This window comes from Molossus molossus, unplaced genomic scaffold (assembly GCF_014108415.1).
Source record: "Molossus molossus isolate mMolMol1 unplaced genomic scaffold, mMolMol1.p scaffold_m16_p_13, whole genome shotgun sequence".
In the NCBI taxonomy this organism is placed as follows: Eukaryota; Metazoa; Chordata; class Mammalia; order Chiroptera; family Molossidae; genus Molossus; species Molossus molossus.
In genome coordinates this window covers 75,126,263-75,270,441 of record NW_023425348.1, presented here as the reverse complement: position 1 = coordinate 75,270,441, position 144,179 = coordinate 75,126,263, and positions in this window count along the sequence as shown.

The window sequence follows — 144,179 nt, the reverse complement described above, 5'->3', positions numbered from 1 at the left end:
ATCTTAAACTTCCTCTTTGCCTTCCACTGTCACCAGAGCCATATAGAGCAGAGATATCCCCCCCCCCCCAAACTTCCCTCCAAGTGCAATGAGGTGCTTTGTGATAGAACAAGAAGACCACAAGTTTAAGAAGACGGATGGAAAGTTTCGGATACATGCAGAGAGGGTGGGTAGTTTTCTCCACAAACAGAGAAGCTTGGAGACTAAGCAAGGGAATTTACCATGAGAAGGACCTAAGCAATACACCCATTGAAAAGAACCTAGGGAGAATCCGCTGTGAGCAACATTATTCCAGCATTTTTTATCTCTCTGTGCTCGGTCACTGCTTATCAAGTCCCTTCCTCTGCCTTTGCTCTGGGCAAACTTCCAACCACATGAGCCTAGAGCCTTGTCAATAGGTTTCTCTTCATCAGCTTTCAGCACATTCCAAGCAGGAGTGAGGTCTGTTGGTATCAGATTTTGTTCTGATTTCCCCTTCATACTTGTCATCTCAAGAAAATGATCTGGGTCCTGGCCAGTTTGGCTCAGCGGTTGGAGCATCGGTCTGCGGACTAAAGAGTCGCAGGTTCGATTCTGGTCAAGGGCAAGTACCTCAGTTGTAGTTCAATCCCCAGGCCTGGTTGGGGTTGTGCAGGAGGCAACCAATCTCTCTCTCTCTCTCTCTCTCTCTCTCTCTCTCTCTCTCTCTCTCTCTCTCTCTCTCTCTCTCTCTCTCTCTCTCTCTCTCTCTCTCTCCCTCTCTCTCTCTCTCCGCCCTCCCTCCGCCCTCCCTCCCTCCCTCCCTCCTCCCTCCCTCCTCCCTCCCTCCCTTTCACTCTATCAAAAAATCAATGGAAAAATATCCTCAGGTGAGGTTTAAAAAAAAAAAGAAAATGATTTGGGACCAATACACTGTGTAGAGTAATAGCAAGTCTTGGCATTTGGAGAGAGAGAATTGATCTTAAAAAGTTACCAAAAAATCCTTGAACTGTGAAAGTAATGAATGACACTCCCTTTTACATCATTATCTTATACGTTGGTGCCTTCTAAACTTTGGTTTCATGTTTTACCCTAAACATTACTTTGATAGTAAACCTTATTTAATTCTTGCAAGCACAAAAAGAATCACACAATTACATCATTGTTGTAGTGCTGCAAAAGCAGACATCTCTGATTTGCAGGAACTTTTAAGCTTGATATTTTTTTAAATGAATGTATCAAAGTGTCTCTTCCCAAAGAATCTGCTAATTAATGGATTACTGTACCTCTGACACTCCCCTAATCTATCCATGAGGCATGCAGGAAACTGATATTTGTTTCCTCACTTTTTTCTCCAATTAAGAAAGAGCAAGTGAGTTCAGATGACTTGTCTAGGGTCACAGAGCAAGTCAGTGGCTGGAAGCTCCGTCTATCAATCTAGTCAGACAGGATGCACTGAGCATTGCTGCTAAGTTCTGCTCACTCAGTGACCACAGAGGAGATGGAAGTCAGATGTTTGCTACTGAGATTTTCTCAGGGTGGGATCCATTGACTTGCAGAGAATTGATTGAGCCTTCAGCATCGGCGAGTCCGATGAGGGTTAGCTCTCTAAATTAAACCTTGGCTTATGGTTTCTCCTTCGCTTCTCAGCAACATCTTGGAATGAATCAGGAAGACATGTTCTCAAATACACTAAGTGACTAGCACAAATATTTTATTAGCCCATATTTCGTTCAATTTCCACAACCAAGAAGTGGTCTAAAAATCATGGCCATCATGTATTTTATAAATCATGAAAATGCCTGTGATCTGCATGCGTATATCTCTGATGGCTTTACAGACCTTGTTCAAAATTGATCCACTCCAGAACTCCAGCAGTGAGTGGGGTGTTTTTCCATCCATTGCAAAATAATGAATAGAGTCAAGTATGTTCTAAACAACTCTCTCAGTATGGAAGAATACAGAATAAACTAAGGAAGGTCCATCCTCACCTCTCCATAATTATACCCCCAAGAGGTAACTAGTTTAATCAAGGTGATGTATATCACTTCAGATCTCTTGCTATAAATATTCATAATAAATGTGTGTATGTTTATGTACATTAGCTAAAAATGAGACTGTGCTATACTTTACTTCTCAGTAACTTCTTCCTGCAGACATCCTCGTTCTCATATGCAGCAACTCTACCCTCGTGCTTAGATTTAAGAAAAAAAAAGAAATTCGGTCATCTTGACTTTTCTCACAACCAGCTGGTCTGTCATCACATTTTATTGATTCTACCTTCAATATACGTGCAGAAATCATCCCTGCCCTCAGCTGGTGTAAGCCACCATGGAGGCTCACCTGGATTACTACAGTAGTCTCTCAAGGGCTGTTCAGCTACCCCTTTCACGCCCTTCACTCGGTTCTCAGAATAGCTACATGAGAGATTCTGTGATAACATAAAGCAGAGCCTGCCACTCCTTTGGCTCAAAACCCACAAGCAGCTTCTGAGCTGACACTAAGTAAAAGCCAGGGAGTTCCAACCAGGAGCTACAAAGTCCTGCAGGGTTTGGCTTCTTCCCCAGCACTGCTAAGCCCTCCTCTCCTGCTCCTCCCTCCCTCAGCCCAGCCACGTCTCAACACCCAGCCACAGCCCGCTGACAGCCTCTGCCCTTCCCGTTCCCTCTTCCCAGAACCCCTCCAAGGCGACATTCACAGTGGGACAGGAAGCCTTCTCTGGATGATGCATCAACATCGTCAATGTCGGCTGTGTGTCACAGTCCACGCCACCCTTCATTTTATTTCTCCTTAGCTGCTTTACTACCTAATAGACGGAGTGGGGCAAGAGTAGGTTTACAGGCATGACCGCATGAAACACAGTTTATTCTTGTATTATTATTGATTATTATTGTATTCTTTGCTCTGTGAACACTGTCGACCTACTTATGCCCCATTCTGGATTGTTTCCATTTATTTGGTTTATTATGTTTCCTTCAGGAGGATGTAAGCTATGAGACCCGGACTTCATTTTCTTTTCTTTTTTTTTCACTATTTTAGCTTCAGTGCCTAGAGCTACATTAAATTTTTAAAATAAATTTAATAAATAAACCAGATTTTGTCACTTCATAATTTCGTATCTGTCTTTTCATGATAATCTATATAGAAATTTCTATGGTTACATTATGTGGGCTTACAACTATATTTAACCATCTTCATATTTATGAACTGTTATCTCCAAGTTTAATGTTAGCAAAGCTAATAATTCTCTTTCCACATGTATTCCTGTCATGTACAGTTGCATGATTTCTATTCATTTTGTACAGAGAAACCAGCAGAACCCAAAGATACCCCGGGGTCGCGTACAGTGGGGAAGTGAGCAAATGGCCCAGGTTGCTCTGTGGTTTCAGCCCCGGCCAGCACCTGCTTCCTTCTTTCGAATGGCATCTCGCCCTTGATGTTTGCCACGGGGGTTCCCAATTCCACACTCTCACCAATTTTATTTCTAAAAAAATAATCGCTGAAGCCTTTACTGATGACTAATGGCAAAGAATATTACAAGACGGGTCGGAAGCAAAGAGAAAGGTAAAGAAAAGTCGACGGTAGAGCCAGTGACGACAAGCAAGGAGAAGGAGGGGCTGAGCAGACACAGCACCCGTAACTTAGGAAAGACAGACAAGTGGTCAACAATTTATATAAACGTAGAAGTACAATGAGTATATTGGGGGGACACAGAGAACAAATGGCTCCCGAAAATTTTAAAGTAAGCACATGAGAAAACCATCCGGAGAAGAATGGAGCGGGACACCGTGGAAAGTCGAATCACGGAACCATGGGGCTTTGCACGCCTAACAGGGATGTCTCCGTGAAAGTGTGAGCATCCACAGCTAAATGGGTGTTGTGGCAAGAGCCGGATGAGTATGCTCTGTTTGCATCTACAAAGATACCTTATGGTTACCAGAGTAGCATTAATATTTGAAGGTCGGGAATTTCACTCTCGTTTACACTGAGTATGAAAGAAGTAAAGAATAGGGCTCGGCCCTTGTGCGGTCTGTGTTGAGAAAGCCTGTCTGTGCCCTTTTGGATGCAGCTTTAGAATTCCATATCCACATCCTCTGCTATTTGTCTTCGAAGTTCCTCCCACTAGAGCAAGCACGCCCCTCCCACTCCCCACTGTTAGGCTTTGCTATATGACTTGCTTTCATCAATGTAAAGTGTGAGGATGTGATAGTATGCTAGTTCCGGGGCAAGGCCTCAAGAGACATCATGCGTATCTGCTCATGTGCTTATATTTCTTTTCTTTTAATTTTTAAATGTTTTAATTAATTTATTTTTGTTACAGATGTTTCTCCTTTTTCCCCCATTGACCCCCTCCTCCGGATCCCCCCCACCCCGACGCCCAGTCCCCAGCATTGTTGTCTATGTTCATGGATACGCATACATGCATATAAGTTCTGTGGTTTATTTCTTCCCTCCCCCCACGACCTAAGCAAAACAAGCTAGTCAGAAAAAGACAAATATCACATGATCTCACTTACTTGTGGAATATAATAAACAAAACAAGCTGATGAACAAAACAGACCCAGAGACGTAGAAGTAGGGTACAGACTGTGCTTATATTTCTTTGATCACCACGAGAAAAGCAGGTCCCAGAGAGCTTCTGGCCTTTCAACCAGGCTCCAGAATGAGACCCATGGGGCACACCTGAAGCTGGCATGGCTGGAGTCAAGCCAAGCTCATCTGCTGCGCTGATAACCAATTAGCAAGAAAAATAACTGCTGAGTATTATAAACCAGTAACCTGGGGATGGATGTTATGAAGCATTAATGCTGCAATAGCTAACTTCTACACTGTCTAAAGGACTGCTCTGGCTCTCCCTTCCTGTACCTATAATAGTATAACCCTAAAGATATCCAACTGACTGACTTCATGTTTCAGTTTTATAATTTTCTGTCTCTGTGACTGCAAGCAAGTTATTTTAAACTTTCTGAGTTTCAGCCTCTTCATTTGTAAACTAGGAGCAGTAAAGTTATGAGAACTAAAAGAGATGATGAACAAAAATCACATAGTCAATCTTCAACAAATATTAACAGCTTTATCCCTGGCATTGCTATTACCATTATTATTCCTACCATCATTCAGACTTCCATCAGCCAAAAAAGAGTCCCTCCCCAGCCATATTTTAGTAATTTGGGACTTTCTGGGATGCATGTCTCACAGCGGTTGCTTGCCCTAATGTTCCCCCAATTCAAAAGTCCTCTCAGATTCTAGGCTTGGAAGCGACATCAGAAGGTTTCTCCTATCAGACTCATACTGCCTTCCATAAGTAGAAAAGGAAAGGAGTCAGAAGGAGAGAAGAGAAAAAAAAAATAGCCAGCCCAGCCGGTGTGGCTCAGTGGTTGAGGGTTGACCCATGCACCAAGGGGTCACTGGTTTGATTCCTGGTCAGGACACATGCCAAGGTTGTGGGCCAAATCTCCAGTGGGGGGCATGCAAGAGGCAGCCAATCAATGTTCTTTCTCACTGATGCTTCTCTCTCTCTCTCCCTCTACCGTCCTCTCTTTCTAAAATCAATAAAGAAAAAATTTTTTTCTAAGTAGCCATATCTCAGTTTTTAAATCTAAATGCTCTGTATTTTCAGATAATTAACTCTGTCTGCACTCATAGCTTAGGTTTCCATTTACCCCCGAGACCCTGGCACACAGAGATACACTTTGGGGAATTTCTAGGACTTCTTTGAAATCTGCTCTCAGTTGATCTAAGTCAATTCACATTCTTAAGTGGGTGAAGCTTTAGCAATATGAAGGGTTTTCAGGGAGTAAACTAATTTCTGAGAAAGTTTCTTTATCTATACAGCACAATTTTAAACAACGCAGGACTATAAACATGATAAAAGGCAAACCCCACAAGCACAGAGGAAAATCCAGAGCCTTGGGGGTCAGCCTTCTAGATGGAGCTGTAAATCGTCCCAACTCTGATCAGAGTGGTTTTTACTACCACACTGCCTTCCACACAGTTATTGGTAGTGTTCTTTACACTCCTTGCACTAGAGGTCAAGCCTCCTAGGAGAAAGAGAAAAATCCATGGAAAGATATTTAGGGCACCCTTGAGTCCCAAGGTCATACAACTCCACTGAATTCTTAGACACACATTTAGAGAGAAGACTTCTTAATCTGCTTGACATCTCCAACTATAAAGAAAATGCCAGGGAAAAATAATTCACATGAATAGTTTAAGTGTCACAAATTGCTTTTGTAGCGATATCTATCCCTCAGGGAATCCTTAGAGAACAGTAAGAGATGGAAGAACTTTGGCTTTTGGTTGCATTAGTTTGCATTTTAAAATGTGACACCAAATCTCAGTGCCAATCTCTAAAATAGTGTTTCTCAATCATTTTCGTTATTAACCCCTTTTCTCTATGTTTTATTCCCTGAATGCCTCCTCTCCTCCAAAACATTAACTCTACAGACATAATACATAAATACTCCATCTACACCTGTACTTTATTTAAAAATAGTACATTTTTCTGCCCCTGTCCCAAGAACAATTATTTGCCCCCCTCAGGGCTGATATCACTCCCATTGCAAATGTATGTTCTAAACAGAGCATATGTATGAATGTACATATTTAAGCCAAATCAAGTAATAGGTGTGAGTCCGTCTGGATTATATACTTTATAGTATTCTATAGTTCAGTAGGATCAATTTCTGAGTCATTTTATGCCCATTCATTTATAGGATAGTAATCTAGAACCTTTTCATTACTTACTAATGACATTTTTGGAAGATTTTAAGTATAAAAATTAAAATCTCATCTGTAAAATGAGATCAATAGTCTTGGAATTATATGTGGTGATATTTATAAATTTAGCATGATTCAGTGATTTCCCAGAATGGTGAAAGGTGGGAGAATACTGAAGACTTAGATACCTCATCAATTAGATACTTATTCATCTTGATGAAACTGTCTTATTAATCATGAAGATCTAGAGACATTTGTCAGTCTGAGGGGTGTCAAACATTTACTCATCTACCTGATAACATCAAAATTTCCGTATAAAAAGCTGTCTCTACTCATTGTGTGCAGAGAAGGTAAAATGGAGGTGCCTCATACTGGGGCCTTGTTTTCCTTGCAGAAGTGAGAAGAGCCTAAATTTTCTCTCCCCCTCAAAGGAAAGTCACATGCATTGAGCCAATGAAACATTCTTCTATATCTTTGGACCTCAAATAACTGAAACAAGAAAAGAAGAATCATGTGGCACGTACTCACCCCCATGGGTGATCCAAAGCAGACTGTTGCAGTTATGAGATGCTACTGGGAGAACTGCTCTCTGACTTTCTGGAATAAGCCTAACCTTTCACCATTTTACAGAACAAACACTGTCTCTTTTTCATTTCATTAGCCCACTTTTTCTTTCCATCACATTTCTTTGTTAAGTTATCCAGTGCTATTTTCCACTTCTCAAAACCAAGAAATTCTAAAGGCACGAGAAATTTCATAAAAGATGAGTTGAGCAGTTCTTTTGGTGAGTCTCAGCAGAAGATTCCAGAGCTGTATGTCCAGTATAGTAGCTATTAACCACATGTGGCTATTTAGATTTAAAAGTATCACTTTAGATAGATAGACATTTTTTAAATCCCTGCCTGAGGATATGTTTTAATTGTTTTTAGATAGATAGAAAGGGGGAGAGAGAGAGAGAGAGAGTCAGAGACAGAGACAGACAGACATTGATGTGAGAGAGAAACATTGGTTGGTTGTCCTTTTGTTTGCCCTGAGGATCCAACCCACAACCTAAGTATGCACCCTGACAAGGAATTAAACCTGCAACCTTTTGGTGTATGGGACAATGCTCCAACAAACTGAGCTACCCAGCCAGTGCTTGATAAACATTTTAACAATGTTAATTCTTTGAATCCATGAATATGGTATATCTTTCCTTTTGGTTTGTTTGTTTTCTTCCATTTCTTTCATCAATATTTTTATAGTTTTCAGTGTACAGGTCTTTCACCTATTTTGTTAACTTTATTTGTATTTTATTTTATTTTATTCCTATTTTATTGTTTTTGATGCTATTATAGTTTTCTTAATTTTAAATAATTTGTTGTTAGTGTATCAAAACAGAACAGATTTTTGCATGTTGATTTTGTATTCTTCAAGTTTATTAAATGTGTTTATTAGTTCTGATAGTGCCAAAGAAGATATATAGATGCTCAACATCAGAAATCATAAGGGAGAGGCACATCAAACCAAAATGAAATATCACTTTACAGCTGTAGTAAGGGCTACTATCAAAGAGACAAGAAATAGCAAGTATCAGTGAGGATATAGAGAAAAGGGAATCCCTGTGCACCATTGGTGGAAATGTAAATTGGTGCAGTCATTAAAAAGAAGGAAATCCTGCCCTGGCCAGTTTTGTTCAGTGGTTAGAACTTTGGCCTGAGGACCAAAGAGTCACAGGTTCCATTCCAGTCAAGGGCACATACCTCAGTTGTGATTCAGGCCCTATTTTATTGTTTTTGATCAGGGTCATATGGGAGGCAGCTAGTTGGTGTGTCTCTCTTACATCTCTCTCTGTTTTTCTCTCCCTCCCTCCCTTCTTCCCTCCCACTCTATCTAAAGATAAATGGGAAAATATCCTTGGGTAAGGATTTAAAAAAAAAAATAAGAAGAAAATCCTGCCATTTACAACAAAATGAATGGGCCTTGACAGCATAATGCTAAGTGAAATAAATCAGATGGAAAAAAAAAGGCAAATACTGTTTGATCTCACTTATATCTTGAATATTTTAAAAAATCTAAACTCGCCTGACTGGTGTGGCTCAGTAGTTGAGCACTGACCCATGCATCAAGAGGTCACTGGTTCAATTCCTGGTCAGGGCACATGCCCAGGTTGTGGGCCCAATCCCCAGTGGAGGGCATGCAGGAGGCAGCCAGTTGATGTTCTCTTTCATTGATGTTTCCATCTCTCTCTCCTTCTCCCTTCTTCTCTCTCTAAACAATAAAGAAAAAAAAAATGTTTTTTAACAAATTAAAAATCCAAACTCCCTGATATAAAGAATAGATTTGTGGTTGCCAGTGATTGGCAATGGGTTAAAGTGGTCTTCCAGTTATAATATAAATAAGCCCTCCAGATATAATACACAGCAGGGAAACTATGGCTAACAATTCTGTATTATATATTGGAAAGTTGCTAAGAGAGGATATCTTAATAGTTCTCATCACAAGAAAAAAATTGTAGTTATTTTTGGTGGTAAGTGTTAACTATATTTATTCTGGTAATCATTTTCCAAAATATAAATATATCAAATCATTATGTTGTACACCTAAGATTAATAGAATGTTGTGTATCAATAATATATCAATAAAGAAAAATAAACTCAAAATGGATTAAAGGCTTTAATGTAAAACTTAAACCTTTAAACTACTAGAAGAAAACCTAGGGAAAAGACTTCTGTACATTGGTCTGGGCAATAATGTTCTTCAGATATGACCACAAAAGGACGATCAACAAAAGCAAAAACAGACAAATGGGATTGCATCCAACAAAAATACTTCTGTACAGCAAAGGAAACAATTAACAGAGTACAGAAATAACCCATGAAATTAGAGAAAATATTTGAAAAACTTACATATAAAAAGGGATTAATATCCCAGTTACAGTGGTGGGCTCAAGTAGGTTTGCAGTTGGAATATAAATAAATAATACAATAATTAATAACAAATAATACAAGAATAAATTATGTGTTTCTTGTACTCACAACTGTAAACCTACTTTAAGTGTGTTCCACATTATAAATTGTCAGGGAAATGCAAATTTAAACTCCCGTGAGATACCACCTCGTATCTGTTATGATGGCTATTACAGAGCAGATAAGAGATGACAAGGGTTGGTGAGGGTGTGCAGTAAAGGAACCCTTATATACTCCTAGAGAGAATGTAAATTGGTACTGCCATTATGGAAAAGAGAATGGAGTGTCCTCAAAGAAATTCGAAGTAGTACTACCATATAATCCAGCTATCCCACCGCTGGGTGGATAACCAAAGGAATTGAAATCAGTATTTCCAGGAGCTATCTGCACTCCAAGTGGTTTGCAGTATTATTCACAATAGCTGGATATGAAAACAACCTACATGTTCATCTATGGATGAACAGATAAAGAACATGTGATAGATATAGATATGGATAGATATAGGTAGATATAGATTTATAAAACAAAATATTATTCAGCCTTAAATAAAGAAGGAACTCTTGTCACATGTGACAACATGGATTAACCTGGAGGACATAACACTAAGTGAACTAAGCCAGTCTCAGAAAGACAAATACTGCATGCTCTCACTTACATGTGGAGTCTACAAAAGTAGAAATCACAGAAGCAATGAGTGGAGTGATGGCTGCCAGGGTCTGAGGGGTGGGAGAGTGCAAAGTTTCAGTCACGCAGAATAAATACTTTCTGAAGATCTAACGTACAGCATTGTGGGAGACCATCTGCATGGCATCCATCTTGTTAGTCTGCTCTGCTGTCTCCGGCCCCAGGGCGGGGTCTCTCTGCATACAGTGTCTGCATTCCTCTAGATAATTGTTTACTCCATTCTTTGCTTATTTGTTCCACCTGGGGTATTTACTGGAATTTGCTTCAGGTGGGATACTCATTAACTGTTTCACCTGTTTTCCCCCTATATATTATGTGAACTCCCCCTGAATAAACGAGACTTGATCAGAGCCCTGTCTTGTCTCCATTTCTCGTGTCTCTTGTCCCTCCTCATCCTCACTCCCCCTCTGGAGTCCTCGTTGCTCGACCTGCGGGACGGGTCACAGCATGGTGTCCACCGTTAATAATATTGTGATGTACACTTGATATTTACTAAGTGTACCAGCACACGTGTGTGTGCACGTGCGCACACACACACACAGTAACCATGTGAGGTGATGGAAATGTCCATTAACTTGATTGTAGTAGTCGTTTTACACTGTATAAAAACAATATGTTGTACATCTTAAATATATACAACTTTATTTGTCAAATATACCTCAATAAATCTAGAAAAAATAGAAACTGCATAAAATTAAAATGAAATAAAAACAAAAATGTAGTTCAGTTGCAGTGGATATATTTTAAGGGCTCAAGGGCCACATGTCACCAGTGGTCGACAAGTTGGCTAGCACGCAGAGAACTTCCATCATCCCAGGAAGCTGTAACGGAGAACGCTGTCCGAAAATGTTCACGACCCACGGTGTAAAATGAGAAGCCGTATTAAGAAATCCTGAGATAAATAAAAATTGGCTTGTGTGAACAAGATCTCTCATGCCAAGATTTACTAACTGGGATGAAATCTCTGGAATAAATGGGTCAGCCCAGCACAATACCGGGTACATGGTAATTCTCAATCAACAGGCATTGCATTAACAGCTGTTGTGTCAGAGCTTCCTGAGCTGTGCAGATTAATCAACCTTCCATCTTTGCTGCCTCAGACCCTTTTGTTATTCACCTTCCTCGGGTCATCTGGAAGAAACTGAGGAAACGGATAACACCTCCTAGGTTTCTATAACAGGAAAAAGCCTGAAATGGTGTTATACATATGAGTGCTTTGAAAACCATAATGCTCTCAAGGAGCACTGTTTATAATGTGCTCCGAGGGTGTGCAAAGGTGTTAATTTTTTAAATACGTTAATGATCCTAGTGATAAATTGGGGAAAGTCAGTGCTAAACAAATGTAGGAGGGCAATATTTTTGAGGTGTCAACCAGCATCTTCTCCTCCAGACAGCAAGCTTGTGCCTCCCACTCCTGTGCTGCTCCAATTAAAGCCACTGTTCTGTGTGCAGCGCCTTAGGGAGGGATGTGAAAAGCAGAGAAAATAGCTGCCATCCTACAGTTGGCTTCCAAAAATCTAAGTCCTTAGAGGAAAGGCAGGACTGGAGGCAGACACAAATGATTTGGGAAAAATATGAGTAACAGAAGCACCACCGACAAATCTTTTCCTTCCACCCACTCAAGAAAGACGATTTTCTGGGCTGGGGGAAGGAGAGGGGGAAAACTGGTAAGAGCACAGACACTGGGGAGGTCTGGAAAGAGAGCCTCTGAGCCTCACCCTGGAAGGTGCAATTCCCAGAGATGAAATGTCTGTGCAGTTTGCTCAGTAAGTGTTTCTCTGCAGAAGACTGCGTAGGTAGCCTCACAAATAGCTCCCTGTTCCAGCAGAGCAAAATTGCATGAGCCAACTTGGTCTAGAAAGGAAAGAGGGAGAATGGACCCAAAAGGGCCAAGCAGACAGGAATAAACATTGTTCTGCCTTCACTGAACATGCAAGGCCAGTGAGAATGAAGAACATGTCTGAGGACACTTTGCATGGACAGATTTCTAAAGGGCAGGATAGTCTGACCCTGGGGGTAAAGCAACGCTCCAGCGCAGCAGAGCCCCGCGCTGCCTGTCACTGTCTACTAAGGGCTGAGGAAAACATCACTTGCTGTGAACTGGAACTCACAGATATTTTGCAGATGCAGGAGGCAAGTGGTTTCCCCACGTCCCAACATTGCACAGCTGGACAAATCATGGATTATGATCCACGAGAGGGACCGGTTGTTGCTGCTGAGCCTTACGTGGGACTGTCATGTGAGCAGCCTGCAGTTTGGGTGCTGGTTGCTTAGGGAAGAATCGTGAGGATGCTGGGAGCTCTGTTTCCTTGGAGCATCTTGGAACACACTCACAAAAGCACTGCTTCAATCAAATGGTTTTCTCTTATCAGCTAGCTTAAGTCAAGTTACTGTTGAAACAGTTTTAAGTGGGCTGGAGGCAAAAAAAAAACATAGGAGTCATTTTGGAACATGGGTCATTGCAATGAGTATGGGCCACATAGGCCAATATAGCAGTTCAGTACTAACCAATCAGAGCAAGGCTGATGCTTCTTAGACCCCGTGCAGGTGGGAGTAAATTAGCCCTAAATGAGTTTGGATCAGAAGAATAGGACAAAAAGGGGGAAAAGGGAGGGAAATAGGAGAAAAAGTCTAGGGAATGAGGTTCTGAGGCAATTCACAATCATAAATATTTTGACATATACCTGTGCTCTGATCAATGAGCCAAAAAATAGAGCTAAATTTTAATTTTAAAAATAATCATATACTTAAGTATATAAATAAGAAAAACAATCCATGACCATAGAAGTCATTGCATAATAGAATGTTATTAAAATTAAATACATTATTTAAAATGTTTAAGAAAAATCATACAATAAAATGGGAATTATTTGTTATATTAAATATTTAATTAGATTAATTGTATGCATAGTATGACGGCAATTACATAAAAGTACTATGTATATACATACATATAAAAAATATATGTTGGAAAATTAATAATAGCTATCTCTAGATAGGGCTACGTTTTAATTTTTCTATTTCTCTAAATGTTCCTAATTTTCTATAATAATTACACATTATTTTTTATAATGCAAAAATGAACTTTACTTGAAATACTAGCTACACTCTAATGGCTTTAGAATTAAGACATTAATTAAGCAAAACTTAACTAGGACTGATATGATTAAAATTTAATTTTGAATAATGATCCATTTACTCTTCATTATATAATACTAATTACATTCAATTCATTCACTTTTTTATTTAGCCATCAATTTCTCACTTTCTGTTTCATTCAACTATTTATTTTTAAAGACTGCTTCATGACAGTGGTCAAAAACTATATAGTCCAAGGACCAAACCCAGCATACCACCTACTTTTTTATGGCTTGGTACCCAAAAATGTTTTTAAATTTTTTATAGTTGGAAAAAAGAAAATTTTGTGATACATGAATATTATATGACACAATGAAATATTACCTCACACCTGTTAGAATGGTTCTCATCAATACATTCACAATTACAGCCCTGGCCAGTTTGGCTCAGCGGTTAGAGCATCAGCCTGTGGTCCAGAGAGACTCGGGTTCAGTTTCCGCTAAGGGCACGTCCCTCGGTTGCAATTTGTCCCCAGCCCTGGTTGGGTCGTGTGGGTGGCAACCACTCGATGTGTCCATTTCACATCAATGTTTCTCTCTCTCTCTCTCTCTCTCTCTCTCTCTCTCTCTCTCTCTCTCTCTCTCTCTCTCCTTCCCACTCTATCTGAACAAAAAAAAGAAAAAATGTCCTCGGGTGAGGATAAAAATAAAAGTATTAGCTATGGACAAGGATGTGGGGGAAAGGGAACCTAATGCCCTGTTGGTGGGAACGCAGATGGGTGCTGTCCCTGTGGAAAGCAGTATGGAGTTACCTCGCAAATTAAAAATGGATCTGCCTTATGACCCAGCAGTTCCACTTCTGGGAATATATGCAAAGAAATCCAAAGCACTGATTTGAAAGAATATGTGCACCCCTCTGTTCATTGCAGCATTATTTACAATAGCCAAGACTTGAAAACAGCCCAAGTGCCCATCAGTTGATGAGTGGATAAAAAAGCAATGGTACAGTTATACAATGGAATACTACTCGGCTATAAAAAAAGAAGAAAATCTTAGCATTTTGATAGCATGGGTAGACCTGGAGAGTATTATGCTAAGTGAAATAAGCCAGTCAGAGAAAGTACCATATGATTTCACTTATATGTGGAAGTTAATGAATAAAATTAACTAACAATCAAAATAGAGACGGACTTATAGATATAGAGAACAGACTGAGCTGTCAGAGGGGAGGGGTTTGGGGGAGTTGGGTGAAAAAGGTGAAGATATTAAGCAAAAAAACAAAAAACATATAGACACAGACAACAGTATGGTGATTACCAGAGAAAGAGGAGTGGGGGGAGGTAGGAGAGGATAAAGGGGGGTAAATGGTGATGGAAGGAGACTTGACTTGGGGTGGTGAACACACGATACAATATACAGATGATGTGTTATAGAATTGTACACCTGAAACCTACATAACATCGTTAACCAATATCAACCCAATAAATCCAATTAAAGAAAAAAATCAAGTAGATTTTTTTTAAAAGAAAGAAAATGATATGAAATTTATATTGCTTGTCTAGGTCCCAGTTTCCTCATCTCCAAAAGGAAGAGGTTGGTCAGAATTTTTGTTTGTTTGTTTCTCTCCTTTCCCACAGTTTTAGAGACCATGAACACAATGCACAGAGACAGTAGGAGTTAGCGCCAACACTTACTGCACTGCTCAGAACTGTGATGGCCCCCATGGGCATCTCAGGGAAAATAAAACACTGTCACTAGCTCTAAACTCCACCCCTAAAATCATTTGCCTAATGATCTGATACAACTGAAACATTCCGGATTTGCTGTACCCAATAAATCAAATTAACAGCATAGTAGAAAGTACATTTGTAAATTTCAGACATTTTGCCCCAAACCTTAATGAACCCACCTGGAACTGCCTTCTACCATAGCTACATGTATATTTATTTCAGAGCTCCGAGTATCTGGAAACAGACCAGGTCAATGAAATTTAAGACAAATTCTTAGACATTTAGAATAATGACTGAGAATTTTCTAATACCTCTAGCTGCCTAATATATTATGAAGTTTTTTAATGTCTTTAATGTCTCAAAGAGAAAATTTAAACACAAGAGTTTATGATAGTTGTCATAGTTTCTTTCTAATTGCATTGTCCATAATAGCAAGTTGACACAATGATAAAAGAAAACCTTAGATGACAAAATTAAATGCTAAAAGTAAGTTGATACACTGGTGGTGGGTGTGAGCTAACACAATCATTTGTTAGAGATATGTGTGGAAATAAGCATTTGGTCTAAATAGGAACCATACAGGTCCGTTTAACAGGGGTCCTTAGTGACCGAAAGACAGAGGTTTCATGGTCAGCAAGCTAAATATGCATCAACATTTAAAGGGTTAGGGCTTCGGGTTAGGGTTCAGGGTTAGGGTTAGGTTTATACCAGGAAGGGGAATATAATGTGGTCCCCTCCAGGGCCAGCTTCAAGGGTGTGCGGCCAGTGCAGTCCTGCAGGGCTTGGGTTTGCAAGCTCAGAAAGGCCCTAGCTTGATTTAATGCCCTGTTCCCACTGTCCTGAAATGCTTAATAATTGTTAATGAAGGGATCTTGCTTTCAATTTTGCACGGTTCGCACTCATTATGTATCCTTCCTCACATTCTGGAAAAGCTTCATAAAGAAAACATTAAATATCATGAACATGGCCAGGAAGCAAAGACATGTTTAAACAGAAGGTGTGGTTTGACAAGAGCGTGGTTCAGCTTCCTCTGCTCGGGAAGGGAAGGGAAGGGCCACTTGGCTGTGTGCACCCATTGCTCACAGCAACCAGACTGATCCCTCTACTACCTCCCCCTTAACCTTGCATCTGTGCCTTTCAGTCATGTTCCAACACTGTCAATAAATTCAAAATGCTTAACTCTGCTTAAAAATGAAGGTCACAGAAGCTCATTTCCTACACACTCCAAGCTGTCAATCTTCGTTAAGGGAGAGCTTTTTTAAGTGGGGAGGCTTAATCAGTGAAAGACTCACCAGGTTCCCTCCCGCCCATCATCCAGAATCTTATTTTATGTATATATTCATGAAAGATATTTGGAACTTACCAGAGAATTAAAAACCTAATGATTAGTCACATAAAACAGTTAATCTAATTAATTGCATGGCCAAATGATCTAGTATGAACAAGAGGAAGATCATCTAAGCACATGAAGAAAACACACTGAAAAAAGGAATTTTCTCTCTTTGATCACTTAAAGAGAAATGATGAATCAATGCATAACAATTGACTACAAAAATAAAATTCTGGTTGACATGGCCTCTTTAATCACAAATAAACCAAGTTTTGGAGGGTGGGGGTGTGGGGATAGTAACAGGTAATGAGGAGATGAACAAAGATACCTTTCCTAAAAATCAGCGTCATGGTTTGCCATTAGGGTCAATCAAGGGTTGATCAATCAAGCCATCTATCTAATATTTGGCAGAAAATAGTAAAGTGTAAATCACTTCAAATACATCTACATGATACCCACCTATTTTAGGGATAATTTATAGGTGTAATCAATTACCCATTAGCCTATAAAAGCAAAGAGAAAATTATTTGATTAATAAGAAATCTTCTTTTAATTCTTAGAATTAATCTATTTTTTCAAATTGTTAAAGTATAGTTGGTATACAATATTGTATTTTTTTCGGGTGTAAAGCATAGTGATTTGCCATTTATGTACTTTACAATGTAATCACGGTAAGTCTATTAAACCATCTATCACCATGTAGTTATTATATTATTGACTATATTCTCTGTGTTGTTCCTTATGTTCATTGCAGCATTATTTGTAATAGCCAAGAAGCAACCTAAGTGTCTGTCAGTAGATAAATGGATAAAGAATATGTTTGTATGTATAATAGGATATTACTCAGTCATAAAAAAGAATGAAATCTTGCCATTTGTGACACATGAATGGACCTAGAGGGTATTATACTAAGTGAAATAAGTCAGAGAGAGAAAGACAAATATTGTATGATTTCAGTTATATATGGAATTTTAAAAAGTGAACAAAATAAAACAGAAACAGATTCAGAATTTTTGAAGCTGAATACATAAACTGATATTCTACAATTAATGTGAAATTTCCTGTGTTTTCAATTTATGATGGAAAAATCTAAGAGTTCATTGGCAATAGTAACTTCACCTAATTAATATTGATGGGTAATTAATTTTCAATTATCACTTAAGGTGGAGCCATAGAACAGAGAGTTAATAACTTTCTAATATCAAGTAATTCAGACATCCCTATCGTCTGTTATAATATAGGGAAATAGATAACAGGATAATAGTATTTAGCAGCTGATGGTGACTTTAGCAATCATCTTGTGCAATTACCTCAAGGAACAAATGAGAAACAACTATGACCCAAATATCTTAAGTGACTAGGTCATGGTCATGCAGCTAATTAGCAGCAAAGATTCAAATTAAACCTTGGGTCTTTCAATAATAAAACCAATCTCCTCTCCATTGAATGTGCTGGTAATCCTTCAGAGAACAAAATAAGTTAAAATGTATATACTCAAGCTCTGTTTGGATGGAAAAAGAAATTCATTCTAATATTAAGAGAATAAACGGAACAAAAGTATAAATATACAAATAATCTCAACAAAAAAGTCAGAGAGAGAATTACATGTTAAAAAGTCAGAGAGAGGATTACATGTTAAAATGATAACATGTAATCCTCTCTAGATGAGGGGATTAGATATATTATTACTATCTTCTTTATAATTTTCTGTATTTTCTATATATAATCATAATAATAATATTAATTATACACATAAAGGGTATCTATTATTAGGAGAATTATTCTATTGATATTATAGAGATGGTACTCTACACTATATCATTCTATATTATAAAATACATATTACATATAATTTACTATAGTATACTAATATACATATATTATAGATAACCTATATCAGTGTTTTCTAAAACACTACTTGTTTAACAAAAGTTTATTTGGATAACCCTCTAAAAAGACATTGATGAAGAATCAGCTTTGAAAATACTACATGCTCCATCTATTTAATGATACATAATTTACACTTGCGTATTAACAGTTTTGAGACATGCCACTGTAAAAAAACAACTCAAGTTTCTTTAAGCCAGTATTTCCTGAACTTATTTGATCACAGTGCTGTTAGGAGGCACATGGTATACTTACTAAGTAAGGTTTCATAGAACACATTTGGAAAAACTTCATATTTCTTTAAAACACCAAATCATCCACTCACAGGAAGGTCAATAATGTAAGACTCTTAACTAAGTATTGCTTACAGATATTTTTATGGTACACTTATAAAAAGAACTGTAGATTTGAAATGTAATAGTTGGTTCCTTTTTTAACCTGTGAGTATGTAAAGAAATAGGCAACGTGATTTCTAGGAGTTAACACTGTATATTTTCATTCATTGATTTTAATGTTCAAGATGATTAATTTTGATTTTGCTCTGCCCCAAAGCTTTCTTAAAGAAGATCGATAATAGTATAATGAAGAACATCAATTTAAGTAAGGCCAGAGCCGTATCACTTTTTTATTTTTATTTTAGTCTGGACTCTAGTGTTTCAAATGGGAATGGTTCATTGACTTATTTCCATACCCAGGGCATCAAACCAGCATATTGACTTCAGAAATCCAGTTCAGAAACATCACTTGAATGTGTCTATCTCTTCATTTCTTTTCCTTCTAAAAATTCATCCCATATTTAAGCTGTTCCAACTCAAATGCTTCCATTTACCTCAACTGCAGGTGTTTCTTAGCCCCTTTATGCTTCCGTTCTTTCATCTTTTCATCTATTAAATAAGAAATAGAGTGGCAGCTACCATTCTGCTTTTATGCATAAATTGCATAAGATACCACATGATCTATGCTTAGAACAGTGCCCAAAACATGTTTTTAGTGTGTGTTAAGTACTGATCTAAAATAGGACCTAATTTTTCACTCCCTCTGTCTCTGTTATTGGGGATACTGTCTTCTCTTAGTCATGCAACATTTATCTTCTCAACTTACTACATACACACAATATACAAATCCACACTACACGCACACACGCACACACCCCCCCCCCAGAACATGCATATTGTCCAATCCATTTAAAAGTCCTCTGAATTCTTCCTTTGAAATCCCTGTTAAATCTATCCCTTTAATTCCACCTTCTCACTAGTATATCAGAACTCATTCCCTTACATCTGGACTAGTATAAGAGCAGAGTACTTGATCTCTGTACTTGAAACCGATTTCTTCCCCAATGTATCCTGTAAATAATATGCTCTAAAATTTAATTTGATCCAGGAGGTTCTCAGCTCACAAGCCATCACTAACCTCCTATTTCTTACAGGATAAAATCTAAACTCCAAAACCACCGCAAGCACCCTCTAAATGGGCCAAGAGCTCTATTTCACACTCCCCAAATGAAGTCTCCACTCCAACCCTCATTTATGTTATGCCACTGGTGTGAAATGATCAGATCCCTCTTCTCTGGTTTTCTAAATGGGACTAACTGATCTTAAAGACTCAGCTCAAATCACGTTTCTCTATCAATCTTCCCTGAATACTTTCGGATGTAAACATTTTACCATCTTCTGCATCTCTGGCGATTCCTCAAAATGACATATTTAATATATAATATACATTTTGAGGGAGAGGTCTATGTTATTTTGAATGTATATAATGAATCTCCATATGTTTTGGCAGAAGTGTGTAGGGAAGACAGATCCATACCCAGAGTAAGTGTCGGCTTCAGTAAGGACACAGTACTGCCCCTTCCTCGAGGGCGGCAGTTTAATGTAATCAACTGCCACCTGTTAGCTGGCCAGTCTACCCAGGGAGCGGGGCCACATTCAGGACGTGGAGGTGGTATCTGCTGCTGCTGGAGAACAGGATGCTCTACAGTGAATGTAGTTATTTATCTTGGGAGGTGTAAATCCATGTTGCTGAGCCCATGCACAACCTCTGTGCTGGCCACCATGGCCACTTTGTACTCAAGCCCACGAGACAATGACAGGAGTCAGGCAGAGAATGACTAGTATTTATAGAACAGACCATCCCACCCCCTTTGCGTCATAACATTATCCTTTACTGAATTAACCCATTGGTGAAAATTCACACGGAATACAAATATTTCAAACATTTTTTGCCCAATCTGCAAGGGCAAAAATTCCTCTCAGATTCCTTTCCTTGGGGGGGAAAAAGGCTTATACTATTGTGGAGCTAGATAAGCAAGTCTGAAATCCACAGGGCAGACCATTGAGAAGGTCAGGCTGAACTGCCAGGCACAGTGTGAAGCTGCTATCCATTGGGAGAAATTCTTCTTTATTAAGGAAGGCTCAACTCTACTTTTAAGGTCAGCCAACTGACTGGATCAGGCTCACCCAGTTTATTTAGTATAGCCTCCCTTACTTAACTTCAACTTTATTTTATGAGCTTTACTTCTACAAAATACCATCACACCAACATCTAGACTAGCATTCGTATTTGACTAAATAATGGGGACTGTGGCTTAACCAAGCTGATGCATCAAAAAACCCATCACAACGGCGGTGACATTTACTGAGGCAGGAAGATTGGGGGAGGAACTGAATAGGAAAATAAGCTCAGAGATTTGCTTCTAGATATGCTAAGTTTGAGAGGCCTATTAGAAACCTAAGTGAATATATCACACAGATATATCCAAACAGTTGGATATACATACCTCGATTTGAAGGAGCTGGAGAAATTGAGAATCATAAGCTATTTAAAGCCATGAGAATGGATGAGATTACTCAGGGAGTGAGCCCCCAGGGCACGTTAGTGCTGACAGGTGTGAGACATGAATGATGAAACAGCAAAGAAGACTCGGAGAAACCCATCCTGGAATCCAAGTGAAGAGAGTGTTTCAAGAAGGAAGGAATGATCAGCTGTGTCAAAAGTAGCAGACTGTTCAGATACAATGAGAAATACAATTTCAACATTGAATGAAGATGTAAACGCTATTTGGTGATCCTGCAGGAGTTATGAAAGGGTGTGATGGGATTAGATGTGACGGACTCATAATGGATGGTTTTACCAAGGCTGTGAAGGTTAGGCCACTGGCAGTGTGTTGGGGTGGGGGAGGATGAGACCCGTACCCACTTCTGCTAAGGAAGAAAATGGAATCTATCAGAACAACACTTCCACATACTCCTCCCACCACATCTACCCAACGACCAGCCTCTAGACTTCCTGAGACTACTTACAGCCCCACAGATGAACCATCTATGCTCTTATCTACGGCTGACATACAAGTGCCCTGTCACACAAGGCCATCTCCTGAGCATTTCTCATGCTCTCTCCTTTATCATCAGATTTTTCACAATCTCTTAGATAGTTCCCATCCACATACAAAAGGTGTGGTAGCCCTGGCCGGTTTGGCTCAGCGGTTAGAGCGTCGGCCTGTGGTCCAGAGAGACCCGGGTTCGGTTCCTGCTAAGGGCACATACCTCGGTTGCAGTTTGTCCCCGGCCCTGGTTGGTCTTGCGGGTGGCAGCCACTCGATGTGTCCCTTCACATCGATGTTTCTCTCTCTCTCTCCCTTCCTCTCTCTCCCTCCCACTCTATCTGAACAAAAAATGGAAAAATATCCTCGGGTGAGGATAAAAAAAAAAAAAAAAAGTGTGGTAATCTCTCCTGTCTAAAATTTTTTGTACCTAACAAGATGCTGCACAGCAGCTTAGGACTTCAGGAAGAGTTGAAAAAAAAGTCTCCTTCACATTTGAAGGAAAGCGTCTATGCTTGTTTTCAAAATGATGACTCTCTCACCCACTCGCAAGCCCATTTTATTGAGCTGTCACCCCACTACTGCATTGCAACTGCTGTCAAGGTCCACGTGGCTGCACGTTGATCAGCCACGTTTAACACTCACTCACTTCCTCTTGCTTACTCTATGTTCTCGGCTGGCTTTTAGAAAGCCAGACCGGACTCTTCTGGATTTTTGCTCTTCTTCCACCGTTTTCTCATTCTAAGTCTCCTTTTGTCTTGTTCTTCCCCGTGTTCTCAGCCTCTTGATTTGGGAATGCCTCCCGGTTTAGTTTTTGGTATTCTCTCTTCTATCTATATTCTTGATGATCTTGGTTTGGAATCCTTGGGCTCATTCTTGATGCCTCATTTTCTCTTCGATGATTCAAAATCTCTTGGCTCTACTTTTAAAATATATTCAGAATCAGACCCTGTCTTACTCCTCCACTAAGAACTATTATTGGCTGAACCATTATCATGTCTTCTCTGGTTTATTGTCACAGACTCCTATCTTGCCACCCTACATGACCTTTGTCACTAGAGTCTATTCTCAACACAGCAACTCAGGCAATCCTATTAAAATCCTAGAAAAGATTGCGTCTTTTCCCTGATTACAATCCACTAATGGCTCATGATTTCCCTCAGTGTAAAACTAAGTCCATTCAGTGGCCCCAGGGCCTATTTATGACTTTAATGCTCTCACCCATCTCCTACAACTCTTCCCTTCCAACACTCCACCCAGCCTGGATTTGCTCAGCCATACCAGGAATGTTCCTCACTGTAGATGTGCATTGGCTGTGTCCTATGCTTTATTAACACGTCCCATTCCCAATGTTTTTATCATTTAACTGTCTGCCTTCTCGTCCAGACTGTGTTCTCCACTCCTCTCTCTTCCTCAGCACAAGGCCTGGCTGGCACCCATATGTATTCAATGAACATTTGTCCAACCAAACTTTATAAGAAGAGTTTATTTTTCCTTTTAGAAACTCTATGGGTACATGATAGAAAGTTGACAAAATTCTTAAGGGTAGAGGGAAAAAATTAAAAATCCCATAGCCCATTATTAAAATGGTCAGTATTTTGGTATATATCCTTCCATGTTTTTTCATGTAAGTTTTTGGATGTTTGTTTGATTTCTTTTTATTTAGTTAAATTCATACTTTTACATACTTCTGTATCACGATCCTTAGCCGAAATATAATGAGCACGAATACAAAATTGTAATAATGTCTTAAATGAATACATTGCATTTTATCAAGGGAGTGAAACAGAATCCTCATCCATTCTACCATGGTTGGCTATTTGGATTGTTTCCAGCTTTTGAAACAGAATTTTTAAAGGGCTCCACTCAAGCTTTCCACAGAGATAGGCAAACTTCTTCGCCACAATGTGCTAGACTAGGGAGCTGCCAAATTTTCCAGTTAATTTAGTAGGTGGCACTCTCCCTGTCGCGCAGCATGAGAATATGGATTTAATTTGATGCCAAGTGAACCGAAGAAGAAGGTGCCCCCTTCTTCCAAATAAATGGAGGTTTTTGTCTAAGACTATAGAGGCTGTTTTTAATAAAAATTTCCACATTTCTTGTAGAAAATTTCCACCTGCCATCCAAAAATACGTCAGCTATTTGCAAAGGCACAGGTTCCTTTACATATTAAGAAAATATGGTCCCAAGGTCACTTTTCCCCTCTACCAGGTTGCTGGGTGCCAGTGGGAGGAAGTGACTCGTGACCTTTACTTTTTGACACAAGGGTCATATTCATAACAGATTCAGAGTCTTGAGGTAGTTGTTTACTGAAATTCCTGCCAAAATACTGCCGACATACCCCAGTGCCCAAGGCTGTTGCTTTGGGTGAGCAGAAGTGAGCTCAGTGGCTTTTTTCTTTTTCCTTCCTCTTTGTTACCCTTGGCTCCATTCTAGTAATCCTGCACCAGGAAGTTCCATCTGAAGGGCCAACTCAATACCGTGTTGTGGTACATTTGTTTAATTTAACTTTCCTTCAGAAATATGTAGTAAAACCTGCCCAAAAATCACTGCCCAAAAATAATCGATCAAATTAGCTGACACAATAAAAACGTGAAATACTGAATTGATAATATAGATTGGTTTTTTGGCTAAACTGTCAGACTGTACCCATGAGTTAAACATGGCAAATTCTCCTGTTTCTGGGAAATGAGACATTCACGATCTTTTATCCTCACTTTAGGGCAACTGTGTATGGCAGATAATCTTATCTATACCTGGAGTTGAAAGAAAGAGAACCCTAGTTTAAAGACTTTTGACACTAAACCCACGCTACCACAAAACTACAAACAATGTTAGGTAGTAGAAGTTTTTCTCTATGTCCAAGTGATTTATCTTTATTTTCCTTTTTATAATATGTCTGAATAATAAAAACAGCTCCCACTTAAATAAGACATTCTGTGTTCCTAGCATGATGATAAGCATTTTTAAAACATTAGGAAATTTAATTTCCCTAATAACACTGTGGGGTAGGTATTACTTTACCCATGTCAGAGGTCAAAATTTAAGACAAGGAATTTAACCTACTCTAAGTCATAAAAATGCTAGAATTGTTATTTAGTTACATTTTGCACTGACAATACTTTTGAATTTCATTTTTCAGTTACAGTTTTCATTCATTATCATTTTGTATTAACTTCTGGTGTACAGCATAGTGGTTAGACAATCATATACTTTACACAGTATATATTTCAAATACCATCTGTTACCATACATACTTATTACAATATTAGTAACTATATTCCCCAGGCTGTACTTTACATCCCTGTGACTATTTTGTAACTAGCAGTTTGTACTTCTGAACCCCTTCATCTGTTTCATCCAGTCCCCCAAATCTCCTTTCCTCTGGCAACCATCCGTCTGTTCCCTGTATCTATGAGTTTGGTTCTATTTTGTTTCTTCATTTATTTTGTTCTTTAGCTTTCACATATAAGTGAAATCCTGTGATATTTCCCTTTCTCTGTCTGATTTAGCATAATACCCTCAGGGTCCATCCACGCCTTCGCAAGTGGTAAGATGCCATTCTTCTCATGGCCGAGTAATGCAGAACTGTTATTCAATGCAGGAGCCCTGCAACTAGCCCCAGTACTCCTCTCTGGCTCCTCCCTCTGTCTCTTCTTCTGTCCTCCTGTGCTTTTTCCTGAGTGTACATCACTAAGAACACCTGTAACTTTTCCTTCCCTTTTATACTTCTCTCTTTCTTGTTCCTTAAACTGACCAGAAAGTAGAACAAAAATATATGTTCATTGTAATTATTATTTATGCTGTTGAACTTTATGTTTTATGTTCTAACTTTAAATGTGTAGTTGAAATGTTTAAAATACTTTTAAAACTTGAAACAACATATCTGCCCCCTAACACTCTGAGTCAAGAAGGCTAGAGGGGACTGGAGTGGGAACAATACTCTTACCCTCAATGGGATAATGCTCTGGTACGGCGTTCCCTTGGAGACTAGATTGGTTGTGGGAAATGCTCTGATGCTATTTTACAATGATGAATCTTCCCCTTCTCCTGCTACAGCCATGAGGGATCTTTCTCCTTCACCATGAGATCCTGGTGGGGTTCCTTCAGGTGAAGTCCATGTAGGTGTACCCTCATCCAAGATTGTGTCCCCTAGTGGTTTCTCATCATCACGCTAGCACACTCATCCTCCAGCAATTCGTCAAAATCGCCATTTACATGTTCCCATCCGCTCCTGGCCCCAGCAGCTCCTGCTCCAGGGCGTTCGATCCCAGCCAGGACTCTCCATTTTTGCTGGGCGTACTCTGCAAGCTCACTTCTCCGATGGGTCCATGGACGTCGTTGATTTTGTTATTTTTCAGTTTGTCCAGTTTTTTCGTGTATGAAGGGTGAGAGCAAGGACATGTAGTCTCCTTACGTGTTGTAACTCAAACCAGTAGTGCTTCACTTAAATTTTTTAAATGTTTTTAAACTGAATTTTTTTGCAACTGAGATAGTGATCAATTGAAAATATATATATATTTTTTTAAATTTTTGCTCCATTTAATTATTGCTAACACTCACAAATCTATCAGAAAGACTCTAAGGAGAGTAGCATCTAAATCATCTGGAATCTACAGAGCCATTACATAATTTTCATGTTTTCTATAAGAAAATACATGTAAACCACTCATTGCATTAAATCTCTTATATTCTCATGACCTTGGGTTTTTTTCAGATAGAGGCATTTAGATTTATTTTATTGAAAATCATAAAACTAGTCTTTCTTAAAGTGATATTGTCCTCAAAGTGATATATCCAAAATATGCCCTCCACCAACCATACATTTTAGGCACATTTATTTTTTTCTTCATTGCTGATAAAAATAAAAAAAAAGATGCTTATTACAATAAAACTGTGGCATATGCTAATTTCTTGATTCCTTATAAAACAATTTCTGTTCAAGAAAATAAGTCACTAGGAAAACTCTAGCAAAATTCTGGTCAACAGTGGAATTAACTAGGAAGTAGAGGTTATAAGAATTTTATAGAAAAGTTACTGTTAACTTACCATGTTTAAAAGTCAGGATAAAGAAGGCCCTGCAGAAATACATCTTATATGGAACTAGAGAAACATAAATGTGTACAGGTGTGGAGAAGGCATGGGCAAGAGAACACGGCATGATATTCAGAAGGAGCTGGTGGCTTCACAGAACGGGGAGGCTCTAAGACGGCAAGTGACCAGGTTAGAAGATGACCACCAAGATTGTCAAAGGACCTGACTTCATCATATGGAAACCATTTAAGGGGCCCAGATTGTTTCAGCCTAGAAAAGAGAAACTCAGGCAGTAGAAGAGTTATCTATAAGTACTAAAGGACGGAAGGTCTGGGATGTAAGAGAGAGCATCAACACATTTGACATGGCCAAAGCATTAGCAATAGCATCAATAGTTAGAAGGTATGGGACAAAGTGAAGAAAATAATCATAACAAAAGTTCAGAGATGGAATAGGGGAGCTCTGGATTTGGTTACTGCTTCATTAGAAGAGATATTAAAGCAGAGGCAAATAATTATATATCTTTTGTTTTAGACTCGTTTTAAATTCTTCCTGAAAAGGGGAAGTACTGATAAATTAAAAACAATTTTGTTTGGGTGACCCTGATGGCTACTGCATTGTCCAGAAGAGGATGGGTGATAAAATCACATTTGTTGAACCAATTCTGTTAAAAGGCAAATGAGCGCTTGGGAAAGGGTTCCAAGTTGCAGAGGAGATTCAAGCTTAGGAAGGAGGGTTGGATTGATGAACCTCCGAATCCCTCTAACAGATCCCATGATTGTGTTTATTTATGAGAATAGTCTTCAGTAATAAAGTAACAGTGGCTGCTGCTTGCATAACAGTTTTAGAGTACACCAAGCTCTTTCACATCATGTCCTATTTTGTCCTCCGAGACAGCAGATACAGGCTGCCGAGACCAGGTCATCTGAGTGTTCTGTCGACATTAAATCTAGTAAACAGCAGAAGTGGACGTAGACCCATAGCTCAAAGGATACTCAACTTTCTCCTTATCAGGTAAAATAATTCCAGTTTTATCAGCCCTTCCTCAAGAGTCCTGGTTTAAAATTCTTTCTACAAGCAATGTTAAACAGCACAATTAGTCAGCTATGGAGAGTAGAAATAATATTTCTGATTATATCAGCTGTATGGATTATTAATTTTGATGGACTATAATGTTTGATATGGCATTCTGAATATTTAAATAGTTGCCAAAACTTATTGAAAAAAAATATATTTATATTTGACTATGTGAGTGTGTCTTATGTATATGTATATGTGTGTGTGTGTGTGTGTGTGTGTGTGTTATCTGGTCAGACCTTTTATATGCATTATTTGAGCTTATTCTCACACAGTCATATGAGAAAGGTACTATTATTATCTGAGTTTTGCGACTGAAGCCAAGGAAATAGAGAGTAATTTTTACAAAATTACACAGTCAAATGTCAGAGCAGGGATTCCAACTGAGGTATTCTTACACTACAAACCATGGTCTTTTTATCGCAGCTTTATTGAGATAAAATTGACATATAACACTGTGTAAGTTTAAGGTGTACAATGTGTTGATTTGATACACTCATAAATTGCTAAATGATTATCACCTGTTAGCTAATACCTGCATCATACCACATAGTCACCATTTCTTTTCTGTGGCAAGAGCACTTAAGGTCTACTTTCTTAGCAAGTTTCAAGTACATACCACAGTACTACTAACTGTAATCACCATGCTGGACATTAGATTCCCCAGAACTTACTCATCTTACCGCCGGAAGTTTGTACTCTATGAACAACATCTAGAAACAGCGCTCGTAGACCATACATTGTTTATGCTGTGGGACACTGTGCTCCGTCTCCCGGCAAAGAAGCCACTGATTCACTGAAACATGGAGTCTCCCGCTCTCCAGTTGCAAATTTACTGGACAGGATGCGTGTGTCTTCGCTAGTTTGCTGGCAATATCGCTACCTGATTCCAGTACTTACTGCCTCAGCTTCGACCTGCCTTTCCTGGCTTTTCGAAACACGTAACAGACCACAAACACTTTCAGAAGTAACTTGTACACGCAGCCATTCAGGTATTGGGTGTTCCTCCATCAGCCCTGCGGGGTCTTGGAACCTACTCTACTTAGTGGAGACAGTGCCACTGCGTATTAGCGTATCTTAAACATAAAAGTGGCAACTACAATAATATGAAAAAAATGGGAGCTGTCCATCGTGTTGGGAAACACAGCTTTCTGTCTTTTCCTCTGCAGCTGAAATAAAGAGATCCTTCTAAAATTAAACTCCTAGAAGGAGAATATTGATATCAGCACTTATCCTTTAATAAAAGGAGTGTTGATGCCCATTGGGCCGGACTTAAGCAGCGTCCCCCTTTCCAATATGTATTTCTAGTAATGGTCATTGAAGAAAGCACCTGGGCTTATAAAAGCAATGGTAAATTGGTGTACTGAAAAATTAACAGCCACTATGTCTGCCTTGTGGGATTGTAAGGGCTTCCTAGTTTCTTCTTAGTGCTGCTCTGCATGTTTTAAACTTGTCCATGAGTATACATTAGTCTCATAGTCACATATATAAATGTTATTAAAAGCAAAACACATGCCCAGCCAGTGTGGCTCAGTGGTTGAGCATTGACCCATGCACCAAGAGGTCACAGGTTCAATTCCCAGTCAGGTCACATGCCCAGGCTGTGGGCCCGATCCCCAGTGAGGGACATGCAGGAGGCGGCCAGTCGATGTTCTCTCTCATCGACGTTTCTCTCTCTCTCTCTCTCTCTCACTTCCTCTCTCTCTAAAATCAATAAAGGGAAAAAAATAAATAAAAGCAAAACACAAGAAAGTGCTTACCTTAACCACGTGTTGAGGTTTTACAAACCTATAAAAGAATAATATTCTTTGACATCAGAAATAGTAGAATAAAATACATAGTGAGAGAACAGTGTGGATTGAGGCACTGCTAGGGACTTTACAAAAAAAGGATGAAGACACAGTCTGTCCTCTCAAAAACACGAGTCTAGTAATTCCTATACAATTTTCCTCCTATCATTTCTTCTATTGCTATTAATACTGTAGCAAATTCTCTAATTTGCCAAACTTCCAAGCTACAATCATTTCTGACGTTCCCTTCAATCCTTTCCATAAATCCAATCAGAGGCCATGTCAATTTATTTCACCTTCATAATATTTCAAATAACTCCTTTCTATTCCTACTTCACTAGTATCCCCATTAATTATTGTCAGAATTTTTCAAACATTGAAAAATATATAAGATCATTTTAAATATTCATGCTGGTGTCTTTCTAGGGAAAAAAAATCACCAGAATCACTTCCACTAATAAGTGGAAAAACCAAGTCTTGAACAGTTCCTTGTGACACTAGTTTTTGTAATCTGTTCACACCCTGATGTCCAATATATAGAATAACTATGGATTATTTACATTCTGTGCTGGGTTATACTCAAGTGATACTACTTTTGAGAGTTTAGTCTGGGTTATTCTGCTTTTATCACTTGCTCAAATTGTTCTCTCTAATGAGAATGTCTTTAGCATCACCTTGTTTCTTCGCCTGTACAGACACTCAACTTTCGAGATTTGGACCAAATACCCCTTCATCCATGAAGCTTTCCATGATTTTCCCTGCTGGAAAAAAGTTATATTCTGAACTTTCATAGCAATTTTCCTTATGTGTCTCACAACACTTTTTAAATTCTATCTGGGTAGAAGGTATTTTTATATGTCTTCTATATGCCAATATTCTTCTATTATTATTATGTTAGAGATAAAGGAAAGGAAAGGAGAGAGAGAGATGGATGGATGGATTTGTTGATTCTTGTTTGAGCTACCCAGCCAGGGCCAATACCAATATTTTTCTAAGTATTTTGATGCTAAAATGGTGTATCACTAACCTTGTATCTTCTGAGGTCCCTCAAAGAAGGGGAAGCATTATAAAGCCAGGTAGTTCTTCTTTAAAGCTTAAAACGGTGTGAACCACATTAGGCAAGGGTCCTACAGTCTAAAATTTTTGTCAGAACGATCTTGGTTCTGATTATTCTCTGCTGGGTGAAATAAATGCATACAAACACATGGAGACATAGGACAGTGATAAGAGAATCAAAAGGCAGAAAGATGTTCCTGGGGTGGCCAGTGTTATCACGGGCACTCAGGACCCCGAGTTACACATACTCGGGTAACAGAACACCCCGCCTTCTCCTCTCCTGCTCTGACGGACAGATTGTCTTCACATTCTCCAGCCTCCATCCACATGGATCCAAAAACGACCGACGCAGCTGCAATTTGTCCTATAGTTTAAGGAGCTGGGGATTAAACTCAGGGTCCCCTGGACACCACTACTCTGCTCTTCAGTGACATGTTCCAGGAGTGACAGACGTCGGCTGTTGTCTGCACCTTTCGGGGATGGAGACAGATTGTGAGACCACCACCGCAGCAGCACACACGTGAATTGTACAGGTCAGTATTCCCACGTCTTGAAATAACCAAGTCTGAGAAATAGCGAGATTTTCTATTTCAGAAAAACTACACAGAGAAAAGTTCATGGACTGTGGAGTGAACCGAGACTGCGTTGTTCTTGTCCGAACCTGGTAATGGGACTGCCTACCTCGGCAGGTCGGAGGAGCGCCTGTGGATGACCCTGAGGCCAGTCCGTGCACAACCCTTAACACAGGCTGTCATCGTGACAGGAGGCTCATCAGGAATAAAGATTCTGAGTGGACTTTTAACATTTTAAGTATCTAGATTGCAGCTTATCTTTTCTACACACACACACACACACACACACACACACACACACACAGATGACACTTGAAAAAACATGGGGGTTAGAGGCAAAAACCCACCTTGCTGTTGAAAATCCACATATAACTTAAGTCAACCCTGAGGATACAGAGATTCCCAACCACAGATTGAAAATACAACACACACATATATTTATATACATATATACAAACATATATGTACACATACATGCATGCATGATATTATATCATGTGAGAAAGAGAAAGATGGATAGCCTCAGACACCGGAGGGTAGAGACGGAAAAGGGTCAGGATAAGGTGCACATAGATGTATAAACACATCTATCACCTCGCTGACCTGGGAGCACCGAGCATGCTCAGACCTGGTTAATTCCAAGGGATTATGTTGATAACCGACCCCCATCCACATAGGATTGTTTGCATGAAGAGTTTACCCACGGTCTGCCATGGGCCCTGGACGCCCCCTATGGATCATGAAGAACGAAGTCCTACTATTTCTCATCACACATCTTCTCATTGGGATTCATACTAGAGATATGTTGAAGATATTATAAAATGGAATTGTTTTACTATAAAATTTCTTCCAGATGAAGTTCTGTAAACATGTGGGAAGAGAACAGCATCCTTCTCTGTCCTTCAGAAGCCAGTCTCCTGGTTTAAAATGAACATGAACCACCAGTCCCCCATCCAGATTGACCTTTCCTTCCCATGCTGACGTGAATGCAGTCTTTGGCAAGGGAGAACTTTCCAGTCTTCACCTTCTCGGTCTCTGCTAATCAGGTTAAGGTGACCGGAGAACGCATCAAATGCTCAGACACTGTGAACTTCCCATCCCTTAGCTTTCATCTCTTGAACAATGCCATGGTTTGAAGTTTCCAGGACTGGTTAACATGGGGACCTGGCAAAAAGGCTGGAAAGGACCTAAGGAAGCAAATTTTGATGCTTCATACATTGTAGGCTCCATAGCAGGATACAGAAATCTAGGTTAGTGGCAAGATAATACTGATGGTGAGAAAACTTTGGAAACTGTGGCCCAATTTAATTTAATATGGTAATGAGAAATGTCAGCATTAAAAAGAAAAAAAAGCCGATCGTACATTGGATGAGAGAAAACCTTTCAAACATAGAAAGTTGCTTATTAGAGATACCTGTGGTTAAATTCAAAGTACAGATTTGCCTAAAGAACACAGAAATATGACTTTGGGGCTACAATATTCTGTTTGATAGATTTTGATTAATACGTGCTACTTACAGGGAGACTCACAATAACCTACCTTTGAGATGTGCCCCGTTGCATGAACAAGAGGACTTCAAATATTTAAATTCACTGGTGGGGATTTTGTACAGACTCCCCCAAAGCACTACTTTAATCCTGAATTTTTCCTGGACTAATAAAATAAAATAAAAAGCCTTTCTGTGCTCAAAAGTACAGATCAAACCCCATAAATTATGATTTAAATAAGTGAGCAATTAAAACAGGCATTCTGGCCCTGCCCAGCTGTGGCTCAGTGGTTGAGCATCGGCCCATGCACCAAGAGGTCACCGGTTCGATTCCTGGTGAGGGCACATGGCCAGGTTGGGTTCCATTCCTCAATGAGGGGCATGCAGGAGGCAGCCAAGCGATGTTCTCTCTCATCCATGTTTCTATCTCCCTCTCCCTCTCCCTTCCTCTCTCTCTCTAAAGCTAATCAATAAATAAAAATTTTTAAAAAATCAATAAATAAAACAGGCATTCTGACAGAGGTTTAAGATGACAAAGGAGTTTGATACATTGGCACTGAGATATGCTGAATACAGACTTCAAAAATATTAATACGTGATTTTCCTCCCCCAAAGTAATAATGGTTCAGAACTTAGAGAGCTACAAAAATCACTGTGAGAATAAAGTGATCACTGGGACAGGGAGACACACATTTGCATTTCAGGGAGTAAACATAATGGCAACTTCAGTCTTGGTTTATATTCACACATTCTATGGCAAGCACAGTTTTCAGGACAGAGTAAAAGTGCTACCAGCTGGCACAGGCCAGGGCACCCGTCCTCGCTCACCAATTCCTTGGCTAAGGTGGCGCTCATCGACTAAGGTGTTGTTTTTTGTTTTAAAATAAACACGGCCAGTTTCCCCAATTAGCTTATTTTCCAGCCTTAGTACAAGAATATAGTGCCCTGGCCAGTTTGGCTCAGCAGTTAGAGCATCAGCCCACGGACCAGAGAGACCCGAGTTCGGTTCCTGCTAAGGGCACATGCCTCGGTTGCAGTTTGGCCCTGGCCCTGGCTGGGGTCGTGTGGGTGGCAGCCACTCGATGTGTCTCTCTCACGTCGATGTTTCTCTCTCTCTCTTCCTCCCTCTCTACCTCCTACTCTATCTGAAGATAAATGTAAAAATGTCCTCGGGTAAGGATAGAAAAAAAAAAAAGAATATAGTAACACTGACAATGATGATAAGTGATTCCTGGATACAGACATGTCATACCATCTCTATGTTTTGTGATCTAGAAATGTTATTTTGAACATATAAAACATAGAATGTTAGGGTTGTTTTTTTTCTTTTTTATCTAAGGTACTCCCTTTAATATATTTTGTTAACCGGATTTCTTATATCAGTTTATCTTATTATTATTATTATTTTTATTTATTTTTTTATCCTCACCCGAGGACATTTTTCCATTTTTTTGTTCAGAGTGGGGGAGAGAGAGAGGGAGAGAGAAACATCGATGTGAAAGGGACACATCGAGTGGTCGCCACCCACACGACCAACCAGGGCCGGGGACAAACTGCAACCGAGGTACGTGCCCTTAACGGGAACTGAACCCGGGTCTCTCCAGACCGCAGGCCGACGCTCTAACCGCTGAGCCAAACTGGCCAGGGCTTATCTTATTATTTTTAAGAGTAAAACTCAGTAATTAAAAGGTCTGATAAGTTGGCTTCCAATTAGTCAAAGGTCTACCATATGATCCCTGGGAATTGATAAAAAATATAATATAATCAGTGGCATAAACAAAAGATATTAGGAACTTTATCAGAAAGTGCTTTATTTTAAATGATCTAAAATCTGACCTTCAGTCGAATCCTTCTACTGTCATCAGGTATGAATTTAGATTAAGTACCAAGTAGATCCTAAGAGTTTGATTCCACTGTCGCTAGATTTTAAGAAATGAAGAAGGAGTGTGGAATAAAAATCAAATATATGATATCTTTTATGAAAAATTATGTGCATAAAAGTCAGTCAAAATCCAGTAAAAAGGGGTTTTACGCTTATAGTATTCCAGTCTTAGAACACAGAAGGTAATAGAGGTCTAAAATGTCATTTTGCATCGCCGGGGATGTCGGATGGGAGACAGGACAGGAGAAGGCACAGGGTTGATACTCCACAGGGTTTCCCTGCGGAGGCAGCCCTGACCCAGGTGTCAACAGACGGGGGAAGGGTGCCGAGAGCACGGCATCTGAAGTGGACCTCCTCCTACCTGCCGATTTATCCTTGTTCAGGAACAGCCCCCCGGGCTTTATTTGAGAAAACCATGTCTCTCCTTTGCCACCCGTGTGGCGCTGGCTTCAGCCTGGGCCTCCAGGGACGCAGGTATGACTAGGCTGTGCCAATCACAGCATCACAGTGTGTGCTGAGAGCAATGAGGGACGCCAAGAAGGGGACTGTGTGTGAGTCTGTGATCCCCGGAGCATTTCCAGGCACGGCTCCTCCGCCCGCGGTTGTGGACGGGTGCCCAGTAATACGTCTTGTAGGCCTCTCTCCGTCTGAGGTCTGGTCTTCTTCAGCATTACTGCCGGAGAACAAATCTTGAAGACAGAAGCCTGCACTGGAAACAAGCCGTTCTTTCCTGAGCTCTGAGTAGGGGTTCAGAGCAATCCAGAAAGTGTGGTGTTTAATCCTCCCCTACCTTCACCCTGAGTGGTTGGGGCCACCAGGAAGGAACAGGAAGCATGTAGTCAACAAGTGCAGCAAAGCAACCCAGCACAGGACTAATGACGTGCTTAGAACTCCATGTTGGTATCAGGGGCCATAGCAAGATGCCAATGTGAGCACTTTCTTGAGGTGCTGGCCAATATAGCACCACAAGAAACAAATGAGGAAAGTCTATGTGTGGAAAGGAAGAAACAACACTGATATTTATTCCACGTCACCAATGTTGACATAAAAAATCTAAATACACAAATTATTAAATTAGTAAGAGAGGTCAGTAAAAATATAAATTCAGTACACAGAAATCAATAGCATTTCTAGACATCAACAATTAGAAATGTGTAACTGTAAAATGTTATTCACTGTAACAATGAAACTACAATAGCATCTAACTACCTAGCATCTAACAAAAGATATAAGATCTTTGTGGGGGGGGGAAAAACATACACACACACACACACACGCACACACACACGCACACACACGCACACACACACAAATTTAAATCTGAATAACTAGAGAGATATGCCATCCATGGAACTGAAAATGCAAATCACAAAGGTATATTGATTCTTGACAAATTAATCTATAAATGTAAAGGAATTAAAATCAAAATGCCTGCAAAATTCCTCATGGAATTGACAAAGGGATCCTAAAATTCTCATAGAAAAGTAAATGATTGATTACAGCTAAAACACTTGTAAAGAAGATTAATGTGGGTAGCCTGCCTTCTTAGTTATCAAGAGTTGTTAGGGAGCACAGTAATTATGTCAGTGTGCTATTGGGCCAGGGACAGACAGGAAACAAGAGGTAACAGACACTAGATGGCGCTGGAGCAAGGGATTATTCATGCAAAAGTGGTGTTGTTTTCTAGCTTTTGCCACATACAAAAATCCCATATCAGTTAAGAACCTAAATTTGAAATGCAACTTATTTAAATTCTTAGAAGAAAATTTACATCTATAATAAAAAATTATTTCTTTAATAAAGATACAAAATTATAATCCTTAAAAAAAGATGTATTTGACTACTTTAGAACTCAAAAATATCTGTATAAAACATTATAAAAATACTAAAACTCAAACAGATAAACAGATGATATTTAAAATGCTAAAAATCATAAGCAGTCTCTAGAGTATACTAAAAGTTCTTAAAATCTATGTGAAATAAAAATAATAGCAAGATAAAGGATCTGCTTGGGTATGTTAATGAATAATAAAGCTTAAATTGTCAAAGTATAAAAATGTATTCTATATGACCCATAAACAGAAAAACTCTAAATTTTTAAAAACTAGCATGAGAGTTTTAACCTGCTCTGTTTGCAAACTGGGCCAGTTCAACCCTCTTTAGGCAGCCTGGTGGTCCCCAGGCCCGGGAGGTCACCATATTGATACAGAAGTTACTGTGGACACCTGATCAGCATAGCCCAGTACAGTCCAGAACTCCCGCCTCAGCCTCCCAAGTGGCTGGGATTACCGGAAGTGCCAAGTGGAAAAGGAAAAATTATGGAGACGAGAGAGAAAAAAGATCAGTGGTTCCCACGGACTGAGGGATGAATAGGGTAGAGGATTTTTAAGGCAGTGAAAACACGCTGTATGATACTGAATGATGAATACATGTCATTATACATTTGTGCAGACCCAAAGGATGTACAACACCAAGAGTGATCTTTAAAATTTAGGTGATAATAATGTGTCACTATGGGTCGTTAATTGTAACAAATGCACCAACTTAGTGGGGATGTTTATAAAGAGGAAGGCCATGTATGTGTGTGTGGGGGGGGGGATGTGTATGAGAACTATTTCCCTTTCTTTCAATTTTACTGTGAATTAAAAACTGCTGTAAAAAGGTCTTCAAAAAATTAAATATGTAAAATATAGTGTCAAACTAGTAAGCAAAGATATTCATTTTCATTATAAAATGCCAGAAACAGGTTCCAAATGCCTAAATATACAGCATTATTTGATATATTAATGAATCTTTGAAAATTATAAGTTGATTGTGCTTAATATTTTTTTAAATATTAAATATTGTTCTAAAACATGGCGCTACTATTTCACACCCATTACTCTGGCCCAAATTAATAAGCATGTTAACACCAGTGTTGAGGAAGATGATGAACTCAAACACTTCTGATGGGAGCCTAATTTGGAAAGTCATTTGGAAATATCTGATAAACATGAAGAAGAATGTACTGTGTGACTTATCACTGTGACTTCTAGAAATTCACCCTAAAGAAACATCCACACATTTTCACAAGGAGACACATATGAAAAACATACTCATAGAGGTGTTCGTAGTTTTGAAAAAAGTGAAGAAATGGCAATAGCACCACTGAGCAAAATCAAAATTTGAGTTCCCAAGGAGAAAATATATATTGGATAAGCAAATAACAATGCCTAATGCAAAACATATTCATAAGGTGTACATTGTATATTTGTTTTCAAATTTTATAGAAACCATATCATTCTGAATATGTCTTTTGAAACTTGCTTTTCCATTCAATACTATTTTCTTATTTTTTATTTTGCTTTATCTATTTTTGTTAATCCTCCCCTGAGGCTATTTCTCCATTGATTTTTTTTTTTTTTAGATAGAGTGGAAGGGAGGGAGAGAGAGAGAAATATCAATGTCAGAGAGACACATTGATTGGTCACCTCCTGCACAGCCCCACTCAGGGGTTGAATTTGCAACCGAGGTATATGCATGCCCTTGACCAGTAATCGAACTCGCAACTATGCAGTCCATGGGTCCACACTCTAACCACTGAGCCAAACCTGTCCGGGCTTCAGCATCATGTTTTTAAGATCTATGTTAACACGTGGAAATGTAGGTCATTTATTTTATTTGTTAATATTATTCCATAAAACTGTTACAATAAATTTTGACTTCTATCAGAGAATTCATTATTCTATACCTTAAAAATCATAGCGCTACCAAAGAATTGAAAGATAACAATCTTAACAACAACAATGGCTTTCATTTAGTCCGCCTTTACCACATGCCCAGCATAACGCTAAACACTCCAATTATGTCATTGTATTTCATTCTCATGACCCCACTGCGCAGTAGTATAAACCTCACTACACAGATGACAAGGTGAGTCTACAGCAGTGAGACACTTGACAAGGGTCACACATTTGCCATGTTAAAGCGACAGAACTTGAACAAGTTCTGCCTCCAGGACCGGCACTGCTCACTACAATCCCATTGTACGAGTGTGTTTCCCTTCTTAAAGCAGAACACTTTCCTATAAGCTGCTAGGCTATTTGTAAGGCCTCCTGGAAACTGCAAACTTAAAGATAAACAAAATCTACATTTTAAAACTATCATGATTTTATATTGTGACGATTCATTAACTTCCCTTTGCCTAGTTCTTTTTCTCAGCATATTTGAGATAATCTGTTATGCTGAGCAGGCAACTTCTGCACTTCCTCTTCTCATCTCACCCCTGGCAAGCACTATTAACATGAATTTATGTAAAGAAGTTTGATTGAAAGTGCATCTCTATGCTGACCATTGATTCTGTAGATTGCACGTTAAAAATCTCTACTGTCAAAGCAATAACGTTAAAGGAGCTTCCATGATCTGGTAACATTGCTGATGGAAGAAGAGGTCTTCACATCTTGGCTCCCTTCCTGAAGCCACTGTCATATGTAAAAGAAAATGTCCTGCTTTCCATTATAGTGGGCACCCTTGGGGCTGTATTTGATTTCCAATGATTCCCTCTATTCAAAACTGTAAGCTCCCCGAGGTCATGCTCAAGTCCACCACTCTGTGACTCTGGCTGCGGAGCAATAAACCAGGTTGGCATTCAGTTTCAAGTTGGTCTAATCATACTCTGGCTCCTCTAAATTTAGAACTTAGAAGACAGGGTCACAGAGACTGAGAGCTGTTAGTAGTTACGCCACTTTAATTGAAACAATCTAGGAAGAAGGCCCACCAACTCATACTACCAAAGTCATGGATCCAATCTGGTTTCAGTCTGATTTGGGTCAATTTCCCCCTATACTTATTTAAACTAAGTAAAGCAATCACTGATCCTTCTTTTCTATCCCCTACCTGTCTTCAAAAACACCGTACAACTATTAAAAACATTTTCTTGTACATTATCCTAATTGATCTTTACAATTCAGAGAGGTCGGAACACTGGTTGGGATTTACCCAATGATATGGATGTGTGAACTGAGCTTGGAAGTACAAAGGGGAAGGACTAATCACAGGAAAAACTCACTATGGACATTTTGCAACTAGAAGGTTGGCTGCCCTTACAGATAATGGAGCTCAGCTCTTCCTAGAATGACTGGGACCTGTCAGCAATGCTCCAGCAAAGAAGATGTGTATATGTTTCAGGCCCTTCCTTTTGGGCTCTTTGTAGATTTTTCCACCAATTGTGAAGACACTCTGCTTTAACAATAAACATTTCGTAGCAAACAGATCTTATTATTATTACATAACCTTCTCCTCTCTATTCTCTTCAAATCAAAGTCAAGCCTTGCCCTTCCTTCTAACCTCTTTCTGCCAAGGTAGATATCTATCTTCATGTCTGTCCTTGGGAAAACATGCTGGACACAGGAAAGAATGGACTGCCCTGTAATACTTGCTACTACCAAGACTCCATCAGCTCTGCACTTGAAGAGAGAGAGCTGGGTCAGTAGGAATCAGGTTTCTAGCAAGAGTTTTAGGTAGTAAAATCTAAATGTCAAAAGAGCAGAATTCTTTTATCTTCTACCCTATCTTCTATCCGATGCAATAATGAGCCCCTAGAATAGTACCTAGCACATAATAGGTGTCAATAAATATTCACTGACTGAATAAGCGAATTCTAAGAATTGCCAAATGACAGAGAGCAAAATGTGTACGGTGGTCAGGATCAGAATACCTGTAACTAAAGATTTCTGTTGCTTTAAGCAAGAAATTAAACCTCATTAAGCTCCAATATCAAAATGGAAAAAATGCCACCTGATTAACAGGAATGTTGTGGTGTTAAAATATGAGAATGTGACTAGTACATAGTATGTGTTCAAAACTACATGTTGAATGAATGTATAAATGTATGCATGCATAAATAAATGTATCATTTATTACCTCCATTTAATCAATCAGAACCAAAAATTTATTTCATAATAATAGAGTTGTAAACTTTATTGCAAACTTTATTGCAAACTTTACTGCAAACTTCTGTGGATCAGAGCTAGCTGCACTATGTCCCACTGACTTTCACAATAATAAAATTCAAAGTCCACTTTCATGATCTGATTCTTGTAGTCCCTGACTGCTACCCTACACTAAACTGTGCTGAACTACTCCCAGGTAGTGAAATGCACACTAGGCTGTCTCTTACTTCTCTGCTTAAAATACCTCTCTACATCTCTTCTTCAGGTGTCTACTTTTAAAAAACTAAAAGTGTGCATCACCTTCTCTAGGAAGCCCTCTCAGGTTGCCCCTTCTAGACTGGATTATATCTCCTCTGTCATATATATATTATCTCCATCATAACATTTGCTAACCATGATGTCGGGGGGGAGGGGGTAACTATTTACTCATATAATGCTATAGTAAAATCAAATCTTTTCTTGCCAATTTCCCCATAAGAATGTAAATTCTTTGAACCCAAAGCCCACATATTATCTAACCTTGAACTCTAAGAATTTACTGTGTGTCTGAAAAGTGTAGGTACTTCATAAAATTTATTGAAAGAAAAATAAAACAGTTCTCTTTAATTAACAAAATTGTAGACAAGTTGAAGGACTGGATGCTACATACAGAGAAATGAACAATGCAGATAGATGTCCCTTAACCTCATAGAGTTTATAATCTCATGAAGAACATAAATGATAAACATATACTAAAAGTGATGGTTATTTTTAAAGTAGAGCTCAGGGTACTAGGACAACCACTAATAAAGGAAATTAACTTCGTCAATGAAAGTGATTCTTCAACTTACTAGCTCAGAAGAATCATCAGGGGTTTTTGCTCAGAATGTAGATGCCTGGCCCCTACCTTCTCATTCAGTAGGTCGGAGGAAAACTCTGGAAGCTACATTTTAATACACACCCCCAAATGACACAGCACAGATGATCTGACGTACACACGTGAAAAAGAACACTATCGTGGGCTTCAGGATTTTCCCTCTGAGGAAGGATTTAATTTGAGATTTGAATGGTAAGAGTGATTTAGACAAGCAGGTGAAGATGAGGAATGAACTAGGAGTTTCTGGCAGAGGAAAACTATGAGAAGACCTGAAAGAGAGAGAAATAATGCCCCTGAAAATAGCTTGAATAATAAAGGAGAAACTAGAGGAGAATGAATAGGTCATATGAACGATCTGAGCAACCATGTTCAGAATATGAAACATTAGTCTGGCCGGTGTGGCTCAGTGGTCTAGCATCGACCCATGCACCAAGAGGTCGCCAGTTCGATTCCCGGTCAGGACACATGCCCAGGTTGTGGTCCCAATCCCCAGTGGGGGACAGGCAGGAGGCAGTCAATCAATGTTCTCTCTCATCAATGTTTCTATTTCTCTCTCCCTTTCACTTCCTCTCTCTAAGAAACAAACTTTAAAAAAAAAAAAAAAAAGAATATGAAACATTAACCTAATGGCAATGGAAAAACATACGAAGACTTTAGGCCTGACAACCTCTGTGATTCACCCACTTCACCTGTAAGTACATCTACATCCTAGACTCTCTGTAAGGATCCCATGGGAGCAATGCCTGGCGTATAATAAGCATCGTATATGTGTTATATATTAACATGATGATAATATTTATACTGGGATTGTTTTAAAGGCTCAGGTAGAGCTGAGGAGGGGGTCCAAATTCAATAAAATGCTGGATAAATTATAGAGCCAAGCACTTCAGTGAGTCTGGGGTGAGTAGGAACCTAAGACAGTAGTGCAAAAGCACATACAAAAGCATTATTTAAAGAAACAGAAGGTCTCATAGGATGAGCAAATGTTTCTCAGACCACAGATACATGAGCGTGAGACAGAACCAGAAATTATTTACTTGTGAATCTGGAGCTGTGGGTATTTTTTAATTAGGAGAGTGCTTAGAGCTAGCTGGCTTTGAGAGAAGAGTTTAATTTCCATCTTTGAAACTCTAATCTATACAGCAGTAAGAAGTGGCTCAGCATGAAGGTGGCTTTAAGTCTAGGCCTAATGCTCAGTCCCGTTGAGTTCAAGCATTCTAATGTTGGCTGATCCTTGAGTATGTCCTAGGAGTTCTCATCATCCCTTCTCCTCAGGTGACTCCGGGAAAATGCATTTTAGCATAGCTGGTGACTCTCATCTCATTTGTCATCCCCTTTTTCCTGCCTTCCAAGTGCTCAGTTTAGAGACCAAGTGAGCAAAATCGGTCCAAGTAAGCAGCATCCATCCTTTGACAGCTCTTACCTGAAGCATCTTAAAACACTTCCAGGTGGCAACCAGAGATGCTTAGCTTGGGAGAAAGCTAGCCTACTTGCATGAATTTTGTGCACCAGAAGTAAATGGATGATCCATTCCATGCTTTTGATCTTTAATTATATCAGTGGTTATTAGTCATGGCTATTATCTGGAGAGAATTTTGTTGTTGTCATTGCTGTTTTGTTTATTTGTATAAGAGGACAGTGTTCCAGCCATAAGAGAATCCAGTGATTTCAAATGAGAGTGAGAAACCCAGAGGTGCCCCTTTAACAATTATGGAGACTCGTCCAGGATCCATTGTTTGAACATTGGCCACATGGTTCTAACATCCAACAAGGGTTATAACCAATGAAGTATGCAAAATTTGCTTAAGGCTCTCTTGGCTGCAAGTACAGAAATGCACTCAAAGCATTTTTTCAAATATGCATGGGAGGAAAATATACATTTCAACAAACACAAGAGAAAAATTGTTTTCAGTGTGTCAGTCTTCATAGTTTATCACGTGTTAGTTTTTCCTTAACTTCTCTATAAACCCTGCAATTCTCATCACCAGAGGAGATAGCTAATCTCCCTTTTAACAGGGAATCAGTGTCTCAATGCACAGGGAAAAGGAAGAATCATCCCTGACCAGTCTGCCAGATTATAGGTCAGGATGCAAGGGAGCTCTCTCTGCAAATAAAAAGATGACCAAAAGCTCTTTGCAATGAAAAGAATGATTTCCAGAATCCATGAGGATCAAGGCAGCTGCAAAGTTTCCAAGAGAGAGAATGCAGCCTGCCAAGTATACCTAAAGCTCTGAGGATAAAATCATAATGAAATTTATAACAGCACTAATGATTGAATGCCTCCATGCATTATCTTATTTAATATTTGCCCCAAACCTTGAGAATGAGCATTATCATTCCATTTTATACATGAGTAAAATGAAGCTGAGAGAGACCTTAATGAAAGGATGGTTTGGAGGCACTGACGTGAGTTTGTGTCTTGACATTTCCTGTTAGTAGTTACATGATCTGATAAATTTTTAACCTCTCTAAAATTCATTCTTCACCAGTAAAGAGAGAATAATAATTGCATCTACAGAGAAGAAATTTTGTGGGTATTAAGTGTAATAAGATTATCTTGGCACATAGAAAATTCTCCATAAATATTAGCTGCAATTGTAGTAAATGGCAAAACTGAAAGTCTAACTGATGCTCATTAATATCCTTCACTATGGTCTCAGACTGTCAGAATAGCTTCTGTACAGGGAAATATGCCCCTTGCTTTATTGGTTTTATCTGAAAATCTTCAACTAAATCAGTGGGTCAGACGCCTTTATCTTTGGAACTGATTTAGTATTTCTACTTACCTACAGGACTTGCATTAAGTCTTGACCCCTGACCCATACATGATTTGCTCTCATGTCTGTCTTATGTGTACATCTGGCCAAATCAGTTCTCTGTCACCATCGCAATGCTGTGCAACACAACCACAAAATCTCAGTGGCATACAATCATAAACATTGTTTATGCTCTCAAGTCAATGGGTGGGCTTGGTACTGCTGTTCTGGGCCAAAATTGCCTAGATTGCTTATGAGGCTGTGGTTGGCTAGCATGTCAGCTAAGACCTGGCTAATCTAAAGTTATTTTGTCTGGGAGGATTTATCTCTCCTCCAGATGATCTGTTATCATCAGCACATTAGCCTGAGCTTGACCTCATGCAGAGCAAGGGGTCCAAAAGAGAACAAAAGTTTAGTAGGCCTCTTAAGACCTAGACTGAGAACTGAAACATTATCATTTCACTTGCGTTCTATTGACCAAACAAGCCATAAAACCAGACCAATTTTTAGGTGGACAACTAGATTCTATCTTTTGGTCAAAAGATCTGTTAAGTCACATTGCAAAGGACATTGTAGACATTTATAAAATCTATTACACTGCTTCATTAATGCTTGAGGCTACAAGTTTAGTGGCCAGATGTTTTTCCCAAATGGGAAGAGAAGACCAATAGATCCATATGACTTAGTAGAAGAAACCAAAAATATTTTCAATCATAAGTTTCAAAATTAATATGCAATGGATTTTTTATACTCTTGCCTCAAAGCTATTTGCTCTTCCCTTCCAAAAGAAATATTGAAGTACACTTTGATACCTACTTAGTACTATAGTAACTAGTTAGTACCAAAATCATGTTCAAGATCACCTTTAAAGTGAGGAGAATGGGAGGAAGTCACAATGGCTTCTGGCCTTCTGATGATATTCTACTAATATCAAGGGGTTGTTGTTTTTGTTTTGTTTTGTTTTGTTTTTTGAAGTGGGAAGATCAATCTTTCCATTAATCTGGGAGATTCATTCTCATCCCATTAGTCACCTGGTCCAGGAAGAATCAGAGTGTTATCAGCCTATAATTTCTAGGAACATTAATACAAATTTATTGGTTTAGGATGATTCTGGATCAACCATTAACTTCACACAAACATATTCAACATAAAATAACCCTGTTGTATATCATTTCAGAAAATAAAATAAATTTTAGTTATGAAAAGTTTGAGAATGAAGACATTTAACTGCTGGAATCAGGTGACCGCATAAAAACTCTCTCAATTTTCAGTTTCTCAACAAAAATTCACAAAACATAATCTCAGCTGTAGACCAAAGTTTGCCTTAATTCACTAGGAGACATTATAAAACCTGTTGAAGGCTTTTCTTACACTACTATAGAGTTCAATTCTATTTAGCAAGTATTACAAATACACCTTCCTAAGTGCTTAAGGCTATGTAGAAGAAGATACAATATCTACCTTCAAGAAGTCAAAAGTCCTATAGATATTTATTTTCTCATAATTTACCATAGCTGCCCCTCTATCTCCAACTCTGTTAGCTCGTCTTCTGGCCATTCTTCACTGAACAATTACAACATCCTCCTAACTGTTTTTTCTGCCTCCAAACATGTCTCTTCATCTCCTATCCTCCACCCTGCTATCGAAGTGATCTTAGAAGGTACAAGTTGGACTGTTTCTCCAGTATATAGAAAATATATTGGTCTCCCATTGTCTACAGGTTGAACCCAAGCCTCTCCCCATGTTGTACAAAGCCTTCCATCATTTGCTCCCCCATCCAACCCTATTCTCAGTTCACCTGACTCCCATCTCATTTCAAAATCCACAAAATTTTCTACTCAGAACTACCTGTCCTGCCATAAATATGTCTGCACCATAGTCTTTACTTATGTTGACCTTTCTTCCTGGAATTCCTTTTCCTGCTATCACGCCCCTTCCTCCTTACTTCTCTCCATTCTCTACCACCTAATAAACGCCTCCTTGGGTCTCACTGGAGGTTCACCTCTTCGGTTTCTCTTCTTCCCAGGGAGTATTGATAACTCCCTCCTTTGTGTACCCAGTGTGTCCTGTGTACATTCCTATTGTGACATTTATATCTGAGCATGCTTATTCCCATGCGACAGTGAATTGCATATAGGATTTCATTCATTCTGGCATAACAGTACCTGATATGAAATATGTAGTCTAGAAAGGTTTCTTCAATTAATGCATGGGTAGATAAATTAATCAATAAATAAATACATGTAATTAAATGAGATATATAAGGGTATTATCTAAAATTTGTGGTAATTGTCCTATGTACTAAATGCCAAAAAAGCAATGTGGCCAGTAAGATAGGTTTCAGATGATGAAAGGTGGCTCTGGGTTACTGTCACAAAGGATGTAAGATCTGAACTAGGTTTTGAAAAGTAAATAGGTGTTTATAGAGAGAGAAGACTGGAGTGAGTGCTCAGGTAGAAGAGAAAGAGGAAGAGCAAACATGGAGAAGTAGAAATGTGGAAAGTATTCTGAGAGTGGAAATATCGGCACTCTGCCTGTGGGCTTCTTATGGGACACTAGAGACATATAATGGGAAGGTAAGTTAGAGTTAGGTTTTGTATAATAAGTTTTCATAAATTAAAAATAATACATATATTTGCATAAGTCATCCTGTGCTTTATTTTGGTTTCATTTTACTTCTTTCTTCCTTTTCATATACTGTATCTCTTTTATACTGGCTAGCATAAAAACCAAGGAGGTCTCTAGATTATAGCTTTCAGAGTTCATGAGAATGGCAGAAATTGATAACATTATTCCATTCTCATTAAGATCCTTTACTTCTAGGGGATTAGTGTAGGGGAGGCCATTTGGCATTTCTCTCTGATTTTTAGCCACCAAATGAGATATCAGGCTGCTAATGACTTTTATTCTCTCCCTCTGATAGCTTGTACATCTCTGACCTTTCAAAGTTTGGTAACATAATTGGTTGGCAATGTTTTTTCTCCCCCCGCCCCCCCTTCCCAGGGTTACTGAAACTCTCAAAGACACGTAAGACAAAAGGAAAAGTTAAATATTTGCCTAAAAAAAAAAAAAAGCCAATCACAAAATATCATGGATGTACCAGAACGGGACAAATCAATCACCACTGCTAAGAAAGCGAGTATTTTCTCAACTGACTGCTAGTCCATTTTATATTTTGCGAAGTCTTGAAAACATGATCCATGTATCACTTGACAGCTACCTATTAATGAATGATGTATTTTAGTAAAACATTAATGTAAGGACTGAGAAAAATGGATGATTTTGAGTAATAACATTTCTGATTACTGTTTTACTCGGGGTAATTAATCACAGTCTCTTTTCATTCATTCTAAAAGTATTGTAAACTTCATTAGTCTATAAAACACACAATAACTCATTTGCTGAATGAGTATTATTTTTCTAATTTCTAGAGAAAATAAATTAATCTTTGTACTTTGGTTGATGAGTCAGAATTTTATTAGCATATTGGGGAATGATGTGCTGAAGAATAATTGCCATTCTCTATGATTATACACACAGAAAGTAAAAAGATGGCACCTTACAGTCTTCCTGATTGGTTGGTAGTGGGTGGGGGACAAAACTGCATGCTTGAAACTACAAACAACCATATATCATTTGGATACTACTTCATGCATTGAGGAGTTAGTGTTGGTAGTTGAAATTGAACTGCATTAAGAGGGGAAAATGATGGCTCATACAACCTACCAAGCAAACATCAGTGTCTACCCAGGTGGCTCCTACAAAAAGCACAACTAAAAATGGATGGGCGCCTGGCTGGTGTGGCTCAGTGGTTGAGAGACCTACACTCCAAGAGGTCACAGGTTCCATTCCCGGTCAGGGCCTATGCCCAGGTTGTGGGCCCAATCCTCAATGGGGGGGTATGCAGGAGGCAGGCAATTGATGTTCTCTTTCATCAATGTGTCTATCTCTTTCTCCCTCTCCCTTCCTCTCTAAAAATTAATAAAGAAAAAAAAAACAAACATTTTTTTAAGTGAATGGGAGCTCTCTTGGGCACACTTTCAGAAGGCAACACAACCTTTTCCCTTAGATGCTAAAGTTCACTAATATTTAAATAGAACTTTGATTTTTTTAAAATAAAGTATTAAACCACTTGGGAATGTATCTAAAATAACAGAGTCATACATTCCAGAATACATACATTGGAAAGTTTATTTTCTCTTTCAAAAGAGACTTTTCTAAACTATATACGGGGGTCTGAGGTTCACAGAATTCTGGAGCAGAAATAAGAACTCTAACTCAGATGTTTGCTTCTTAAACTCTTATAAGAATCTGAAACAATTGTACCATGCTACTCATGTATCTGTGAAAAATTGTATTAACAAAAATGGCACCAATAACATCTCCCATCCAGTCTCATTACAATGTGATCTTTTTTTTTAAATTTTTTATTGATTTTCTTTTTCTTCTTCTTTTTTTTAGAGAGGAATTGGAAGGGAGAGGGAGAGAGACAGAAACATCAATGAAAGAGACACATCCATTGGCCACCTCCTGCATGCCCCCCACTGGGGATCAAGCCCACAACTCCACATGTACCCTGACCAGGAATTGAACCAGCAAACTCTTGGTCCATGGGTCGACACTCAACCACTGAACCACACAGGCTAGGCTATATGTGATCTTGACATGCTTATCAAGTGGCAGGTCCCAGCCATCAGCTTACACCACCTATCAGACAGATGATTCTAGGTCCCAGCCTTTGAGTCACTCACTCCAAGTCTTTGAGTCATCCAAGCTGAATCCCCAGACTTCATGGAATAAAGACAAGCTATTGCTGCCATACCCTTGACTTGTAGAATCTTAAGCATAACAAAATAGCTGGTTTTCCCACTAAATTTGAGGTGCATTTTTATTCAGCAATAGATATATCTAGAACAATGTCAAATCTTAACCTCATTGTTTCTTTCTTTCTTTTTTAATCCTCGCCCAAGGACATTTTGCATTTATCTTCAGATAGAGCAGGAGGGAGAAAGGGAGGAAGAGAGAAACATTGATGTGAGAGAGACATATCGACTGGTTGCCACCCACATGACCCCATCCAGGGCCAGGGACAAACTGCAACTGAGGTCCGTGCCCTTAGTGGAAATCAAACCTGGGTCTCTCTGGACCGCAGGCCAATGCTGTAACCACTCAGCCAAACCGGCCAGGGCTTAACCTCATTGTATCATTTGCCCTTTCTATAAATATGTATAAATAACTACCATGGACCAGGTACTAGGCACTGAAGATGAAAGAAGAAAAAGACAGCTGTGATCGATGCTTCCATCAAAGACTGCATGTGGACTGAGGAGAGACAGATACACACAGTAATACTGGCTGGGTATGTGCAGTTAAGGAAATAAGCAGTCTGAGGTGTTAGAGAATAAATTCATGGTAGGTGGGATTCGTATACAGAGGCCTTGGAGGAGGTGATAGTTCAGCTCTCATGCTTTCTTTAAGTAGTAACTGCTCATAATTTCTAGAGAAAAACTTGTGTTAGACGAGTTAGTGATATGAACAACTTATCTCCACCCACTGCACTTATTTCTGAGGCTTTAATTGATGTTTATCATCCAACTCCTTTGCCATCCATTTGAGATTCTTTTCATCCTTGGCTGACACGTGTGCAGGTCCAGGTTGCTCGGTGAAGACATCATCCCTGAGGGTCAGAGCCCCTGATTATCATGCGTTTATCAGGATGCAGTTGTAGTAATAACCCATTCGTGGTTAAAACTGGGCAGAGGAACGAGGAGTAAAAATACACAGCTCAATATTTCCAAAATATTATTCTCATTACACTATTTAATTCCTAGCAATGAAATTAAGTTGGGGAAAAATTCAGAAATGTTCCTGCTTGCCTCTATAACTTCCAGTATTAAGCTTCCATGACTATACATCGTCATATGAAAGAGATATTAGAAGTATTCTGCTGAATGCCCAAGGAGCAAAGCTAAACCATAAAGTTGAACATACAGGGAGTAGATTTTAGTGCAATAAATATCAAGTCCTTTCTAAAAGTCAAAACTTTATAAAACTTGAGATAAACTGACACAGGAAAATATGAGTTCCTTCTCCCCTGGTGTTAACGTGTCTTGGGCAAGATTATTGGGAAGAAATCCCCTTAAAACACTTCTAACCCATGAGTCCAAGAGTTTAACAATTACCACTTCATCTAGCTTCATGCACAAGGCCTGGAAAGCCTATATAGATGGAAGCAAAATGAATGTGACATTTATATCCAAGGCCTGGTTTTTCCCAAACCAGGAAAAAAAAAGAGAGAGACAGAGAGAGAAAATGATCAGAAAATGAAATTAACAAAATATAGATTTTAAGCTTGTAAAATGTGTTTCTATAACCAACCCAGAAACTTTGCCATCCCAAGATAAATTCATATAATAAGAGACTATATAAGATAAATAAATAAACAAGATTAATAAGATATAAGGTAAATACAATTTTAGAAGCGTTAAAGAAAAACAAACATCTGCCTCAAAAAGTAGTCATCACACTGGGTTTTTGTAAGAAACCAGAAACTAAATACATCCCCTAAACATTCTGTCCAGAGTTTGATTGGCCCCATGTAAAACAAAAACATTTCTCATGGAATAGAATGAAACAAAGATTCCTAAAAGTGGAAAAGACACCAAGGTGTACGGTGGACATAGACCGGAAGTCAAGAACTGGAGTCCAAACAATGCCACTGAGTAGTTGTTTGAACCTACAGAAACATCTGATGACTTGGGATTGGGACAACATGATCTAGCTTTCCTGCAAGCTTTCATGTTCTGTGCCTCTAAGCACAGCTACACCTCAGTCCTGTGCTATAATCGAGATCCAGACATCGACGTCTAAGCTGTCAGTCCATGAAAGGAACGTGCATAATTATAAAATGAGCAGTCTTAAGTTTCTAGGCTACCTCATTCTGGAGAAGTCTGCCCTACTTTTAGCACAGAGGACAAACAATGCTCCTAGTAGTTATAACTTATTTCATGAGAATTCTTAAGCTTTAAAATTTTCACACTTCTGTCATCGTCATAAGCACTCCTTTTATTCTCGCTTATAAAATCATCAGGTATTCTAGCTTATGAAGAAACCCAATGGTTTTCATTGTTGGGAAATCATAGTGACTCCTTCTACTTATTTTGCCCTCCTCGATACTTTAAATTCTCCTTTTGCAAATATGCTAAATTAAAAAAAAACAAACACATATTTAATAGTATCCCACTTCACACGGGGCTCAGATGGACTGATCCCTCCCTGAGAGAAAAGGCTGTTCCTACCAGTACAAAAAGACCAGGTAAATGTTGGATGCGGCAAAACAGTTTAATGACTACCCGGTTCACCGGCTGTCAGGTGCAAAATAAAACCAAGATAATGCCTAGTGTTTTGATTTTTAGGTTCTTTTCCCTGGTATTCACGTACATACTCTCCCCTTTACCTACTCTCTTCAGCGTCCTGTTCACCAAGCAGGTAGGTCTCAGCATGGACATCGCTTCTTGCAGGAAGTCAAGGCCTTTCATTTAACCCAATGGTTCTCAAGTGAGTGCAGCTTTGCTCCTCCCCCAGAGGATATTTGGCTGTTTGGTGTCACAGCCAGGGGGAAGGGTACAACTGGCATCTAGTGGGTAAAAGCCAGGGATGCTGCTCAACATCTTACAGCCCATAGGGCAACTCCCACTGTCTCAGATGTCAGTGGGGTTTCTGGAGAAACCCCCGTTTAACCCACCGTAGCACTTGCCAGACTGCACTGTATCTGCTGGGTTCATCACCTGGATGGCAAGAGCTTGCTTTAATCTCCACTGCGTGTTTCTGTGTACCTGGTGCTCAACATTGATGATAAAATGAAAATGACTGGCTGGCTGAGTGAATAAATGAAATCACTAATCTCATAAAGCGAAGGGAGCTAAAATAAGACCACAGCATACTTATTTTTAATAAAGTATCTTTTTCAGGTCCTCTCGTGAACATGTTGACAGTTTACAAAGTGTTCTAGAACCATTATTACGCAGGATCCCACAACTCATCTCGGCAGATAGAGCATAATGGAACCCTACTTTCCCAAGGAGGGTGCCAGTTTCCAGAGGGGCAGAGGGACGAAGAGGCTTGCAGATGTAAATGATAACAAATGATCTAGCACTGGCGGTATCTCACAAAGCTTTACCGCTTGGTAACAAAATTTGAGGCACTTTTTAGCTATGGAGTGAATGTCATACTTTCTGTTCTACTGCCAAAGAAGAGAAGTTGTAGCTTTGGGTAATCAGAACACAATAACACTCAACTTCAGCTCACAAGAGCAAGCAAGAGCTATTAAGAGAAAAATAGTTACTGACTCTTAGAAAGGTTGCCCTATGCCCTAATACAGCACAACTATGGGGTAACGTGTCACTTGGCAATTCCCTTACAGGCGGCTCAAAGGCACCAGGGACGTATCCTTGGTAATAATGAAAATAAACTGCTCCTTGTTAAATCCCAAATGAGCCAGATTCCCTGCGCACTTAGAGTATATAGAAGGTAGATTTCTAAAGTGATGTTCCTGGATTTTAAACTGAATTCTGCAACTTATTAGCTGTATTTGTTTAGACAAATATCTTAACATCTATATATGTGCCTCAATTTTCTCAACTGTAAAGTGAGAATGATAATAACAACCATATTTTAGGATTTGGGAGGGTAAAATGTGTTCATATATCTGAGGCACTTGGAACAGTACCTGAAATGGAGAAACTGCCCACTTATTTTTATCCATATCTCTCTATCATCATCGTCATCATCATCGTCATCGTCGTCATCATCATTTCTGTATACTTTCCCGTGTAAAGAATCCTCCCTGGAGATAAATAAGCTGCATCAATATGCTATATGTTTCTCACATATATCAAATGTCTATTTTAAAACCTACTTAACTACCTTTGCTAATGAAGTGAGCATTTCATGTATTTTTTGGCTTCCTGGCATCCTATTCAACTCAACTTCCTTGGTAACAAACCAAATGCTTCGTCTCACTCCTATGGAGTGCAATGGTGGTGGGGGATGAAGAAAGGAACTGTAATACTAGGCCACAACTGTTAATAGTACAGCCCCCAGGAGGGTGAACTTGGTTACAGATATGCTATGGGAATCTTTTATAATTCAATGTATCTACTTCTATATATATTTTTTTTACAGAGCAAATGTATTACTTTGGCATAAAATATTAACTCAGTGTTGTTTATATTTGAATAATGCAAACAGGTCTTTTAAAAGAAATCCTGGTGAACTCCCCTCCATTCTTGACCTACATTACATTAATCAAAATGTTATGTAAATGCAGACAACATAACATAAAGCTAGGCATTCACTCAGGGAGGCTAAGTAAATTAAATGTAAAACTAAAAATCAGATCATATTTTGTTTTAATTATGGTGAAAAACGAGCACAGAATCGACCTCGGGTTTACTAGCGAATGGCAAACACCGAGCTGTGGAGCCCAGACTTCCCTCCAGGAGCTATACGCTGCCCAGCTTTGGGGATGCCAAGATGGAGCTGTCACCTTCTTCAGCAGTGCCTCAGCCATAGCCTGCGGGCCGAGGTCCTGCTTTCCTGGGGCAGCCTGCGTCTGGCGACTGTGCAAGGTGGGGGTATAAATGCCACCCCTCCGCTTGACGTGGGTCAGCTCTGGCTAGCTGTGCTCACCCCGGAGCCCCCTGCCAGGGTGCTGAGGTTTCATTGGTCTGCATCAGAGTTCAGCTCCTCCTTCCACCCAGTCCTCCACTCCCCTCCTTTCTTTCACAGGTAATGATCACAAACATGTTAAACCTCAAGTTCTCTACTTCCAGAGAATTCGACCTACAACACAGTAAAAAGGAGAAGAAAAACAAAAACAGAGTCTATGCTTCTATATAAATCATCCCAGGCTGTATTTTTTCTTCTATCTTCAACTGGAGCCACACAATAAAAGAAAGGATAACTTGTGTGCTTAAAAATACAATTCTTTCCCCCCATTATTCAATTAGCTATTCAGCTGCACCTAGTAATTAAAACTCAAGCAGCTCATCTTCCCATTATGCAGAACAGAAAATCTTTAAAGCAATGTTATAGGAAAGAAGATTCAGGGCAACTGAAAACTCTGCAGAATGTAAACAACTGTTGGGTGAAAATATTGCACTAAAGAGGCAGTTATTTCAATGAAGCATCGTACCAGCGACCCATTATTTCATAAAACATTGCACACAACAGGGATGATAATTCAGAAACACACCTCACAGGGTAATTATTCAAGGCTGTTCAATAAATGTTTACTTCAAACTGGCAATTATTTCTTTAACAATGATCATACATTCAGAAGGAGTTTGCAAAGCCTGACATAAATAGCCCTGGCCAGTGTGGATCATTTGGTTGATCATCCCCTCATGCACCAAAAGGTCCAAAATGTTCAAAAGGTTGCGAGTTCAATTTCCGGTCAGGGCACATGCCCGGGTTTCAGGCTTGATCCCCAGTAGGGGGTGTGCAGGAGATAGCTGATGATTACTGTTTATCTCTCCCTCTCTCTAAAAATCAATAAAAAAAATTTTTTTAAATGGCATAAATAAATATGCTGACAGAAACCTAGGCATATACCAGAATCTAAGATTGAAAGGGTGAACACAAATGAAAAAAAAAAAAATTGGGGGTCTTGCTAAACAAGCCATTTCCCCTTTAATTCATATATTTATTACACACGTTTGTGTCACCTACTTTATACCTGAACTACTGGGATAAAGAGAGAGTTCCTGTCCTCAAGGAAGAGCTTATGAGCGGTGGGAACTGTGGTCTGCACATGGAGAATTCAATAGGATGTGTGACATGCGCTGCAAGGACGACATGAAAATAAGTCTCTCTCTCTCCAGCTCATGCCCTTAGCACTCTTCCCTTCTCTCCAGCTACTCTGGCTGCTTTCTTTCCTCAGCTCTCCAAAGCATTCCCTAGTCCAGCCCATTGTCCACCTGTTTTCTCGGAACCTGCACTAACCAATAAGGTAGCCACGGACCGTGTGTGGCTATTGAGCCCTTGCGACCACATGGTTACTCTACACTTTGATGTGCTGTGATATGAAATAATCACTAGGGTTTGAAGACTCTGTGCAGAAAAATTAGTATAAAATAGACCACTAATGATTTAAATACAATTACTTGATAAATGACATTTTTAAAAATATTGGGCTCTATAAAATACATTATTAAAACTAACGGGGTAGAGGCATATGAGGAGGAGGGTGTCAATGGGAAAAAAAAGGGAGAAACATCTGTAACAAAAATGAATTAATAAAAATAAATAAATAAATAAAAATTATAAAAAAACAAAACAAAACAAAACAAAACTAATGTACCTGCTTCTTTTAAAAATGTAGCCAGCAGAAAGATTAAAATTATGTATGTGGTTCACATTATAAGTCAAAAAGAAAGTTGGTCTAGAACATTCTGACCGGTTCCCTCTTTCTTCTTGGTAATTTGGTGTCAGCTCATTGTGCTATTTTTTTTTCTTTATTGATTTTAGAGAGAGAGGAAGGGAGCGGGAGAGAGATAAAAACATTGATGAGAGAGAACATCAATTAGCCGCCTCCTGCGTACCTCCCACTGGGGATCAGGCCCACAACCTGGGCATGCGCCCTTACCAGAAATCAAACCGGCGACCTCTTGGTGCATGGTTTGACCCTCAACCACTGAGCCACACCAGCAGGCCTTATTGTCTTCTTAAAGAGTTTTTCTACTATGAATGTGACTACTTTAGATACTTCATGTAAGTGAAATCATGCAGCATTGTCTTTCTATGACGGGCTTGTTTCACTTAGCATAATATCCTCAAGGTTCATTTATGTTGTAGCATATGACAGGATTTTCTTTCTAAAATAATGACTAATATTCCACTGCGTATGTGTGGATGTAACATTTTCTTTATCCATTCATCTGTCCATGGAATGTAGGTTACTTCCACCTCTTGACTACTGTGAATTATGCTGCAATAAACAGCCACTATGAAAAACAGTGTGGAGCTTCTGCAAGAATTAAAAATAGAACTACTATATGATCCAGCAATCCCACTTCTGGGTATTTATACCAAAAAAAAAAAAAAAAAAATTGAAATCAGGATCTCTAAAAAATATTCGCACTTCTATATCCATTTAATTTTCTTTTTAGCACTCATTACTCTCTGAAATTACCTTACTGACCTGTTTATGTTTTCATTTTGTTTATCATCCCTATCAGAATATAAGTCCCATGAGAGCAGAGACCTCCTGACACCTTCTTTGAGGCTGGATCCACAGCTATAATGCAATGCCTACCACTTAGCAGGTGTTCAGTAAATAATTGTTGAATGAGTAAATAAGGGCGCAGTGCAAGCCTAGATGAAGAAACACCCAAGTCTGCCTGGGAAGACAGGAGGGAGCACTGAAGACTGAGGGTACTTGGCTAAGTTTACAAGTCAGAGGAGAGTCCTTCCATTGTTCTGTGCAGCTAACCACCTTTCCATCCATCTTTCCATCATCTATCTGTTTATTCAGAAGACATTTTTTAAGCACATCAATGTTTCAGGCACTGTGCTGGTTGCAGAGAAATCCAGCAGATTAACCTGGATCCTGCAATTATGTAGCTTATAATCAGCATGAATAGTTATTTAGTTATATAAACAATTACTAAATTATAGTTTTGATGAGTGCTAGGGAAAACAATGTGTCAAGGGAGTCAGAAAAGGTTTACATAGGTAAACAATATTTTGCTAAGCCCTGAAGGATGAGAAGGAATTAGCCTGAGCAAATCCCTAGGGAGACAGAGGAGAAAAGAAAAATTCAGAGAAACCCGAGTAACTCAGTTCTACTGCAGCATAAAATATGTATGTGAGACAAATGAGTGGCCAGGAGGGATGCAGGTAATTTTGTAGATAATATATCTATAAGTCAAATAAATATATGTTGATGCAGATGAATTATTCAACAATGACCCTAAGCTGTGAAGTGAATGGCACGTGGTACAAGATCAATCATGGAAGTTAGAGTCCCCAAGTGAAGTGAACACCTAGACTTAGATGGAATTTTAATCACCTTTTAACCCTGATCAAATAAAGCAATCAAAGTTTAGGTTTGAAAACTATCACCAAAAGGAAGTTAAAGTAATCCCTGATCCTATTTACCATTGAGGTGTTGGTTCACTTACCTCAACTGTTTTTTTTTTTATATGTATATAACATAGTTTTTAATCAAAGGGGCTAAGAATAACAATTTGTATATTTTATGGGTATCTCTAAAAGAATAGTAGGATCAAGAACCTAGAAGACTTGTAACTGACTCTTTTTTCCAGGAACATAAATAATACTTTTTTAGAATCCATCTGTAAGTACTAAACTCTCCCCTAAACTTTAGAAAGTAAGATCAGTAGTTTTCCATGGACCCACAAAACTAGTAGTGCCACAGGAAGTTTTGATTTAAAACCAAGGAAAGATGCTGCTCCTCTTTTCAAATATATGGCCAGACACTTATTGGAATATTATTAAGTCTTAGTATAAATAATTAAACATAAGCTGCCAATGCCCCTGGTAAAATACATGAACCAAATATATTTATGGGATGCAGTACCTGAGCTGATTATCATGTGCTTATTCCCTCACCTCATCAAGACTGGTTTGTAATTCAAAACAAATGTCATCATCTTTAGATCAAAGGGAAATTAATGCACATGAATAGTCTATAACTCTAACTTCAAAAATTTTTAACCAGGCTAATCAAATCATTTTCAATCAAAACATAATCCCCTAAATACTGAACATTGGGGGGATCAAAATAATAAAGCTCTTGATCATTTTCTATATTCTACTCCATCCAAGTGTGCAAAAGACACCATTTGTAAGCAAGAACTTTCTTTGTTGACTCTAACATTTCTCAGTCTGGCCACTAATAACAGGTTAATGCCCCCCATTTTTCACCCATCCCCATATTGACACACTTTTCCATATAACTTTGCAGGACTCTCCTGCTCTGGGCGGGATGTTCTGGCCACCCCTGGACTCTGGCTCTGCCATGTCAGCAAGCAAATGTGAATTAAGCAGAGGCTTATAAAAGGGCTTGTGCGCTTTTGTGTATTCTGTTGTTCTCTGTTATTGCCAGGAACACATGCTAGAGCTAGCTAGCTCCCATCATAAATTGCTCCACTGATCCCGGCCAAGACCATTCTAGATCCGCCAGTAGCCAGATGATGCCCAGGTAGTAAACCCAGCCCAGCCTCAAAGAACTGCCAAGCCAACCCCAGACTACATTGCCAGTCTCCAGATTTGTGAGCAAAATAAATGGCTAAATTGTTTTAAGCCACAGAGCTCTGGGGTGATTATGCAAAACACAACATCACTGAGTCAATGGATGACTGAGGTGGCAACGACACCCTAAAATAACACGTATCTTCACGAGTTGCATTACTGTCACTTCTCAGAAGTCAGGACATATTAGAAAGGGCATAAATAAATAAATATTTTCTTCCTTCTTTCTAATAAACATTTTCACAAAGAAACATCTTGGTCATGGATTACAATTAGTCTATGGTAAAAAACTTTTCTAATGATTATAAGTCATAGTATTTTGATAATTTACAAGCTTCCATGATGAGTGTATAGGAACAGGGGGAAAAAGAGTTTATTATGCCTGTCAGATTGATACAGTTACTCTTAACAATTGCTTCTCTTCCAAGTTGGTTTTCTTCAAAATTAAGAGCACAGTCATCAAGTTGAAGTTAGGATGATCTGAATCCATGCAACAGAGAGACGTTTAGAACATTTCTTCTAACCAGTTTAAATAAAGATATTCCCAAAAGTATGATACCACTTTTGCACCATTAAAATCTATGGAAACAGTAAAGAACCTAAGCTCCAAAAAGGCTCTAACAAGATGAAGTTTATCAGGAATAAATATCATATTTTGTGCTTGGGATAAATTAATCACCTGCACTGGTAAGTATGGTGTAGAGAGATGTAACATAGCACACAATTAGTTAAAATTTAATTTTAGTTAATAACACAAAAAGCATGAGGGAGTAAATTTTATCACGTCGAATTGAGGTCCCAGGATTGCCTGGAAAAGGGAAGAGAACTAATTTACATGCGACTAGAATAAACCAAGAAGTATGTTGGCCCTGGCCGGTTTGGCTCAGCGGTTAGAGCGTCGGCCTGCGGTCCAGAGAGACCCGGGTTCGGTTCCCGCTAAGGGCACGTACCTCGGTTGCAGTTTGTCCCCGGCCCTGGTCGGTTGTGTGGGTGGCAACTACTCGATGTGTCCCTTTCACGTCGATGTTTCTCTCTCTCTCTCTCTGTTCCTCTCTCTCCCTCCCACTCTACCTGAACAAAAAATGGAAAAATGTCCTCGCATGAGGATAAAAAAAAAAAAAAAGAAGTATGTTGTACTGTAGCCACTGAATATAAAGTAAAAGAATTTATAAAACAGATAAGTTAATAAAGAAAAAATATAAAGTTAAAACCTCTGATTAGTCTATAAGAAGGCAAGAGTGGAAAGATAAAGACCTAGGTGAGACAAATAGAAAACAAACATAAAATATTAACGCAAATACCCAAATATGTCAATGATTGCACTGCACATAAGAAAATATAATTAATTCTCCAATTCAAGGGCAAAGATTGGCAGACTGGATAAGAAAAAAAAATGATTTGGAAAATTAACCTTAAGCATAAAGATTCAAAAAGGTAGCAATTAGGAGAAGATGATATTATAGACTTCTCTACCTAAAGGATAGCTTATGCAGCAAAACTAATGTGAAGCAAAGAGGATTCTAAGGCAAAACCACTTTTAGACATAAAGCTGTTGTGGAGGAAAGGATATTCACAATGGTAAAAGAATCACTCCACCATGAGGATATAAGATAAATATTATATTCAACAACTAACAGAGTAACTGATTTAAATTATGTAAATAAAATTGAGGAAAAAAATACAGAAAAACTAGATAAATTTGCAATCGTAGTGAGAGATTTTTAAATATCTCTTTCAATAACTGCTGGAAGAAACAGACAAAAATTAGAAAGAATATAAAATCTTTATAACATGGTTGAAAACCTGACATAATTAAAATTTATAGATATCACACCATGACCGAATACTTTCTTTTCAAGTGCAAATTGCTTACAAAAAGTAGACAAGACTTTAAAATGAGATTCAACCAATTTTAAAAAATTTACTTTATTCAAAGGATGTTCTCTGACCAAACTGGAACTTAAGCTAGAAATCTATAACACAAAGCAACTTAAAAAATCACAATTATTTGGGAATTAAAAAAAAAACTTTTCAAATATTTCATGTAGTAAAGAAAAAAAATAAGCTAAAGTAGTACATAAAAGAATATTTATATCCTTAAAATAGATAAGAAAAGATAAAAGTTTAAAAATCAATGTTATGTGTATTCGGAAAAGTAATAAAATAATAGCAAATTCATCTCTAACAAAATATAAGACAAAGATATAATAAATAAAAGAGCAAAAACTAATAATAAAAGTAAATAAATAATGGAGAAAATAAACAAAGCCAATTCTGGTTCTATATTAAAACTAATAACAATGATTAACTGTTTAAAAGACTAATAAAAAAGCATAAATTACCAGTATCAAGAATGAAAGGGAAGACACTACTTCAGATATACACATACTAAAAAGAAATTAAGAAATGATAAAGCTATTAAAATACACTTATGGTTTGTATGCTTCCCTTTATGTATATATTATTTCAACAAAGAGTTTACTTTCAAAAATGTAAGAAAATATCTATTACGGTACTCAAGCAACACAATTCTTCCCCATAAAATATTTCATTCTCAATGACAGGCGCTGTGCTTCATTTTTTTTATTTTGCTAGCTACAAAAAAAAAAACACAGGAGGAAGGAATATATTGCTATTAAAATTTTCTACTGTCTCTATTTGCAGATGACATTATATGATATTATATATAGAAACCTTACAGTAAAGACTACTAAAAAATTTCTAGAACTAATAAACAAGTTCAGTAAACATGCAGGATACAAAACCAATATACAAAAATCGAGTTGTGTTTTTATAAACTAACAACACATCATCAGAAAGAGAAATTAAGAAAACAATAGCATTTTCAATCACATCAGAAAGGATAAAACACTAAGGAATACATTTAACCAAAAAGGTGAAAGATCAATACATTGAAATCTATACCCATTGATGAAGGACATTGAAGTAAACAAGAATAAATGAGAGATATTTCATGTTTATGGATTGGAAGAATTAATTAATTAAAATGTCCATACTTCCCAAACCAATCTATAGATTCAAAGCACTCCCCACCAAAATTCTAATGACATGTTTTTACAAAAATAAAGCAAACAATGCTAAAATTTGTATGGAACCACAAAAGCACCTGAAGAGCCAAAGAAATATTGAGAGGAAAAACAAAGATAAACTATCACAGTTCCTGATTGTAAAATAAATTACAAAGTTACAGTAATCAAGATTTGGTTTTGGCATTCAAACAGACACATAGATCAATGGAACAGAAGAGAGACCTCACAAATAGACCCATGCATGTTTGGTCAATTAGTTTATGACAAAAGAGTCAAGAATATAGAATGAAGAAAAGATGGTCTCTTCAACCAATGGTGTTGGGAAAACTGGACAGCCACATGCAAAAGAATGAAACTAGACCCTATCATACACCTACACAAAAAATCAGCTCAAAATGGATTAAAGACATGAATGTAAGACCTAAAATTTTTTTAAATCCTAGGAGAAAACATAGGGGATAAGCTCCTTGACATAAGTCTTGGCACTAATTTTTCAGATTTGACCACAAAGTAAAGGCAACAAAAGCAAAACTCAACAAGTGAGACTATATCTAATTAAAAGGCTTCTGCACAGCAAAGGAAACCATGAACAAAGCAAAAAGGCAACTTTCTAAAAGGGAGAAAATATGCCCTGGCCAGTTTGGCTCAGCAATTAGAGCGTCGGCCCACAGACCAGAGAGTCCCGGGTTTGGTTCCCGCTAAGGGCACGTACCTCGGTTGTGGTTTATCCCCGACCCCGGTTGGGGTTGTGTGGGTGACAACCAGTGATGTGTTTCTCTCACGTGGATGTTTCTCTCTCCCTCCCACTCTATCTGAAGATAAATGTAAAAAAGTCCTCGAGTGAGGATTAAATAAATAAATAAAATAGGAGAAAATGTTTGAAAATCTTATAAGGGCTTATTACCCAAAATATATTTTAAAAAGTCATTCAATTGAATAGCAAGTGTGTGTGTGTGTGTGTACACATATGCACTGACTGAGCAGACATTTTTTCAAAAATGATACACCACCAACAGATACATGGAAAGGTGTTCAACATCATTAATCACCAGGGAAATGCAAATGAAAGCTACAATGAGATATCACCTCACACCTGTTAGGATGGCTGTCCTCAAACAGACAAGAGATAATGTGTTGGTGAGAGTGTGGGGAAAAGGAAACCCTGGTGTTCTGTTGGTAGGAGTGTAAATAGGTACAGCCACCATGAAAATGGGAGAGAAAATCCTCAAAAAATTAAAAATAGAATTACCATATAATCTAGCAATCCCACATCTGGGTATATAGTGAAAGGAAATCAAAATAGGATATTGAAGAAATACCTGCATGATCATTGCAGCGTTTGTCACAATAACCAAGATATAAAAACAACCTACGTGTCCATCAACCAATAAATGAAGATTATATATATATATATATATATATATTTATATATATATAAAATCAAATATTATTTAGCCATGAGAAATAAGAGAATCTGCCACTTGTGACAATGTGGATGGACCTTGAGGCATTATGCTAGTGAGATAAGCCAGAGAAAGATAAATACTGCATTATATCACTTGTTTGTGGAATGTAAAAAAGAAAAAAGTCAAACACATAGAAACAGAGAGTATAAAATTGGATACCAGGGGCTGGGGACTAGGGAAAGGGGAATAGTTGGTAAAAAGACATTGACTTTCAGCTATAAGGTCAGCAAGTTCTGAGGATTTAATGTGTAACAGGGTGACTATAGTTGATAGCACTGTATTGTATAATTGAAGTTTGTTAAGAAAGTAGAACTCAGATGGTTTCACACCCCCCACCCCCCCACAAACACAAATAAGACATATATGTAAAGTGAGGGGTGTGTTAATTAACTAGATGGTGGGAATCTTTTCACAATGTATACATATATCAAATCACCAAAATGTACACTTTTAGTATCTCACTATTTTATTTGTTAATTATTTCTTAATAAAGCTGAAATTTTTAAAATTCCAAGTAGATATAGACTAAACCTCATCTTTTCCCAATGTGCATAGTATAGAATAAAAACTAATATTAGCTCGATAAATGTTTTTTAACTTAGATTTCAGTTCAGTTTACTCACCTTTAGATTTCAGTAAGCAAAGTGATATATGTTAGGAAGTAGGCACTTAATAGTTTAATAGACAAAACTGAATGGGAAAGGAAGAGGTGAAGACTTAAAACAGGTAATATGGCAAAAAGATTATTTTAAGTGATGAGCTTTCTCAATATATGTTCAATAAATGTTGACTAAGAATGAAAACTACATGGACTCTCTCATTCATCACTGGATCCTCCGTCACAACCTGTGCTACAGCAATAGAGGTCAACAAATATGTGTCTAATAATTAAATGTATTGCTTTGTGTACCTAAACTTCTATGTTAATTTCTAACATTGAATGTCCTACATTCATGATAGTTATTTAATTTTAGAATTATAGACTAAAATATTTTAATGGTCACACCTTCGCATACATCATACTTGTGCATGCAGAAATACACATCTGTTCATGTCCCAGGACTTACAAAATTTCTGAATTTGTTTAGGAAAGAGCTGAGATGATTTTCCGGGTCTACATCCATATTGAGAGTTTAGTTGATTTATCAATTAAACCGTTAAATATATAGCATTCGTGGAGGTATGAGACTTCCAAACAAAGCTAAAAATATATTCGGATAAATTTATTTTTGACAAAATTCTGAGGATTATATGGTTAATGCACACCTCTAGTAAAACGTTTTGCCATCACTGTGAGCAGTAGGAATACAGTGGCTGAATTGTATTTGAAATGCTTTCATGAGTTTAATTTTTGTTCTCAGAAAGAAAACATTGTAACACAACTCTAACTTTCTAAGGAAAAATGATAATAAAAGAAATTGAATATATGATATACATATTTTATAAAGATGTATATAATATAAACATGTACATAGCCAGATAGATGAATATATATGCCTTAAGCAAACCTAATGTATTGTTAAAAATTAATTTATAAAACAAGTTAGTGGTTGACCATTTATGTTTCTAGGATTTACTATAGGGTTCATTTAAATAGGAGGGAATCTGCCCTGGTCGGTGTGGCTCAGCTGGCTGAATGCCACTCCATGCACCAAAAGGTGGCTTGATCCCCAGTAGGGGGCGTGCAGGAGGCAGCCAATTCGATTGAACATCTATGTTTCTCTCTCTCTTCCTCTCCCTTTCTCTCTCTAAAATCAATAAAAAACATATTTAAAATTAAATAAATAAGAGGTAATCCCAGGGCATTAAATCCCAGATCATTTAAATATGACTCATTTGCTTCAGAGTCAGCTTTCAAGACACACTGTTCCACTACCAGAGGCGTGCAAGCTGAGCAGAGCTGAGAGAGGGTACCTGTTCCGAAAAAATAAGGAGCAGCTCTTTCCCTAAGACTCTTGGATTTTATTATCATCATTGGCTCCTTGAGGGCGTAGCATACATCTCATTCACTGAAGCGCCTTTCCATGCTGGACGCACAATAGGACTTCAACCTGTCAGCATCGGCAAATTGTACGTCTGTGTCCTTAGCCTTATAGTTAAGCTGTGAAATAATACTTTAAAATCTGTCAGTGTGCTGTTCTCTTTCTGTACTCTCTGCTATTCAGCAGGGGCATCCATTGCCTGGGGAAGAATGGGGATTGTTAGAGGGGAAAAGTATAGAGAAATAAGGTGTCAATCTTCAGTATTTGACTTCCAAAACAGTCACTTGAAGCCTGTTTCAAAGACAATACTCTTGAAAGCCAAAGCGTTTGAGAACTGAAATGTTAAAGAGGTAAAATAATAATAATAATAAGTTGAAAAAGCATTTGGTGTCAAAAAGGAAAGCCCTTAAGAAGCAAAGCCTAAATTGTATTCACAAGGAACAGATCAGAAGAAGCATCGATGGAGAGCTGAAGGACCCCACCAAAATGGGGAAATTAAGGTTGCTCTGTCCAGGAGGGGAGAGAGAGGGCAGTAGGAAGACTGCGGGAGAGAGGGAGGACTGGGGTTCCACCTACAGGCAAAGAGAGGAACTCCTTCCTATTCTCCGTCTGAGCCTTGAGAAAACCAAGGCCACCCCCAGGCCCCCCTTGGTCATTCCAGTGAGTGCCGATGCCACCGGGTTAGTTTCCTCTGCAATGTTAGCTTTCCTTCTCTTTACCAAAGGGCATGAGCATCTTGTTACCAGCTGCCTGAACATTGCCCATCAACTACCCAACACAAGTGTCAGTCAACTATTATTGCTTTGTGGGTAAAATTTGAAACTGATCTCTGTACATGGAAGGCAAGGAGAGACCAAAGAAAGAGGCATACTACTCCAGATTGGTAGGTGGCAGTTTTAATAAGCAAGTGAACTTATGTTCACCGCTTCTCTTGGGTGCTCACCTACCTACCAGAATCTTAAAAGTTTATACAGAGGCCTTAACTGGGTTTAGTCACCTACACAGTCCAGATGGTCTCAACAACACATTACTTTCTCAAGGCTGTGTCCTTGAACTGGCTCCTCGTGTGGGAACAGCAGGCAGAATGTACATGTCAAGGACAGGGAATGCAGTAAGGAGCTTCCAATTGCCCAGGGCCAGCTTGCAAACCAACCGGCAGTCACATCCTCTGCATGACTTCTTCTAACAATTATGACGCAAGATTTTGCTCAGCCTAAAAATACCCTATATGTATTTTCCTATTCCATGGCCCAAGCTATCCCAAGTCCCTAAAACAGACATAGGAGCTCAATCCTCAGAAGGAACTGTGTGAAACAGAGAGCACCCAGCACTTGTAGTTGGCTGAGTGATCAGAACCAGTCTGAGATGGCTCCAGGCCCCAAACCAGGCCAGGACGCAACAGATCCACACCACACTGTTCTTTGGATATGGACATCTCCAAGTCTAGAAATCTATAATTTTTGAAGATCTACAACTCTATTATGTTGTATATAAAATGATAATATAAAAATAAATATAGCTTTTTCTCTTTACCATAAGTAAAAAAAAAATCAAACAATAACATGGACAAAGTGAGGGGGATCTAAATAATTAAAAGGTCTCATAGATGAAGAGAAGTTTTGTGAGAAGTGTTCAGATTACGGAGATCACCTTGTGCATCAATCAATCAATCAATCAGTTTCCTTTACAAATGAGGAAACTGAAGCAGCGAGAGGTCAGTTGATCTCCCTAAGGTCTACTGGAGACAAACTTCAAGGGTCCAATCCTCTGGGCCACGTATTACTAAATTTTGAAAACACTTCTCTGTCTCTTTGCATCTTGCTTCGGTCTCAACTGTATAAGCAGCTCAATTGCAACCTTTTTATACCATCTTAATTCTAATTTGCTGCATGAAAATAAAACCTAGTACCAGGTTCTTCTGAGTGTACTTCGTAAGACTTTTCTTTTGCAAAACAGTCTCTCTCCTTGTTCTCCCTTCTGGAGTGATGTTTCCTTTGGCTTCCCATAAGCAACCTCTTTTGAACTTGCTTTTTATAGTGGTTCCATATGAAATGACTCCATTACTGCAGCTGTCTCTAATTAACCTCTAGGCTATGTTTCTAAATATTCAAATCATTTGACAACTTTAATTTCTAATAGTGGCCTACTAGGATGCAACTGATAAACATCTCAAGCATAATCAAATTGGAGTACAACATATAAATATGCAAATGTGATTTTGCAATTAATAAAGTGACTTTGTGTGTATTATTTTTCTTCACAAATATGTGGATATACTTATTACTGTAGCTTTAAAATATAGCTTCTAGAACTCAGAAAATTCATACCTGTTGAATACGAAGTTTGAGTGAGGTCTGAAATCCAGGGGTCTCTGATTCACAATTCCACGTTCTTCTCACTAGACCAGACCTTCTGCAGAAAAAATTGCTAGGTTGGGCCCTCCTGTCTCTGGAGAATGAGAGCTCACAACATGTGAATAAATTTATGTGCAAACTTCTGGTTTGGGGGAGAGAGCAACCCAGTCAGCCAGCCTGCTGCTTCTGATTAGGACCAGGCAGGCAGCCATAGCTGGTGGTCAACACTGAACAATCTCTGTCATGAACAGAGACTGAGAGTGGTGGCAAGGGGCTCAGAAACACATTGCAGCCACACAGACTAGGATGAACAGGCATCACATCGGGTACGTGTGCCCGGACTGCAGGGAAAACAAGGCTGGTTGATCACTGGGATGGAAATGTGTGGGGCAGAGATGAAGCAGGCCACTGTGGGCCAGGGCGACCCTTAGAAATACATGGCCCTGCCCGGCCGGTGTGGTTCAGTGGTTGAGCATCGACCCATGCACCAAGAGGTAGCTAGTTCGATTCCCAGTCAGGGTACATGCCCAGGTTGTGGGCCAAATCCCCAGGGGGGAGCATACAGGCAGCAGCCAATTGATGTTCTCTCTCATCGATGTTTCTAGCTCTCTCTCCCTCTCCCTAATTCTCTCTCTAAAGTCAATAAAGAAAAAAAAAATTTAAAAAGAAAAGAAATACATGGTCCTAGTGGCCTGGAATCTCCTAATTGCTTCCTTAATCGCTAGGAATTAATCTGAATATAAAACAGAATTTGCTCTTTAAGATAGGCAGTAACCCTGAGGACCGAAAGGAACTGTGTGTTGGAGCCTCTCAGTGACTACAGAGAGATGGGGGGACCCCCTGTGCTGGGAGAGGCACAGCGGGGGGCAGAGTGGCAGGGCTCACGCACTGTGCGCATCCTTCTGACATCTGACAGCTAGTGAATTTCCCACCGACTTCCTGTCTCACACGGGACGGGATTCAACAGACACACTCGGGAAGAATATGAGGGCACTATGTGTCTCCTACACTTCCTCAGTCTCTCTCTGCTCCTTTCTGAAATCTAACTTTCTCAAAAGAAATACAGAGAGTTAAAAAAAACTGCTTTTAAATACATGCGTTCTTATTACATAGTGTCTGGCATCATTAAGGTGGAATGGGTTTGATTTTCCCATCAGAACTGTCCTGAAAAGAAAAAAAACAAAAAGAAAAACTACATTTCTTAGGCTGTGTGATTGAATCACAATTCTCCTCCCGGACTTTACATTTTTCTCAGACCAAAAGGTCAAAGTGGATTTAATATGCACCCTAAATATATCATGCATACAAAAAATCAAAAAGAGAATATTTTCTTTTTCCTCAAGAAGTTTTAAAGAAATTTGCAGCAGTTAATTCTTAAGATAATCTCCTCCGAGTCTTTGCATTAGTGACTGATCTCCCCCAACTGGTGCTTCCTGGTACTGCAGCCCATCCTTAATGGCTATCATGGTTTAAACTAATGCATATAAAGTGTTTGATTTTTCTCTATAATCTTCATAAACAAAGGGACCTCATTAGGAGCTTTCAAGGCCCTGCCTTTTTCCATTCTTCCTCTTAAGAGCACACATAAACAATTTTGCAATTTTGAACTTGTAATTAAGAAACAAGACTTTGAGCAATTAAAGGAAGTCCCAAAGAGGGACTCTGGACTCTGCCCCATAACAGTTGAACTAATTACAGATGTAATTACATACTAATTATCACATTTAAACTAATTACAAATGTTTTGTTAGAGTAAGAAAAGAGATACCAAAGTGGCTCCATTCTTATATGTTTTCATACAGGGTAAAAGGTGCTATAAAGATCTTACACTTAGGTCATTTTTTTTTAATGTTCAGAAGCCAGTGTTTGAGTACAAGTGGAATTGTGAAGCTCAGGTTGCAACAAGCACCCCTTCCTCCAAGGAATGCGATGGAAACTTGGGAACATCAGTAGGAAGGTCAGTAAAAAGATACTACGCAACAAGTAGGTGTTGAGATGTGTCATTTCTAAGGTCTCCATCACTGTGATTCTGTATCATGATTGTATATGATTTTATAACCCAAATACAGAAATCACGGTCACACAGAATATCATTAATTATTTAGCAACAGATTTCATCAGCTGTTTCTTTAAAGTATTTGAAGACATTTGTGGTCATAATTTATAACCCTCACCTGAGGATATTTTTTCATTGATATTTTTCAGATAGAGTGGGAGAGAGTGAGGGAAACATCAATGTGAGAGAGACACACCGATTGGTTGCCTCTCATATGACCCCAACCAGGGCCAGGGATCAAACCAGCAACTAAGGTGTGTGCCCTTGACCGGGAATCAAACCCAAGACTCCTTGGTCCGAAGCCTGACACTCTAACTGCTGAGCCAAATCGGCCAAGGCTTATGGCCATCATTTAAATTGAACCACTTATTTTTTGTGGTGATCATCCAAAATGCCTAATTCTTTTTAGAATCTATGATTAAAACCCATCTGCCTCCTTTCTATGTTATCCAAAATAGTGACGACTATTTTACACTTTTTTTTTTTGCTGCCTCAGAATATATACTAGAATAACAAAACAAAACTGTGCTCACTGGCCACTGGGTAATGGCTGTTTTGGGTCATCAATGTGCACATGCTTGTTTTGAGTGTATTTTAATATCATATTGTGTTGCTAATTATAATATTATTTCAAAATACTGAGTTAGATATGTTCACACACTTTGCCTTTTGTGTAAAGAATGAACCTGTCATTTTGGAAACCATTCTAGTCCAAAAGCTATTTTCAAGAGGTGAGAAGCTTCTCAACATGTCCTAGCATTTCTCCAGCTTAAAGAAGTCGGAAAGAAACAAAAATATAGTCTTGACACTAGGCCACGTGTGACTTCGAATCATGAGCACAGTTTAAAGGGCTTTTCAGAATTGCCTAAAAATAAGCCAATTTAAACTGGTAATGAAAAGATTGTCTGCATACTAATACTTTTGAAATTAATTTTAAGCCCCAGAGGGCTTTTGAATAGTTAGGTAGGCGCATTACTGCGTTTTTGAATGCTTCGGTTATTAGATAAATTTTTAAATTAAAAAGACAACGGAGCGCTCCACTGATCCCACCTATATTAGTTCCCCCAAATTGTAAGCCTCGAAGGCTACTACTCACTTAGGTTGGCTTTTCTCAAGTCAAAAATGGCCAGCAGCCCTGGCCGGTTTGGCTCAGCGGTTAGAGCTTCGGCCTGTGGTCCGGAGAGACCCGGGTTCGGATTCCGCTAAGGGCACGTACCTCGGTTGCAGTTTGTCCCCGGCCCTGGTTGGTCGTGCGGGTGGCAGCTATTCCATGTGTCCCTTTCATGTTGATGTTTCTCTCTCTCTCTCTTCTCTCTCCCTCCCACTCTATCTGAACAAAAAATGGAAAAAATGTCCTCGGGTGAGGATAAAAAAAAAATGGCCAGCACAGACGAATGAAGTCTGTTTGACTGTTTTGAAGTCTCACTCATTCCCATCCCTAAACCACAAGGCATCGGTGGAAGCCACTGCCAAACGTGTCCACTCCAGTGGCTTATTTAATAAGGCCTCCCTCATTTCCAGGATACTTCATATACTGGGAATACTCCAATTAGACTTAATGCTTCTCAGAATGGGTTCTGGATGTACAAACACTGGCTTGAAATTAAAGTCACAGCACCGTGATTTTCATTCCCCTTTCTATCATCAGTGAGCTGTATGGTTCTGGACAGGACATGGCCCCCCTCCTAGAACAAAGCCTCTCCACCTTAATCTTATCAGAGAGTCCTTCGTTTTAAATCAAGTTAGAGGATTCCAAGTTCCATAAGCAAACAAGGACATAGAACAAATGCTGCTTTTTAAAAATAAGTGCCACAATCATATCTCCATTCTAAAAAAATGTTTCTATAGTCCACTCATTCCCTTAACTCTTGTGTTTGTCTATTGACTGAAGATATAAAAGAAACATCCGGGAAAAAAAAAAATGCGTCCAGTGTTTCAAATTAGTTCACTGTTACCTGGTTGTCGGGGTATAGTTTTAGACAAAGTAGGCTGTGCTTAAGGGGTGCTTCCCACTCTGGCTGGGGTACGCAGCTGGGCTCTCTCAGAGGATGCGGGAAAACCTCCTAAGGCCAAGCAAATGCCCTGCTCTTGAAGGCTTCCTAAGAGCGGTGGGTTGTTCCGATTAATTTATATCTGTGCCCACTGTTGCGGTAAAAATAAATTGTCTTATAAAGGAAAACCTATGAATGTAGCATAAGTTAAAATTCCAGATACAGATATAAAGAAGGGAAATTCACACACACGGCCCCTCCAACCCTCTTGTAAAAATAACTCATCCCTGATAAAAGCCGATAGAAGTTTGAATAAAATAAAGAGATAGCAAAGTTCATCAAAATAGATGTTGTAGCTGCAATAACACTGCTCCGGCTCAACAAAAATGCTCACTAGTGTTTGTGTCTTTTCCCTACATACTGTGCCTCTTCATCAGCACACGGAAAAAAACTTGATGAGCAAGATGTGATTTTTTTAAAGCGGCTTTAGTCGGAAAGAGGCGTCAAGCGTTCTGACCCCCGAGAACAGAGCTGCTTGCTCCGCAGTCACATCCGCCCACCAAGCCAAGCGCGCGGTCAGCTTCGAAGGCTGAGAGGGCATCACCTCGAAACCCAGGCCAGTGACCAGATTCGGGTTTGTTGTCTTGCAAAATCGAAGAATGAGTTCACGGACAAAGGGGAATCCTCACTAATACAACAACCTTCTTGAACACATATAGGTTCAATAATGTACCTTTGTTCAAATAGTGACACAAAAATCATGGATGCAAGTTCAGGTAGTCTTCCTCCATGTTCTCATTCTTGAACAATAATGATAATAACAAAACAACAGTAACGGTTAATATTGCTATTAACCATTACTGAGAGTCTATTATGTGACATGCACTATACCTTTCCTCATTCAATTCTTACTTTACTAAGGGTTAGTTCTCCCATTATGCAGGTTCTGAGAGCTTCACTGAACATCCTGGTATCACACAGCTTATATACAAATCAGCCTCTATCTAAGCCCCCGCCTTTAAAGCAACGGCCTGTCCTGTTCTATGGGGGCATAAGGAGTGTCACATTCTACAGCTGTAAGAAAATCGGATGCTGGACAAAGTGGCAGGTGGCTAAGAGCTAATCATTCGGCAGACTACGGACAGACTCAGTGTGAACTAATACAGAGGAAAACAAAGCTGAAGCAGAGATATAAATCAAGCAGCTTTAGAGTTGAAACACATTCAATTCTGCTGTTAGAGACAAGTTCAGCTGTGTCTCACTCCTCACGCCAAGAGGACCAGACCACCAAAAGCCCCGTTTCTCTCTTCTAGACCATGTTTTGTTTATTCAGGACTTCAGAATCCCATGCCCAAATGCCCTTCAGCCCTGGATTCAACCTAGCTAGGACCAGCCACACCAGTGACATGCATACCCAAAGGTTGGCCAGAGGCAATGGTTTAATGGGTGTAAATGGAGCTTGGATATGCAAACTGGGGAATCTGCCTTTGTGCAGAAAGGAGGTGGAGATGAACAGAAATATGCCAAGCCACCAGCTAGGGGCTGGGGCCAAGGCATGGCTCTCCCTACAAAACCAGGGTTCAGCACAAAATGATGATAAATCCAAGAGTTCTCAATCTGAAGCTGGCCTTCCAGGATAACATCAAGTTGTCAAGGGAGGAAGACAGAGCGTATTTTATATAAACGTATTTGAGTTTTTAAAGATCTATATCGTTTAACATCTCTATTTGCACTCTTGCCCTGAGTCCCACAAATGCCAAGGGCAGACCCAGCCAGCTCATTTCTTATCCTTCCCCCTCCCCCCAAGGCAAATATGCTGATAGGAGCTCAGCAGAAGTCTTCGATTGATAGTGGCTAACACACTTCCTGGGGTGCCACTGAGGAAGAAGGTCAGAGTCCCATTAAATCGCAGGTCAAGATGACACCCTGTAATCCCACTCCCCAGGCGCCGCTGAGGAGAAAAAGGAATCACCTGGTGTCGTGTCGGAATTGCCATTTACATGACACGTTAGTGTTTTCTCCATTGGAAACAGCTGTTTCGTTGATACATCGCAGTGTTTGTTAGCTTGGCACACGAGATTATGGTGTGCTGTCTGCCTGGCGCCTGAGCAGCCAGATGAGTCCATCCGATTCGGTCCAATGAGCAATTTACTTTGAAAGAGAAATGAGTACATTTTGTTTGTTTGCTTGGTTTTTTTTTTTTTAATTGATTTTTTTCAACGATCAGCTCTATTAAATCAACAGGGAAATTAGTTATCCCCACCCTCACCCTCTCCACTCCAGCCAATACAATTCATGTAACAGTTTGTGAGATCCAGGTACACAGTGAAGCTATTAGCCAGCCCATGGTGGTCCCAGCACGTAGCTTCATCAAGCATTTAAGCTGATAGTTCATACTGATGCCAAAGCCAAGGGACACACGAAGTGCACTGGACTTCCATCTACTCTAAGAAGGAGTTTTTGGTGGAGATGGCTAGTTTTGACTTACCAACTCGGGGTAACCGCAGTCACCTCTCACTGTGACGTGTACGCGCACAAAATCGAAGTGCCTCCTTGTCGCATTCCTTCAAGCTTCCTGCCTCCCTCCCCTGGTTAAGCATGGAGGGAGGTTCAACACAGGTGATCTTATGACTATCATTTGTGCCATCATTTGGTGTTCAGTGTCCAATTGCCTCAACCCATTTTCTACTTGGGGGGAGGGGTGGATGCCATGTAGCGGGACACATAAAAAGACTTTGAGACTCAGGATCCAGTAGTTTAAATACTGTGTGAGATTTCAATCACTGGCAACCACATTGTGGCGTATTAGTAAATTGAGCAGCTAACTGAAACCCATGTGAGACTAAAGCTGATTCATTTTCCGTGGGCGGCTGCCAGCAGCAACCCCGAGCAATGGGGAATCATTAAAAAGGTAGCCTCAGCCGCGCTGGAGAAAGTGTCAGCTGATTTGGGGAAGCACCTTAGAGAAGTGAGGCTTCTGCATTTAAAGACAGAAGTTCTTCTGACCATAGAGAGCAAGTGATTTTTCCATCTAGCCTACAGGTCACTTGGGTCATCGTTCAAATGTGGAGGCTGGATGCAAGGAGTAAATTTTCCTGATCATTTCCCCTTCCCAAGCCACAGTGCCTCCCAGGGTGGCTTTGTTAGAACACAGTGGATCCCAGCTTGTGGTAGATAAGGCCACAGCCTAAGCTAAACAATTTCATTAGGCACATGCTGACTTAGCCCAGATTGTTCCCTTCAGGTCCTGAATCCTACATGGAATTAAACCATCCTCCATCATAATTACCAGAAGCATCGGAAGCAGCTGCTGTCTCCTCCCCATTGCTCCAGCCAGACAGCAGACAGCCTGAGGGTCCTGTCATCCGACAACAGGCTGCAGTTTAGTGCGCATGCCTGTGCCTTGCACTGCCCCAGCCAGGAGCCATTACCTGCCCACTCACTGCTGAACCTGGTGTGGAAAGTTCTCTCCACAGCGGCAGAACATAGTGAAGACAGGAATAGTACCCCCACTAAACACAACAAACTTACAAACCCCAACCCTCACTGAGACCTTCACTTCACATACGGCCGTTAATAGCAGTCATCAGTGATTTATCCCCAGATGCACCAAGTGCCAAGGTAGGCACTCTATGGCCTTCATTTCACTCCATCCACCACACATGTCTCTGAGATGCAAAGGCTATCTGGTCATGCACCAGAGCAGAAAGGAAAGTAAAACAGACCCTCTTCTTTGCACAGAGTCTATGAAAACAAGGAGGGAACAGACAGGTGTCTGCTGGTCCCGAAGTTCTAAGAAGAGGGAGAAGGTCATACAGGCAATCTAGAAACATTTGTGATCACCTGCTGTGTGGTACGCCCTGCACAAGATGCCAGCGACACTACCGAAGACAGTGATATGGGCTTCACACCAGAGGGGTATGAAGGAAGCGGTTTCTAGATGGTGTTTAGAGCATGAGGAGTGAGGCAGTGGTACAGAGTGAGGAAGGTGAAGGGGACAGCAAGGCACTGTAGCATCCGCATGGGAAGGTTTTCTTCTAAAGAAGAAACTTGTTGGGGAAGGGGGGAGGGAGAGAGGTTGATGAGGAAAGAAAAGAAAGGCAAGAGAACTGAAGTTTATAACTGTGCTTCCATAGACCCACATCAGAAGAGAATTAAGACAGAGCTCCTCGCTCATCCAAGTCCTGCGCCGCCATGACCATTGGAGAACACTAACCACCGAGTGTTGTGAATGATTCTTAATGTTTGGGAGGGCAAACAACAACTTGAGAATCTAATAAACACTATGTACCTTCTAATATAAAAAAAAAAAAAAAAAAACATGCACATGCGGACATACATATACATAATTTTACATACATTCTTCAAAGTTTATTCATGGTTGAAGATCTCCAAGACCAGAGAATTGAGCTGGGATGAAAGTGTCCTTGAAGCAGCTCTTAAAGGGCTTGAGAGCAGCCCGAGTACAAAAAGGTGTGAGATGCATGAAAAGAGCCACCACCCCAAAGATCTCAGTATTGAGGGGCACTTGTGCATGGTAGATAATTCAGAGAGTATTGGCCGGCACCCTTTAGGAATAAAGGAGAGGTCCAGACATGGCCTGCTGATCAAAGAGGAGAGAGATGCTTTGGAACAATCTGGACAAGGGGCAGCGTGAAGAGTTGTCAGAACACACTGCTTATTAATGAAGGAAGCCCTGTACGCCCTCCACCAGACCTGAGTCACTGTGGCAGCACACAGAGTAGCAGTCCTTATTATTGAACATCTGGGGAAAGTTACATTGGAAAGCGCTTCTATTAGACTCTCCATGTATAAGACAGGGAAGGAATACATGAAGACCTACAGGAACTGGAGGTTGAGAATCTTGGGGGCTGAATCAGCCTGTAAATACCCCACCTGTAACTCATCTCTCACTTCCTGCTGGAGGGTGTTGGACAAGAGTAACCAACAATAACAAAATAATTTAGTGCTATGATAGTTGGAAGGAGATCATTACCCCAATTTTAATGATTAGGAACTAACCTGCCCAAGGATATATAGCCAGAAAGCGACAAGCTGAGGAAACCCAGATCCCCATGTCCCCGGAATCTGTCTTCAGAATCACTACACTCGACTGTCTCCCAGGCAAAGAGGATTTCAGGCAGGTGGAAAATTACATGGAAAGGTGGGACAAGAATCTGACTCAGAAAACTTCTGCTCTCCTCGGTCTCTGCTTCCTCTATAGAATAGACAGGCTGGGGGCATTGTCCCTGCCCCAGTTAACGACATTCCTGTACATTGCCATAAGTTGCCTGCTGGTAATAAAATCAGGCTACCCTACCCTGGACTGTTTTGTCCCCACTGAAAGGTCTTTCTTTTGCTTTACAAGGAGGGTTCGTCATTGATGCAGACATTCAATTACGGTTTGGATTTATTTCGTCATTAGCTGATGTATGGCACACACCACTCGGTGCTACACTCATAAGGAATAAGGAAACCACCATATCTGACCCAGGGAGACATAAACTCAGACGACTCAATCCCGACAATCTTGTATGATTGCCTCCAGCACGCTGTGCCAGCACCTGACCTGTTCTTAGGCATATGTGCTGACCGATTTGGACGACTCTTGAGGCTGCACAGGCAGAGGCTGAGCAGGAACCCCCTACCCCAGGCTGCCTTCCTTATCTGGCAAATGAAACAGAAAAGGCTCTACCCAGCTCTCGACTGGGAGAAGCCGCAGGAGAAGGTGAGCTTCTGTCCAATGAGACTTGCAAGAGGTAGACTGTTTTACACACAAATTGCAGGTGGGCACAGTTCTAATATCTTGTTTTAGGCTAAAAACAAGAGAAGAACTCTAGTTTTTGTCTAGGTCACCTTCCCATGGATGTAGGGCCTTGTCTACTTGAAGCCCTCTGTATTTCTTCTCCTTGGAGTCTGTGGTGCATTCCTGCCTGAAGTCCTGGAACAATAGACTCTGGGATGTCCTGAATCATCAACGTCAGTGTGCAATTAATTGGGTGTCAGACAGGCAGCCTGAGGCAGGCTCAGGTGGCACCGAGAGTCATTTATGGAAGTAGTGCTGTGAAGAGGGGGAAAAACACATTTTAGAGTCAGATATACCTGGGCTCGAATATCTGCTCCGCCACTTACTATGAGACTTTAAACAAGTCACTTTATTTTTTTTTTCTCTTATAAACTAGTGATAAATCAACCCTGAATGGAGCGTGCGAGGATTAGAGGTGGGCACGGTAGACCTTCAATCATTCAATGTGGTGATGATTCCACAAGGAGCCACTATGAAAAGAAGATATAAATCTGAAGTCTAAGAGATAAACTGGAAATGTGGGCTAAGGACCATAAATCAATGAGTAAAAAACTAATAAAACAACAACAATTCACAGAAAGAAAAAGGAAGGCAGTTCTTTTTAACCACCATTCATGGGGCGGCTCGTTGTAAAGGGGCCGGGGCACTGGAGTTCCGTCCCTCCTAAGATGCTATCCATGAATCCTGACTAAAACTAAATAAATCTGCTAAAACTAAGAAAGGTAAAGAGGCACAATAAGGATGTCTGTTCTCATGGAGTTTCTCTGCAATTTTCTGAGGGTGTAGCCATGGTTTTTAATGAGGCTTGCTCTAATTTGGTATTTTCCAAAAACCTTTCTTGGTCAAAATATATGATTTTATGGTCCTATAGAGTAATTCTTAGCTGTGTCTAAGTCAAAGGTTTTAAGTGTGTGTGTGGTGTGTTTCTCCTTCTTTCTATTTACATCTTGAATAAGACTTGCTTGTAGGATATCTCCTGTTACATGGTAATTTTTATTTGTACCTCTGTCCGTTCTCAAGACCATAAATTCCCTGAGGGCAGAGACAGGGTTTTATTTCCTGAAGACCGAGGCTGCTTCCTAGGATAAAATAGTTGTGCAGTAATGTGATTATTATTGCATGGATGCATACTATGAACCAACAATAGACAGCAATGGCGTGAATAGAAGTTTTTTTTACTAGTTTCCTTTCCAAGCCAGATATCTCAAATTATCTTGGGGAAAAGGATCTCTCTGGATTACAGTAAGGTGAAAATGTTACCAAATGGTCATGACTATCAACTTAGGCTCTGAGAATCAAAACTGTGCTTCTTCGAAAATGTAAAAGCTGCAGTGTTTATAAGCACAATTTTACAATAAGTTTACAATGAAACAGTCTACATAAGTTATCCAGAAATATCTGTACAACCTAGGGTTCATTTCCTCCTAAAATGAGTTTTGTTTTGTTTTGTTTGTTTGCATGTTTTGTGATGGGTTCCATTGGTAAGTAACAACTTAATCTCCAGCAAAACTTACTCAGTTATAAGGCTAAACAAAGCCAATCACCTTGCAATTATACATCATTCAACCACAAGATGAGTTAGTAGTAGCAAAAATAGCTATCATTTATTAAGTGAATTTTACCTGTATATCTATTACTTGACATAAATGATCTTTTTTTTTCTTAAAACAATCCTCTGAAAGAGCATTACTGATATCCCCGTTTTATAGGTGAGCAAACAGAAACACCAGGAGGCTGCGTCATTACCCAACAGGTATGTGGATATGTTCATCCCAAGTCACCCACCATAAGTGGGGAGGAGGAGAAAGACTGATTGACAGCTGGCTGGTGACCACCTTCACTTATCTTATAGGAACTCTCTCATCTGTGGAATATATCATTTTATTATGATTATTTATATTGGAATTTGCACATCCTATAAGAAACACCCCTTTAGCCTGAAGCAAAGAAATAATGCATTTTAATATAAAGCAGTAGCAAATCATCAGTTATCACTGCATTTGTTTATGAAAACCATAGGGAACCAAAGTTCATAATTTCCAAAATTCCCAGAAAGCCTACAAGAGAAATACACCAGAGGGAAACATGGTATAAAAAAGCATAAATCCCAAACCATGCTTTGTAGAAAGGTACCACTATTAGACAATTAGAGATGGAACACTGTATTTGACGTAGAAAGAAAACTGTATTATATACCTAGTCATCTATTTTTACATGTATGAGCATCATAATTTTCTGAGTTGGTGCATTACACCATCCATGTTAAGGTGAGTGAAGTTTGTTGTTGCTCAAGAGTGATGGTGTGTGAACCAGGTTGCAGGAAATCTAGTTTTCGTAGCAAGGTGACAGTGTTGGCCCACCATGAGTCTCTGTACAGTATGTCCTCACTTAACATTGTCGATAGGTTCTAAGACTACACGCGAAATGCTATATAATTCCATCGCCTAATTGGAATGAACAAGAGTTAAGTTCCTATGGCGTCTCATCAACATGACGACAAAGACATTGAGTGAAACAATGTTATTGGAGGAACTACTGCTGGACATTGCTTTCCTGATTGTGGAAAGGACTCTTGATCTTTCAGCAGCTCCTCAGAGACTGCCTGGCACCTACCACTAAGAGAAGAAAATCGGATTAAACCTAGAAACAAGGCTTAATTCACCCAAGCTCTGATAACCCAATTTCAAGAGATAAACTGGCAGAGTGGAAGAGATGAATGGATGGAAATCAAATCAGCTGTATAGAAAAACTGTATTTCTTTGTATTTTTACCCCCTGAGAAATCTCTTCTTGTAACTTGCCTTTATTTTTGTTTTCAAATTTTCATAATCAACCTGTAAAAAGTAGCAGAGAAAATGATCTGTGAAACCCCTAAACAGGAAGTACCCTAAATTCTGAGCCCATGTCTGAATTGACCTAGTTCTCAGTACAAAACACGGAGAGGAAATGCTTCTCACTCCTTCTGATGAACACTCCTGCCCCGTCGCCCGCCAATGCCTCACTTTCCTTCTCCCTGCCCTGGTAGACCTGCTCCTTGCCTTCCTGACAATGTCCCCAACCTTAGACGATTCCTCGGGCCTCCGTTGCTTTCTTGATCACTTGTCCACTCACAGGGATAGAACATAATGAAATTAAAACCTTGACCAAGCAAGTAAAAATGATACCAATACCCAATATCAAAGTCATCCCAGAAGGTGATCAATGAGTAGTGTGATGTCAGAGTCATTAGTTAGATATCAGAAGAGCAAATGTCAAAAGTTCTGTCCATTGCATAGAATTGAAAGGCTACACTAGAGCCTATGAGGTAATAGAAAATAGTAACTTAAGGAGGAAATTCTAGAAATATAAAAATGTTGGCAGATGGTGTTTAATTAATAACAATAATAACAGTAACACATACCATTTAAGTGCCTATTAGGTGCCAGACACTATTAAGCTTTTTTATGTAGTTATGCAATTTAAGACCTTCATTAGTTCTCTGAGAAAAAAAAAATTATTATCCTGATTTTACAAGTGAGGAAACTGAGAGACGGAGAAACTTGTCCAAGGTCACAGTTTTTAAATGAAAGAGGCAGAAATCAAACCCAGTTCTGTGAGACTCAAAGCCCATTTTGCTGAACACCATACAAAATTCCATCCTGATACTTCATACCACTAAGTGTGAAGTGTCTCCTTTAAAAAATGGACTATAGATTTTTCAGACAATATTACTGACTTAAAGATTCAAATGTTTTGTCTTAGCTGGACTCGTGGTCCAGCTCCCTCCAAACCAGCTTAGTGCCATAGCAACTGTATTTCTTGGCTTTTAGTTCTTTAGTCAGAGGCCAGACCCAAATCCATATCCACATTAGCCAGTGCCATTTGCTAAGTGCAGTGGGTTGTTCCCGTTCCCATTTGCTGGCTCCCTTCAGAATCTTTACAGCGTGCTATTTCTGGACCAGTTGTTCACTGTGACAGTGTGCAAAGACTCAGAGCATCTGCCAGCTTCCTGCCAGATGGCTGAACTCTAATGAATGGCCACTGACCCATGGACTACCGAGCAGGGGCTGAATATGTCACTGCTTAATGCATAAGTTCTTGCAGACTGTCACATGGTGCAAGCCTGGGGTTCAGCTGATCTCTAGAAGATGCTAAAATCTCAATAATAATATTGATGATGATAAAAACAACATGACATTTACCAAGTACTTCTGAGTGCTTACTTCGTGTGAGGCTCCAAGTACTTTAGTTATGCATCATTTAATTGTCATAACAACTGAACGAAGCAAGTATCATCATAGCCCCATTTTACAAGTGAAACAACTGAGGCCCAGAAAAATTAAGTTACCCAAATCCACAAAGCTGGAAAATAGCACAGCAGGGATTTGAACACTATCGATTTCAGAGTTCCTGATTGTTACCTGCACCATGTTTTGGTAAAGCAAAAGTTTGGCTTTCATTTGTTCCACATACAAAAAAAGAGCTAAGACCCAAGCACCAATCAGGAGGAACAAAAGGACTCTCACAGTGGCCTTGTTGATAATGGTTCATTCGTTGGGGGGTTGGGTGGGGGGGGGCTAGCTCATATTGAGCTCCCCCTTTGCACCATTTATATGTATCTTGTCACAAAATTTCACAATAGCCCTAGGAAATAGGTCTTAATATTAACTCCGATGAAAAGAGAAACAAACCTAGATTTTTGAGATAAGTATGTTGTGCAAGGACACACTTGGTAAAAGACAAGACTGTATCAGACAGTTACTACCATAGCAATGCCACATAACAAGCCACAACAAAACTTCCTAGCTTTAAACAACCATTATTTATTTAGCTCAGGTTCTGAAGACCAATACTTGGGCTTGGTTTGGTTGAGTATTTCCTCTGTTCTCCTAGGATTCTTCATGCCTCTGAGGTCAGCTGTGGGTCAAGGAGGGGACTTTGCTAACATTGACTGGGCTCTGTCCACTCTAGGACTCAGCTGCCACAAATGAGCTGACTCAGGTCTGTTGACCTGACAGAGTCATCTCGAGAAACAACAGATTTGTGCAAGACTTCTTGAGGCCCATGCTTAGAACTGGTACACCATGCTTTCCCTACCAGTCAAAGCAACTCATAATGCCAGCTTCACTTCAAGGGTGGAATACAGATGGGCTGGGCAGCAGCACCATATTGCAAAGGACACAAGTCTATATAAAGGCAAGGATAATTGTGGTCATCTTTGTAATCATCTCCTTCAAAGGCAGAATTTAAACCCAGTTCTGACTCATTCCAGAGACTTTGCCACTATGTAAAACAACTTCCAGTACAAAATTAAAGTTTACATACCCTGAATAGAACATTCAGGAAGTATGCTTATATAAAATGAAGATGTGACATATAAATATACATAATGGAATATTACTCAGCCATAAGAAAGAATGAAATCCTGCCATTTGTGACAACACGGAGGGACCTTGAGGGCATCACCCATGAGGAGATAAGTCACACAGTGACAGAGAAATACCACTTATATGTTAGATCTGAAAGAGCTCAACTACGAAAAAGAGAGAATAGAATGGTAGTTACTAGGGGTGGGAAAATGCAAGTTGGGTATAAACTTACAACCAAAAGATAAATAACTTCTGGAGAGCTAAGGTACAGTGTAGTATTATAGTCAACAATACTGAACTACCTCCTCAAAAATTGCTAAGAGACAAGATCTTAAATGTTTTCACCACGAAAAAGAAATGATAACGTGATGTGATAGAGATGTTAGCTAAAACTACAGTGGTAATCCATTTGCAATATAGAAATGTATCAACTCAACATATGTATACCTTAAACTTTTACTATGTTATATGTCAATTATATCTCAATAAAAAATGAATAAATAAGATTTTAAATATTCACTACACTCTTCATGCAAGCAAAAGGCAAGGTGCCCCTGACTTCTACCCCAGCTTCCTTTAAGATGTTTTCTTTAATTTTTTTTTTTTTTTATCTTCACCCAAGGACATCTTTCCATTTTTGTTCAGATAGAGTGGGAGAGAGAGAGAGAGAGAGAGAGAGAGAGAGAGAGAGAGAGAGAAACTTCTACGTGAAAGGGACACATCGAGTGGTTGCCACCCGCACGACCAACCAGAGCCAGGGACAAACCATAACCAAGGTACGTGCCCTTAGCGGGAACTGAACCCGGGTCTCTCTGGACCTCAGGCTGATGCTCTAACCACTGAGCAAAACTGGCCAAGGCAATTTTCCACAGTTTTAATATGATACGTCTAGGTGTAGGGTTTTGTGTTTTTGTTTTTACATTTATCCTGCTTGGTTTACTCAGAGTTCCTGGATCTGTGGTTTGGTGTCTGACCATAATTTGGGGAAATTCTCAGCTATTATTGCTTCAAATACTTCTCTTCCTGTCTATTTTTATTTTCTTTCTGGTATTCCCATGACATACATGTTAAACCTTTTCATAATTGTCCCGCAGTCATTTTCCTCTTGGTTTTTCAGTTTGGAAAGTTCCTATTGATGTATCTTTAAGCTCAGAGGTTCTTTCCTGCGCTGTGCCCAAGCCTACTAGTGAGCCCTTCAAAGGCATTTTCATTTCTGACGCAGTGTTCTTAATCTCTAATACTTTTTTACTGTTCTTAGAATTTCCATCTCTCTGCTTACATTATCCATCTGTTTTTACATGCTGTCTACTTTTTTCCATTAGAGCCCTTAGCATATTCATGATGGTTGTTTTAAATTCCTGATCTGCTAATCCCAACATTCCTGCCACAGCTGAGTCTGGGTCTGATGCTTGCTTTGTTTCTTCGACTCTGCCTTTTGCCTTTTAGTAATTTTTTGTCGAAAGCAGCACATGATGGAATGCGTAAAAGCACCCCAGTAAAGATGCTTTCAGTGATATTGTAGTAGGTGGGGGGGGGGGAAGCTTCTATAGCCTCTGCCTTTTATTGAGCATGTGCCCTTGGATTGAAAACTTCACAAGAATCCCTCAATTCTACCTCCCCCTAGATGGGACTGGCTAATGGGGGCTAGAGTTGAGTACTTCCCTTTCCCCAGGTCAGTTAGACTGCAATAAAACCCCAGTAGGCTGGGTTTCTGATAAAATACTTTCTTTTCAGTACAAGTCTTGTTAAGAACAGAATGCTCTGGCATACTTCAAAAGAGTTCCTTTTTCTCTCCCCTCCCAGAAGCATGAGGGAACTTTCCTCCACTATGCACTGTGAATCCTTGGTAAGAGTCCCTAGAGGTAAAACTCATGAAAGTGTGGGGATCCTCTTCTGACTGTCTCCCTCCTGACGTTCTTAGCTCTCAGATTTGTCCATAATGAGCCCCCAGCAATTTGTGAATTATAGTGCAGATTTTTCTATCCTAGAACTGGTTCCAGAGGAGGCTTTTGCTCATGGGTTTTTTATTTGGTAAAATGCAATTTTCTGTATCACTTCTCTTTATCTCCAATTACAGGCAGCAGGTGATTGCCCTGTAACCTCGTCTCTGGAAGATCGAAGAAAAGTGGCATTTTTTTCAGTTTGTTCATCTTTGTACTCATTGTTAAAACAGAGTGACAACTCCCAAGTGTTTTTACACGCCTGGTCAGAAATCAGAAGTCCCAGGGAGGAACAGAAGTTATTTTTTAGTAAGTGTTTATCAAGTTTCTAGCATGTATAAGTACTTAGTGAGCTGCATTTATCTTTCAGTTGATTTGTGAGAGAACCCAAAGGAAAATGGCAAGTGAAGGGGACAGAGACGATGGCAGCTTCAAAGAGGGAAGGATTTCATTTCGCAGGAATAAATCTGAGAGTTTTCCTGCAAGCTTTCTGGAGAACTCACCTGGCATTAGAGAAACTAACCAGGCTCATGGCAACTTGTACTGATGCAGACTTCTTTAGGTCTTGGTGGGACTCATCTAGCACAGTGTGTAGGGACTCAGAACGTGAAAATTTCTTGAGGTCTAAACAAAGACATAACAAAAATCTCCTGGAGTTTCCAATTTTCTACTCTTCTCTTAGCCTCTGTATGTCCCAACCACTGAGCTAGTTGTTTCATATTTGTACTTATCATTTTAACTTGTATTTCATGTTCTGCAAGATCACACTTAGACAAGAGACAGCCCAAGAACACAACTGATTGGTATTTTAGTTCCAATGTGGTTAAATCCTCCGATCTCCCTATGGCTTTGAATGCCTCCTCAGACCGTTCATTGCTCAAGTATCACCCAGAACTACTCCCTCATCCTTTTCACAATAAGCAAAATAGCAGCTAATTTTGTTTGGTTCACTTTTATTTTACTCTAGTAGTCCTGGTAGTAGTTATGGATTCATTGCATTTTCTTCAAAAGGGAAGTCAAACTGTTCTCTAGAAATTTAAATAATAAGAAGTAACAAATGATGAAGATGCGAAAATCAGTTAGCCAGGAAATAGCTTGTTTTACATCTAAGATTGCCTTTCTTTTAAGTTTATGCAAAGTCTCTTTTAGCTGACAAGTATCTTCAGGGAAAACAACATTTGATTCAAGGAGGGAGTGTTCTTATTCCTGGTGGAAAAGGGAAGGTAAATTCTGAAGTGAAGGACATCCTGGGGAAACAGTTTGGCAAATAATATGACATTTTCCTGTCCTCATTTTCTCATAAAGGAATAAATATGGGTGACGTGAAAACAAGTGGGGGGAAAAAGATTCTTTGAATAATAGAATGTGAAATCGGAATAGTTCCTCAGAGATTAGCTAGTCCAACTCCCTTGTTTTCCTGATGAGATCTGAGACCTACAGTAGTCAATTTCATTGCCCCAAGTAACCCAGTTACTAGAAGATTTGAAGCTAGAACCAAAAATTAAAACTACCTATTCAGAGTCCTTCCTAAGACTCAAAGACTCTTCTTCCAAAGTCTGCTTCTATCTGCTCATGAACTTATATTCTCTTTTGCCAAGCTAACATGTAAGGGCCACATTACACCCTTTGGCAAAAAAGAGGGCGTAGGAGGCTTTGATACACGGGTATCATCACCTAAGAATGTGCATGATGGAATTCAGGGTTTGTTTAAATTCATGGGAAAAATATTTTCTTCTTATCTTCAACAACCTGTAAGTGAGACTGAACGTTTTCTACAATTTCAAAGGTAAGCAACAAACCATAGTAGTTCCTGGGACTTGGTCACCATGGAAATCAGATGTTTTTTTATGTCCTTCTACAGTTTTTATACATTGTGAAACATCATTTATATTCATAATGATTTAAAAGTATGATACTTATCAGACTTGCTCCTAGATATAAATATTTAATGTCTTTGTAAAAAGGCGCATACATTGCCATTTCTTAAATGTGCTTTTAATAGTTGGTCATTGGTTTCCTTAGTAACTGCACACAATCTATTTTATGGCAGGGCTCGAACAGGCAGTCATATAAAGCTGTGCAATCCTCTGCCAAAGGTCTTCTGTATCAGGAAAAAAACTAAGAATGTGGAGGGGGAGGGGGCATCTAGCTACATCTTTGATTTAAAAGGAGCCCCAGAGCCCCGCGGAAAGGAAAAACACCCGAAAATGTTTCCACAATTAGGGAACAGACCAATGTGTAATCTCCTGAGACAAAATAAGTCTGACTACTTACAATGTCTGAACTGATCAGATTTAGCAAAAAGCTTGAATGTGAGGGTGGAAGGCAGAGCTTCTAGGTTCCAAGTAGGACTGTGCTTGTGGGCTCCTTTGCAGCCCTTCCTGCTACCCACCCCCACTCCCCTCTGGGGTACAATGAATCATTGAAATGACTGAATCCCTGGGACCGAGGAGCTCCGCTGTGGGACACCCCCACAGAAGAGCTGGATCCAACAGGATGAAAGGTTCCCTATGATAAAGAGGACGTCGGCGGCACTATGAACTGAAGCCGGGAGTAACTCAGAGATGGGCAAGTAGAAACAGTGTGGACTGTGGACCACCGTAATCAGCAAAACATCAGTCCACATTTCAGCGGAAAGAAAGCAGCAGCACTAACTATCACGGCAGGAACCATGGTTCCCACTGCAGAGCGCAGGGTTAACAACTCAGATGCAGGTCCCAGACTGTCTAGGTTCAAGTTGATTCCGCCTCTTTCAAGAGAGGTGATCTAGGCAAGTTACTTCACCTTCCCATGCCTCAATTCCCCTGTAAAAATGTGAATAACAGCTGCACTTACCTCATAGGGTTTTGTGAGCACAAAATGAGTACATTTAAGGAAAGAGTATATAATAGGGCCTGACACATTGTAAGCACTCAATAAATACTAGACATTAGTGGTAGCAAGCACTGTATGGAGACCTCTTGGAATTCTCAGGGATATTTAAGGGGTGTATATTTTGGAAATAACTTGACCCTTTGTTAGGCAACCTGATGAGGCCTCAGGACATCAGATTTGAGGGTATTCGGTGAACCATAAGACACAGCAGTTAATCTTCAGAATGATTCTGTGATGAATATAATCCTTTAAGATCAAGAATAATGGCAATTAGGTGTGCAATAAGAATATTTATCAATTTCCTGAATTACCTTCAATTTTAAAGATGAAATTTTAATATCCTAAGACATATATGATATCTCAGTCACTCATGCCCATAAGAAAGCACCTAATACCATGTCTGATACATTGTAAGAACGCAATAAATGCAGAGAAAGCTAGCCAAGTGCAGCCCCTTAGCCAGTGGTTCTCAACCTGTGGGTCGCGACCCCTTTGGGGGTCGAATGACCCTTTCACAGGGGTTGTCTAAGACATAACAGTAGCAAAATTACAGTTATGAAGTAGCAACAAAAATAAGTTTCTGGTTTGGAGGTCACCACAACATGAGAAACTGTATTAAAGGGTCGCGACATTAGGAAGGTTGAGAAGCACTGTTTAGGCAATGCAGTGACCCCACCCTTGGCTTTGATAATTATAGTACCTCTGCCAACCCACCTAAACTGCAGTGGAACTAGAAGGCCCCCAAATGCTTGGAGGCTTATCACGTATAAAATGTGGCTGGAACCTGGGCTCAGGGCTCAACCTTTGGAGGTGACTCTGCTGGGACAGCACCAGTGCACATTAAACAGTCTTTTTCTAATCCTCCGAGTGCATGCAGTCTGTCTCTTCTCACAGACCACATTTCTGCCACAACAATGCCACTGAATAAATAAAGAATGAGTTTATGAGAGTACTATCTGTTTGAATTCTTATGGAATTCACAATACCTGTGAAGTCTATCTTATATTTCATTTTTAATGCTATTGGTGATTTGGTATAATATACACGCTAATAATATGTTGAAAAATATCCATTTTTCTGAGATGTAAATAAAAGTGTTATTTGTTAATCTGCTAATCCTTCTTCTTTCCTGTAAATGTTATCTGTGCCACAGTGATCTGGGCCAAGTTATTATTTCTGGAGTTTTATTCTCACCCTTCATTGTCACATAACTTTGATCATGATGTTTTATGGGTCAGTTTCTCTAGAAATAATAGACTGCTTTATATGCGACGGGGACACACATGGACACTCCTTTTTCCCAATTCCCATGGTAACCTCTGTTCCTTGTCCATGCAAGAGTGACAGTAGTAAGTCTAAGCCAACTGTTATCTAATTCTTGATTAGCTATCCAGGGAGACCCTAATGTTTACAAAAAATGAAGGGTTATAAATGGAATGCTTGATCTCTTTAGCTGCTAGGATGACTGATTGACTAGATTCGTAGCTTTTATTTCTAAAACATTTGTGTGGTCAAGGCAAAGTTACAGCATCCCTGGGAGAACTGCTTCCATGCTGTGCAGTCTGGAATGGCCCTCTCATCTGCTCCTTAGCCTACGCTTGCCCACAGCGACCTTCTCCCTGTCCACTGGCACCAACACCCAAAAGGCACCTAAAGATCTCCATGTATAGATTCTAATCATATCGCTCACAAACTCAGTCAGAATGCTCTTAGGGTTTTGCTATCTCTTCTTTTTATTTATTTCTTTATTTTTCATCAGTATCAGAGATGTCCTCTGTGCTAGCTCTTCTTTTAAGCTCTGAAACACAAAATTTTAATCTCTAATAAGTAACTGGATCTGGACAATAATATTTGATGTCCACAACGCCAATGGGAATCAAACCATTTTTCTAGCTGAAGCAGACAGAAAAATGTGTTAGAATTTTGATATCATATTTTGCTACAAATAGGGTATTATGAAATATTCCAAAATCAGTTCAAGAAAATAATTCATTGAGAACTCCAGTTCTGTGTTGAATAAGATCAAGGCTATAATGTACCTGATGTCTTTGAGGGCCTTACTTTGAGTAACAAAACTAACACAAATGAAACTCTTTGATGTTCTTAGTTAAGGGTAAGCTTGTGGGTAGTGGTATTAAGCAAAGAAAAACACTTCATTTGGGCTGCATATAGATAAGTAAGCATCATGGAGATGAACATGGATTGGACCTTTAAATGAACCATGAAACTTGAGTCTGCACAAAATGTGGAGAAATAAAAAATTGAAATCCTAAGTACACATACACACAGTGCTTGATAAGCCTCATACAACATGTTCCCTTAATTGCATATCTATTAATCTGCCTTAATGCTTCTGATAAGTCTGGTGGTCTGGGGCTGTTAGAGTAAGCATATGATCAGGCAGCTATTTTTCTGTATGGAGATGTACATTTATACAAATCTCCCATTCCCCCATCACACCCACCATTCTGGAAGACAGCCTTGACTACATTGTGATCACATTCTTTCATATTGAAAAGTATGCTATCAGAAATGCAAATAAATAATAACCATTTGGCCATGGCTGTCTTGGCTCAGTAGTTAGAGGGTCAGCCTGTGGACCAGGGAGTCCCAGGTTCTATTCCAGCCAAGGGCACGTACCTCGGTTGCGGTTAGTCCCCAGCCCCGGTTAGGGTAGTGCGGGAGGCAACCAGTCGATGTGTCTTTCTCACATCAGTGTTTCTCTCCCCTCCCCCCCACCACTCTGTCTGAAAATAAATGTAAAAATATCCTCAGGTGAGGATTAAAAAATAAGAAATAATAACCATTTGGCTAGGCCTATGGTGTTTTTATTTTTGTTTTCTTCTTAGGATTCCACATGCCTAATATTTTAATCACAAATGTCTTTATTAGCTTCTTATAATAGCAAACAATAGAAACACTCTTCTAAGACCTTACTATGTATCAAGACCAGTAAGTTAGGTGTTAATATTATCCCCATTTTACAGGTGAGAAAACCGAGACACAGAAAGGTTAAGTCACTTGCCCAAGGATACATTTCTATTAAGTTGTTGAGTCAGGATTTGGAACAAATTCAGTCTGAACAGTTGCTCTTAATACTTATTCAGTGGGAGAGGATAATGCTTTTAACATAGTTTTTTAATTTAAATGAGAAGGACTTGGCCCTAAATTCTACTAAATTCTTGAAACACTCTTATTTCTCTGTACAAATGTAGAGTGAATTACCAATTGGTGGTGACATCATTGATCTATGTTTCTCTAATGAGTAAATCTGATCTATTAAAGGCCTTGAGCATAGCAAAATTAGTCTCTTTCTTTTCCCTTCTTCACCTGGTCCAACGGGAGGCAGTGACCTGTGTGTACTGAATTCGGCTTTACTACAGGTGGGCAAATTCAAGAATGCAGGGTAGGTCTCAGCAAACTAACATTGGCTCTCAAACTAAGAGAAATCCTCTAATGTAACCACTATTGAAAATCAGAAAGTATTTTGGTTTTCCGTTCTCCTGATTCCTTTGTCTTATTTTTCTATTGATTCAGAAATCAGTCCAGTGGTAGTTACAAAAAGTCACAGGACTGTAACGTGCAGCAGAGGGAACATTGTAAATAACATTGTAATAATTATATATGGTGCCTGGTAGGTACTAGACTTAGCAGGAGGGATCACTTCGTAAATTATATAAATGTCTAACTACTATGCTGTACACCTGAAACTAATATAAAATAACAATGAATGTCAACTGTAATTAAAACAATTTTTAAAAAGTAAAAAAAGAAACCAGTCCAGGAAATAGATGCTGTTTTGTAATCTGTTGCTGTATAAGCAAATCACTCCAGAAACTTGGTGGCTGCGAATAAAAGCAATCATGTTTTTGGCTCACGAATTTACGAGATGGGAAGCGATTGGCCGGGTGGGCTCATCAGGATCCCAGGAAGCCTCAGCAGCCAGAGCGGTCTGGAAGGTGTGTTTCCACCGTGGCTCACATCCACGGCTGTCAGATCCATAGGGTAGTCGGCTGGGAGTTTATCTGGGGCTGTTGGCCAGGAGCCACCCCCTGGGGCTGGTTGGGTTTCTGCACAACAGAATGGCTGAATTTGAAAAGCATGTGTTCCAAAAGGCCCAGATGGAAGCTGCAAGAGTTTTTATGGACCAGCCATAGAAGTTCCAGAATATTCCTCTGCAGCATTCTATGATCAAGCAAACTCTGATTCAAGAGGAGGCTTGCCATAGTTCAATAGGGAGCAAAGCAAAAAGATTCAAACCTATGTGAATCTATCACAGATGCTATTGATTGAGTTTCCTCCAGAGGCCCAATGTCCTGAAAGGTAAGACTATGTAAGAAATAAAATATGAAACATATAAGGAGACAGAATTTATAATCTAGACTGCTAGTTTTCTGGAAAGTTTAAGAACAGTACCAAAAATATAAAGGTCTACTCCCAAATCCCAGTAGTCTTTAACTTTATGGGTAATGACTAATTCATAGGGAAAAAAAATCCAGAAATAAAAAGAATGAAATGTTCCAGGGTCTCATCAGTCATTAATATAAAACAGATTTTCTATCATTAAACTACTCATTACCTGACTTCTAATTGCTAAATTGTTCCTGAGCAGAACTGTAATCAGAACGATTTTTTTTAAAGTTGTTTCTCATCTGCTTAGTATTTTTCCATCCATTTACTGTCCTTTCCAAAATTTATTAGGGAGAAGAAAATGATACTCTAAATTGAAGATGCTATTTCAATGGCCTAAATCAAAAAAACTCAACCAGGTAATCAGAAGATTCTCCAAACTGTTTTCTTGTGATTTCAAATAACTCCAGCATGATTACCAACAATTTCACCAGATGTAAACAGCATTAGAAAGATGTGCTGCCCTTCAGGTGTGGGACAGGTGGATGCTCTGAGTTACTACTAGGATCTGTGTTGTTATTGAAGACATTCACTACAGGTGGCCATAAAAGTTACAGGTGTATACGTATGGTTTATAAAGGTTATAAGTGGTTGGAGATCTAGTGGGTATTCTTTTAACAAATAGATTTGTGAGAGATTCAAAATGAGGTCAATATCTCAAAGGTTTCTTCTGATATGAAAAAGAAAGATATATGGGTGCTTGTTAACTTTAGAAAATCCAGAAACACAAAACTTTGCCATGTGGAGTTTATGAAGACACTAGAGGAAGATTCGGTTCAATGTCAGCTTTGTAATAGCAGAAGGAAAGTATTTTTTCAAGGGAAAATCACAATATTTGTCTGGGAGATCGAAAGTCAGCTGGGAGACATCTCGCAAGTGCTTTACCCCCTAAAAATGTGAGCTCTCAAAGGCTGCAGCCCCTTTTCTACATTTATTATGGATGCAAACATTTTTTATACAAAAGAACTCTAAAATTCATCAACTGCTAATTGATCCAACTAACAATCTAGAGAAAGAAAATAACATTTCACTGTTTATTTCATTAAAAAGCAGAAAAAATTAGCAATACATAGATGAATGAGAAGATTTAATAAATAGCTAATCCAAGTCTTCAAGAAATGTGATACAATGGAATCCAGCTAAGTCCAGAAACAATGATATTTCCTTGGCTATGGCTTTATCCAGCTGCCTATTTGCAGAAAATAAGAAAACAAAGAAACGTGAATGTGCAATTAGCACATTGTGCTGGGACTATCTATTAGCAAAATCGTGACCACGATAAGAGTCCTGCTCTGAAACTGATAAAAAATAACAAAAAATAAAAGAAAGAGGAAAATGTAGATTGAGACACTCAAAAGACATATCAAACAAAAATAATGGGATAGGCAAGATTAGACTCTAGAAATGCAAACTGGGTTGGTTAAACTATGAAGAAATGCAAGGAAATACAGCTTTAAAACATAGAATAGTGATTGTCCTGAAAGGACAGTGGATTTATGATTAAAACAGGGTCTATGGGGGTACTTCTGGATGAATAAAAAAGTACCTTTAATATGGATGGTGATTTCAAGATCATTTGCCTTATAATGTTTTATTAAGCTAAATATTTGTATCAGTGGGTTTTTTTTGTCTCATTTCACCAAAAAAGTCCAAAATAAATTAATTGAAAAATGATATATTTGTATTTTTTCAAGCTACTTAAAAGTAATTAAGATTTTCTTTTTTTATCATTTTTTTATTAATTAATCTTTGTTACAGATGTTTCTCCTTTTTCCCCCACTGATTCCCCCTTCCCCCTCTCTCCCTGCCCTGTCCCCAAGTTGTTGTCCACATTCACTGTTCATGCATACATGCATATACGTTCTGTGGTTTATATCTCCCCCACCACCCCCTCTTCTGGGAATTGTCAGTCTGTACCCCACTTCCACGTCTTGGGGACTACCCCATTCCTCAGACTGTTATGTTCATTATACCACATGGATAAGTGAGATCATATGATACTTGTCTTTCTCTGTTTGGCTTGTTTTACTTAGGATGATACTTTCTAGGTCCCTCCATGTAGTCTCAAAGGATAAGAGATCTTTCTTTCTTACAGCTGCATAGTACTCCATTGTGTATATGTACCACCACTTTTTTATCCATTCGTCTACTGATGGACACTTGGGCTGTTTCCAGATCTTAGCTATTGTAAATAGTGCTGCTACAAACATGGGGGTACATATATTCTTTCTGATTGGTGTTTCAGGCTTCTTAGGGTATATTCCTAGAAGTGGGATCACTGGGTCAAATGGAAGTTCAATTTTAATTTTTGAAGTAACACCATATTGTTTTCCATAGTGTCTGCACCAGTCTGCATTCCCACCAGCAGTGTACTAGAGTCCCCTTTTCCCCACACCCTCACCAACACTTGTTTGATGATTTGTTGATGGTGGCCATTCTGACAGGTCTGAGTTGATACCTCATTGTTGTTTTAATTTGCATCTCTCTGATGATTAGTGATGATGAGCATTTTTTCATATGTCTCTTAGCCATTTGTATGTCCTGTTTAGAGAGGTGTCTATTTAGTTCCTCTGCCCATTTTTTAATTGGGTTCTTTGTCTTCCTTTTGTGGAGTTGTATGAGCACTCTATATATATTGGAAATGAACCTCTTATCTGATATATCATTGGCAATTATGCTCTCCCATACAGTAGGGAGCCTTTCCATTTTGAAGATTGCATCTTTTGCTGTGCAGAAGCTGTTGAGTTTGATGTAGTCCTATGTGTTCATTTTCTCCTTTGTTTCTATTGCCTTAGGTGATGTATCAGTGAAAATTCTGCTGCGTATGATGTCTGAAATTTTGTTGCCTACAGTTTCTTCTAGGATTTTTATGGATTCATGAGTCACATGAAATCTATGTTATCAGATATGAGTATTGCTACCCCAGCTTTTTTTTCCTTTCTGTTTGCTTGGAAGATTTTTTTCCATCCCTTCACTTTCAACCTATGTGAGTCTTTTGTTGTGAGGTGGGTCTCTTGCAAATAACATATAGATGAGTCATGGTTTCTTATCCAGTCAGCTACTCTGTGTCTTTTTATGGGAGCATTCAATCCATTTACATTTAAGGTGATTATTGATATGTACTTATTTATTGGCATTTTTGTTTAGTGTGGTTACATTTTTCTTCCTATTTCTCCTGCTAATTACAGCAGTCCTTTTAACATTTCTTGCAGTGCTGGTTTGGTGCTAATGTATTCCCTTAGCCTTTTTTTTTTTTTTGTCTGAGAAGCTCTTTATTTGACCTTCTATTTTGAATGATAGCCTTGCTCGGTAGAGTAGTCTTGAATTCAGATTCTTGTTTTTCATGACCTTGATAACCTCATGCCATTCCCTTCTTGCCTATAGTGTTTTTGTTGAGAAATCAGCTGACAGCCTTATGAGGTTTCCTTTGTAGGTCACCTGTTGCTTCTCTCTTGCTGCTTTTAGGATTCTCTCTTTGTCTTGAATTTTTGGCACTTTGATTACTATGTGTCTTGGTGTGGGCTTATTTGGGTTCTTCTTACTTGGGGCTCTCTGTGTTTCTTGAACTTGCATACCTTCTTCCTTCACCAAATTAGAGAAGTTTTCTGTCACTATTTCTTCAGATATATTCTCTAACCCTTACTCATATTCTTCTTCTTTGGGGACTACTATGATGTGAATGTTATTACATTTCCAGTTGTCCCACAGTTCTCTTAAGCGGTTTTCCTGTTTTTTAATTATTTTTTCCTTTGGGTTTTCTGATTGGTTGATTTTTTCCTACCCTATCTTCGAATTCACTGATCCGGTCCTCAGCTTCCTCTACTCTGCTATTTAGACTTTCCAATGTGTTTTTTATTTCTGATATGTCATTCTTCATTTCTTCTTGGTGGTTTTTAATTTCCAACTGGTTGGTTTTCAACATTTCTATGTCTTTACTCATGGTGCTCATGTCCTTACACATGCTATTGAGCTTCCTCAAGATTATGGCTAAGAATTTTAGTTCTGTTAACTTGCTCAACTGCACCTCATTTATCTCATCTTCAGTAGAGGTCACTTGTTCTTTCATTTGGCTTTTGTTTCTGTGTTTCACCATTTTGGCTATCACAGAGGACTTTGGAGCCTGCCAAATTTTCCCTGTGGGTATTGGTGTTCTGCTGTTTGTGGCTCCCTCTCCTGGGTTTGGATGAGCCAGGGAGGACCCACTTTAAACACCTCTGTCAAGTCTTACTTTCCTGGTTAGAGTTGCTAGCCCAGGGAATGGTAGTTATCCTCTAGCTTTTTTGCCTGGAGGCTATTAATAGTGGTCACCTGAACAACCTTAGTTTCTGAGTTGACTTAAAAACTCCCTCAGGTGCTCAGTGTAATAGGATTTCCAGAGGGTGGGGCAGATGCTGGTTGTTAATGGGCCTCAATTAGCATTTCAGTGGCCACGGGTGGGGTTGACTATCCAAGGAAGGGGCCACCGCCTCTCCCCAGGGACCTGGGAAGGAGTAAGATGACCACAGTCCTGTGTGGCTGCAACTCAGCAAAAGCTCTGAGCACCCTCTAAATCCTGAGTGTCCCCACACAGTTCCAGTCCAGTCCGCTCTCCCTCTGCCGGAGCCCAAGATGAGTGGCTGCTGCCAATTTAGCCTCTGTCCGGGCTCTGCACCGTGGGGCCGCCTGGGAGTGTAACCTGAGGGCACTGCTCCCAGCTAAGGGCGGCCGAGGCTGCAGCAGCTCCCAGCTGAGGGCGCGTAACACCCAGCCGAGGTCGCAGGACCCAGCCAAGGTGGCCGCTGGTCCCAGCCGAGGGCCATAGGACCCAGCCGAGGGCGCAGCTTCCAGCGAGGCCGCTGGTCCCAGCCCAGGCCGCTGTGGACCGTGGGCTCCCGGCCCCCTCTCGCGTCCTCGCAAGCCGACCAGGATTGAGTCGGTGTCCCTGGTTATGTGGTCCTCCAGGCTGCCTTTCGGTTGCTCCTTCCTGACGATTTGTCTTTATTTTCGTTGTAAATCCAGTTTGGTCCTGGGAGATGGTCTGTGTAGCTCCATTCACTCCGCTGCCATTTTTTTCTGGCCAGATTTTCTTTTTAATCAGTACGGAAAACTATATATAAAACTAAAGATAAGAATATCCATTATCATGTCTTGTATGTATGCTTGTAATGGAGATACTAGCCAGTGAAATTAAGGAAAATGAAGAAATAAAAAATATAAAGATAAAAAAGAAGGAACAAATTTGCATTGCTCCCAGAGAATATATATATTCCATCATCCTTCCTTCATCAGAAAACACCAAAAAGAAAGTGAAAAAAGGCCACACTCAGAAAGGCAACATTTAAATATTTGCCATGCATATAACACTATATTTTTAAAGATTAGAATCAAGAAAGTATGAAGAACACCAATAAATCAATAAAGAAATTTAATAGAAAAACAAACCAAAGGCAGAAATAGACATTTTCTAGATGAGAAAACAAGCATGACCAATAAATTATATGAAAAGATGTGTAAGTTCATTAGCAATTAAGACAAAAAAATAAATAAAACACAGTGAAAGGCAATCTTATACTTTTTAGGTTGGCAAAAACTGAACAGTCCAACACCACCAATGCTGTGAAAAATGTAGGCCAGGCCAGAGCTGTCTCACATGCCTGGTGGGAATACAAACTACCACATCATGAAAATTATTCGTCACTGTCTAATATACTCAAATGCTAATCCTTGATGTCTCCATGCCGTACTTTTCTGTAAAATGGAAATAATAGCATCTATTTCACAAAGTGATTTTATAGATTTAAATGAGACAATATATATAAAGTGCTTCTACTGTCTAACACATGTAAGCACTCAGTAAGTATTGGTTGGTGATGCTATTAAAATTACTGAATAGATATCCATCCCTTCAGTTGATATCTATTACCCAGATATTATGGATGCTAGAGTAAAAGACATACTTTTTCGAAACATATCACAACACCTGGAAGAAAAGAGAAAAGTCGCTGTATTAGAGTCTAGACAAGTAGACCATATGAAGATAGGGAGGCAGGAAGACGAGGTAGTAGCTCAAAGGATGGAGGAGAGTCCAATTAATGAAAAAGGGGTATAATCAGACAAGAAATGTATATAATCAGGTGGGAAGAGTTCAACAGAAAACATCCTCTGAGGGCATTACATAAAATGATAAGCAGCAAAGGAAACCAATTTAATGAGTTTGTCCTCCAGCAGAGAGAAGAAAATAACCAAGGGAGAGAAAGAAAAGAAAGAACGGAAGGAGGGAGGAGGAAGCAAAACTTACCGGGGACCAAACACTCAGTGAGAGGTGTGGCAGACTCCAGATGGCCTCAGATCCTTTGCCTTTCTCCTCCATTAAGGCATGGAGCACACATCCTCCCACTGAGTCTCGACTGGCCTGCATGACTGGAACAACTGAGTACAGTGACAGTGACAGTGATGTTCTATCAACCCTGGGCCTGTTCTTTGCAAGATGTGGCAGCTCCTCCTTTTTTCTCCAAGGAGCTCTTAGGAACCGTGAAGGAAACCCAGGCCCGTCTGCTGGGGGCATCAGCCACGCAGAGGAGCACGGAGGTGGTGACCATGGAGTGAGGAAGCCATCTGGGATGTCCACCCCAGCCCAGCCTGCAGATGCTTCCAGGACCAGCTGTTCACTAACTGTAATCCCACGAGAGACAATAAACAACAATTGTCCATCTTAGTCCATTCAACCCAGAGAGTCATGAGAGATAATTACAAGCTATTTTTGAAACCACCACATTTTAGGGTGGTTGGTTACACAGCAGTCGAGAAGCAGAACAGGGCATATTATGGGGAGAGAGAAGACACTGTCAAGAGAAGACGAGAAATGAAGATCCAGGCTAGCCTTGCCTAAATACAGCATCAAGATCACGTGGAACCCGTCCCTCCCGGAGCTTCCTTCTGACCACAGAATTCTAGTCTTAGACGTTGTGAGTACTTTTATTTATTGCACATGCATTGAGTGGACCTAACTGACCAACCGTCCACAAGAGCTGGTGACCCGCTGAGAGTTAATCACTCTCTTCCTGGTCTTACTTGATAAAGCCAAAATGATTGGGAGATTGTCCCCCTCCCGATAGTTCCCTGTAAAAGTCGAGTGTGCTTCTACAAATACTCATTAAAGTCTCAGGATTCAATTTATATAATTGATGTCATCCAGCTAATTTTAGGAAAATTACAACTTTGTGAAAAATAACTGCTATACCGTAATTATGGCAAAGATGTTCTGCTTTGCGTTGGGCACAATGAAATTGGTAGGTTTAAAATTTAAGAACGAGGGTTTCAAAGCTCTCAATGTCATTTGAAAAGGGAAAGAGAGCTGTTAAGAAAAGAGCTTTGCATGATAATCACAGAGCTCTGGAACATTCCATGTTAAGATATATGTTTTTCAACCTTGTTAAGAGAAATATTGAAAGAGGGAAATTGATTTTTTCCCCCGGAAAATTTGGCTGTCACACTCCAAGATAAGTTACTGCTATGTGTGTCCATTAAATAAGTTTATTATATGAAAAGTCACACTCTAGGGGAAAAAAAAGTTCAGTCAGCATTGACTTCAGCTAGAATTTATATAATCTCTTAATTCAAGGCATCAAGGTTAACTGTGTTGCTTCTCATTAATGTGCAATTGAGCTAGTTATAAAATGGATAGCGTGTGGAACAGGAACAAGTTATAACTGCATTTGGGAAAGTGTGTTGGTCACCTCGGAGAGGTTCTTGAAAACGCTATATTCACAGAATGAGTAAATAAATGTACTGTTATTATATGTTCTCAATGTTAAATTAGCACAAAATATTTAGTAGAAGAAATCAATGAAAGAATAAGATAATATTTTAAAGGGAAGAAAACACTTCATCCAAAGGTTTTCAAACTGTTTCCAAGAAGCCCTGTGCTCCACTGAGGTGTCTGGGGACAGAAGAAGCCAGGAAGGAAGGCCAAACAGGTGAGCTCTGCTCCCCGCCCAGCTCCACCCCCCTTTCAACCACAGCAGCTCTGCTTTTATGTGTTTTCTGTACTGAGACAATCATAATAGTGCACTTAAAAAAAAAATAACTGACTCAGAGCCTAATGAACATGTCTCAGGTGAGTTCCCTCAGAAGCTGACCCGGAAGTGATTTGTAAAAAGCACCAGCAATGCAGTAGCCAAGTAAGAGGGTGAGGGATGAAAACCAAGGTGGGTGTGGAAATAAACAGGTTAACTCTTTGTGCAACTGGAGGTCAGTCTTACTGAGGACCCCTGGAAGATGATGTAGAAACCATCTCTGAGTAATTTACTTCCCAACAGTGAAGAAGCTGACTTTTTTTTTTTTTTTTTTTTTTTTTACCAAACCTTTTCTCATCATTGATTGAGGCTTTTCTCAGGGACATTAATTTCCCAAAATTTCTGGCTCTCAGGGACATTAATTTCCCAAAATTTCTGGTTTGCAATGTTCGTAGGCCAAGGTTTTGCTTTTGTACTTTCTATTCCCTTTGTTACCTCCAAATGAGCATCCACACACATAGACTCAGAAAATCAAATAAAAGTTACCATCTAGAACACATGCTCAGTACGCTAAGATCCAGCGTTCCACAAGAAGGATGTTTTAGAGGCTGAAAGGTTCCAACTATCTCTGGTTAAAAAATAAAAAGTGAGGGTGGAAAAAAGAAAGAAATCTATTTAGTAGAGATTTCTCCCATGATTTAGAACTTTAATAGATTTTCATCAAACTAAAATATATTATTTTGTTTATGGACACAACCAATTAGAACTTATTAAGATCTGTTCATTATTAACACTTTGATATTTGAGAATACATGGCTGGTTGAGTAAATTATTTCACATTATAACTGGAATACTTGGTACTGTGTTATTTAGCCGACTGTTTGGTTTTATTTATTTATTTTTTTTCATCCTCACCCGAGGACATTTTTCCATTTTTTGTACAGATAGAGTGGGAGGGAGAGAGAGGAAGAGAGAGAGAGAGAGAGAGAAACATCGACGTGAAAGGGACACATCGAGTGGCTGCCACCTGCACGACCAACCAGGGCCGGGGACAAACTGCAACCGAAGTACATGCCCTTAGCGGGAGCCGAACCCGGGTCTCTCCGGACCGCAGGCCAACGCTCTAACCGCTGAGCCAATCTGGCCAGGGCCGACTGTTTGGTTTTAAAGGATTGATAAATATCAAGGGCTTATTAATGACCCTCCTTTTGATTTCTATCTGTTTTTATTTTATAGTAATTAGCATGAATTGTTTACACTATAGTCTAATGTAGTATGTTTTTCAGATAAATTCAACAGTAAATTAGGAAAAGTAGCTGCTAAACTGCCCTTATTTTTCATATCTTATTATCATAGACATATTTCTTGTTGATGATCACATAGGTAGAGATGGAGTCATCAGTTTTGTCATCAGTTGAAACATTTATGGAATCCTAATTCATTGGCATAACCTTGCTCCTTTTCAGACGATGCTAATCAGTTAATATTGGTCTTAAGTTGATAACTTGCCAGAACACAAGGGTATTTAAACTTTTTCCAAATTTACACTCTGATAATGTAACAAATGTTCAGCTCTCTTTAGTATTAAGAGAAGAATCAGTTAATAATGCTATAAAATATACTTTTCAGTAGAATCACCTGCATTAGAATCAAAAGAAAAGCATGTAGCTTCTTAACATGGATATTACCAATCCAATTCAACTCAGTGCTACATTTCAAATCTTCTAAAATAGAAGTGCTCAGAATTTTGAATGTGACAAAGACAAAAGGGACCCAACGATTTGTCACCACACCATTTTTTCAAGTAAGGACATATACACATGCATAAAACAAAATAGAATTGGCTTACTACCATACATCATCATCATCTTTTTTTTTAAAGCCATTTTAACACCAACAAAATAGTAAAGACAATATCAAAATAAAGATTTGCTATTTCACAAAAGGACATTTGAAAGAAGTTAGCCACAACTAATAAGCTTCCAAATTCAAAGCTTTGAGTTAAAATGAACATTTAAGAGTTAAGTTTTCATACCATTTTTCACCTAAAGATAGCAAATAGCTACAATGGGTGTTTTGGTGGGAGGTGACATTCTCATGAAGTTGCTGGGATATACTCAGGAGAACTAGGCTCATAAAATTCCTATTTAGTTAAGTCACTCTGAGTTTACTGCTAGCTAAAGTCAAACATAACCCCAAATGATATATGACAATGCTGTCTCTTGACAGCAATGAATTTTAACTCAATGGTTTACTTATTTAAAACCATAATTATTAGAGAAGCCAAACTAAAATCAAAACTGAAAAGATATATATATTTTAAACTATCTCTTTGCATTTTCATCTTCTCTGAGCCTCTATTCCCATCTTTGAAATAGTGATAATAGTACCTATCTTATAGGATTTTTGCAAAAGTTAGGTAAGATAACGCATTCAAATCAAAACATTTAGCACAATGGTTAGAAGTATTCAATATATGATATCTATTATTATTATTATTATTATTACTACTACTACTACTACTCATCATTATTACAAAACAGTAAAGATATTGGAGAAAACTGAGCACTACCCAATAATGAAATTTATCCATCTATAAGTACCCCTTGATGATAAAGAACTTGTACTAGTCTTGATTTTTTAAAATAGTTCACAAATACTATTTTATAGAGATGTAGACATTTACTTACACTAGTTTCACATTTGCCTTGTTCTTTGACAGTTTACTTAATCCATGACCACCACCAACTCTTATCCCTCCAAAAATCTAAGAAGGTAAAAAGTCTAAACCAGCAGGCTTCAGCAAAGAATAATGGAAAGACTATTTAATCCACAGATGCTTAGCCACACCTAAATTTCAGAAAGTCCATAAGAATATAAAATTATGGGCAAAATTTTGTGTGAAAGTTCATTTAGGTGGAGAGAGGAGTTTATTATTGGAGGAGCTATGATTCTTGAAAAAGCTAAGAACCGCTATCCCATCCTACCATGATTTTACAGTTGAGGGAACAGAACAAAAGAGTTAGAGTGACCTCTTCAAAGTCGCACACTTAGCTGGGGATGGAATTGTGAGCAGAACCAAAGATGTCCTTTCTCTTGGTCCTTGATAACCGTGGCAGAGATTCCAGTGACACTATATAGACAACAGTCAAGGGAAGAATGGCTGATCCCAACAGAGATGGACCTTGTCAAAGTTACTAGATAGCATAATGGTATATTGTCATGTCTGGGAGTGGCCAACCTCAGTCCAGATTGCAATTCCATCAATCATTTATTGACTGAATGTGGGCATGTTACTTAACTTATATGAGCCCCCGTTGTCTCATCTATAATATGGATATAAAATTTGTTTATATATTGCTTGGGCAAAATAGATCAAAGTGGTCAAAATGTACAAACTTCCAATTTATAAGATAAAAAAGTCCTGAGGGTTATTGTATACCATGATGACTAGAGTTAACAATATCATACTTTACAGCTGAGAGTTGCTGAGACAGTAGATCTTAAAAGTTCTCATCACAGCCTGACCAGTGTGGCTCAGTGGTTGAGCGTCGACCCATGCACCAGGAGGTCACCAGTTTGATTCCCAATCAGGGCACAGGTCCAGGTTGTGGGCCCAATGCCCAGTGGGGGGCATGCAGGAGGTAGCCAATCAATGTTCTCTCTCATCAGTGTTTCTCTGTCTCTCCCTCTCTCTTCCTCTCTGTCTAAAATGAATAAAGAAAAGAATTTTTTTTTTAATTCTCATCACAAGGAAAATATTGTAACCATGTGTGGTGATGAATGTTAACTAAACATATTGTGGTGATTATTTCAGTTTCACAATATACAATATATTAAATTATTATGTTGTATACCTAAAATCAATCAGTGTTATATGTCAATTATATCTCAATACATTTGTTTTAATTTGGATAAAAAAGGAATTTCTTATGGTCAGGATTTGTGAGGCTTATACAATGTAATATGTGTAAAGGAACTAGATCATGTTTAGTAAATAATAAACAAAAGTTATTATTATGGTTGTTTGACCCTGTCTTCTTTTCTATAAAGTCTTCTTTGCCCTAGCCAGCTCAGTTCCTCCAAATTCTTTCTATTCTTTCCTCTCATTAATCTAACTTAGGGATATAGTTCAATGAACATCTACACAACAAAGTTTAAAAGACAGATACCCTGTCCTTGAAGTTCTCCTTTCGACTCACAAGCAAAGCCCTACGCAAGGGCATGAAGCTCAGTCATGAGACTTCAGCCTCAGCAATCTTTATTTCTTTATTCTGCAATGGATGAGGAGAAGTCCTAAGCTTCTCTTCCAGAAATCACATCTGTAGGGAGATATCTTCTCCCACTACTTGTTATGGGACCATGTGCCCTATGACAAGTGAAAAGAAGTTGAGCCCAGCTGGTGTGGCTCAGTGGTTGAGCGTCAACCCATGCACCAAGAGGTTGCCAGTTCGATTCCTGGTCAGGACACATGCCCAGGTCATGGGCCCGATCCCCACTGTGGAACATGCAGGAGGCGGCCAGTCGATGTTCTCTCTCATCAATGTTTCTATCTCTCTCTCCCTCTCCCTTCCTCTTTCTCTAAAAATCAATAAAGAAAAACAATTTGTTTAAAGAAAAGAAGCTGAGTATTCCTGAACAAAGAGCCTTTTCCTGAAATCCTCCAGGAAAGCAGGGAGCATCTGAGCAAGGCTGATGACGTCCATGCAACAGCAAGTGTGACTCAGATACCTGAATCCTCTTCGGCCGAAATGACTCATTGCCCAGAACTGCAGTTCCCTCATTGGATGCTGAGTGCTGACCACAGGTATTTTCTCATGGGAAAATACTACCATGACGAAGAAACAGCAGATCATTTGTCCATATGCTTTAAATTCCTGCTCAGTCTGTCTATAAACGGAGATCTCTGCTGGTTTCATAATTCTAATCATATTCAACTTAATCTTTTTTTTTGTAAATGAATTTTATCTGCCTTATTATTATTTAAATATCACTGCTGGAATTGGAACAAAAACTAAAAAATTAATTATTTTACCCTGACTTTGATTTCAGTGTGTATCTGATGTATAGATATTTTTTTACTCAGTAATGAAGCAAACACTATGCAAAAGCCACATGAATTATACAACAGTTCCCCAAAATAAGTTAGTAGCAGATTATCAGTTCCTGTTTACAAAAATTCTTATCATGTATACATTGTCTTCTTAATGACATTAATCCTTCTCAACTCATGGGGCACAAGTTGATACAATCTTGTAACATATGGTCTTAGGCCTTTATGCATAGCTTACCTCTTGCTGATGCTTTTTGAATATAATTGGGGCGAGGAGATAAAGGCTGCAGGGAGGAGACGGGGTAGCTAAGAACTCATTCTGGATAAGGTACAAACGTAACTAAAGTGCTGTAGCTGCATACAAATCCTCATGTTTACCCTTAGAACACTAAATTGATTTCCTGTCTATCCAGGTTCATTAATGTTAGGAGACTCAGAAGTAATTAAATTTCCATCTTCAAATGACTGAGTTACCTACACTAGTATTGCACCAGAACTGTGGGCCGCCTAGAAAAATTAAAAAAAAAAAAAAAATGAGTCTTATCCTCAAGGTAGAAAAGTTCAAAAACTACTGGGAAGAAGACAAGCAGAACTGGCATTATCCATGGTATTTTCTACCTTTAAAAGAGAGATTGTGGACTGCATTGCTTAGGGGCCTCCAAAATGAGTATCTGCTGCTTATCACTTTTTTATGAATCTGATATATTCGGTATCTTAAGTAATAGGCACATTCACATAATGATCCATCAGACAGCTAATATACATGCAAACTAATTTTCTCATTAAAGTGTTGGAATAAGCAGTTAGTTAGATAATTAACCAAAAAAAAAAAAAAGAGGAGGGAGGAATGGAACAGCCACCCCAGGGAGTAACCGGCATCATTCCACCAAATGGAGCAAAACATCCTGCCTAGTTGAGTAGGCGAGAAAGATAGCTTTCCTGCCACCCTGGGGAGGGGTGGGTAACTGGCATGAGTCTGATGGATTAATGGGGGAAGGGAGCTAATGGCAAGGGGATGTCCTTTCACTAAATGCACACAGAGTAGAAGCCAAATGATGAAGCAGAACTATGAGGCATATGCAGTAGAAGCCAAACTGGCAACCATAAGGGGCGGAGAGCATTAGCCTGGGAAAATCTGCGGGAAAGATTGAATAGGGTAAGGGCACAACCACCCCAGAAAATCCAGGAAAGAGGATGGATAGTTTGAAAGAAAGCCTGCTCTTTCCTAAACCCAGGGACATCTATGGAAGCTTAGCAAGGACCCCAAGCCGCCGCTACCCTGTACCCTGCCACTCTCTGCCTCTTGGAGAGTGTATTATCACTTTTTGCTCCCATAAATCTTGCCACTATCACTTAAAACTCCTCCTATATGAGTGTCCCTGAAATTCTTTCTCTGCGACACTGCTGATGAAACTGTTCCTCCAGTAACAAAAGTACCGTGACAAGAAAAGGAAAACATGATCTATTGGAACAATACAAATGCTTTGTTCTCTGACAGTCTCCGAATGAGACACGAGGGACACTCACAGCCCACAACCCCATGTCTCTGCAAGATTTCACTACTTTTTAGTTTAAAAGGTGGCCAGTTCTTTATAAGGTTTAAAAAGAAAATAAAGCAACTGAGGTAAGTATTTCCTACACCTCTTTATAACTGACTTCAATCTAATGCAAATCTCTTACAGCAGAAAAAGGCATCCTTAACTCCAATGTTACAAATGTCTCACATGTTATCCTGGGTCCCCACCGTCATACCATCAAGTTTCAAAGCCCCTTAATGAAAACCCTTTACCCTTGTTGACCTTGAGAAGAATATATGTTATCAAAAAGGACTCGTTGTGGTTAACTTGGTTAAATTCATAAACAGAGTCTAGCAGCCATTGCTCAGAAAGATCCCTCACACATGCTGCATTTCAGCAAAAAGCCACAGACTGAGCTACCAAGTCTTCTGCACTGTTCTGCTGTCTGAGCTTACCCATACGAGAAAGCTCTGAGGATCATAATTTGACCAATAGGACTGAGACTTTCCATGTCCAATCAGAGCTGGGCAGCTATATCCTCATTTGCATCTTCATCTACTATACTGACCAATTAGGACAGTACCTTTTGGACCAATCAAACTGAAAGAATTTGGAGTCCTCATTTGCATAGAAATGGACCAATCAGAGACTGGGGGAAGACACTCTTCTTCATATGAGCCAGATTTACTTGTGCCTCAACAGAGTGTACTCTCAGTTTCCAATAAAGAGTGTATATCCCCACTGCACACAGCTACCTTGACCAAGCCACTTCAACTGAGCTGTCTCACAGCTGAGCTGTTGCAAAGCTGAAGCATTTTACAACTGAGCTGTTTTCACTGAATAAAGTCTCTCCCCGACTCATCACACCCCAAATCTGGTACATCTATTGAACTGGCACTGATGACTTTTGGTTGACACTCTCATCCTCCTCATACTTCTTCAATGACATCCTTCAGTGATTCACCTCTAAACCCAAATGGTTGTGTTGTTTCATGTCTCAGTGCCTGTGCATGTGTTTCCTCCTCCTCTGATGCCTTTCCCAGTAAAGTCTATCCATTTTTAAAGCTGCAGTTGAAGTATTCCCTGCCCTGTGAGACTTTGTATTCCCACAACACACTTCCCTCTGTCTCTGCAGATCTAGGCCTATCCCCCATTTGCACTTTGGGTGATATCTTCATTTTGGCATCACAAGGTATATCATAAGCACCACGACAGAAATTGCTGTCTCCTAATAACTATTTTCCCTTTTTATTTCCTGCAGAAATATAACTTGTGAAACTCAATAGAAGAGAAGAAAGTATTATGTCATGAAGTGAGTAAGTAAAGACAGATAGAAATAAGAATGCCCTATAGTAAGTTTGAGATAAAGAGAACAGGTTCTGCAACTTTTGGAACTACAGAGTGAGGAGATATTCCTGGAAGGATAAGAGGATGAGAAGAAGGTAAAAGGAGGAATGACTCAGAGATTAAGGAAATATTATTCACACTTGCAATGAAATGAATTATATTAATAAATTCCATGATAGTCAACCTTCCTTGTATTCCTAGATGTGACGTACTTCATTGTAGAAAGCTGTTCTTTCAGTAAATGTATTTTTAAAAAATATAATTGAATATAATTTGTGCTGATTCTTTTCTTCAAAGTTTTGCTGCAGCATCCCAAGTGAAATTATTCTTTGTTTTGTAATTTTTAGGTTTTAGTTTCAGTGTTTGGCTTCTTTCATAAATTACATTGTTGAAATCTTTATTTTTCTATGTTCTAAGACATTTTAACTATTTGCCCTTTAATAACAATATATTTGTCTATGAAATGCTTTGAGATTGTCATCTTTTGAAAGTTTTTTAACTCCCCTCCTCTTCCTTTTAGAGTTACTGGTGTGCTCATGTTTTTGACCCTTCCTTGAATCAAGTTAGAGAAATGTTATTATCCATTCTAACCACAATGATAATCTTTCAGTCAAGGGTCTTTGTATTTGCTATTCTAGCTTCCTCTCTACCTAGTGAATTATTTCAATTCCTTCATAGTTTAGTTCCTTCCTCACATAAGTTTTCAAAAATTCTCTGGTTAAATTCCTACTGTTTTGCACATAATATACATAACAGTTAAAATATTACTTTTAGCTGTGATTATTTGATTAATTATGTCTTCCCTACAAAGACCATTACAGTTGGCACTATATCTGGTTTCTCATCTCTGTAACCCAGGGTTCAATCTAATTATTTCTTTTCTAGGTAGTTTGTGTGTGTTGGGGGATTAGGGAGAGGGGGCTGCTTATAGCAAAATTCTTTATCATTATTGATTTAAATGTTTATTGAGAAATATTTAAAGATCATTTTTTAAATAATTTTGACTGGAAAATGATGAGACATTTTACATTCACATGCACAGGTATTTATTTCTTTAAATATAAAATATTGTCTTTTATTATATCTTTAAATATTTTTTATTTATTTGTGTGTTTTTCCCCTCTATATAAGGAATACTAATTAGCTATGTATACCATGTTTATTTTCTATTTATCACAGCTATTGTATTCTCCTTCATTAATTTCCACATTGTACAGTGTTTCTCAATTTTATCCTCTGAGCAACAATCCAACTTTCTACAGCATCACATCTGCTCTTTTGCTGACTCAAGGTGGATTCTAACTCTGCCATTTTATTTTTTCTTCTTTTACAATCCTTACTTATATACCCCATCTCCTTTTATCAGGTCACCTAATTACCTCTTATCTTTTTATAGGTTGCTCCTTTTTACTACATGACCATGTCATCTTCTCTAGCAAGGCTGTCAATCAGTTTTTAAATATTTTTCTGGATCTTAGATAATGTACAGAGGTGTATTATTTTACTCTTCTAAAGTAAAATATGAATCATATGCTGACACATGCTTTTTCTTGTTTCTCAAGGCATATGCATGAAAACTTAACTCACTCTTTGTAATAACCTCATAATATTCAATAGAATAGATGCACCACCCATGTTTTAATCTCTCTTTTAAATTCTAATACTGATGCATTTCATGTTATTTATAGAGGTTTATGCTTTGTTTGGTTTGTGTTGTGTTTTGCTTTTTGTTATTTTGCCCCTTAAAACAATCTGCAATAAAAATCCTTGCAGATATATTCTTACCCCTACTATTTTTCCAGGATATAATACCAAAGAGTGGGAAATACTACTAACAATGCATAATACTGTCTGTTGCCCTATTGCATTGCCAGTACTTAGTCCCATCTATCCTTTTCATGTGGCTATTTAGATAGTTTAGATAGTGGCTTTCTACTGTTTGGTTCTTGTTTGCAACAGCTTAAATATCTTTTCATATATTTATTGGGCATTCTTTTATTTTCTTTTTTATGATCTATGTTCATATTATTTTCTTAATTTTTTTGAATTATTTGTAGAAAGTATTTGGACAATAAAACTATTAACTCTTTCTCTGTTATAAATATTGTAAATAATTTCAATGGCCTACAGATTGTCTTAATTCTTTGTGTATTATGTTATTTTCGATTAAGGAAAATTTTATTAATATGTATAGTTCTTGGTTTCCCATCTCATTCAGAATGTTTCTCCCACCCTTAGGTTACATGAACATTTTCCTAAATTTTGAATGCTTTTTTACTGTTTTACTTCTCATCCTTGGTTCTTTAATCAGCCTGGGATACGTTTTACATAAGCTATGAAGTAGAAACCCAACATTGTTTCTCAAGATAGATGCCAGTTATACCAGCAGCACTTATTATGTCAACCATCATTTCACCACTGAATTTAAAAGGCTTTATTATCATGTATTAAAGCCTCATCATGCTTAGATCTACTCCCAGATTCCCTTTCCTATTTCAATGTTCTATTCATCTGTTCTTATCCCACTATCACATATTTTGATTTTAAGAAATTATGCAAAGAATTAACATATTAAATTTTGCACATTTATTCTTTCATATGAAGTTTAATACAGTGTTTTCTGGTTTGGAAAAAATGAGATTCTGAATAAAATTGCACTAATTATGTGTAATTTGAGAATAACTTATAATTTTATGATATTTAACCTCCTATCTGGGAATGTCTCCCAAAATTTCTTCTTTACAGGGTCAAATATACGTTTTAAATGTATGTTTACACCAAACATATTGTCTTGTAACTTGCTTTTTTTCATTAATCAATATGTTATGAATACTTTTTATGTCACTAAGTATTTTTAAACAATTATTCAGGCTTCAGAGTATTAAAATATCAAAATATGTTCTCCCTGTTAAAGTACAAAAGGCTTTGTTGACTCTCTAGATTTTCATTTTGTATTATAATCAGCATTATATGTTATTATTATTACAGTCAACATTGCACATCGAACTACCCTACAGATAAATTTCTGGCTCACATCTATGATTTATTATCATAACAAAAAGTAATTTATGTTCTACACAGAAACCATGAAGAACACAGAATACCTCAATTTAAAGGAAAAGAAATCTCCAAAGTTCTGTTGTAAATTCATCTTCTAAAGATAGTTGCATAATGAGAATTTGTTGTGTCTTTTTAGTATTATCTTTTTTCTCCTTCCATATATATGTGTGTGTAGTTGTAAAAAATAAAACAGTATCAAATTACATACACACATTAGCCTCTTTTGTTCTTACCATTACATTGTAAACATGTCAATCAGTTTTCCATTTGCTTTTTATGTTTTTTTCCTTAATGCTCATTTCTGATGTGCCTCCTCAAATTCTCTCCCCCCAACTGTCTCCTGACACTCCTTCCCTGCTCTGCCTCAGCTATCACATTGGCAAAGAACACTGCGGGGACCAGCTGGCCCCCCCAGAGGCTCTGGCTCCTCTCACCGTTCCCCACCTTGGATGCAGCACATCTTGTATGCACATTCTGCTTTCCCAGTTGGCTGAAGAAAGAGCCAAGGACACAACACGGAAGTTTGGGGGAGTTACCTCCCTTTGACCAGTGGTAGAAAGAAGACTGGGGCCAGGAGACCCCAGAATCCTTTCTCTAGTGTTTTCTCAGATGATCTCTTCCAAGGAACAGTTTTCAGGACAGTCTGTCTGATGGCAGTGGCTAGTCCGGTCGCCTCACTCTGCATTCACTTCCCGTGCTCCTCTGCCTTACTCCTTAGGCCTCGGGCTGCTGCCCTGCACTCCTGCCCGTAAGAATCAGCACGTCCGCCCGTCTGCGATCTCCGTTCTCTGGGCCCCAGCCTACGCACCTGCAGCGTAGTGTATCTTTAAGATAGTTACACCTTAGTAATTAATAGCCCACTGATAGACATTCAGGTGTTTTCCAGAAATTGCTTATTACAAATAATGTTGTTAAAACTATTCTCACATAAATACATTTACATATATCTCATTATATTTTTAGGATAAATTCATAGACATAAGCTTTCTGTAGTCTAAACATTTTGAAGGGCAAGGAGACTTTTTAATAAATCACATTTTAATAAATCTCATTCCAGACTGGATGAGTCAGGAAAGAAATTAGTTGGGAATTGTTGAATACACAATTTGAAGTGGGAATCTTTTTCAGGTTTATATATTAAAAGTTAGAATCTGTACAGGGTACTAGTCAGTTCTGAGATCAGTCTCCAGCTCCCACCTCATTAAGAAACAAGCAATAAGTTACAATGTCTGTCAGACTCTCCCATGTGGTCAGTGGGGCTCGTCATTTTCCAGACTGCTCATATCCTCTTTGTAGCGGAATACTTTCTTCTTTCCTCCGGAATCATGGTCTTTTAAAGCACTTAGTTTTTTGCTTATGTACTTGTTTCATTTATTCCTCTGAATCTTTTTGGAATACTTTCAGAAGATATCAACTACAAATAGGTTTAGCTCCTTTCTAATATACTCAGAAAATCCTAGATCCTGCTCTACCTAGTTAATGTAAATATCTGCAGCTTATTATTTCTACATAACTACATTCTAAGAGGTTACAGAGTGATAACAGGGGCCCCCGAGTTTATACCTGTTCCCAGAACTGTCCACGATAGACTGAATAAATAATAGACATATGCTATTTGGTGCCATTCTGTGACATGTTTTCTCAGATGATAGTTACTAAAAGCATCACTATGCCAGGAAGTATATAAAGTTTGGAAATTTATGTGAGTGTCCTCATATTTGAAAACCGAAACAAAACAAAAACAAAAACACTGCTCTAAATCCAGCCCTGTACCCTGTGTTTGTAAGATTTATAATTCTACGTGTGATCAGCATCCTACATGTTGTGGCAATTGGAGAAATTTTTCCAAACTTTTTTGATCAGAATAGTTGCTTTCCCCTTGAATTCAAAACTGAAAAGCACATGTCCCAAAGCACTGTACTAGTGCATATCTATCCTGTGTACCCCAAGTACCATTGAGTGGTTATAAACCGAGCCCCAAAGTCAAAATCCTTTAATTCAAGGTCTGGCTCCACCACTATGTGGCTTTGGCAAATTGCCCAGCATTGCTATTTTTTTTTCTTCTTCTCTTCCAAAACACTTGAGATAATGGCCACATCTATTTTATTGGATTATTATGAGAATTGAATGTGTTAATATATACAAAACATAGAAAAGAACCTGGTACATGGTATATATACAGTAAAATAAAAATATGGTAAAAATTCAGTAAAAATACATTATTTCATCATTGTACAGCAAGTATTACATTGACTACCTACATAACACCCGACTGAAATTGTGTGAATATTTACTTCCTCCCATATTTCAAAAGACTTTCAGGGAAAGAAATGAGAGAGAAAAAGAATTAATACTAATTCAATACCTACCCTGTTCCAAACACCCTGCTATTACACCAGGCTCTTTCTAAACCTGTTAATTTTGAATATTCCACGTGGTATCATCTTATATCATATTCACTAAAATGTGCACATATTCTACATTATATCATTTGGGGCATTTAAAAGATTGAAAGGACTTTTATAATTGTGGACTTAAAATCACTCTCAATTTTCTAGTTTGTTTGTTTTTTTTTTATTTAAAACTTGGAGAGTAAAATATTTTACATCTCAAATATCTTAAAAATCTAATAGATTGTAGGTGGTTTACAAATAGTATCTAATGGATAAATGGGCCCTCTTTTACATATCACATTTTTATCACCAAATAAAAACGCCTATTCTGTTGATGAGGAAACTGAGACTTACAGAGCTTAGCAACCTGTACCAGTGGCAAAAGCATTAATCCCAGAGCAGGCCAAGGTCAAAACCACCTTTCTCCACATTCCCTGGCCTCCAGAGTCTCCATCTCCCTCATCTCACAGTGGGACAAGGGGCTGCTTGGCCCCTCAAAGTAAACACACAGACTTCAGGACCCCCCCTCCCCAGAAGGCACTGAATCAGAACCCTCCTGTCCTAAATCCTTTCTAGCACAAAGCCCAGGCTTCTGGAGTTTTATTTATTCTCTTTTCAGGCTGCCCATCAAGAATTAAATCTCTGTGACTTCATGTGGCTGAAGCCCAAAGCTCTTAACATTTCATTTTATCTTTCGTTTAAACACCCTTTTGTTTCTGTTCTTATCAGTTCGATGTGTGCTTTATGTCCTGTCCTTTAAGTTTTAAATCCCCTTTCCTCCTTGGTATCTTTTCCAGCTGTTGGTCAGGCCGGCAGTGAGAAACAGCCACTTCACTGAGCTGTTTGAAACACACGGAAACGCCAGCCCCTGGCCTGGAACTCGTACAGATAAAAGTCATGCGTTCTCAGTATCAAAACACATCCTGGTGAAATGTGTGGCACCCACATTTTGGTTGTCTGCCAACTTCTTCTAAGGCACTAAACGTATTGCTCTCAGGTCCATAAAAAGTTTAACCTGGAAAAGATATTGATATGATGTGCATGTAGATACCACGGGCCATCCATAAATTCACAGGGGCAACCTGATCTTAGCCATCAGAGATGTCGGACAGATCTAGGCACATCATAACAGCTAATATTTATCAAGGACTTTGTCACACCGAGCATAATTCAAAGGACTTTATATGTCTAACTCATCTGATCCTCTCCACAGACCTCGGAAGCCTAAGCCCGGTGTTAGAAGGGAACGTGGCGCATAGGGGAAAGAACTAAGGGGTGGAAAGTCACACAGCAAGTAAGTGGTGAGGCAGAGACCTGCACCCGGGGGTCCAGCACCAGCTCCCACAGCCTTACCCACAAGGAGCAGACCTGAGTCATCCAGAAGGGGTCGGAGGGAGAAAGGACCCTGTATGACAGAGATGCTGATAGGGCGATGGATGGAAACCAGAGAGGAAAGCATTCCTTCTGCTGCCACCCAAGTCTGCAGACTCACTTCTGGTTCCTGCACCGAAAACTGTAGAACCCTCTCCTGGGGGATTCAGTGTGACTTCGGGGACACATTGTTGTGTTTAAAGGCATAAGAAGGATAGAGAAAGAGATATTCGCCCCTGGTTTGGCTCAGCGGTTGAAGCGTCAGCCTGTGGACCAGAGTCCCGGGTTCGGTTTCTGCTAGGGGCACGTACCAAAAAGAACAAAAAGAAGAAAAAAAAGAGATATCCCCCCATTTAGGGGCAGGAAACATATAATAACATTTGGTGGCACCTTGAGCTCTAGAAAATAGAATCCTTTGTAGAGATGTTGGTATTTTCACAAATGTACCATGAGCACCGGCAGCATTCGTCATAAACTTCTCGGACAAAGTTTATTAAATCTGGGGGTCAGAGCAAGAGAAGTAAGTATCCTGTGCCACCCGGAGACCAAAGCTGCCAGATGACGGAGAGCACAGTGTGCAGCATAACATGAACTGGAGATGCCACATGAGCAGGAGTGGGCTTGAGTCAGTGAACGTTAGACGATTATCCCCACGTAATCCATACGGAAATAAGGGCTTGGAAAAACTCAGAATGCTAATAAATAAATTTAATCTGTCACCCTATTAGAAATAATTGTATCAGAACAAAATATAAATTTATAACCATGAGTACATAATATAAAAGAAAATAGATGCCCAGCCAGTGGGGCTCAGAGGACTGAGCATCGTCCCATGGACTGAGAGGTCCCGGTTGAATTCCTGGTCAGGGTTCATGCCTGGGTTGTGGGCTTGGTCCCTAGTTGGGGGCGTGCAGGAGGCAGCCAACCGATGTTGTGCTCTCACATCAATGTTTCTCTCTCTCTCTCTCCCTAAAAAAAAATTGCCAAAATCAAGACATAAATAAGCTGTTCTCATAGGTTTTCATTGTTTTTGTGGTTGTTTTGCCTCCTCGTAAATGTTTTGTCATTGACTAGGACTTCTCAGAAGACACCAAAGGCTTAAAAAACTTATGAGTATAAAAACAGTAAAGGAAAAAGAGTGGAGCAATCCATAGACTGCGAAGGAGACCTAGTGTATCAATCGAGAACCACTAGTTTAGAAAATGTAAGTTGCTGGGGAGGGATTTTTGTTAGTTTGCTGGTTCCAGTTGGGGTCTTAGAAAGATTTTTATACCAACTTATCAGATTCCTGCAAGGAATGCCTGAAAGAACTGAAAAATTTGGACCATACTACAAATACTAATATTATTATAATTTGACAGAAAAATTAGAACAGAAAGGAAAGAACAAGAGCGCCCATGTATCCCTTTAAATGAGCACATCTGAAGGGCATGAGTAGGAGGAGCAAGGCAGCAACTCAGCCTCATTTCTCACGGACGCACAACGTGGCTTGTTGGTTGTCTTACAGGCACACCCGTGACCAAAGTAAATCATCAGACTTACCGTCTTACCAAATGAAAGTATTATAGGCCCATCTGTCAAATCAATACACAAAGATTAAAGGAAACAGTAAAGATAATATCACATTTCTTTGGAAAATCTTTAGTAACTGGAATCCTTGTAAATCTGTTTCAAGATCTCTTTTGCATCTTGTAGGCTATTTTATCTGGAGGGCCTAATGCTAAAGGCAAAAGTCTCTTCTCTCACCCTTCCCACAATACACATAATACAACAAAAGCAGCCCAATTTGTTATATTATATAATAGACTTTCCTGGAAAGATTATTTCAATGGAAGAATTGAATACATTAAAAATAATACCTAGTTACATCCATAAAGTCATGTAAAAAAGAGTAATTAAATCTAAAAATGAAAATAAGAGTAGGTTGTCCAGCCCGGGTGGCTCAGTGGTTAAGCATCGACCCATGCAGCAAGAGGTCGCTGGTTTGATTCCTGATCAGGGCACATGCCCAGGTTGTGGGTCCAATCCCCAGTGGGGGGCATGCAAGAGGCAGCCAATCGGTGTTCTCTCTCTCATCAATGTTTCTCTCTCTCTGCCCCTTCCTTCCTCTCTCTCTAAAGCTATAAAGACAAAAACAAATTTTTATTATTTAAAAAATACATGAGTAGATTTAATTAATGGAAGCAAAAGATGGTTTAAAGATCAATAAACACAGAATTCTTTTGGAAATTTGATTGAAAACAAGAAATAAATATTAATAGCATTAAAAATAAAAAGGAGCACATAGATAGAGTTTGAAGTAAATAATTAGAAGTAAATAATATGTAAAACTTTATACCATTAAATTTGAAAATCTAGCCAAAGTGAATGACTTTCAAGGAAGATTTAATTTAACAAAATGTACTCAAAAGCAACAGGAAATCATAATGTAAATATACCCACTACAGAAATTTAAAATATTGTCAAAAGATACTTATTTTAATAAGATAGCAAACAATGACAATTTTTACCAAACCCTCAAGGAAAAGGTAATGCTTTTGTTATAAAAATTAATCCCCAGGGCACATAAAATGCTGGAAACCCTCTGTAATAGTTTTCTACTGCTGCATGATAAATTGCCATAAACTCAGCTGCCAAAAATAAAACAAATTTATTATCTCCAAGTTTCCATGGGTCATGAGCCTGGCCATGGATTAGCTAGCTGGGTCCTCTGCTCAAGGACTCTCAGGCTGAAATCCAAGTATCAGCTGGGGCACAATCTCGTCTGGAGCTCAAGGTATTTTTCCAAACTCACTGGCTGTTGACAGAATCCAACTCCTTGCTACTGTAGAACTGAGGGCCCCAATTCCTTGCTGGCTATCAGGAGGGAACTGTTCCCAGATCCCGGAGCCACCTGTCATTCTCTGCCATGTTTGAAGAGTCTACAAGACAGTACTTTTTCATTAAGGATAACTGGTGACTTGAATCTTTCTATTCAGGGAAGGTTTGGGTTCTCTGTTTAAAAGTTCACCAGATTAAGTCAAGCCCACCCAGGGCACTCTCCTCTTTGACTAACTCAAAGTCAACTATATAGAGACTGTCATTACAAGAGAAAAAAAAAGTTCACCTTTGCATATAACGTAACCTAATCACAGAAATGACACCCATTATATACATGATCCCATCCACAGTCAAAGGAAGAGCATTACATAGGGACATGTACACAAGAACGTGGGAATCTTGAGGGCCATCTCACAATTTTGCTATCCCCCACAACTTATGCTCTGAGGATAGTATAACACTGACACCAAAATTAAATAAAGGGGGAAGCCCTAAACTCTCCTTCTCCCACAAACACTGTAATTTAATAACAACACACATATCAATTCCCTTGGTGAAAAATCCAGAAACTAGTTGAGAGGCTCTTGTACCTCAGGCAAGAACAAAACCAGCCACATCAAGACCAGCAGAAAAATTTGAGACACTTTCTCACCATAATCCCCACTCTGGGCACAGCACCATAGGATCAGGAAAAAACTTTCAGCTTCTCAGTGGGAGGGAAAGAGCTAGACAATGCAACAAACATGTCCAGTGTTTTCTGTCAGCTAACATAGGAACTGGCTTCTGTCTCACCTTTAGCAAGTGTGGAAATGAAAAGATGCTAATTAACATTGTAAAATCAGCCCTGGCCAGTTTGGCTAAGCAGTTAAGAGTGTTGGCCCTCGAACCTAAGAGTCAAAGATTCAATTCCTGGTCAAGGGCCCATATCTGGGTTGCAGGTTTGATCTCTGGCCCCAGTCAGGATCATGCAGGAGGCAACCAATAGATGTGTCTTTGTCACATTGATCTCTCTCTCTCTCCACCCCCCACCCCTCCTTCCCTGCCTTCCACTCTATGTAAAAATCAATGGGAAAATATACTCCAGTGAGGAGTAACAAAATAAAACAATACAAAAACTAAAACTAAAAAACATTATAAGAACATATGGAAGTGTAAAACTCAAAGATAAAAGTAAAAAGTCAAAGTCAGTTTCTTTAATCTTGTAGTATTACATAAATTGTTACAACTCTAGTTTAAAAATTAAAAAACAAACCTATTAAAAATAACTATAATTACAATAACCTTTTATTGACTATCCAATATAAAAAAAGATGCAAATGTAACATCAATAACACAAAGGTGAGGGGGAGACATAATAATATAGTTTCTTTATGATATTGAAGTTGTTATCAGCTTAAAGAAGGATCTTTAAACTAAAGATATTTTATATAAGCCTCATCATAACCATAAAGTAACAAACCTGTAGTAGAAACACAAAACATTATAGTAAACTAGTCAAAGCACACCATCTCAGTAAGTCATCACATCACAAAGAAAGACAGCAAAAGAGGAAGCAAGGGGAAAAACCTGCAAAACAGTCATAAAACAATGAAAAAATGGCCATAGTAAGTCCATACCTATCAGAAACTACTTTAAAAGTAAATCATAGAATGGCTGAATGATCCAATGATATACTGCCTACAATAGACTCGTGTTAGCTTTAAGAATACAGATAAGCTGAGAGTGAAAAAATGGGAAGATATATTTTAAGTAAATGGTAACCAAAAGAAAGAGGGTTAGCTATAATTATATCAGGCAAAATGGACTTTAAACTAAAAATGGTCATTATATAAGAATAAAGATTTCAATTTACTAAGAAGACATAACAATTATAAATATTTATGCACTCAACATTGGAACACTTAAATATGTAAAGCAATTACTAACATAACTAGAAGGAGAAATAAACAGTAATACAATAATAATCAGGGACTTTAAACCCCACTCTAACAATGAATAGAGCATATAGACAGAGAATCAATTACATGTTGGACTTGAACCATATTTACACCAAATGGACCTAACAGATATATAAAAAGATTTTATACAACAGCAGAAGAATACGCATTCTTCTCAAACACATAGTGAACCCTATCCAGGATACATGATACATTAGGCCACAAAACAAGTATCAACAAATTCAAATGCATAGGCTGTGTTTCAATGGGTAGAAAGTTTCAATGATGCAAGATTGCAAGATGAATAAGTTCTAGAGATCTGCTATACAACATAGTGCCTATAATTGACAATACTGCATTACACATGTAAAAAAATGTGTCAAGAGGATAGATCACAGGTTAAGTATTCGTACCAAAAACACAAAAACAGAAACAAAAATAAAAACAAAGGGGTACAAAGAAACATATGGAAGTGATGGATATGTTTATTATCTTGACTATGGTGATGGTTCATGGTTGTATACATATGTCCAAACTCATACTTATATATGTTGAATATATATAGCTTTTTAAATATCAATTATACCTCAATAAAGCTGTTAAATAAATAGATGCATGGATAAACAGATAAAAAATAAAGTTCCAGAGCTTGGAAAAATGGCGGCGGAGTGAACGGAGCTACACAGACCGTCTCCCAGAACCAAACTGGAATTACAGCTAAAACACAGACAAATAGACGGGAAAAAACAACAGAAAAGCAGCTTGGAGGACCATACAACGAGGGACACGGACTCCATCCCGGTAGGCTTGCGAAGGCGCGAGACGGGGCGGGGAGCCCACGGTCGGCAGCTCGGCAGCGGCCTCAGCTGGGAGCAGCGCCCTCGGGTCACACTCCCAGGCGGCCCCGCAGCGCAGCCGGGACAGAGGCTGAAACAGCCACAGCCACTCACCTTGGGCTCCGGCAGAGGGAGGGCGGACTGGACTGGAACTGACTCGGGACACTCGGGGTTTGGAGGGCGCTCAGAGCTTTGGCGGAGTGCAGCCACTCAGGACGGTGGCCACATTGCTCCTTCCCAGGGCTCTGAGGAGAGGCAGCAGCCCCTCCCTCGGAGATCCAACCCCACCCTGTGGGCCATTGAAGTGCTAATTGAGGCTCACTAACGACCAGCATCTGCCCCACCCTCGGGAAAGCCCCTTGGCTGAGCACCAGAGGGAGTTTTTCAATCAACTGACAACCCAAAACTCATCAGGTAACCAAGACTGCTAGCCTCCAGGCAAAAAGCTAGAGGATAACAGTACCTTTCCTGGACTGGCAACTTTAACCAGGAAAGTAAGACTTGACAGTGGTGTTCAACGTGGGTCCTCCCTCACCCATCTAAACACAGGAGAGGGAGCCACAAACAGCAGAACACCAACACCCACAGGGAGAACTTGACAGGCTCCAAAGCCCACAGTGATAGCCAAAATGGTGAAACACAGAAACAGAAGCCAAATGAAAGAGCAAGAGACCTCCACCGAAGATGAGATCAATGTGGAGCAATTAGGCATGTTAACAGAGCTAGAATTCAGAGCCATGATCTTGAGGAAGCTGAACAGCATGAGTAAGGACATAGAGACACTGAAAATAAGCCAATTGGAAATTAAAAACCAACAAGAAGAGATAAAAAATGACATATCAGAAATGAAAAACACATTGGAAGGTTTAAAAAGCAGAGTAGAGGAAGCTGAGGACCGGATCAGTGAATTAGAAGACAGGGTAGAAAAAATCAACCAATCAGAAAAACAAAAGGAAAAAACCATTAAAAAACAGGAAGACAGCTTAAGAGAACTATGGGACAACTGGAAACGTAATAATATTCGCATCATAGGAGTCCCCGAAGAAGAAGAAAATGAGCAAGGGATAGAGAATATATTCAAAAACATAGTGAGAGAAAACTTCCCTAATTTGGTGAAGGAAGAAGGCATTCAAGTTTAAGAAGCACAGAGAGTCCCAAGTAAGAAGAACCCAAACAGGCCCACACCAAGACACATAGTAATTAAAATGCCACAAATTAAAGACAAAGAGAGAATCCTAAAAGCAGCAAGAGATAAGCAACAGGTTACCTACAAAGGGAACCCCATAAGGCTCTCAGCTGACTTCTCACAAGAAACACTACAGGCCAGAAGAGAATGGCATGAAGTAATCAAGGTCATGAAAAACAAGAATCTGAATCCAAGACTACAGTGATACCTCGGTTCTCAAACATAATTCGTTCCAGGAGGACGGTCGAGAACCAAATTGTTCGAGAACCGAAGCAATGAAGCGTGACTCTCTCCACAAAGCGTGACTCTCTCCACAAAGCGTGACTCTCTCTCTGCACTCACACTGATGACGCAAGCAAGGCGCGCTGAGCCGAATGAACGCCATTCGGCTCAACTCGGCTCATCTCGGAAGTTCGAGTTCCAAATATTTGTTCGGATTCCAAGACAAAAGTTTCTCGAATCTCCTGGTCGAATACCGATTTGGTCGAAAACCGAGGCGTTCGAGAACCGAGGTATCACTGTACTCTACCCAGCAAGGCTATCATTCAAAATAGAAGATCAAATAAAGAGCTTCCCAGACAAAAAAAGGCTAAGGGAATACATTAGCACCAAACCAGCACTGCAAGAAATGTTAAAAGGACTGCTGTAATTAGCAGTAGAAATGGGAAGAAAAATAGAACCACACTAAACAAAAATGGCAATAAATAAGTACATATCAATAATCACCTTAAACGTAAATGGATTGAATGCTCCCATAAAAAGACACAGAGTAGCTGATTGGATAAGAAAGCATGACTCATCTATATGTTGTTTACAAGAGACCCACCTCTCAACAAAAGACTCACATAGGTTGAAAGTGAAGGGATGGAAAAAAATTTTCCAAGCAAATGGAAAGCAAAAAAAAGCTGGGGTAGCAATTCTTATATCTGATAAAACAGATTTCAAAATGAAGACCATAACTAGAGACAAAGACGGCCACTACATAATATTGAAAGGATCTATCCAACAGGAAGATATAACCTTGATAAACATGTATGCACCCAATATAGGAGCACCAAAATATATTAAAAGTCTTCTGGACGACTTCCAAGGAGAAATCGACAGCAATAAAATCATAGCAGGGGACTTCAACACCCCATTGACAGCACTGGATAGATCCTCTAGGCAAAAAATTAGCAAGGAAACAGAGACTCTAAATGAAGCACTAGACCAAATGGATTTAATAGATATCTACAGAGAATTACACCCCAAGGCTACAGAATACACATTCTTCTCAAGTGCACATGGGACATTCTCAAAGATAGACCACATGATAGGACACAAACTAAATCTCTACAAGTTCAAGAAGATTGAAATCATATCAAGCATCTTCTCAGATCACAATGGCATGAAACTAGAAATCAATTGCAACAACAACATGCAAAGACATTTCAACACATGGAGGCTAAATAGCATGTTATTAAACAATGAATGGGTCACCGAGGAGATCAAGGAAGAAATTAAAAACTTCCTGGAAACCAATGAAAATGAACACACAACAACACAAAATCTATGGGATGCAGCGAAAGCAGTTCTGAGAGGGAAGTTCATAGCACTACAGGCCTACCTCAAAAAACAAGAAAAATTTCTAATTGACTGTCTAACCTCACAACTTAAAGAACTAGAAAGCAAACAAAAAGAAAACCCCAGAGCAAGTAGAAGGAAGGAAATAGTAAAGATCAGAGCAGAAATAAATGACATAGAGACCAAAAAAACAATTCAAAGGATCAATGAAACAAAGAGCTGGTTTTTCGAAAAGATAAACAAGATTGATGGACCCTTAGCTAGACTCACCAAGAAACAAAGAGAGAGAACCCAAATACACAAAATCAGAAATGAAAGAAGAGAAGTAACAACCAACACCACGGAAATACAAAAGATTGTTAACAACTACTACGAACAACTATATGGCAACAAATTCGACAATCTAAGCGAAATGGACAAATTTCTAGAAACACACAGTCTCCCAAAACTATTCCCGGAAGAGATAGAAAACTTGAACAGACCAATAACAACTAAGGAAATTGAAGAGGTAATCAAGACTCTCCCAGCAAACAAAAGCCCAGGCCCAGATGGTTTCACTGGGGAGTTTTACCGAACATTCAAAAAAGAACTAACACCCATTCTCCTCAAACTATTTTAAAAAATTCAAGAAGAAGGAAGACTTCCAAACACATTCTATGAGGCCAGCATAATTCTAATTCCAAAACCAGAAAAAGACACTATGAAAAAAGAAAACTACAGGCCAATATCCCTGATGAACATAGATGCCAAAATCCTGAACAAAATATTAGCAAATCGGATCCAGAAGTACATCAAAAAAATTATTCACCATGACCAAGTGGGATTCATTCCAGGGATGCAAGGCTGGTACAACATTCGTAAATCAATAAACGTGATACACCACATAAACAAAATGAAGAATAAAAACCACATGATCATATCAATAGATGCTGAAAAACCATTCGACAAAATCCAACATCCATTTCTGATAAAAACGCTCAGCAATGTAGGAATAGAGGGATCATATCTCGACATAATAAAGGCCATATATGAAAGACCTACAGCCAACATCATACTCAATGGACAGAAACTAAAAACATTTCCATTAAGAACAGGAACAAGACAGGGATGTCCACTTTAGCCACTCTTATTTAACATTGTACTGGAAGTCTTAGCCACAGCAATCAGACATGAAGGAAAAATAAAAGGGATCCAAATTGGAAAGGAGGAAGTGAAACTGTCACTATTTGCAGATGACATGATATTGTACATAGAAAACCCTAAAGACTCCATCAAAAATCTATTAGACTTAATAAATGAAGTTGGCAAAGTAGCAGGATACAAAATTAACATCAAGAAATCGACGGCATTCTTGTACATCAATGATGAACTCACAGAAAGAGAAACTGAAAAAACAATCCCATTTACCATCGCGCCAAAAAAATTACGATACCTAGGAATAAACTTAACCAAAGAAGTAAAGGACCTATTTGCAGAAAACTACAGGTCATTGAAAAAAGAAATAGAGGAAGATATAGAAAAGTGGAAGCACATACCTTGTTCATGGATTGGAAGAATTAACATCATTAAAATGTCCATACTACCCAAAGCAATCTATAGATTCAATGCAATCCCCATCAAAATACCAACGACATATTTCATAGAACTAGAACAAATACTTCAAAAGTTCATATGGAACCAAAAAAGACCCCGAATAGCCACAGCAATCTTGAAAAAGAAGAACAAAGTAGGTGGGATCACAATACCAGATATCAGGTTATACTACAAAGCGACTATAACCAAAACAGCCTGGTACTGGCACAAGAACAGGCATATAGACCAGTGGAACAGAACTGAAAACCCAGAAATGGACCCAAGGCAATACGCTCAATTAATGTTTGACAAAGGTGGCAAGAGCATACAGTGGAGTAAAGACAGCCTCTTTAATAAATGGTGTTGGGAAAATTGGACAGCTACATGCAAAAAAATGAAACTAGACCATCAACTTACACCATTCACAAAAATAAACTCAAAATGGATAAAAGACTTAAATGTGACCCGTGAATCCATAAAAATTCTAGAAGAAAATGTAGGCAACCCAATTTCGGACATCATACGGAGCAGAATTTTCACTGATACATCACCTAAGGCAACAGAAATAAAGGAGAAAATGAACACATGGGACTACATCAAACTCAAAAGCTTCTGCACAGCAAAAGAAACAATCATCAAAATGGAAAGGCAACCCACTGTATGGGAGAACATCATTGCCAATGATGTATCAGATAAGGGGTTAATTTCCAATATATATAGAGTGCTCATACAACTCCACAAAAGGAAGACAAAGAACCCAATTAAAAAATGGGCAGAGGAGCTGAATAGACACCTCTCCAAACAGGACATACAAATGGCCAAAAGACATATGAAGAAATGCTCAACATCACTAATCATAAGAGAGATGCAAATTAAAACTCTAGCACACTGCTGGTGAGAATCAGACTGGTGCAGCCACTATGGAGAACAATATGCTGTTTCCTCAAAAAATTAAAAATTGAACTTCCATTTGACCCAGTGATCCCACTGCTGGGAATATACCCTAAGAAGCCTGAAACACCAATCAGGAAGAATATATGTACCCCCATGTTCATAGCAGCACTATTTACAATAGCTAAGATATGGAAACAACCCAAGTGTCCACCAGTAGACGAATGGATAAAAAAGCTGTGGTACATATACACAATGGAGTACTATGCAGCGGTAAGAAAGAAAGATCTCTTATCCTTTGAGACTACATGGAGGGACCTGGAAAGTATTATCCTAAGTGAAAGAAGCCAAGCAAAAAAAGACAAATACCACATGATCTCACTTATATACGGAATATAATGAACATAACAGTCTGAGGAATACAGTAGACCCAGACACATGGAAGTAGGGCACAGACTGACATCCCTCAGAAGAGGGGATGGGGGGTTGGGGGAGTGGGAAGAGATAAACCACAGAACTTATATGCATGTATGCATGACCAATGGATATGGACAACTAAGCCGGGGACAGGGCGGAGGTGGGGTGGGGTGGGGGGTGCCAATGGGGTGAAAAGGTAAAATATCTGTAACAAAAAAATAAATAAAAATTCATAAAATTAAAAAATAAATAAATAAAGTTCCAAAAAGAGACTAAAAAAATTAATGTCTCTAGCAATATTTGTCAAGAGAAAATATGATAAAACACAAACAAACAGCCAAAAAACAAGTGTAATGAAATCCGGATAGAGCACAGAATACTGGGATAAGATAATTATCTAAATAGCTATAACTGATATATTTAAAATATCTAAAATGTTCCATAAAACAAGCAAAGTCCTCAAAAATTAACTCAAGAAGAACTAAAAAACACAAGTAGCCCTATAACAATTAGAGAAATTACATTGGTATTTGAAAATACTATATCCAGATGGCTTTCGATTCTAATCTCTTCAGAACATGTATCACTAATGTTTTTCTCTTTTACTAACTTAACACTTACTTAGTGCTAGCCATATGGCATTTTTATTTAGCTTTCATTTAAATTTTATAACAATCCTAAAGGTTAGGTATTATAATTATCCACAACTTATAGAAGAAAAGATTTAGACACAGAGAAACTAAGCAATTATCTAATGGTCATACATTTATCAAGTAACATTTATAAAAAAAAAAGATAATCCAGCACCAAAGACTGAGCTCTTAACCACCATACTACTGTCTTTTTACTAAGAAAATAATCAAATTATATGCAAAAACCTCAGTACAGAATTATTTATATTATTAGAACACTAGATACAGCTAAATTGACCACCATATTTGCCAAAATACTAAAAGAATTGCCTTTGGACATCACCTATATGAACTTTTGAGATTTTCTTATTTGTATTTTTCTGAATTTTTCCAACTAATACCTATATATTTTTTTAAATTAAGGATAATTTGTGGAAATGTTCTTAATGCTTTGTACTGGATGAGAACTTCACATTCTTATTATCAGTCTAAAATCCCCAGCCTACCATTCATTCTACAGAAAACAGAGGGTTAAGAAGAGAGTGTTGTATTATTAACTCCTGTCTAAAAACTGAAATGTTATTATTTTGTTCATTCTGGTTTTAAACTATAAATAGACTCATAATAAGGTCAAAATAGATGACCTTATACACTTTTAAAATCCCATTGCCTCCTAAGCAACCCCAGTTCCAGTGAGTGAAAGATTTGGATATATATGGTAGTAAGCTAGCAAACACTACTCCTCTTTAAAGAACCTCTTAGTCTTGTCAATGAAAAAAAATAAACAAATGAGACTAGCTGGCTGAATAAATATGAATCTGTGACATTTAAACAACATCATTCCAAATTATAGATGTAGAAAGATTAGGGAAACAGACAACCACCATTAGAACACCACAATGATGATTGCTGCAGACAAAATCCACTAATAGATGGGAAACTTTAAAGATAAATAGGATATTTGCATGGCATACAAGTATCCCCCCAAAAACAGTTATTAATTAAGGGGTGGTTTTAACATATGTCAAGAAACTATTTTATAATCTTCTCCCCAGAAGGTGGAGCTTAATCTCCCTTTCCTGAAGTGTGAACTTACTATGAACTTAGTGACTACTTCTAATAAATAAAGCACGAGAAGGAGAAAATAATAACGTTAAAATAGAGAAACCTGGCATACAAGACATTAACCAAGTGGCATACTAAGCCATGCTGATGTCACGTATCTCGGATATGATGGGTTGAGAAGGTACAGCATCTTTGTTGTATTCTTGCCAGATTCCATGACCTCAGCCTAATCATGAAAAAATGTCAAACAAACCCATATTGAGAGATGTTCTACAAAGTACCTGACCAGTATTCTTCAATCATGTTAAGTTTCTAAAAAACCAGGAAAGACTGAGGAGGTATCACAGAATGTAGGAATGAAGAAGATATAACTAAATGTCCTGGTTTGGCTCTTAGGTCAAAAATAGCACATTTGTGGGAAAACTGGTGAAGTCTTCTGAACAAAGTCTGTAGTTTAATTGATAGTGCTGTTTCCAGTGTTAATTTCTTAATTTTTATAAATGCACCCCAGTTATGTAAGATGATGATATTAGAAGAAGCTGATGAAGAATAGTTGGGTACTCCCTGTACTATCTTTGAAATTCTTCTATAAATCTAAAATTATTTTTAATTACCTTTTTAAAGAAATTCTTTAACCAACAATGTAGAATATACCCCAATATAAATAAATGGTACTTCTACTCATATAGATGCTAACGCCAGAAACCTGGACACCAGTACAACTTTGTCTGCCTTACCCCTATACTCCTGTTGAATCTGCCGTCCAAATAAATATGAAAATCCTCAACTTTTCTCCATCTCTACTTCTATCTTCCCGAACTAACCCTCCATCGTTCCTTGCCAGGACTACTACAGTAGTCTTCCTCTGCTTTTCCGTATTCTCACCTGCCCCCCTCTACAATCCATTTCCCACATAACAGTCGAAGTGATCTTTATAAAACACAAATCTCTTATGCCACTCATCTCCCTAAAGCACTTAGCGGCCTATCATTGCTGTTAGGATGGGGCTCACTGTCTATAACGTGATCTATGAGACTGCCCCAGCCTATCTTTGTCTCCAGTTTCCTCCTGGACCCTGCTTCCTCTCCTTCATGAAGCTCCTGACTGTCCCGCTCTCCTCCCATCCAGCTTATTCATTCCTGACTTCGGGCATTTTTATAAGCTATTCCCTCTACCTGATTTCCCCTCTGTTATCTTCCGCACATTTCTTGCCTGGCTAACTCCCTTTCCTTCATGACTCTGCTTCAATATCATTTCATTAGGGGCATCTTTAATGATGAACCTCCCTTCCTGACCTCCTAGACTAGCTGATGAGCAATTATTACTATATGCTTTTGCCAGCTCTGACTTCACAAAGTCTCTTAGTCTCTTAATCAGCTGATTAGTCTCCCAATCAGCTTCCTAATCTCTAAAATAGAAACCTCAGAAAATCAGTCAAATGATAGTTAACATACATTGATTACTTAGGATGTGCCAGGCATTTGATTTTAATCCTCACAAGAGCCCCATCAGCACCGGTGAGTGGCTGCTCTGTGCTCCGCGGCCCAGCCCCTTCCTTCTTGTGATGTAGAGCACATCTGAGTAAGTTGCACTTGACTCACATTGCCTTGGAAAGCTGCAGCTAAATCTCATAATAGATTCTCCATATTCATGATCTTTGAGGACTAAATTTGAGAGGCCTCTTAGAAATGTGGGTTCGATCTTCTAGAGTGGCCAGACTTCATCATATGTTCACGTTTTATTCCGACCACAGTGAGTGGAGCTGTGAGTTAATTACCTCAGTATTGCATGTATGACGGAATATTGTATTACTCCCTGACCCACCGTACTTTGTGACCAGCTTGTCTGATGTCCCCTTCAGGGCTTCCTGCCCTATTTCACTGTGAGGGGGCAGAATTGCTTCCTCCGTGGCTTTGTCCTCTTATCTGTCAGAAGTTCTCTCCAAACTACGTGCGTTTTTCTCTCAGCTCTGCTCTAAGCATTTACTTAATCCTCCTCTAGCAGTCTTACCATTCTCTCTTTGAGTCCTCTATTTCTTTTTTTATTTTTGGTATGTGCCCCTGGCAGGAACTGAACCTGGGACTCTCTGGTCCACAGGCCAATGCTCCAATCGCTGAGCCAAACCGGCCAGGGCAGAGTCTTCTATTTCTAAACAGACATTTGCCTCAGCTCTTGGACTTTTACCTCTTCTTACTCACTTTTACACTTCTTGAAGATCTACTTTGCATTCTTCTACTATAAATCTTTTCCCCAGTCCCATTGGGTCCCCTCTCTCTATTAATTTCTCTTCATGACACTTGTCATGGGACAGTCTGTTCTCAACAACAATCTATGTGTTCCTTTACATTTCCCAGCCTCCCTAGCAGTTAGGCTATGACAAGATGATGAGTTCTGATGAGTGAACTCTGGGCTGAGGCAGTAGAGAGCTATTTCTCTTCTCCCCTTTCTCCCCCACTCCATTCCTCTCTCCCTCCTTTCTTCTCTTGTTCCAGCTCTAGTTTTCTTCCCAGACCCAGAAATCTTGGAGGCCAACCATTCCAGACTGCATAAGTTTAAGATGGAAAGGAGCCACCAAAACAATATAAAATTTTGAGTTAAAAAATCTATATTATGTTAAGTGGATGAGATTTTTGTGTTTTTCTGTTGTATTAAGAATTATTTATCACTCTGACTAGAATAAACCTTTTTCCCTCTTTTACCCTAGAAAAACTGTGACAAACCTTTGCTTCCCTGAACCCACCCTATTCCATTTTTCTCAAAAGGAATTACCTTCCCCTAATAGCTTTTTGGTATGCCTTCTATTCACCCTAAGCTAGTGTCTTTATTTTCCTTTATCTTCCAATTTTACCATCATTATAATTACTAATCTGAGGAGACAGTCCCTTTTATTACATTGTCTGGGCCAGGTTCTCTAGGTAGCAATAGCCTAAAGCCCCATGCGAATGCTTTACCAGGAGGAGCAATCCCCGAGCAGCAAGCTCGAGGGAAGTGAGGCAGAGCGCAGGAAATCAATTATAAAGTGGCAGGCGCCCACGCTGGCCTTCACGAGGAAATGAGAGCCCACTTCTCAGCCATCCCTGGAGAGGCTGCATGACACCACAGTGCACAGAAACAATCTGAAGGGGTATGAAAGGCGCAGAATTGATCTGCCAGCTTGATTCTATTTCCTGTCTCTCCCTGATCAAATTTTGCCACGTCTTTTCAGGTTGTGTAAACTGACTGTTCAAGACAGTCCCTGGGAAAAGCAGTTCCCGTGCCCCATCTTGGGGTTTGGTGGACAGTACCACATGTCCTCTGGGTGTGGACAGAAGCCATCCCTGCCATGGAAGAGACCGTGCTGGACCTGGCTCTCGCGCTACCTGAAAGCAGGTGGTGCTGGGAGGAGAGGGAAGTACAGCAGTGGCCGGGGGTCTTCTAGCACGTGGTCGAGACCCAGGGCGCAGGTGGGGCCGAGTAAACATGGAGAGGAAAACAGACTGAGTCTGGTACAAACGCAGGAACTCTCTAGTCCCAACTAACATGCCAGATACTTTCTCAACTATTTATGGGTCTCTAGGCTTAAGGGTTGTCAAAGCCTCGAAAAGCTACAGATGACCTCACTGTATATGAAAATCCTGATACTAGGTGATGAGGAGATCGAGTTGAAAAATTATAAATGACCAATATAAGAAAAAAAAGTGTGACCATGTAACTAAGAGCCTTTAACTCATGTTTATTCCACATGTTCATTCATCCTTTCCTCAAAACAAAACACAAGAACCACAAAGCCAGCTGAAAAAGCTCTTCTCAAAATGTGTATCTTCTGTGGTATGCAGTTCAGCAATCTTTTACATAAATACAAAATCTCCAATGCAAATACAGGATCATTTCAATGACCTCTGGGAGCTGGCAAACAGTTTCCAACAACTTAGACATGACATTTCATTCAAAATTATTAGGGGCCATGAGTGTCAGGGAACAAAAAAAAAAAAAACCAGCCAGAGGATTCGAGAAGCCCCTGAGACTCAGGAAGCTCACAGTGATGCCAACCGCTCCAACCCTGCAGCTGAAATGCCCTTAATGACAGTGTATTCTTAAATCCCTCTCTACCCAGGTGGCAGAGACAGACAGAGAAAGGGACAATCAGCCTGAGTAATTCATTCAGCTGCCACTGTGGGCCATGTCGCATGTTTCTCTGTGGACCAGAGCTGTGAATTGCGGGAGACATGGGGTTTACTGCTCAGACTCTTGATTTAAAAATAGAAGGAAAGGTCTGGCCCCTGCTGGCCTCCCACGCTCACCCTGCAGGATGGTGATTAGCTGTGTTTTCTCTGAGCCGTTCCTTTTAATATCTTTATTGGCTATTTTCCATATCCAGTCTGGAGCCTGGCTCGGGGATGTCTGGGTGGGGTATGTGAGCTGTGGCTAGGTCGCAGTCATAGGGCGTGCAGGGCTGTCTAGGGCACATGGTCTGATGTTGACTGTGAAAGGCACCTGGGGACATGATTGACAGCAGAAGCTGCTATCAATTTGGACTTGGTGGCATTCCAGTCCAGCACTGGGACCTCTGACCATACAAGATGTCTGTGTTCTCAGGGCACTTCTGATGCCGTAAAGGAAAATGGGTGCTGAGTGGTCCATGCCAGCTGTGTGCTGGGAAGCAGATGCGCAGGTCCATGAAGTCTTCCTTCTCCTGGGAATGCTGATTCACAAACTAATTGTCGCATAAAACTAGATTGCGGTCACCCCTTCCCATTTAAGTTTGACTCTCAAGAAAATAGAAAATTCATTTTTGAGGGAAGGAAGCTGTGTGACCTTGGACAGGTTACTCAGTATCTTTGTGGCTCAGCATCCTTATTTGTAAAACAGGTTGAATGATAATAATTCTTACCTCACAGATTGTTAAGATAAGTGAGTTATTCTTTATAAAGTGCTTGCATATAGTAAATGCCATACAAGGGTTTGGTAGGCTAATTAATTAATTAATCAATTAATAAAGGAGATACTGCGTCTCTTCCCCATTTCAGCTAGGGAAAATAAACCCCTCCATCTCAACATAGTCCCTCAGTTCTTGCACTCCCTATGGGTCCTGTGCTAATAACGACCCTTCAATTCACCTCAATGAAAGAGTCAGTTTTGCCCCAGAGTTTATAGCATTTCTATGTCATGACTTGAGCATGTAGTGATCTATCAGACATGCTATAACCCCTCACACTTGTCTTTTACTTAGGATTAGGCCCATATTATTCTGTCCTACAGTTTCAAACCTAGAGAGTTTCTGTACACACTTCGTTTCTTCATAGGAAAGCAGGCATTTAGACAACCCTAATTTTTAAAAATTTTTATTAATTTATTTTTGTTACAGATGTTCCCCCCCCCAGATAACCCTAATTTTAAAGAGAACTACAAAACTGACATAAAGTTGGTCATCAATGAATCATTATTGAATAAATGAAAAAGCATGTTTTGACCATGAATTCCAATTCTCACATGTAAGATTCTGCTTTACAGTAGAATGTCAGTGCCCACCATACACAACCTCATGGTAACGGACCACCTCCCACCATCATCTCCCACCTCCACTCGCACCCGGGTTTTATGGGTTTCGTGTGCTTAATTCACACATGGCCAGTCCTCTGCAGAGTGAGGCCAACAGAACAAGGCTTCCTGTTCTACTTCACCACTTTCATCATATTCCCAAAAAGCTATCCTCAAGGTTTTCACATGAGGGTGTAGTGGTGACTGAAGGAAGACATTTTTTGTTTCTTTCAAAGTCGTTGTGAACAATTCTGTAGCTTATTGCAAGAGGCCCCTCCTCTGAAGCAAAATAAGTTACTTCTTTTTTTGTGGTCAGCATACTCCTTTGTATACACATTTATCACAACATTTAAATTTCCTACAGGAACTATGATTATGTCTTATTCAGTGTTGTATCCAATGCACCTAACATATTGCTTCACCCTCAAATATTATTTGATGTATAGTTAAATGACCAGAGAAAATCACCGAACATATTTTCAAAATCTTATTTTTCTCTTTAGGTTTTATTTGCCAGAGACAATAAATATCTTAACCCCTAGGCTTAAAATTACTGTTCATTTTGTGAAGCTGTCACAATATAATTTAAGAGTCCTCCTGCCTGGCTGGGCTCACAAAACACATTTTATTCAAAGGCAGCAGACAAGGGCTTTGGAGTAAGAAGCGCCTGGGTTCCTACCCCTACTCTACTATTTACAAGTTCTATAAACTTGGAGAAGTTACATTATCCTTCTGCTCTTTGCTGTTATAGTCTTTAACATAAAGGTAAAGGTGATAACTCTTGCATGAATTTATGGGGAAGATAAAAGTAAACAACGTATTCAACAAATGGTGCTGTAACAACTTGTCATCCACATGCAAAAAAAAAGAATGTAGACATAGACCTTACCCCTGCCACAAAAATTAACTCAAAACAGATCATAAACCTAAGCATAAAATGCAAAACTATAAAACACACAGAAGATAAAGGAGATATCACAGATAACCTTTAACGTGGCAAGGACTTTTTAGACATGATACCACAGATATGATTTTTTTAAAAAAATAATTGATAAGCTGGACTTCACTAAAATTAAAAATGTCTGCTCTATGAAAGATAATGTTATGTGAATGGGAAGATAAGCCAGACTGGGAGAACATGTTTGCAAAGAACACATCTTAGCCCTGGCCGGTTTGGCTCAGCAGTTAGAGCGTCGGCCCGCGGACCAGAGAGTCCCCGGTTCGGTTCCCACTAAGGGCACCTATCTTGGTGGCAATTTGTCCCCAGCCTTGGTTGGGGTCGTGTGGGTGGCAGCCAGTCAATATGTCTCTCACACATTGATGTTTCTCTCTCCCTCTTCCTCCCTCTCTCTTCCTCCTTCTCTCTCTCTCTCTCTCTCTCTCGCTCTCACTCTCGCTCTCTCTCACTCTATCTGAAGATGAATGCAAAAATGTCCTCAGGTGAGGATTAAAAAAAAAAGGACAGTTATCCAAAATATACAAAGAACCCTTAAAACACAACGATAAGAAAACAAACAACCTAAGTAAAAATGGGTCCAAAGGACTTAAAAAGTCACCTTTCCAGAGAAGAAAGACAGATGGCAAATAAGCATATGAAAAGATGCTCCACATCATGTGTCACTATGGGAGCACATTAAGACAAGGAGATGCCAGTACACACCCACTCAGAACACCGACAATACCAAATGCTGGCCACAGGAAGCCACAGGGACTCCCACTCCTTACTGGTGGGAGTGTAAACTGGTACACTCACTTTGGGAGGAAGTTCGGTGGTTTCTTATAAAACTAAATATACTCTTGCCATACAATTCAGTAACTGCACTCTGGTTTCACTCAAAATGTTGAAAACGTATGTCCCCACAAAAACCTACCTGTGCATGTTTGTAGCAGCTTTATTCACAATTCCCAGAACTTGAAAGCCACCAAGACGTACTTCAGAAGGTAAATGGATAAATAAATGTGCTACACCCAAACAACACAATAGTATTCAGAGCTCAAGAGACATGAGCTATCAAGTCATGAAAAGACATGGAGGAAGCTTCAAAGCGTATTCCTTAGTGAAAGACCATCTGAAAGCCAAAACTGTAGGGCTCCAACTTGATGACGTTCTGGAAAAGGCAAAACTACGGAGACAGTAAAACGATCACTGGTCTCCAGGAGTTGGGGAAGAGAGATGAAGAGGGGGAGCACGGAGGAGCTGTAGGGCAGGTGACTATTCTGTGCAATGCTACAATGCTGAATACATGTCATTCCAGGTTTGTCCAAACCCATAGAACATACAACAGCAAGAGTGAGTGAGCCCTAATGATAATGATATGTCAGTGTAGGCTGATCAGTTGTAACAAAAGTACCAGTCTGGTGGGAGATACTGGTAACAAAGGAGTCTGTGCATGTTTGGGCAGAGGGCATACAAATGAACTCTGTATTTTCTGCTCAATTTCGCTGTGAACCAAAAACTGCTATAAAAAATAAAATTCATTTGAAAAAAAAAAACAGGCAATAGACGTAAAATGGCCTGAGACTGTGTCAGGGCACATGGTAAACAATAAATAGTAGCTGCTAATGCTTTTTATTTATTAATAATAGTATTATTTCACTAAAGTCTCAAAATCATTAAATGCTTTCAAAAATAAGTCTTGGGCACTGCACAAGCTTGAGAATTTTTGAAAACCAACATACCCACACATAGTCATTCTGCCTGGCTAGTGTGACCCTGGTACCATGCAGCTGAATCCTAACAGTACATATAAGTACCCAAATTTCATCAGCATGCAAAAAGCCCTGACAGAATTAATAATGCTGGTCAAAAAACCATGAACAACCGATTTTAATGATCAGATAAGAAACTTATTTCCAGCCACCCACCGTGAGAAACTAATCTTCCTCCGCGTCCTAATCTACTGACGCACACAGTCCGGGCTGAAATAAGCTCCTAATAATGAATAATCTCGCTATGAATATAATTCTGCTGAGCAGAAAATGGAGGATTATAAAACACTTCAGAGAGAATTAGTTTTCTCTTTTCCCCAGTTTCCCACCCTTTCAGTTAATTTCCTTTCAATACAGTTTTGATTGTTACTGCCACAGTCAGGATACAAGAGTGTGTTTACACAAGTGTCCAGAGAGTAGTTGATCCTGCCCCAGAGAAAATGCATATGCATGGGGGTGGGCATTGGAGTTTAGGAACAAAAGCTCACAGGACTGCATGATATTTACATTGATAACCCCTAAAGAAAATGATCTGCAAATGCTGAATTCATCCGTTCTGGAGTCTTTGGGTCAAGGGGTAAATAAACATAGATCTTGCATTCGTAATTTATACAAATGAGCCTGCGTACACTCACCCAAGTACACACACATACACCGCACCCTTTAGGCTCAGGGATGAACGTTTGGATAACTCTGAGTATCCCACACCACCGTGCAGGGTAAAAGCACAGCTTTGCTTGTGTTAAGGGATATCTCAGCTACATTCAGTAATTTAATCAGAAACTTCGAGACCAAGTCTAGCAAATGATGGTCATGGGCCCAGAATGAAGCCCGTGAGCTAACTGACCTGCTATTAAAGAAGAAATGAAGGAAAGAAAGGAGGAGAAAGAGAAAAAAAAAGAAAAGGTCATAAAGTAATTCATTAATTTGTGCATTCACAAATATTACTGACACCTGTTATGTTTCAAGCACTATGCGACTAGCTAGGGATACAAAGGTGACATCTCCGCCTTCAAGAGGCTCAAACTCTCATGGAAATGAAAGTCCAGGAAAGAGGGGATTTTTCCAGCCAGACTCAAAGGGAGCTCCTGCATCTCTCCCTGGTTCTCAACCGCCCGGTCCCTGCCATAGCGCCGGTGATGGCGGAACAATGGAAAGAACTCGGGCCTGAGTTTAAAATCCTCTTCCCACCCACACCCATCTTGGCCAAGTCTTGTCATGTGTGTGCGCTGCGGGGTCAGATTCTGCGGAATGGGAATAGTAACTCTATCTGGTAGCATCGTCCTAAGGATTAGTAAGGACCAAAAAAGCACCTGGGATGGTAAGTGAGATAAGTAGAAATATAAATATAGATTCTTACACACATATTAATTCTAAATTGATTCAAGATTTTTAAAAAGTATATATTATCTTTTTATACCCATAAGTATATATTGAACTCTCAGAAATTATTTGTGCATAAACATTTAGATGGCATAACAATTTCTTTAAAAGGAAAGAGGAGAAAACCCTGGATTTTCCAAGAGGGCCCTAAATGCCATTACAATACAGAACAGGCAGGCAGCTTGGGGTGGGGGGGGGGGGGGGATTGAGCAAAAGGGAAATAAAGAGAGAACTCACAGACATGGACAGCAGTGTGGTGATCGTGGCTGTGGAAGTGGAAGAGGGTATCGAGGGGATAAATGGTGATGGAAAAAATTAAATTAAATTAAAATTTAAAAAGAAATGCCATTACAAGTGTCCCTAAAAAGGCGATGCACAGGAAGATGAGATGCACAGAGGAGGAGAAGGCCACATGAAGAAAGAGGAGAGATGGCGTGATGGAGCAATGAGCTCAGGAATGGCAGCCAGCGGCCACCGGAAGCTGGAAATGGCAGAGAACACACCAACTCTCCTCCAGGGCTTCCGCAGGGACCATGGCCTGCCCTCACCTTGGTTTTGGACCTCTGGCCTCCAGAACTGTGAGAGATTAAATTTCTGTTGTTTTAACACGCACACACACACATACACACACACACACACACACACACACACACACACAGCACCTGGCAGGCTTCTGGAACAGGCTCACTGGTCTCGTGCTGCCCCCAGTTGCAGATTTGCAGATGTCCTGAGTAGCCTGGGCAGAAAGCCCCCTCCCTGCAGCTATAGCTTCACAGGCGGTGCCCTGAAACCCAGCACCAGACCTCCCCAAGGAGAGCGGCAGTATCGGCCCATCAGGGCTTGCACTGCATTCCCCGGGATCCCTCCAGAAGCACAAGACTTTGTGATTATCCATCACCATGAGCCTCTCCTCCCCTTTACTGATCTGCACTTTCCCTCTCCAGCTCAACCTCACCCCTGTCCTCCCCCCACGCCCACTGTGCCCTTTGGAGTAGCCCCTCTGGGAACAGTACATTTCCCTGCATCCACTAGTTCTCTGCTTCCTTCACCAGAAACCGCACCAGCTCTCACATCTCGGTTCCAGACACACCCCTTATGGGCCCTGACATCCTGACCTTTCCAACTCGCTTGCCCGGACACCCACGCTGCAACCTCGTAACCAGTCTGACGCCCCAGACCAAGGTGTATGGCAAGGCCGTCAGCTCTGAAAAGTCAACATCAACACTTCATTCAGTCATACAGGTTTCCAGTCCCGTATCTGGAATTCTAACACTTTTTCCAAAAGTTTCACACACCAACTTTTTAGAACTCATTTGGCAGCCAAACCTGTCCTAAACGGAACTCCTGGTGTGGGAAAACCGGATCTGAAGTGATGTGAGACTCCTTGTAGTCTCTGCATATTTCCTTTATTATAACGAGTCACACATGTCACTAAAGAATTGCTAATGGGTTTGATTACAGGGTGTTTCTCCAGACCCCATCAGGAGTGTTAACATGCAGCATGTATTATTGCATTGCCTTTATAACATCTGAAAACTTTTAAATTCCTAAATGTATCTGGCTCCGAAGGTTTCAGATAAGACAAAGGACCTGAGCTATTGAAATAACTTTTGTTTACTTTTGGGAAGGAATCTTACCTTTCCAGAACTGAAGTCAAGCACGTCCATTTGGCTGCTCATATAGTCATGAATATTATCTGGCATTTTCTCTTTGTTGACGCAGAGGTACACAAATTAACTTGTTTTCTAAATCAATACACCTTCATTGAGTACCTACTATGTGTAAGAAACGCTGGTCCTTGAACTGCAGTATTAGACATAAGAAAAGTGGGGGCTTAGTGCCATTCTTTGACTTGCCCAAGGTCAAACAGCTGATAAGGGGTGCAGGGCCCAAAGCTAAGTCACCTAATGATAACTTGTGAGTCCCTCAAGCAGAGGAGACCATACTTAGAGAACCTTCCCAATACCCAGAAATGCTAGCGGCAGGGGCACATGGATTTCTGTGTTCTGCCTTTGCTTAATCTGTGTCTGATCATGTGCCCCTATATCTTAACATGTAGTATGTAGTCATCCATCTAAATACCTCCATTGTGGATAAACCAGAGAATTTATACGCATATATGCACAACCAGTGGACACAGACAACAGCTTGGGGAGAGCAGGAGGGGGTGGGAGTGGGAAGAAGAGGGTCAAAGGGGGAAGAAGGAGGGGAGACATCTGTAATACTTTCAATAAAATAAATAAATAAAATAAATAAATATCATCATGTAATTTCCATCCCTCTGCTCTCCACAGCCCTGGACAAATACTGCACAAGAGAATAATAATACATTAATTTTTATGTAAGCCCAAGAACTGTACTAAAGTTGTACGAACTGCCATCTACCACTCTTGCTTCTTCTTACTTCAATGGAAGGAAATTTAAAATCCAAATGACAACCTATAAATGTCCTTCGAGGTGGCAATCAAACCAGATTATAACCTACTGAGCTGCAAAGTCCTTTTCCCTTAACCCTCTGTTCTCTATTCATTTCCATTAGTAGAAAAAAGACCTTTTATGTCAATCAGTTCTGACACGGGACCCCTTTGGGGGTACTATGTACTGACCTGTGCTCCCCCCAAATTCACATATTGCAGCCCTAACCCTCAATGAAGTGGTATTTGAAAATGGAGGCTTGGGCAGATGATTGGGTTTAGATGAGGTCATGATGGCATTCGTCCCCTTATGAGACAACAGAGAGCTTGCTTCCTCCCTCTCCCTCCGCCACGTGAGTACACGGTGAGAAGCTGCTCATGTGCCACCCAGGAACACAGCTCTCTCCAGAACCTGACCACGCCGCCACCCTGCCCTCAGGCATCCAGCCTCCGGGACTGTGAGGAAAACAACACATGTCTATTGTTGAAGCCACCTAGCCCGTGGTGCTTTGTCATGCAGCCGTAGCAGACTACAACACTTAGGACATCCGGACACCAAAATATGTTGCTTTTGTTAGGATTCCGCAGCTGCCCACAAGCATTAGGAAATATTACATGAGCTCGCTAAAATAAAAACAATGATTAAAATAGAAATAGTCATTAACTGCTTAAATAGATCATGCTAAGTCCCATTATCTCCCATTTCCACCATAATTATGTATTTTGTTCTTATAAAACTGAATCCAGAAGCTTAAAACAGCTGCCCAGGAGTGAAAAGCAAGTCAAGGGTAGCACGGAGATTCACAAACTCAGTGTGTTTAAATTCAAAGCCCATGTTCTCTACCTCTACTAATTTTGCCTTTCTGTGAAAAGAAAAACACACACGATAGTCTTTAACAGAAGTCCGAGGCAGTCTTTACTGTCAGCACAGAGAAAGTTGCTGCACAGGCCGTCAAGGGTTCTACTCCGCCCCACAGCTCCATCCCCGTGCCTGATACGACACCATCTTCATTTGCAGTGAGCGTTGTCGGTTCCTGACATCTCTTTCGACTTGTGAAAACTCACCTAGGAATAATAAATAAAGCTCCAGATACTTTAGGGCCAATGTGTTTGTCTTTCCTATTCAACTCACAAACATTAAACACCTGCTATATACAAGGCTTGTGCTCAATTTGTCAGGAATGCAAAGATACATAAAACTTTCTCCCATAGTTCCTCACAATACAGAGCCACCTGCTAGCAAGAGGAGAGAGGTAGCATTTATAATGTTTAAATGTTCAAAGCACTTTCAAATTGCACTAAAGGAAAAAAAGTGGTATTGACAAGTGGGTAAGAAAATGTCCCTATCAATCAGGACCCTATACAAATTTGAACATATACATGTTAGCTCATGTTATTTGTATGTTGTTACATGCATGTTCTGCTTTTAAAAAAAATTAGGTTCATTTAAAAAAAAAAAACTAGTTAATTGAATCTGAATTTGAATTGACTCTGAGTGTCTTTCAGTTGATATTGCTGATTCCAATACAAAATATCTCTAATTTCCTTCTATTTCGACCAGTATCTACCAAGAAGATAGAACTCTACTCCCCCTCATCATGCATTTATTCGCTCATTCTGTATTCTACAGACCTTTCTGCGCACCCAGTATAGGTAAGGGTCTGTATTTAGGAACTTGGTAGTATTCGAGGATTATTCAAATAAATAACATAACAAATTTACAAACAGGTGCTGCGAGGTTGCCCAATAGAGAGAAGGACTGTGCCTGGTGGAGGGAGAGCAGGCTGTTCTTCCTTCCTGCTTGCGATGGACCCCACCCCACAGCACGTCAACACACGGCGACGGAGAGTCAGTGGCCAAAACATCAGCCGAGCTCATCCATCACCAGCTCTCGGGTTCTCATGCGGTCCTCTAGGGAAAGCAGGCCTAGGAATGAAATAACTAAGTCAAGAGAACTGAGCTGGGCACACGCTTAAGACAATGTTCCCTCTGGGAGCTGGAGGCGGTCGAGATGGTTTCAGCCTGATGCAGGCAGGGAAGGACTTTTTTTCATTATGAGCCAGATACTCAGGTTTATGCAGGCATTTGATTTCCTAACAGAAGCAGTACAGCTAAGGTCTAGTTTTCATCTTTCCCCAGTGCTATTCTCCTGATGCTTATTACAAGTCAAGTAGCAATACAGCACTGTCCTTGAGGAGAAATATTCTCTCATTTTGACTGTCATGTTGGAAGGCAGAGGAAGGAGGCTATTTGTTCCTGGTGTAATTTCTCCTCACTTCCTCCATGGCCAAGTCAGAAAACAGCAAGGCCACAGAACTTCCCAGTGCCGGGCACAGCGGTGAGGAGAGGCAGGGTTTACTCGACACGTGGTCCACCACCTAGCAATTATTTCTAAACCCGTCATTTAATGATCAGCTCAAAAGGACACTAAAAATGAGCACCACTGCTCAATTTAAATGTTTAATTGGATTAGACTGCAGGCTTTCAAACCCTACCAATTAACTGGTCTCCATGTCCCATTTCCAATACTTAAATGATTAGTCTCATATTTGGGTGCCTGTGTTCACTCCCTGAAACTTGATGTTGAAAAATGTATTGTTCTATTTCAGCATCATTATACGGACAGGCTATTGCATAGCACTTACCGCTTGCTGTTCTAAATAACAGTGACTTCGTGATGAAGTTGTATAAGATTCCAGATAATGAGATATAGGTTTATAACTACAAACCTACTATTTTCCTTTTAAATATGAAATCAATTAAGTGAAGTCAAATGAGTCTGCTCCCTTGAGAGTTACATAAAGTCAACAAAGAAGGTATTCTTCTAGCTGAATAGAATATTTGCTCATCAGTAGGCTAATTAAAACCAGCATTCCCACAATCCCCAGATGAGGTCCTATATTTCCTGGTACTCTCTAAAAAGAGGTACAAGATTAAACTTGAACAGGCTAATTTTGAGATGCAAAACAACATTAGTAATAAAGCAAAGCAAGCCTAACGTAGTCTTATTGTAAAATACCCCCTTTGTTCTTGGCAAACAAATCCACCAAGTCTCCAAAGTTTTCTGGAATGATCCCAAAACAATTCACCTTGACAGATATAACACAAGGCCAGCCAACAACCAGAAGGGACCAGGAAGGGGCACAGAGTAGGGGGCTCCCTTAACGGTATGATTAAAGAATTTTAAAAGACAGAAACACAGTCTCTGGAGTAGGAGGGAGCTGGCCGTGTCCCAGGTGTGCCATGCAATGTCCAAATGTATATCTTCAAACAGGGTACTAACCTTCCCTAAGTTACAGGTACATCATCCTCTAAAATTGGGGCTAATAATGGCGCCGACTACAGAGGGAGTTGCTAAAGGATCCAATGAGGTGATGCAAGTAAAGAATTTAGCCCAAGGCCTGGTACATAAAAAGAGCAAAAGTGATATTAGTGGTTATTTTTTAAATATGTTATTATTGATTTTTTTTTTTTTTTTTTTTTTTTAGAGAGAGAGAAAGGAAGGGAGAGGGAGATAGAAATATGGATGTGAGAAAGAAACACCAATTGGCTGCCTCCTGCATGCCCCCTACTGGGAATCAAGCCCGCAGCCTGGGCATGTGCCCTGACCAGGAATCAAACCAGTGACCTCTTGGTGCACAGGTTGATGCTCAACCACTGAGCCACACCGGCTGGGCTTTAGTGGTTATTTTAATACCTCATTATTAAGCTATTGTAGCCCACTGTCCTGAGGCCTGAAGTCATTGTGGTCTTTCAGATTTTAAAATTTCAAAAAGTTGTTAAAACTCAGAAGGCAGGGTGGTAGCAGTGTTTTTTGTACCAGCTCAACACTCAAAAACTGGGTCATCTGGAAGGCAGTCTAACTCCATCATAAAATGCATTAGCTGGTTCCCACACTCAAAAGAATTGGGTTTGCACCAAGTCACTCACTTTCATGCTTACTCAACTTAGATGAGTGGGATTTTGGACAAATACATCTGATGGGATAAACAGCACTTTGAACTTGGGGGGACTGTTGTGATCCTCCAGAGTACCACATATCAAGTACCCTGATGAGGACCAGCGCAGCCTACTTCAGAGTATAATTCAAATGTAAGTTTTCAACACCGTTCATTCCACCCAACAAGCATGTGCTGAGGGTCTATGCCAATAGCTGGAGTTTTTCTTCTTTTCCTTCGGAAGCTCCGGAAAGTTCTACCCCATTATAATCAAGCGCAAGAAATTATCTGGATACTTCTCACAACCTCTAGTGCTAAGATTCTGGAACCTGGGACAAATCAGAGCCGGGGCACAAACTTACAGGAAGGTTTTGGCAACTTAGAAAAAATTAACCTATCTTTAAAAAATTTTATCTCTACTCTTCTGTATTTTAAAGAAATGTGTGCTTCTGTTTAAACTTTTCAGACAATGCCAGAAGGCAAAAGGAAGAAATAAAAAATCTCCCATAATCCTCGCACACAGAAATGATCACTGGTAAGTGGTCTGCAGCATTTTCTAAGTAAATACATAGACACACCTATCTATACATAATTAAACACATACACATAACTGTAAACACACACTTTTAAAAGATACATACATGACACACTGACCTGCTTTGCAATTTGCAACCTGATTTTTTTTACTAAATACATAATGTACGTCTTTCCATATTAATAAATAAGAACTAAAATTTCACATAACTTTGAATGCTTTTCCATTGTACAGAGGGACCATTCTATATTTTACCAAATTCTTTCACTGTGCAGGTGAATGGTTTTCTTCCTTGTTTTTCATTTATTCATTTATTTACTCAACAACTAGCTAGAGAACACCTGCAATATGCCTGGCCTGTTTCAGAGAATGAGCAA